Source organism: Pleurodeles waltl, chromosome 2_2 (assembly GCF_031143425.1).
Source record: "Pleurodeles waltl isolate 20211129_DDA chromosome 2_2, aPleWal1.hap1.20221129, whole genome shotgun sequence".
Taxonomy (NCBI): Eukaryota; Metazoa; Chordata; class Amphibia; order Caudata; family Salamandridae; genus Pleurodeles; species Pleurodeles waltl.
The window spans coordinates 952,343,026-952,487,204 of record NC_090439.1 but is presented as its reverse complement, the minus strand read 5'-3'; positions in this window follow the sequence as shown (position 1 = coordinate 952,487,204).

Here is a 144,179-nt window from a genome sequence, read left to right as displayed (position 1 = left end):
ATTTTACTTAAAAGAGTTTTAGCTGCCTTGATTAACATATGAGCAGCTATATTACTTTCCCCCAAAGTAAAGATTTGCCCAATGTGAAGGCTGCATTCTGCACAATGGGACACATACCACATGTGCTTGGGGCCATTGATGAGACCCATATTGCCTTGGTCCCTCCCTGGACAAATGAGCAGGTCTACAGGAATAGGAAGAGTTACCACTCAATAAATGTCCAGATGGTGTGCAGCGTAGATCAATACATCTCTCACATTACTGCCAAGTTTCCCGGATGTGCATACTGCCTATGTATTGAGGAATAGCAGCGTCCCACAGGTGATGGCACAACTACAGAGGGAGGGAGTGTGGCTCATAGGTGAGCTTGAGTTTTCACACAATGTATGTCACTGTATGCCAGCTGAAGTTGTCCTCTGTGCCATTGTACATGAGTAATGTGTGTCGCTCTACTTCCAGGTGACTCCAGCTACCCAAAACCTATCCTGGCTGTTCACACCAGTGAGAAATCTGAGTACAGGGGCAGAAAATCAGTACAATGAAGCACATGGTCGTACCAGAAGAATAATTGAAAACTGAAAGCCATGTTCTGGTGCCTTCATGTAACTGGTGGATCCCTCCTCTGCACCCCTGGGAGGGTATGCTAGATAGTGGTGGCTTGCTACAAGCTGCATAATTTGGCCCTCAGAAGCCATGTGCCATTCCTGTAGGAAGAGGGGGAAGACCATGCACCTGTGGAAGCAGAGGACACTGAATGACCTGAGGATGAGGAGGATGTTGGCAACAGGATACATATGATACAGCAGTACTTCCAATGACACTCAGGTAAGACTGAACTTCTGTTCACGCCTCCCTTGCAGATAAGTGTTGTGTGGCTGCTGGGTTCTGTAAAGCAAAAATGTGTGCATTATGTGTGCTGAACCTGTTCCATCTGGGGTCTGTCGTGCCAGTGTAGTGGAGATGTTCTCAAGCTTATTCTGCCCATGCAATGTGTCAGTAGTTTAGCTTTTTCAAATACATGGTCAATGCAAACTGTGTCCTCATCCCTTATAGTACTTAGCATATGATGCTAGGAATGTCATCTGACTTGCAATCTGCTTACACAACCGATCTGTGACTTCTATTTCCCTGACAGTTTTGCCCAGACTGGGTTGTCCAGCAGAGGGATTGGCATGCTTATATCCCACACCCTACCTGCATGCCATCACATACCCCCACCCTCGCCCTCACCCCCCTCACTCCTACTCCTCACACATGTCCCAATATCACAAACCACCCATCCCAAACCCAAGCCCTGCATGCAACACCAAAGCATGGACACCCATCACCAAAGCATGGCCATTGCATAAACCCATACACCCCCCTAAACCATCATCACACAAGGTCCTACACAGGAATGCAAGCATTGGGGTACACAGTCACCCACCCATTGCACACCGTGGCACACACAGATGCAATAATCATGCCTTTACACCCCTGCAGGCCCCCTACCCAACGTCACCGGACAGGAGGGTCCAGACATGTCCACTCCACCCACAGAAGAGGCCCACAGTGATGACAGCAGCTCTGTCCAACTGGACCTAGACAACAAGCCCCGCCCATCTGGGAACTCGGTACAGTCGGTTCCCCTCACAATGGCACAAGCCACTACAGGGCTTCCCCCCCTCTGGAAACACCAGCACAGCACCCACCCAGCGGGCCCATACCTCTGTCCCCTGGACACGTAAATCAGCAGTGTGTCCACCACTACAGGGAACCTAGGCTAACCCACCACCCCAACAACAACAGGGACCTGGGGCAGTGGCAGTGGGCACATGGTTCAGGGGACAGAGGCCCAGGAACACAGGGGAACTGGGAGGGCTGCTGTGTGACAGGGGGAGGACAGGCCCAGGGAACCCACTCTCCACGAGGCCCTCTCCAACATCATGGGAGCCTACCACCATTCCCAGGAGACGATGGCAACGGTACTGGCTAAGTTTCAGGAGACCCAGCAGCTGCAGTAGGAACAGTATTTGGGCTTCAGGGAGGAACTCAAATCCATCAATTCCACCCTGGGCACCACTGTAGGGATGCTGAAGGAACTCGTCAACACCAGGAGGGACACTGTGGCACAACAAGGGGCCCCTGACACTAGCCTGGATGATGAACTGCCCACTACCTCAGCCGGCGCTAGTGGACGGGTGGCACCGCCACAGGACCACCACACCAGCACCCTACCCCCTGCAGAGGGAGAAACACACCGCAAATGGTCCCTGAGATCCAGGACAAAGACATAGAACAATGCCAAGACCCCACCAAGAAATGAGACCACCCTGATTATCATCCATTTGCCCCACCTTGTCCCCCTGCCCATCCTTAAACTGCCCAGCTCCACTTCCTATGCCCCTTTGGACAATGCACCTGTGAGACTAATAGACTGGACTCTGCTATGGACATTCCACCACCATCACCCCTCACGATTTTACAACCCCCTCCACTATTGAGCACTTAAATAAACACCCTTATAGCACAAAACAATCAGGAGTTTGTGATTTCGAAATAGTGTATTAGCAATTATAGTGCCAAAATGCTCTTTCAAATGTAATGTCAACAAACCTATGTCACACAGCTCTAGTCCATGAGGAAACAAAGCAGATGTCACACAGTGGGACCCACATCTGTGAAATCGGTAGGGAAAGTGACAACTCAGTGACCGTACACTGGGTGAAAATGACAGACAGTGGAGAGGTATTAGATTTAAATTAGATGTAGCAGGCAGGTTTGTCTTCTTACCTGTGTCTCACTGGAAGTATGGCAGGATCACCATGTTCCTGTTGTCGATGTCCTCTTCTTCTGCTTCCTCGTCTTCACTGTCCACAGGCTCCACAGCTGCCACAACACCTCCATCTGGACCATCCTCCTGCAGAAAAGGCACCTATCGTTGCAAAGCCAATTTGTGAAGCATACAGCAGGCTACGATGATCTGGCATACCTTCTTTGGTGAGTAGAATAGGGAACCACCTGTCATATGGAGACACAGGAATCTGGCCTTCAGGAGGCCAATGGTCCGCTCTATAATCCTCCTAGTTCGCCCATGTGCCTCATTGTAGCATTCCTCTGCCCTTGTCCTGGGATTCCTCACTGGGGTCAGTAGCCATGATAGGTTCAAATCAAATCATAAACATTTATAAAGCGCGCTACTCACCGGTGCGGGTCTCAAGGCGCTAGGGGGAAGGGGTTACTGCTGCTCGAAGAGCCAGGTCTTGAGTAGTCTCCGGAAAGCGGAGTGGTCCTGGGTGGTCCTGAGGATGGTAGGGAGGGAGTTCCAAGTCTTGGCCGCCAGGTAGGAGACGGACCTCCCACCCGCTGTGGTGCGGCGGATGCGAGGGACGGCGGCGAGAGTGAGGTTGGCGGAGCGAAGAGGACGGGTGGGTGTGTAGAAGCTGAGGCGGCGGTTGAGGTATTCGGGTCCCTTGTTGTGGAGGGCTTTGTGTGCGTGGGTGAGGAGTCGGAAGGTGATCCTTTTGTTGACGGGAAGCCAGTGCAGGTGTCTCAGGTGGGCGGAGATGTGGTTGTTGCGGGGTATGTTGAGGATGAGGCGAGCGGAGGCGTTTTGAATTTGTCGCAGACGTTTCTGGAGTTTAGCGATGGTTCCTGCGTATAGGGTGTTGCCGTAGTCCAGGCGGCTCGTGACGAGGGCGTGGGTCACGGTCTTTCTAGTGTCGGCGGGGATCCAACGGAAGATCTTTCGGAGCATGCGGAGGGTGAGGAAGCAGGAGGATGATACGGCGTTGACTTGTTTGGTCATGGTGAGAAGTGGGTCCAGGATGAAACCGAGGTTGCGTGCGTCATCTGAGGGGGTCGGTGCGGTGCCAAGGGCCGTGGGCCACCAGGAGACGTCCCAGGCGGTTGGGGTGTTTCCGAGGATGAGGACTTCCGTTTTGTCTGAGTTCAGTTTCAGACGGCTGAGTTTCATCCAATCTGCAACGTCTTTCATTCCATCTTGAAGGTTGGTCTTGGCGCTGGGGGGATCCTTGGTGAGGGAAAGTATCAGTTGAGTGTCGTCGGCGTAGGAGGTGATGATGATGCTGTGTTTGCGTACGATGTCGGCGAGGGGGCTCATATAGACATTGAAGAGAGTCGGGCTGAGCGAGGAGCCTTGTGGGACGCCGCAGATGATCTCGGTGGGGTCTGAGCGGAAAGGTGGGAGGTAGACTCTATGGGAGCGGTTGGAGAGGAAGGAGGTGATCCAGTCCAGGGCCTGTCCTTGGATCCCGGTGGAGCGGAGGCGGGTTATTAGGGTGCGGTGACAGACGGTGTCGAAGGCAGCCGAGAGGTCGAGGAGGATGAGGGAGACTGTTTCTCCGTTGTCCATCAGGGTTCTGATGTCGTCTGTGACTGAGATGAGGGCGGTTTCTGTGCTGTGATTGGCTCGGAATCCGGACTGAGAGGGGTCAAGAAGGCTGTTGTCTTCAAGGAAGTTGGTAAGTTGCTTGTTGACGTTCTTCTCTATGACTTTGGTAGGGAAGGGGAGGAGCGAGATGGGGCGGAAGTTCTTCAGGTTGCTTGGGTCTGCCGTAGGTTTTTTCAGTAGGGCGTTGACTTCAGCATGTTTCCAGCTCTCTGGGAAGGTAGCAGACAAAAACGAGCTGTTGATGATGGTCTGGAGGTGCCATCATCGATGATGTCGTCGGCTTTGTTGAAGATGAAGTGTGGGCAGGGGTCCGAGGGGGCACCGGAGTGGATGGAGTTCATGGTGGCTTTGGTCTCTTCCGTGTTGATGTGAGTCCAGGCGTTGAGGGTGATGGCTGGGGTTGTAGGTTCTGTGGTGGTTGGCTGGGACTGGTGTCCGAAGCTGTCGTGTAGGTCGTGATCTTACGATGGAAGAAGGTGGCGAGGGAGTTGCAGAGGTCTTGTGAGGGCGTGATGGCGTTGGCGTTAGGGTTGGAGAGCTCTTTTACGACGTTGAAGAGTTCTCTGATGTTGTGGCTGTTTTTGTCCAGTCTGTCTGTGAAGAAATTTCTTTTGGCGGCGCGGATCAGTTGGTGGTGTTCGCGGGTAGCGTTCTTGAGGGCAGTCATGTTCTCTGCGGTGTGGTCCTTTCGCCAGGCTTTCTCTAGGGAGCGGCAGGTTTTCTTTGATTCCTTAAGGGAGTCGGTGAACCAGAGAGGTTTTTTGGTGTTGGTCTGTCTTGGGAGGCATCTGAGGGGAGCGAGGTTGTCTGCGCAGTTGGTGATCCAATTCGTGAGGCTGAGGGCTGCGTCGTTGGGGTCAGAGGGGAAGGTGGGTTGGTTGTCGTTGAGAGTGGAGAGAAGCTGTTCCTCGGGGATTTTGTTCCACTGTCGATGTGGGATGGGTTGTGTGCGGAGGTGGCGAGTCTTGCGTCGGAAGGTGAAGTGGACACATCTGTGGTCGGTCCAGTGTATAGCGGAGGAGTGGCTGAAGGATACGTGGTTGCTGGCGGAGAAGATGGGGTCGAGCGTGTATCCGGCGATGTGGGTGGGGGTGTTCACCATTTGCTTGAGGCCGAGGTTGGTGAGGTTGGCGAGCAGGGCGGTGGTGTTGGGGTCGTTGTTCTGTTCCAGGTGGAAGTTGAGGTCCCCGAGGAGGATGTAGTCCGGCGAGGCAAGGGCGTGCGGGGAGATGAAGTCGGAGATAGAGTCGCTGAAGAGGGCGCGGGGACCAGGGGGGCGGTAGATGAGAGTTCCTCTGAGGGTGGCCCTGGGGTCTGTGTGGATCTGGAAGTGCAGGTGTTCGGCGGCGAGGGGGGTGTCTTCGGTGGAGGTGGTGATGTTGATGGAGTCTTGAAGACGATGGCGAATCCCCCTCCTACTTGGTTGGTGCGGTCTTTCCTGGAGATCTTGTGGCCTTCGGGGATGGCTATGGCGATGTCGGGGGCCGAGGAGGCGTTCATCCGGGTCTCAGTGATAAAGGCGACGTCCGGTGCGGTGGAGTCCAGGAGGTCCCAAAGTTCAACGGCGTGCTTGTGGACTGAGCGTGCGTTGATCAGGATGCATTTGAGGTGGTTGTTAGCGCTTGGGCTGGCGGGCGTGGTGTTTTAACAGTGGAAGGTGAGTTTGCAGGTGTGACATACGAAGGGTCCGTGGGTAAGTTTCGGGTTGGCTTGGAAGCAGGTGCTGGAGCGCCCCGGGTGGCAGGGTCGTAGCGGTGCTGCAGGGTTTGGGAGTGCTGGTGGTCAGGGGTCGTGGCGCTGGGCGCGGTCCAGGCGCGGACAGGCGCAGACGGGCTTGCCTTTGGCGTGCCTTCGGCGCGCCAGCGGCGCAGCCGCACAGCGGCCGCCATAAGAGGGAGGAGGGGTCAGCTGGGGGCCGGAGTGGGGCGACGAATGGGAGCAGTGGGGGGTGGGGGCGAGCAGGAGGTGGCGCCGGGAAAGCAGAGGGTGGGGGGGTCAGGTAGAGGGGGGAAAATATAGGGGAGGGGGGGTTAAAGGTGGCGGGGAGTTAGGAAGAAAAGATAGGAAGATAGGGGAGGGGGAGTTACAGAGGTGGAGGGGAGTGAGGAAGGTCAGGGAGCAGAGTCAGGAGTAGAAGAGCAGAAGAACAGAAGAGAGAAGAGCCCAGAAGAGGGTAAAGGAGAAGAGGAGCAGAAGAACAGAAGAGAGAAGAGCCCAGAAGAGGGTAAAGAAGAAGAGGAGCAGAAGAACAGAAGAGAGAAGAGCCCAGAAGAAGGTAAAGGAGAAGATGAGCGAGGAGCGAGGAGCAGAAGAGAGAAGAGCCAAGGAGAAGGTAAAGAAAAAGAGGAGCGAGGAGCGGGGAGCAGAAGAGAGAAGAGCCAAGGAGAAGGTAAAGAAGAAGAGGAGCGAGGAGCAGAAGAGAGAAGAGCCAAGGAGAAGGTAAGGAAGAAGAGGAGCGAGGAGTCCAGAGCAGAAGAACAGAGGAGAGAAGATCCAAGAGGAAGGGTAAAGAAGAGGAGGAGAGAAGAGTCACGGAAGAGGCGTCCGGCAGAGGAGAAGAGCCCTGAGAAGCAGAGGATACAGAGTACACAGAAGAAGAACACAGATGAAGTACACAGAAGAAGAGTACAGATAAAGAACACAGAAGAAGGACAAAGAAGAACAATGCACATGCAGGTTGCGGAGCAGAAGAGAAGGAAGAAACACAGATGAAGTACAAAGAAGAAGAGTACAGATGAAGAACACAGAAGAAGGACAAAGAAGAAGAAAGCACACGCAGGTCGCGGTGCAGAAGAGAAGGAAGAAACACAGATGAAGTACAAAGAAGAAGAACACAGATGAAGACAGAAGAAAGAACACGCAGGACGGGGTGCAGGGAAGAAAAGAAGAACACAGAAGAAGAGTACAGATGAAGAGCACAGAGGAAGATCAAAGATGAAGACAGAAGCAGGAGAGGAGGTGAGTAGCGCGGGGCAGGGCGAGGGGCTGGGCGGGAGGGGGTACTTACTGTGTTTTCGCAGGACTTGCTTGGAGGTTTCAGGAGCCTGGGCTGGTGGAGCTGCAGTGGCAGGGGGAGCGACCTACCCTTGGGTCAAGGGTCGCTAACTCTGATGCGCAGCGGCCGCCATAAGAGGGAGGAGGGGGGCAGGAGGGGTCAGCTGGAGGTAGGGGGCGGGAGTGGGGCGACGAATGGGAGCAGGGGTGGCGGGGGCGAGCAGGAGGTGGCGGCGGGAAAGCGGAGGGTGGGGGGGTCAGGTAGAGGGGAGAAAAGATAGGGGAGGGGGGGTTAAAGGTGGCGGGGAGTTAGGAAGAAAAGATAGGAAGATAGGGGAGGGGGGGGTTACAGAGGTGGAGGGGAGTGAGGAAGGTCAGGGAGCAGAGTCAGGAGTGGAAGAGCAGATGAACAGAAGAGAGAAGAGCCCAGAAGAGGATAAGAAGAAGAGGAGCAGAAGAACAGAAGAGAGAAGAGCCCAGAAGAGGGTAAAGAGGAAGAGGAGCAGAAGAACAGAAGAGAGAAGAGCCCAGAAGAAGGTAAAGGAGAAGAGGAGTGAGGAGCGAGGAGCAGAAGAGAGAAGAGCCAAGGAGAAGGTAAAGAAGAAGAGGAGCGAGGAGCAGAAGAGAGAAGAGCCAAGGAGAAGGTAAAGAAGAAGAGGAGCGAGGAGCAGAAGAGAGAAGAGCCAAGGAGAAGGTAAGGAAGAAGAGGAGCGAGGAGTCCAGAGCAGAAGAACAGAGGAGAGAAGATCCAAGAGGAAGAGTAAAGAAGAGGAGGAGAGAAGAGTCACGGAAGAGGCGTCCGGCAGAGGAGGAGAGCCCTGAGAAGCAGAGGATACAGAGTACACAGAAGAAGAACACAGATGAAGTACACAGAAGAAGAGTACAGATGAAGAACACAGAAGAAGGACAAAGAAGAAGAAAGCACACGCAGGTCGTGGTGCAGAAGAGAAGGAAGAAACACAGATGAAGTACAAAGAAGAAGAGTACAGATGAAGAACACAGAAGAAGGACAAAGAAGAAGAAAGCACACGCAGGTCGCGGTGCAGACGAGAAGGAAGAAACACAGATGAAGTATACAGAAGAAGAACACAGATGAAAACAGAAGAAAGAACACGCAGGACGGGGTGCAGGGAAGAAAAGAAGAACACAGAAGAAGATCAAAGATGAAGACAGAAGCAGGAGAGGAGGTGAGTAGCGCAGGGCAGGGCGAGGGACTGGGCGGGGGGTACTTACTGTGTTTTCGCAGGACTTGCTTGGAGGTTTCAGGAGCCTGGGCTGGTGGAGCTGCAGCGGCAGGGGGAGCGACCTACCCTTGGGGTAACCAGAGTCACCTGCAAATGGTGAGGGACAACTGTTAGACACACATTAACTCATAGGGACATCCACAGACCCGGACAACTATTCCCACTGATTTGGGTCCATGTGCTCACCTAATAGCTACACCCGGTGCCTCTGGAGTTGCCCCATCACAATAGGGATGCTGCTATTCCGCAGAATGTAAGCGTCATGCACTGAGCCAGGACATTTTACATTAACATGGGAGGTGTACTGGTCTGCCAAACAAACCATCTGCACATTCATGGAATGGTAACTCTTCCGGTGTCTGTACACCAGTTCAATCCTGCGTGGGTGGACCAAGGCCACATGTGTCCCATCAATGGCACCTAGGATATTGGGGATATGTCCCAGGGCATAGAAATCACCTTTTACTGTAGGCAAATCCTCGGCCTGAGGGAAAACGATGTAGCTCCACATGTGTTTCGGCAGGGCAGACAACACTCTGGACAACACGTTGGAAAACATAGGCTGGGACATCCCTGATGCTATGGCCACTGTTGTTTGAAAAGACCCACTTGCTAGGAAATGGAGTACTGACAGCACCTGCACTTGAGGGGGATTCCTGTGGGATGGCGGATAGCTGACATCACGTCTGGCTCCAACTGGGCACACAGATCCTAGATTGTGGTACAATCAAGCCTGTAGGTGATGATCACATGTCTTTCCTCCATTGTCGACAGGTCCACCAGCGGTCTGTACACCGGAGGATGCCGCCATCTCCTCACATGCCCCAGCAGACGGTGCCTATGGAGGAGAACAGTGAGCAGAGAGTCAACCAACTCTGAGGTACGTAAACACAGCTTACTCTGAAAATATTCATAAATCAAATTTTGCCTGTAATAGTGTTTAGGCGAGGCCTAGGTATGTGTGACGCAGTCAAAAATAAAGCCATGTGGGCCCCTGAAATGGCGGCTGCCTAACCTGTAAGGTGGGACAAGGGGATATGAGGTTACTGCGCTGGCGTTGTACACCATCGCGGTAGGCGGTCGAAGACCACAGCGCAATTCTGCATTGGTTAACATTGGGCCCTATGGGTCCCAGGAGCCAATGAAGATTTACGCCGGCGGTGACGGTACGCACCACCGCGGACGTGATTGCCATTTTCTATCTGTTCAATCACTCGATACCTGATCTTCGACAGTAGAGGACCTACACTGCAAGTGCTGCTGTGACCTCAGTCTGGAAGAGACAATGGCTTGTGTTTCTGGGGAAAGGGCCCCTGCCTTCAGCACGGAGGAGTTGGAGAAACTTGTGGATGGGGTCCTCCCCAGTACACGCTACTATACGGTCCTCCAGACAAACAGGTAAGTACACTGTGAGCATGCTGTATGGGCAATGCCTGTGTGGAGTGGGGTGGATGAAAGATGGGGGGTGAGAATGAGGCGTGCATGAAACGACGGTGAGTGCATGTGCGTCATGGCAATGGTAGGGATGCGGGCCTATGACTGTGACAGTGCAGTTGGTAATTCCTACTCTTTTTCCCATGTACAATTCCTGTAGGTCAGCGCCCACCAGAAGAAGGACACCTGGCGTGCCATCGCCAAGGAAGTCCAGACCCTGGGGGTCTACCACAGACGGAGCACCCACTGCTGGAAATGGTGGGAGGACATTCGCCACTGGAGCAAGAAGATGGTGGAGGCCCAGCTGGGGATCGCCTCCCAACGTGGGAGGGGTGCCCGTCGCACCATGACCCCCCTGATGTTCAGGATCCTGGTGGTGGCATACCCGGAGTTGGATGGGCGCTTGAGGGCATCACAGCAGCAACAAGGGGGTGAGTACACTCATTCTGCTGATTCAGCGCGCATTGTAGGTGTCTGGGTGGGGGAGGTAGGCTGTGGGCTCCCTTAGGCCAGGGCAAGTTTGGTAGTTAAGTTCCCTTCTTCTGGCAGGTCCTGTGGCACCCCACCCCACCTGTGTACAGTGCCAACTGCACCTAGTCAGGCTCCTGTGACATCCATGTGTGCAGAAATCGGCCATAGGCTTGTAAGCCATGTCCCAGGGATTGAATAGTGGACCCCAAGTGCGCGGCGTAGTGCAGGGGGCTTCTGTGTCTGTCATGTCCGCCAACGGTAGCGGTATTGCATGCACTGAACATATCTTTCTTCTGTCCCCCCCCTTTTTGTGATCTCCCTATTCTTGTGTGCATTAGCATCATCAGGCGGAGGAGCAGTGGCACCAGAGCAGGAGGGAGCTGCATCCCACATGGCCCTGGAGGGCGAGATTACGGACTCTGAATTCACAGTGGGACGGAGGGCGAGGGGAGCTCCACGGCAGGGACAGGAGCTGACACCAGAGAGATGGACTCCTCCTCTGATGGGAGCTCCCTTTTGGTGGCGGCCCTATCTGTGGTACAGCCGCCACCCCTCCTACCAGCACCGCACTCCCAGTAGCCCCTCAGCTTTTGCCCCGTGCCCGCTCACCCAGGAGGGTGGGCATCACCTTCGCCCCAGGCACCTCAGGCCCTGCCCCAGTCACCCCTGCTGCCCTCAGTGAGGAGGCCATTGACCTCCTCAGGAACCTCGCTGTTGGGCAGTCTACCATTTTGAATGCCATCCAGGGTGTAGAGAGGCAGTTGCAACAAACCGATGCATACCTGGAGGGCATTCACTCTGGTCAGGCAGCCCTTCAGCGAGCTTTTCAGACTCTGGCCTCATGACTGATGGCAGCCATTGTCCCTGTCTCTAGCCTCCTCCTCCCAACTTCCTCCACCCAGATCCACACCCCTGTACCTCAGCCTATCCCAAGCACACCATCAGACCAGCATGTACACACGTCAACACACAAGGGAAGCTCTGGCAAACATAAGCACCACACATCCCACAGGCACTCACGCAAGCATCACACACATGCAGACACACCAACATCCACTAACTCCACAGTGTCCCCCTCCTCCTCGTCTCCCTCCTCCCTCCCTGTCTTGGCTCCACTCACACATGCATGCACTACATCCTCAGCCACTACGTCCATCACCAGCACACACACCACCACACCCCGCTCATGTGCAGTCACCACCCCCATTACCATTCCCACATCCCCTGTTTTCTCTCCCAGTGTGTCTGTGAGGCCACCTCCCAAGGTACACAAACACAGCCACATACCCACCCAACAGCCATCCACCTCACGACAGCCTCCAGCCCATGCACCTTAACCCAAAGTCACCAAAGGCACACCTCCTACAACTACTACCTCTTCCTCCACTCCCAAACCCCCTCCAGCTACCTGTTCCAGTGTTCCTAAGAAACTTTTCCTGGCCAGCCTTGACCTCTTCCCCTCACCTCCCCCACCCCTTCAGTCTCCTAGGGCCCGACTCTCCAGGTCCCAACCTAGCACCTCAGCCACAACATCGGCAGGACCAGTGGTGCTAGTATTCACTGGATTATGGAGTGCACCAGGCAGCAGGGCAGCCAGTGTGGCAAGGAGCCACAGCACGGACAGTTCCCCACCTGTCAAGCATAAAAAGTTGGCCAGTGCCCGGTGGGAGAGGGGAAAGAAATCACCCACCAAAGCCGTTCCCAGGGGTCCAGTTGTTAGTGTGGAGACAGCTGGGACACCATCCAAGGCGGGGAGCGGGCACAGTAAAACCGGCAAGTCTGGGAAGATCAGCACGGCGGACAAGACCGCCAGCATCCCCACTGCCCAGGGGAAGACCGCCAGCAGCAGCCCGCTGCCCAGGAGATGACCGCCAGCAGCCCCGCTGCCCAGGAGACAACTGCCAGCAGCCCCGCTGCCAAAGACAGGACCACCAGCAGCCCCACTGCCAAAGACAGGACCGCCAGCAGAAGTCCCGCTGCCCAGGAGATAACCGCCAGCAGCCCCGCTGTCAAAGACAGGACCACCAGCATCCCCGCTGCCAAAGACAGGACCGCAAGCAGCTGAACCACTGCCCAGGACACCGCCACCAGCTGAACCACTGCCCAGGACACCACTGCCAGCAGCACTGCAGGCCAGGACAAGGCCACCACCAGCTGATCCGCTGCCCAGGACACCGCCGCAAGCAGCACCGCAGGCCAGTGAGCGCCAATGATTCTGACTCTACTGAGTCCACCACGGCAGTATGAAGCTCTCTGGGCACAAGGCCCCCTCCAGAACCAGTGGAGAGATACATCCACTACCTCAGTCCTTGGCAGGATGAAGCACTCTGGGCACAAGGCCCCCTCCAGAACCAGTGGAGAGATACATCCACTACCTCAGTCCTTAGCAGGATGAAGCACTCTGGGCACAAGGCCCCCTCCAGAACCAGTGGAGAGATACATCCACTACCTCAGTCCTTGGCAGGATGAAGCACTCTGGGTACAGGGCCCCGTCCAGAACCAGTGGAGAGTTACATCCACTACCTCAGTCCTTGGCAGGATGAAGCACTCTGGGCACAAGGCCCCCTCCAGAAACCAGTGGAGAATGTTATCCACTTGAGAGACTGTGGCTTTGCACTCCCCAGTATGCAGCAGTTGGCAAACCACCCACTGTGGAGACTTGAGAGACTGTGGCTTTGCACTCCCCAGGATAAAGCTGTGGGCAAACCACCCACTGTAGAGACTTGAGAGACTGTGGCTTTGTACTTCCCAGGATGGAGCAATGGGCAACCCACCCACTGTAGAGACTTGAGAGACTGTGGCTTTGCACTCCCCAGGATTGAACAGTGGGCATGGAGCCCCCTCGTGGATCTGGCATTGTGCACTCAACCGTCTGAGGTGCCCCCCCTTCCCTTCCCCCTGGAGTGCCTGTTTTATTTCTATCTGATACCCCTGCAGTGTTCTCTCCATCTTGTTCGAGTATTGGGTGTGGGCCTCGCCCATGCATTTTGGGCCCAGTGATCCACGGACTATGATGGTGGAATCCCTTGGACTTGTGTTCTTGGTGTATATTATTGTATATAGTATAAATGTATATATTTGTAAATATTTTTGATGTATGTAATTGAATAAATCACAATTATTCGACTCATTTCCTTTTTCCTTGCATTCTTCAAGGGGGGTTTGGGGGGTGTAACTGTTATGTATCAATATGTATTTGTGTGTGTGTGTTGTAGTGGGTGAGGGTGGGGATGGGAGTGTTGCGTGTGTGTGTCACTGTTTTTTCCCTACTCCCTCCCCTGTGTCATAGGTGCAGTACTCACCCTGGTCTTCGACGCCGTCATTCATGCTCCTGGTAGAGGAGCAGTAAGATAAAGGCTGGCAGCATCTGGAGCTTGGGCTCCATGGCGTCCTGATTCCTCGTGGGGTGTGTAGAGGTGAGCGTTTTCCCTTCCAATTCCTGTTTCCGCCGTGTTTTTGTTCACGGTGAATCCGCCCCTGAAAAGGTGGTGGATTGGTGGATTGTAATAGTGTGGGCGGTACATTGTATTCCGCCTGTCTGTTGGCGGTTACCGCTGCAGTGTTTGTTTGTACCGGTGTGGCGGTCGGAGTGTTAAGTGGCTGTCTATGTTGGCGGTTTCCGCCAAGGTCGTGATTCAATTTTTTTTGCCGCCGGCCTGTTGGCGGTTTTACCGCCACTTTAATACCGAACGCCAGGGTTGTAATGACCCCCATTGTCTTTTTTTTCATGAGAACAAAAAGTAATCTGAACATTCCCAGGAAAACAATAGGAATTGTACTAAGGACTTAATATGCACATATAATGTAACACCTTGAATTTTAACACCTTTGCAGAAAATTCAAAAGCCCTGGATAGTTGTGTGCACCTCAGGAAAACACTACACATCAAAAGTTTTTTAATTGTCATGAAATCATCGGGCACACTGTAAGCGATCTGAACACCTAGGTTTAAATGCGGGAAATGAACCATGCACACTGCCGATTCCAACAAGTATATGCAAATGCCATGAAATGATCGAGCACTCTATAAGCGATCTGAGTGTCAAGATTTAAATGTGGGAAATGAATTGTGCATCTTGCTGATTCCAACAAGAATATGCAAATGCCATGAAATGATTGCGCACTCCGTAAGCGATCTGAACATCAAGGTTTTTATTGCGGGAATGAATTGCGCACACTGCCGATTCCAACAGGTATGTGCAAATGCCATGAAATGTTCGTGAACTCTGCAAACGATCTGAAACATCAAGATTTAGATGCAGGAATGAATCGCGCGTCTTGCCGATTGGAATACCACCATGTAAATGCCAAGAAATGGTTGCGCTTAATGATTATCAAGCTTTAAATGCAAGGAATGAATCGCGCGTCTTGCCAAGTCGAATGCCACCATGTAAATGCCAAGAAATGGTAGCGCACAATGATTATCAAGGTTTAAATGCAAGGAATGAATCACACGTCTTGCCGATTCGAATGCCACCAGGCAAATGCCAAGAAATGGTAGCTCACAATGAGTATCAAAAGTTAAATGCAAGGAATGAATCGCACTTCTTGCCGATTCGAATGTTACCATGTAAATGCCAAGAAATGGTAGCGCACAATGAGTATCAAAAGTTAAATGTAAGGAATGACTTGCGCATCTTGCCGATTCGAATGCCACCATGTAAATGCCAAGAAATGGTAGCGCACAATGAGTATCAAAAGTTAAAATCAAGGAATGAATTGCACATCTTGCCGATTCAAATATCAACATGTAAATGGCAGAAACCACGAGCACATTCACACGCACAAGGAAAAATCTTTCAACATGAAAAACTAGGCCCAAAAAGGCGAATGCCTTCGAAAACAGGATCGGGGGCCCAGCCTGACCTCCGTCTTACCGCCCTGATCAAGGATCACCAATACAATTAAGGGCAAAGGCCTGGAAGGTCAAGGCAGGCCTCCGGAACAAGAGCTCAGGAAGTTGCTGCTGCTCTGCACCGGGACCTCTGAATAGTGAGCACGTGGAGCTGGGCTGGCTCCCTTATATAGAGTCTGGCCCAGCCCACAAACCACACCCAGTCATGCTGCAGAGAAAGCTTCTAGAAGGCCCTGGAAATGGACCACACCCTGACACACTCTGAAAGCCTGCAGCAATACTTTGCAAATGAACAGGATTTACAAGCACCTTGAACATAAGTCTTCCGGATTAAACTCTGCAAAGCAAAAGGTTAAACAACAGCATATCAACATAATGCATGAATTACGTTTTCTCATAAGGGAGGGGTTTTTGCATTCCGGTTGCCTGTAGAGCGTGCACTGCCCTGATGTTGACACCTGTGAGTCTGTTGGCAGGTCCTCCTGTCCACTAGCTGCAGCAGATGTAGAAGGCTGGTGAGCACACTGGCTAGTAGAAGGGCCCGCTGGTGTGTTGAGTACTCATGTATGATGTTCACCATGTCAATGGAAGCCATGTTAGCATTTAAGCCCTGCAACTGCTGCGTGTCCTCCTGGTGGTGTTCCCCCTGCAGCCGCTGGTTCCCCTGCAAGTTTGTAAGTATCTGGCCCAACCTGTCCTGGAATTTCTGGTAGGCTCCCGGCACATGTGTGAGTGCCTCCTGGGCAGTTGGTTACCTCAGTTGGGCCTCCCATTAGTGCTCAGCTAACCTCCTACTGGCCTTGGCCCCCTGTGCCTGTGTCCCCTGAACTGTGTGCACACTAACACCAGGACCTTCATCATCTTGCCTGTTGGGTGTCGAATCGGCTCCCTCTACAGGTTGGCACACTGTTGATTGGTGTGCCCTGGGGACAGAGGTTTGGGGGCGTTTGGTGGCTATGGTGATATTTTGTGTCAGATGGGGGCACATTGGTTGTCTGGGTGTTGGCTGTGGTATCCGACTGACCAGCAGTCCCGGATGGGCCAGGGAAATCATCCAGATCAGGACTTCCAGTGTTGCTGTCATCACTAAGGGCTCCTTCTGGTGGAGGACTGGGTTGCAGTGGCACATGGTGGCCGCTGACATTTGCTGGGGTATCTGTAGACATGTAAACAATTTGTTACAGTCATTGTCAGTTACATATTCAGCATTTCTGGCTTTCCTTATGGGATGTGTGTTGTCCTTCCACCTTTGGTTAGTGTATGGTGATGGATTGTGGGCTTGGTAGTGCTACTTTCTGCCCATGCGTTACTGTTGTGTGTGCATGCAGAGCTGGGAGGGGTGAGCTTGCAGTGGGTAGGGCATGCAGGGGTACATAGTTGAGAGTGGTAATTGGGGTGTTTCTCTTATTTGTGATGGAGTGGGGTGAAGGGAGTCAGGGTGAAGGAGTGACATGCCATGCAGCTATCAGTGGTGGTGGGGTAGTAATGATGACTTATCAGTGTCCAGCCCTCCAGTGATTCCAGTGAGGCTCTCTGGTTGCAGGATAGCCAAGACTTTCTCCTCCCATGCTGTCAACTGTGTGGGAGGAGTTGAGGGTCCACCGCCAGTCTTCATGATGGCAATGTGGTGCCTGGAGGCCACTGCATGCACCTTACCCCATAGGTCATTCCTCCTTTTTCGAATGTCATCCCTTGTGCATGAATAGGTTCCCACGGAGTTCATCTTGTCCACGATCCTCTGCCATAGCTCCATCTTCCTGGCAATGGATCACTGCTGGACCTGTGCACCGAACAGCTGTGGCTCTACCCTAAAGATTTCTTTCACCATCACCCGCAACGCCTCATCATTGAAACGGGGGTTCTTTTGTGGGGACATGTCTATTGTGTAGTGTGTGTGTTGCGTAGAGGGTGTTAGGTGTTGAGGTATGGTGTGTGGTGTGTGATGTGTGACAGGTGTATAGGTGGCTGTGGTTTGTGTGTGCAGTTTTAGGGCTATGTGAGCTGGCAAGGTCTAGTAGTCTTTTCAAGTTTGCAAAGAATTGTGGTTTGTGTGAAGGGGTGTTTTATATTGCTGTTGGTGGATGTGTACTGTGTGTGTATATGTGTCAGGTGTGGGTTTTTCATCTGCCCAATGTTGCCTTCTCTTGGTGTGGAGTGGCCAATTCGGCCGCAGTCTGCACCCCCAATGGCTGACCACTGTTGTGTGTCCGATGTGGTGATTCGAGGTTCATTATTTGGAGGGCGATGTGTAGCAGGAATAGCAGGGATGGTGGTGGGTCAGACAGTTTTTCACTTCCATTGCGTCTGGCAGAATTGCAGTTGTGGCTGCTTTCTGTCGTTTTGTGCTTGTCTGTCATAATGTGGCAGGCAGATTGCCGCCTCTGTGGCGGTCTGTTGGCAGCCGTCAACACAGCGGTCTTTGGAAAAGATCGCTAATGTCATTATGAGGGCCTGAATGTTCTCACTGCTTTATAAACCTTGCATTCTCACTAAATTCATTTGCTTTCAAATGCACCATTTCTCAATCTTTTTTCAACTTTTTCTTCGGAGGAGGACTCACCTTGAACCCCATGTTTGTCTATTTAGCTTGATCGCTTCACTCACTACATAAAAGTCGTACCCAACTTTTATGCCACACCACTTTCAAATGTCATCAGCCACCACTGCTTCTGGTCATGAATCCTAATGCACCTAATCTGTTAACAAGTTTTGGTTTAGTCTTATGGAGTACATGTTACTAAATGTCCAAGTTCTTCTGCAGTGGTACTTTACGGTTAATGTTGTGAATAATTTTATTGTTGAGACCACACGATCTTTATAATATATCACTTTTTCAGGGTCAAACAACCCTAACCCAAAATGTTTACAAAGACTAATATTACTTTAGATTTTTATATGTCTGACTCAGAAAGCAGGCGCACAAGCTCATTAGTGACATACCCATCTAGTGTGCCTTGTATTTCTATGTTGGGCCAGATTTAGAGTTTGGGGGAGAGAGCACTTTCAGTCTGCCCACCTCAAGTAGAGACAGACAAAACTGCTAGCTTTCTGTCGACGAAGACTCCACTGGCTTCGACAATGGAAAGCTTCCTCCGATGTCCCAATGTACTAGAAACTTTCAAACATAGGGCTTTACACCACCTTCCGTATTTTGGGTGGATCATGCAATGTCATTTTTATGTCCTCAACACTGGGTAAAACCTGGTGATGAGGGACAGAAAAAAAACAGTTAACCCTGCACCTTGGAAGACATCTCCCAGGGTGTGGGGGGTCATCAGAGTTTCAGAAACAAACTCCTACTTTGTTAATCTGAAAAACATAAAACTTTAAGGGCCATATTTATACTTTTTGATGCACAACTGCGCCAACGCAGTTGTGCGTCACAAATGTTAACGCCGGCTAACGCCATTCCAAAGCGCCATGCGGGCGCCTTATTTATGGAATGACTTAGCCGAAGGAGCTGACTGGTGTGCGTAAAAAAAAATTACCTACACCAGGCAGCGCCGGCGTAGGGGAAAATGGAGCTTGGGCGTCAAAAAATGGGGCAAGTCGGTCTGAGGCAAAAAATCTGCCTCAACCCGAGTTGCGCCATTTTTTTTGACTCCCACCCTCCATTGACATGACTCCTGTCTTAGCAAAGACAGGAGTCATGCCCCCTTGCCCAATCGCCATGCCCAGGGGACTTCTGTCCCCTGGGCATGGTCATTGGGCATAGTGGCATGTAGGGGGGCACAAATCAGGCCCCCCTATGCCACAATTTTTTTTTAAAAAAAATACTTACCTGAACTTACCTTAAGTTCCCTGGGATGGGTCCCTCCATCCTTGGGCGTCCTCCTGGGGTGGGCAAGGGTGGCAGGGGGTGTCCCTGGGGGCATGGGAGGGCACCTCTGGGCTCCTTCCGAGCCCACAGGTCCCTTAGCGCCTGCCCAGACCAGGCGTTAAAAAAAATGACGCTAAAGCGGCTGGACGTCATTTTTTTTTACCCACCCACTCCCGGGCGTCATTTTTGCCTGGGAGTGTAAATATGGCGCACATGCCTCGGAGTCATTTTTTAGAAGGGAACGCCTACCTTGCATATCATTAACGCAAGGAAGATGTCCACGCTAAAAAATGACACAAACTCCAAGATCTTTGGCGCTAGACGGGTCTAACGGCAAAGTATAAATATGGAGTTAGCTTTGCGTCGGATTTGCGTAAAAAAAAACAACGCAATTCCGGCGCAAAAAGAGTATAAATATGCCCCTAAACATTTATTAAATAGCAGTCAAACTGACTGCAGCTGACTACCAAACGTTTTGTACCTTTTTTTGTACTTTAAAAGGAACCACCATGACTGTGGTTAATTTCAATTTACAGAATGACCACAGGCCTGACGGTTATCTCTAAATTTAGATGATGGTAGCCTGCCAACCCGATGGGTTTTGTACCATCCTTCAAGCCCCCAAGTTTTTTGAGTAGTTTGATCACTCCAATATGCCTGTGTCAAATCATGTTGAAATCCTTGTAATGGTTTGCCCAGTCCATTTGAAATATAAACATATTTGGACATGTACACATTTATACATTTTATAAGTAACAAGAGGTTTTTGTGTTACTTCAGGGCGCGGTCTGTAAAGTGGAATCGCAGTATGTCTTGGACTGCTACAATATGTACAGCAGTACTCTAAGACTCCTGTATTTTGGAAAGACAAAAATCCTATGGCTATTCAAAGTTTTTTTTGACTCAGATTCAAGAACAGAACTTCTATTTGTAATTGATGCAACTCGATAGCTTGAAGGGACACATTAATATTTTCAAATGATTTTTAAGTATTACTACTGAAGTGAAGTAAGTCACACATGTGTTGCTAACCATCAATGATTTGTTCCAAAGGTAATATTGCTATTCTAGTTTCTGATATGAAACACTTACCTACTAATGAATCAAAGCACAGACATCAGGCCATCATTTGATATGTGATTTGCTGCATCTTCAGAATACTCTCGCTGATCATTTTATTTCATACATTCTTACTCTTATTGACATCAAATTACTAGTACTTTTTGTTGAACGTCAGTTTCTCTCTTCCAGCAAGCCATGTGTATCCTCTACAGATCCTTGCTTGCTCTTACAATCGATGAACGTATTTGTTGACCCCCTAGTTCTTCAACCTATTAAGTTCTCTACAACTGTTGAATGTGAATCTATTAAATCATGCAATTTTCTGTTGAAAAAAAACCTTAATTGAACATAAAAGGTAGAGTTATTATTTGGTCAATGTATTTGCTGCTTTTTTCTTCTGAATTTCCAGAGGGAGAAATGAGTGCTCCATCTCAGGATTTGTTTCTAAGGAAATAGATAACTCCATCCATTACATTTTGGGTTTCACCAGATTTAGTGGTAGCTGTAACATCAGTCATGAATGTTTTGCGATACATAGAGGATGGCAGTGGTGTTGGTACACTTATCCTATTAGATCTATCAGGGATCCAACATGTGAGAAATTAGGTCTCTAGTTGGCAGTCAGTTTGTACCCTGTCCAAGTAGGGACACCCATTCTAGTCAGGATAAGGGAGATACCCACTCAGATAACCCCTGCTCACCTCCTTGGTAGTTTGGCAAGAGCAGTCAGTCTTATCTCAGAAGCAATGTGTAAACCATTTACACATTGGTCATGCCCACCACCCCAGTGGCTAGCACAGGGGACAAGTGTCCCCCTAGGCATGGCCATAGGACCCTGTGCCATGAGTTAGGGTCCCAGATGGCAAAAAAAAATCTTTCCTGGACTTACATAGGATGGGGTTCCCCATCCTCCGGTGTCCCTTTGGTGGGGTAGGGGTGTTCCTGGGGCTTTGGGAGGGCACCTGTGGACCCATTCAATGGTGTTTTACCACCGAAATGGGTCCACAGGTCCTCTTATGCCTGATTTGAGGCTTAGCACCATTATTTAGCCCCCTCCTCCCACCTGTGCATCTTTTAGCATGGGGAGATAAATATGGGCTGTGGGGATAGCACCATTTTTGGATGGGAATGCATCTCATTGATGCAAGGTAGGTTCACTCATCCACAAAATGGTGCAAACTCCTATATTTTGACGTGTGTATGGTTGCGCTGAAGCTAAAGTTCCCTGTATTTTATCCTTCCTGTGCCTTCCGTATTGCACTGATTCAGCATAGCAGCATAGCGTAGATGAATGTTCATTGGTGCTGCTGATGCTCTTCAGCAAGTTGTTTTACAACTAATTATTGTGCATCGCACCGCTCAAAAAAAAAAAAAACACCTCCCACAGAATCAAGGCCAGCTGGTTCACCCCAAAACTACAGGAATCAAAACGGCTATGTCGCAGAATGGAAAAAACCTGGCACCTTGACCCTACCAACTCATCAATGAACTCTCCACCTCCATGACATGCTCCTACGAACCCCCGCCATCACAGAAGTTCTGCAACTCACTGGCAACCCACTCCCGTCGAAAGATAGAAGGAATCCACAATAGCTTCAAACCCCAGACCCACCAGCTGACTACAAACACCCAAGAACCCAACGCTCCAAGCAACACCCACCTCCTCCACACCTGGACCCCTGTCAACATAGAGGACAGCGCCACCACCATGGCCTCCATCCGCTCCAGATCACCATCGGACCCCTGCCCACACCATATCTTCAATAAGGCAAACATCATCATCCCCCCCACCTCTGCAAAACCATCAACAGCTCCTTCGAGTCAGCCACCTTCCCGGAAAGATGTAAGCACCCAGAAATCAACGCCCTGCTGAAGAAACCAAAGGCAGACAAAGATGACCCCAAGAACTACCGGGCGATCTCCCTCCTCCTCTTCCCAGCCAAGGTCATCGAAAAAATCGTAAACAGCCAACCATCCCGGTTCCTGGAAGACAGCAAGGTACTCAACACCTCCCAATCCGGATTCCCCAGAAATCACAGCACTGAGACTGCACTCATTGCTGCCACCATTGCTGCGACATTAGGACCATGCTCGACGAAGGAGAAACAGCAACACTCATCCTCCTGGACCTCTCTGCAGCTTTTGACACAGTATGTCATCACACTCTCCGCACACGCCTCCACAACGCAACTGCATCTCGTCATTTCTCTCAGGCAGAACCCAGAGAGTCTGCCTCCCACTGTTCCTGTCAGAAGCCTCCAGAATCATCTGTGGCATTCCCCAAGGATCTTCGCTCAGCCCCACGCTCTTCAACATTTACATGGCCCCCCTCGCCAACATCGCACAAACCCACCACATCAACATAGTTTCCTACGCAGATGACACTCAGCTCATCCTCTCCCTCACGAAAGACCCTACAACTGCAAAGAACAACCTCCACAACGGACATCACGCTGTCACCAGCTGGATGGAATCAAGCCACCTCAAGTTAAACACAGACAAGACAGAAATCCTCATCTTTGGCACCAACCTCTCAACTTGGAATGACTCCTGGTGGCCCACCTCCCTAGGTACCGCGCCCTCACCCACCACCCACGCACGCAACCTAGGCTTCATCTTGGACTCCACACTCAGCATGACTCAGCAGGTCATTGCCATCTCCTCTTCCTACTACAACACTCTCCGCATGCTCCGCAAAATCTTCAAGTGGTTTCCCGTCGAAACCAGGAAAACTGTCACCCACGCCCTGGTCAGCAGCCGATTGGACTACGGAAATGCCCTATATGCAGGAATAACAACCAAACTCCTAACAAAGCTGCAAAGAATCCAGAATGCATCCGCCCGCCTCATTCTGGACATCCCACGCTGCGACCACATTGCCCCCCACCTCAGAAACCTTCACTGGCTACCAGTATCAAAGAGGATCACCTTCAAACTCCTCATCCACGCACACAAGGCCCTCCACAACACAGGCCCAACCTACCTCAACGACAGACTCACCCTCCACACCCCCACCCGCAATCTTCGCTCCACCAGCCTCACCCTTGCCTCCATCCCCCGCATCCGCCGCACCACTGCCGGAGGAAGATCCTTCTCTCACCTAGCCGCCAAGACCTGGAACTCCCTACTGCTCCACCTTCGCCAGACCCAAGACCTCTTGAAATTTAGGAAACGCCTAAAGACATGGATCTACGACCAGTAGCTCACCCCCCCCCCCAGCGCCCTGAGACCCTAACGGGTGGTTAGTGCACTCTATAAATCATGATTGATTGATTGATTGATTGATTCTATACTTGTATTACAATATGTATATCACAAGTGCTATTACCATTAACTGAAGGCATGGAACCCTCTGAACGCTGTCTGATGATGCTACATACACTTGTTAGTCATCTGTCCTGCATTTATGGGAGCTAGCAGAAGGCAAGAAGGCATAACGAGGATGAGGGCAATTAACAGCTTTCAGTGACCAGCCTGAAGTTGCAAATGGGGATTTTATACTAGCCCATAGGACACATGCGTGCCAATTGTTCTGTTTGCTTTATCTTTTTACTTAAAATGTACGCAAACAACACCAGTTAACACATATCAACATGCAATACATTCCCAGAGAAGCTCAGTGTTCCAAACTGGGTGCCAAAAATGTTTTGCTAAATTTATTTTATGAGATTAGGGGTGGACAGCTAATACCTCTTAAACAGTATATGTAGGAGGCTGGCCCGGCTTATAGTTGGCACCTGATGGTACTTACACCTTGTGTCAGGTCCAATTATCCCTTATTAGTAGATTAGTAGTGTTCTAGCAGCTTAGGCTGATAGAGGTAGCTATAGCAGAGCAGCTTAGGCTGAACTAGGAGACATGCAAAGCTCCTACTATACCACTTACATCATAAAGCACTATATCATAAGAATCACAATACTCAGAGTTACTAAAAATAAAAGTACTTTATTTTAGTGACAATGTGCCAAAAATATCTCAGAAGATATACTCCCTTCGGAGGTAAGTAAAATACACAAAATATACACACAAACCAAAATCAGGTAAGTAAACAGTTAGAAAAGTAGTGCAAACACTGTAGAATGCAATAGGATGCAAGAGGCCTACAGGCAATACAAACCATACACTAAGAAAGTGGAGTGGGAGTGGGTAACTAGGAGTGTAAGAAAATACTAAGGGTGTCCAAGATACCCCACCCCAAGACCCTGAACAGTAGGAGTAAAGTGACCCTACTTCCTGAGAAACACACTAAAGTCGTGATAGGAGATTCTGCAAAGACAACAACTGACTGCAAAGCACTGAAGATGGATTCCTGGACCTGAGGACCTGTAAAGGAAGGGGACCAAGAGTCACGAAAGTGTCTAGGGGGGGCAGGAGCCCACTGAACCCCGGAAGAAGGTGCAAAATGGCTGCCTCTGGGTGGAAGAAGCTGAAGATTCTGCAACAACGGAAGATGCCAGGAACTTCTCCTTTGGTCAGAAGATGTCCCACAGCGTGCTGGAGGATGCAGAGTTGTTTCCACGCAGAAAGACACAAACAAGCCTTGGTAGCTGCAAAGGACGTGTTTGAAGAAAATGGGTGCTGCCCGGTCCCAGGAAGGACCAGGAGGTCGCCCCTTGGAGGAGGAGACAGAGGCGGTACTCAGCAATACAGAGAGCCTATGCAGTTGCAGGCTGCGCCCACAGAAGCACTTGAACAGGGGTTTAAGAAATCTGAGCATGGTGGTTGTCTCAACACTACAAAGGAGGGTCCCACGAAGCCGGTGGTCAACTCAGCGAGTTGAGCAATGCAGGATAGAGTGCTGGGGACCTGGGCTGTGATGTGCACGAAGGATTCCTTGCAAAAGTGCACAGAAACCGTAGCAGCTGCAGATCACGCAGTACAAAGGATTACAGTCTAGCGTGGGAAGGCAAGGGCTTACCATCACCAAATTTGGACAGATGGACCACTGGACTGTCGGGGTCACTTGGATCCAGCTCCTGTGTTCCAGGGACCACGCTCGTCAAGATGAGAGGGGACCTAAAGGACAGGTGATGCAGAAGTATGGTGCCTGCGTTAGCAAGGGGAAGATTCCGTCGACCCACAGGGGATTTCTTCTTGGCTTCTAGTGCAGGGTGAAGGCAGACAGCCCTCAGAGCATGCACCACCAGGAAACAGTGGAGAAAGCCAGCAGGATTAGGCGCTACAATGTTGCTGGTATTCCTCTTGCTACTTTGTTGCGGTTTTGCAGGCGTCCTGGAGCAGTCAGCGGTCAATCCTTGGCAGAAGTCAAGGAGGAAGATAAAGAGGAACTCTGGTGAGCTCTTGCATTTGTTATCTGATGAGAAACCCACAGGAGAGACCCTAACTAGCCCTCAGAGGAGGATTGGCCACCTAACCAGGTAAGCACCTATCAGGAGGGGTCTCTGATGTCACCTGCTGGCACTGGCCACACAGAGGCCTCCATTGTGCCCTCACACCTCTGCATTCAAGATGGCAGAGGTCTGGGACACACTGGAGGAGCTCTGGGCTCCACCCCTGGCATGGTGATGGACAGGGGAGTGGTCAATCCCCTTTCCTTTGTCCAGTTTCACACTAAAGCAGGGGCTGGGGGATCCCTGAACCGGTGTAGACTGGCTTATTCAAGGAGGGCACTATCTGTGCCCTTCAAAGGGCTAGCAGGGTCCCAGTGAGACATATAAAACACACTGACAAATAGGGCTTTCACTATGAGCACTGGGGTCCTGGCTAGCAGGATCCCAGTGAGACAGTAAAAACAGCCTGACATATACTCACAAACAGGCCAAAAGTGGGGTTAACAAGGCTAGAAACAGGCTAACTTCCTACACTATACACCAGGGGTTCCCAACATTTTGACTTCTGTGGACCCCCACTTTATCATTACTGGAGCATGGGGACCCCCAGTGAATCATTATTGGAATCTGGGTACCCCCACACTGGGTCGTTACTGGAAACCAGGGACCCTGGCCTAAATTTTGAGGATGATTTGAAACACAAAACAATACACAAAAACAACTGAAACAAATATTCATCAAACACATACAGAAATGATATTTAATTTGCAAACAAATATAAATAAAAAAGAATAATTTTAATAGGAAGGTTGGAGTTTTTCTAAATTCAGTTAAAGCCACACATCATCCATACTTCACTCTGTTTGATGCACCTGCACTGCTCCCACAAATCAATCTGAGGATACTAATTTCATTTGAAGCCCCCAATTTCAAATGCCTTGACATTTACAGTATGTTTTAAAAACTTCACTTGTACAGTCAGCCACTTTATTGATATACATTTTATTAATCTTTTAATATTATTTCATTTTCTACGGAGTCACAGACACCCTGAGGAGGCTTTGTGAACCCCCAGGGGTCCGGGACCACTGGTTGGGAACCACTGCTATACACCAGTTAGCATCCTCATCAGCACACAGCTGTGTCTTACTAGCTTTGATGTCCCCATTGTTATCTAAATGGTCATCCCAGACATCCTCATGATCCTCAAAGTAGTTGAGGAGCCCTCATTTGATGTTGTGGCCACATTTGAGTGGATCCATTGGGTCGAAGTGGGACCAATCTATTATGACTTTGCATCATGAATCAATATGCCTGAAAAGTTGTGGTGCCTCAATACCATAGTCAGAATTTTGGTTAACATAAATGTTGTGTCCTGGATGTCATTTGCAAAAACATCCCCCATTTGGAGTTAAGAATAGAAGCAGTAAAAAGTATTAAATACATAATTTTTATCAGGAAAGCTAGCCTGCTTGTGCCCCAAAGCAGCTAGTGGTCAGCTTCTCTGTCCATGTCAGCTAAGAACATTTTACTACACGTTAAAGCAGTGAGTCCATGTTAGCCCCATTTCCACTAGTTTATACGGTAGAAAAATAAAGAATAGCTAACCTTCATGGGGAAAATCTTCATCCAAATCCTTCTAGAACAGGGGGAAGTATGGAACTCTATCCTCCTCAATCCTTGTGAGGGCTAGGATGAATATTTTAAGGGAACTATTTTAGAAGCCCTGTGTTGCCAAGGAATACTTTCTCCCTGACTACTGGATTCTCATGAAAGAGTATTCCACACCCCTACCCAAACTGTTATTATTAGAAAGGAAAATAATGTATTTTCTTTATATGACCCTCACCTACTCTAGTATTGGCATGTTTCATCATCGGGTCCACTTTGCTTATAGGCCAAAGTGGGCTCAATCAGATTCCAGGAGCTTTTGAGATTACCCGCCTGGGGTCTAAAGTTAAAAATACCTCACTACTCACAAAGGCATTCCCTTATTCACAGTGGTAGTGGGAATAGTTAAAAATAAATTATATTAGGGGTCTTCATCTAAGATATTATGGTCCGATGACCCTCCTTCAGAATTGTCAACATGTTTCAGCCATTTCATCTGGCCAACAAAATGGTACCGGGCTTTCTTCAGGATGAGAGAGAAACAAGGGAAAAATCCCCAGTCCCTGACCTAAATGTCAAATCCTGTATTTGCACCAGGTGATGTGACAAAACAAACATACAGAGGGAGCACACTAACTTGCCTGAGAGGTTGTTAATTTAAAGATGATTCCTAGAGTCAAAAACAGAAACAGAAGAAAGGAGTAGATAAAATATTTTACACTGTGTAATATAAGGTAAAATGGAAATATCACATTGTAGCATTTGGGATATTTTGTGTGCACACGTGGAGAAACACTGTCCTTGGTTAAAGTGTGCATGTCTTTTTGGCCGGCTGCCTTGCGACAACCAGCCAGACATACGCATTTCAAAGTTCTCTAACCTAGCTGTCTTAAGACAGCTGAGTTAGAGAAAACACAGGCTTCTGGTGCTCTTGAGAGTGCTGAGAGAGCCCACTCCCTCCAACCCTGATACTTCTCTCATGCTGGCTACCAGCATGAGAGCAGTGTCAAGATTGCTGAAGGGAATTTGCTAGAGCCTCAGGAGACCAGAGCGAGGAGGACGTCGGATGTCATGCAGCAAGCAAGGTATTTGTTTACACACACCACTCACATTGCATGCATGCACGCACAGACATCACATTTGCCCGCCCCCAAACTCTGCCTACATGCCTGCTTCTGCTGTAATTACTGTTCAATAAAAATTGGAATACTATATTAGATTTATAATTCACTTCACTCTGACCCAATGTTATAGTATTACCTGTGTTTTTTAATATTTGAAACATGATATAAATGTTGTTTTAGGCTGCAGAGGTGTTTTTGATACCACGGGTGCCTCTGCTGTTCTGCCCTTGCAGATATCTCTTTCTTTTGGAACAGTCAGCAATCATAGATAAAAAAAAAGGCACAGCACGTTCCTGTAAGACTTCATTCTGACCCAATATTACCCTCCTACTTGTGTAATTTGATGTTTGAAGCATGTTGTAATTTTTGTTTTAGGCTGCCAATGTGTATTTTAAAATTATGAAGTGTTTACATTCATAAACTTTTCAATATGATGTTAGTCTGATCAGTGGGGTGTTATACCACAGGAGGCTTTGTTGCTGAGCATTTTTGCTCTTCTAATTTAATATTGCATTTTGTTACTGTGAAGTGCTGGGATCAAGTGGGTGCTACAGTGTACTGCCATGTAAATCCTTTTTTTGGCTCACCATCTTGAGAGTGGTTGGACTAGAAGCTTAATTTACAGTCTAGAGTTCAGAACACAATCATAGATAAAAGTATTGGCTCATTGTGAACACCTGTAGGAGATCCATGCAGCGAATGTGCTTCTGGAATGCAAAAGGTGCACCCAATGCAAGCCCATCACAGTTGGTCTGTGCCCGAATGCCACCAGGCCCTGGGCATTTCAGCCCAAATAAGGGGAATGCAATCATATATTCCCAGATGTCAGGCCTGACATCCTTGGTGTGATTTCCCAAAATGTTTTGCCTTCCATACTCCTGTTTTTACTGACTTTGTTATTGCTGGCTTTAGGACCCTGCACACTGCTAACCAGTGCTCTATTGCTTGTGCTCTCTCCTTTAGCATGTTACATTGGCTCACAACCAATTGGCACATTTAATTTACTTTTAAGTCCCTAGTAAAGTAGTACTACATGTACCCAGGGCCTGTAAATTAAATGCGTCTAGTGGGCCTGCTGAACTCATTGTGCTACCCACTTAAATAGCCCATTAAACATGTCTCAGGCCTGCCATTGCAGCCTATATGTGGAGTTGAAATTCAATGTAGCGAAATACGCTACTTTACAAGCTTTAAAATCCCCTTTTAGTATATGTAAGTCACTACTAAGGTAGGCCCTAAGTATCCCATGGGATAGGGTGCATTTAAATTAAAAGGTTGGCCATGTACCTTTAAGTTTTACTTGTCATGTTAGTGAAAAACTCCTAAATTAATTTTTCACTGCTCTTAGACCTACCTTTCCCATAGGATAACATTTTCTTGCCTTAACACATTTAAGTGCTATTTTTATATTGGAAACCGTTCAACATTTCATGTTTGGTGTCTGACAAATTGTGATTAAAAATCCTCTTTAATGGTAAAGTCAGACTTTAAATTACAATTTTCAAAAAAATGCCACATTTAGAAAGTTGGCATTTTCCTGCCCTAACTAATTTGGTGCCGGCAGCCTGTTCCTGGGTCGTATGGCTGGATGTAGTTAGCAGATAGACTATGCTCATTCCTTCCAGGCATCCGTGCAACAGTGGAATTAGGTGTGCTTGGATAGGCCATCAACTGGCAGGATAGGGAGGTGGAGCTGGGCAAAGCCTCACTTGCAACTCAATAGGCTTTGTCCTGCCTTTGCGCAAAGGATTTGAAACCACTGCATTGTTCATACAGCCAGCAAGAAGGCAGGACAGGGAAGGAAGGAAACGTCAAGGACTTCAAAAGAAATTCTCTAGAAACGTCTATTCAAAGTGGCCACTAAATATAATTATTGGACTCTCAGACCCAACTCTCCCATACACTCCTGGACCTGTGGATACTACAGAATAAAGGATGGTTCTGCTCCCTGCTGCCAGAGGGACCACTACCCTGCTTCCCTGTTTCCTGCTGCTCTGCTTGCTGAGACGGAAGACTGGACCTGCACTCTTCATCCCAGGCTGGAGTGACTCCAAGGGTCAGCTGACTGACCCCCTGGTGTGAGTTTCACGGACATAACAAGCACCAGTGGCCTCCCTGCACCTGCTCAGCGGTCCTGCTGCCTGGCCCTGCTGCCTGGACCTGCCTGAGCTAGGCTATCCTTTGCTGGAATAACTTCCTACACCCAGGAGGTCCCCTTAAGGTACTGGACCCTAGATATGGCATCAGTTGAACTTTCTCTGCAAAAAAAGGCAAAATTATTAAGTTTCAGGCTGTCTGTGCCCCAGATAGACCTGTTTGTGCCAAGATTTTGCCATCACTAAAGCCCTCAAATGCAAATCTTTATGGAATCTGGCCCTTCATGCCGCAGCAACTGCCACTGAAGCCCGGCAATGTGAGTTCTGCACTTTGCGCTACAGCATTGCGAATCTGCAGTGACCCCCAATATGAATCTCCAGCAACGACCGTACAAGACATCCAACAGGATCTTCATACTGCAGTGACAACCATCCGCTATGCCCAGCCTGCTCTTTGTCCCACATTCACAACCATCTGTGACTCTCTCCCTGCTACTCACAAGCATTCCCACCACAAATAGAACACTTTGTGCTGGACTTTTGATGGTAACTTTTTGAGAGGGACTTACCTGGTCCCTCTATACAGCCCGAGCTGTCGACCTGAACTTGTGACTTTCACCCAATCTCGCATGACCAGATTGATACAAGTGAGGCTTTGTGCTTTTAGGTGCTTTACTTAAATCATTCTTTTTTAAGTTGCATATATTTTGTTCTACTGGTTGGCTTTTGTTTGTTTTGATCTCAAATAGTTCATTAAAATGTGAACTATTTTTCTAAATAGGTGTAGAATTTTTCTTCTGCTGAGTTTTCACTTTATTATTGTTTTAAGTGCTGCTCACTCATTATTTGAAAAACAACAATCTGGTGGATCCTTCTTAAACTGGTTTTAAAGCTAATATCTGCACACAATCAATGCTGCTAGCAGTGCTGGACAACATAAGGCTCTTCGTGGATAGCGGTAAATATGCTGCCATGATCCCTGATTCTCTTGGACTTGTCTGCTGTTTTGATACTGTTTCACATTAATTGCTGCTATAAAGGCTTTAGGAAAATGGTTTGCATTCTGCCACTTTGGAATGGTATTGTTGTTTTTCGAGGCAGTTGGTGTTAGTCTGTCCAGCAACCTCCCCAAATCTAAGCCCGTGGCAGTCACATGTAGTTTTCCACAGGGTTCTTCCCTGAGTCCCATTGACATCTATGCTTTTAAAAATCTATGTGACTCCTGTGGCTGGCATAGTCAGAGCTTGAAGGTTTGAGATTGCCTTATATGCTCATGACACCCGGCTGATTGTCTCCATTGATGAGAGCAGTGAAGATACTAAGGGAAATATTTTGAAATGTCTTACAGAAGTGCCAGACAGGGGAGACAATCTCATTGCCTAAAGCTCAAAAGGAGAAAACAGAAACCCTACTATTCAGGAAGGCCTACAGTGGCTGGAATTATTCATTGTCAGCCTAATTTGCTAGGGCAAGTCCTGAAGCCTAAAAGCAGTTATGAACTAAGGCATTCTAATTGATGATTCTCTTTTTATGAAGGATCAGGTCAACACTGTGTTTGGGAGTTGTTTTGGGCTCTGGAGATCTCGGCAGAAGATTTTCTACTAGATTTTAACTTACTGGCACAAACGCATTGTACATGTACTCATTATGAGTCACCTGAATTATAGAAATGTTTTATATGTATGGATAGCTGGCTAGCTCTTTACTCATTTACAATGCATCCACGATATGGCAGCACAACCTATTTGTAACCTTCTTGGCTCTCCCATTTTCAAAAGCAATGTTCTACAAGCCAGCAAGACCCTTTAGATCAGCCGATAAGGCTACCATTCGATGCAGGTGCATTACAAAGGCACCCATGGGAGTATGGTCCTTCATCTATTTAGCAGCAAACCACTAGAATGCCAATACTTTGAATTCGTGTCTCACTCCTGTTTTTCTAATATTCCATAAACTGCTGAAAACTTGGCTGTTTCTTCTTTGAAGCTCCTTTGTGCATGGTCTTCTAGAGATATTTTGGGTTGGGATTATTGTCTAGTAATGGGATATCTCTTCAGGGCAGAACGTGTGCTCTATAAATTCTGAAATAAACACAAGTACAAAAATATTTGATTGTGATCTATGCTAGAACTGGGCAGAACTCGTGAAAATTCACTCCATGAAAATTGCAAGGAACTACAAAGAACTCTGTGAGATTCCATGAATTTCTGCGAACGGCAAGAAAATGTATGTCATGCTGTGTGTGGTATAAATTAGCTGTGGTAGTGCATTCTGCATTGAAAAATCAGTACAAATGGCACTATGTGGTGTGCAAGATCTCAGCCAATTTGTTTTATGTAGTCTGCTCCTGCTATTTTCTTCTCCTGCTTTTTTCCAATCCATCCAATCCACCCTATCTCATCACTACTTTTCTCAATCCCACCCGTTCTTTACTTTATGTGATTACTTTCTAATTTTCCTTGTGTGTTTTTACATTTCTGTGTGTTCTTGAGACATTAGGGGCCTGATTACAACTTTGGAGGAGGTGTTAATACGTCCCAAATGTGACGGATATACCACCAGCCGTATTACGAGTTCCATAGGATATTATGGACTCGTAATACATCTGGTGGTATATCCATCACTTTACCGTCACTTTTGGGACGGATTAACACCTCCTCCAAAGTTGTAATCAGGCCCTTTGTTCTTTGTTTTTATTTTCCTTTCTCGGCATGTCCACTCTGTTCTTCTATTTCCCACGCCCTCCCAGTACGACTGCTGAGTCCGAAAGGCAGAAGCAGGTAATGCCAATTGCACCCCGGTGCGCAATGCTGATGTGCAACCCAACAACCCAGCACTGTCTTTGGTGAGGCATAGGTGGCCACACACATCTTCTAGATGCAGCACCACCTGTCCCGCATGTTGGCATCAGGCTGCAGGTCTGGGAAGGGTTACGCCCTGAAAGAGTGTTGGATGCTCTGTGGGTGACTGCAACACTGTATGCTGGGGCTCAGTGAGTAATATATTTTTTTCTAAACATTCTAATCTTATTACTTTTTTCAAGCAGCATGATCACAGGTAAGATAAGCTAATGTGATTGTATGCACATGATTTTCATATACTATAAATATAGTTTGTTTATTAAAGGTGCATATCCATTTTTCACAATGAGTATATATCAATTTATAAATATAATTTATTTTGTATATCATATGAATGTGTTCATTTATTATTAAATGCAAATTACGTGTGATTATTTAAGTAATTTTGTATGTATAGGTTACATGGGCGTTATAGTTAACAAATAGAATTAAACAAAAACCATAGCAATTCAATTAATGAACCATTCACATACCATGCATGCAATCAATAATTTTACTGCAGATGTTACAGTTTTTTTATCAATGATATTATCGAAGATGTAATGAGAGCTATTATGTGTCGGTAATTAGCAGTGCATGGTGAGGTCCTCTGTATATTTATTCAAAGCCCTAAGGAGGTAGTAATCCTCAGAGCAGCGAGGGGCACATGCCCCCCCTGCAAATTATTACAATAAAGCCCCGGGGAGGTGGTGAAAAGTTTTGTGAAGCTTCTTCAAGTGGCGCCAAAGATGTAGGCAGGCCCCTACTAATTTAGTCAAGGCTGTGCAGAGGTGGTACTCCCCAGGGCAGCGGGGGTACATGGCCCCTCTGCATATCATTTATATCCCTGGGGAGGTGGCGGTCCCCACAGTGAGAAGGGCACAGAAGGCCCCACCGCATTTGTAAAGAAATGCTCCAGGGACTTGGACCATCTGGGGGCTTTATAATAACGAAGCACAGGAGCCCAAAGTTCTTTTTTTTATGGCGGATCTGCGGATCCACCATGACCCAGTTTGTAAAATAAACAAAACTGCTTTTTGCCCTGGGGTGGTCCTTTTGGAACCCCACCTCCGGAGCTAAGCGGTCAGTGTGTTCATGCCCTGGAACCTTTCATTTTTAACTTTTTTTGGGACTTGGCTTTAACCGAGCCCCAAAATGGCTGACAACACTTCATCGGCTTCTATTGTTGAAGTGTTATCAGTCAATCAGATCTCTGCAAGAGATTGAAAGTGTTTGCAAATCCTACAGATCACTATATAAACACATTTGGATTTTCTCCAATTTCTCTAAAACAACTGAATGGAATTACACCCAAAAGTTCACTTTCTGGACCAGAACCTATCTTTCTGCTAAATTTGCTGTAATTCTCTCCACTAATTTCTGCGCTATCCCTGTTCAAAATACCTGTGGAAAAATGAATGGGGAAAATGTGTGTTGGGACCCCCTCGTTTTTCTCAGCTGCCCCCGGACGGATCACCCCTAAACTTTCCAGGCAGCAGCTCATGGGACTGGCAAATTTGGAAAAGTGTTGTTAAGTTTCTTCAAGTGGCGCCAAAAATGCTTTTATATAGAAACTAGGACCTAATTATAACTACCTAGTGACTTCATTGTTCTTGTCATGTGAGTAATAATCAAGCAATCATGAATTGATTAAAAAAAGTGAAAAAAACATAAAGGTCCATTGACACAGTATGCTTAATTTAAAGCTTGCACTTTTCTGATCGAAACAGACAAAAAGACCATTATATAACTAAACAAAAAATAAAATCTATTTTGTCTATTTTGTAAACATACATCTCCTAAACTATAGTAGCGCAACACCTTTTCATGACATGATTTCCCAAAACAATGAATTTAGCTATAGTAAACAATTTTCCTATTCCTAGAAAATAAATGCCTAATTGAAAGAAATACAAACAAAACAAACTATAGACTCAATTTCAAAAACTATACGACAAATCACTTCTCTTCCTGTTCATAATTGTTCAAAAGATACACGAGGGAAGAAAAAGAAGAAATGGCGGACTTTACCACAATCACAGTCAATAAACTGTTAATCCTATTATTCTATAGATTGACTGAGAGCTCCGCTTCCATGTTGATACCTATAGGTAGTAAACTTCCAGTCTCTAAAATTAAACGGGACCCCAAGTTTCTCATCATCTGTATTCTGTTACCACCCTGTGTGTCTCCAGTTTCCTGCATGTTTTTCACAAAAATGTTTGGCTGTGTTCGTAATCACCCACCAATGCTCCAAAATTATTTTTGACTGAAAACATGGTCATGTTCTTACATGGGCATGTGATGACATAAACCACATTGCCTGTGTTGCAAGTAATCATCTTATTGATATTGATATTCAGTTCCACATTCCATTTTTTTCTAATTTCTCTACACTAGACACACTGCTGCAGTCCTTACATGCCTTGCAGTGGCCACACTTTTTAAAAGCCATCACCTTAGGTATCCATGTCCCTTCATTTGTTTCAAGGAAACTGTGTACTAAAATATCTTTGAGAGACATATTTCTTCTGTAGGTAACTGATGGATTAATACCTATTCAAGGCTCGATCGTGAACAAGAATGTCCCACATTTTTCAGGATTGTTTGGAGTTTCTTGACCCTTGTGAATATTTAGTGATAAAGTGATAGGGACCTGATTATGATCAGTTCTTTGAGGGACTTGAAATACAATTGTGTCCCTGGTAATCTGATTAGCCCTATCACTAGCCATTCTCAAGTGCTATTGTGAATATCCTCTCAACTTTAGCCTATGCGTCATTTGGTTGCGAGTCATTACATAATCCTCCTCTGAGCTTGACCTACAATTACATTTTGCTCGGAGAAACACCCCATAGGGGATACTCCACGGAAAATTAAGAGCATGCCTACTTCGTGCATGGAGTATGGCAGATGCTGGAATATAGACTATCGGCATCAAAATAAACCATAAGAAAATAATCTTCCCAATGTATGCCCAGATTTTTGGTAAAAAAATCTTTAGTGACACTCACATACGAGCAAAAACCACTTACAAAGGGAAAAATAAAGTGATCTACATAAATAGAAGTATTTTCAAAAAGACTGTTCTTGGAAGAAATAACAGGTTCCCTGGGGGTTTGGTACTATTTCTAAGTAAGAACAATGTAGGTAATAAAGGAAAATTATTTAAAAAAAAAAAAAAATCATCCCAGGTCAAGAGGTACTCATCATACCATTCTTTTAACTGATCATAGCATTGTTGTTGTATTGTTGTTGTACATTTACGTGATATGTTTTATCGATACTCATGTAACAGTTAGTATTGTTCAACTGTCAAAGAGCTTCATATACATATTCGATTCTAGACCAGATAAATACATTACCTCTTTTATCAGAAGGCTTCATGATTATATTCACATCCCTTTGTAGGTCCCTTATAGCCTTTCATTGTTCCTGACTCAAATTGTGTGATTGTAATTTTCCTCTACTCAATTTCTGAATATCTCTGACTACTACATCACTAAAAACATCAATATTGTCTTTAGCCAATTGTGGAATACATTTTGAGGGAGGTCTAAAATTCATCTCAGCTGTCATATCCATAGTGATACCAAACTCATACTGTAAAGTCCTAATCAAAATAGGTCCGAATGGATCATTTTCAGAAACACTCTCCACACCAATCTCATCACCCTTGCTCAATTCATACAATGAATGCAAAGTTTTGATATCTCTGATTAATAAAGCATTCAAAACTAGTTATAGTCTTTATCATCTTGGTTGAATCACACTAAGATGCAAAATGTTTATACAATTTCAATTTACATATACATTTAAATACATCTATCCGTCATGCAGCATAATCATCAGCTACACTAGGGCAAAAGACAATCCTAACTTAAGCACTGACATTTCCACTGCAGTAAGTTCATGACTTGATAGATTAATTACTGTCAAATTTTGATCATTGTCCTGACTGTCCATCATAGTTATAGCTGACCCGTCCTACTTGTTCCCGTTAAGGTTTTGTTGTTTCTTCAGATTTTTCTGTCTTTATTGGGTTTCCCTCTTTTTCTTTTTTCCTTCTGTGCATTTCAAAACAACTGCTCATGAGTCTGTTACAGGAGATGATTCTCCTTGCAAAAAGACACCCTACAACTCACACCCAAAGGTAACTATAAGTCACGCTCTCGTCATGCACAGTTTATTCATCAAAAATGTTACTGCAAATATTAAATTGATAATATCAGTGATGTTATCAGAGATGTCATGAGTGCCGTAGTTTGTGAGGTAATTAGCAGTGTATGGCAAGGGTGCATGTTATAGTTACTTTAGGGCATGAGTTATAGTTACTTTAGATGACTCTAACTATAACGCCCCTGTAGCCTTTGTTTTTTTCAGTGAATTTCTATGTTTTTTATGAGTCTGTCAGCAAGTGCATTAATATGAATGTGTATTTTGTATTTTCAGCAGGGTTTGTAATTCTGTTGCTATGTAACAAGGGGATTGCAAGGGGACGCAATGGAGTCATGACTCCAGGATCGTGGGAAAAAAGAGTTTTGAACCATTTCAAACGCATAAGGAGTCCCTCAGACACTCATTGGTGAAATTCACGGGGTCGGAGTAACTCTACCTTGATCCCTTTTATTATTTACAGCCCCTTTTTCCATCCCCCAGGGCTATGGACTGGTTGATAAGATGGCAGTCACAATATTCTGCACAGGTTGCGACCAACCAATCACATTGCTTCCTTCTGTTGAGTGGAGCCCCAACGCTTAGTATTGGATTTGCAAAGGATCTATATCCCTATTTATACACATTTAGATTTCCCAAAAACTACTGTATGGATTTATATAAAAAAACAAAGAGGACCCTTTCTGGACCAAGAGCTACCTTACTGCCAAGTTGGTGTATTGCTGTCCAGTAGATGTGGTGCTATTGCTGGTCAAAACCCCTATGGAGAAATGCATGGGGAAAATGCGTTTTGGGGCCCCTTTTTTGCTAAGCCCCCCCTGGATTGATGTCCCCGAAACATTCCAGACAGCAGCTGATGTGAGCGTGAATGTTTTTTGGAAATTTTAATGAAGCTTCTTCATGCTGTGGCAAAATTATTAGCAAAACAAAAAATGCTTTTTCTATAGAAACTAGGTTGTAACTATAAATATATATATATATATGTACACAGGATATACTTACCACTTTACTCACTTTACATTTTACCATGCATATGCCTTTACCAACCATGACTTTACAATTACATTTTCATCATTAAGGCATGTGTGGTAAAGGCATATGCATGGTAAAAATATTTGTTGTAAATAAATGCATGGTAATAACCACGCATTGTGGTGACTGCATTGTAAATGCACGTGTGGTACTGTCAGACATCCATTTAACCGGTCCCAGGATACTTGTTTCCGGTCCAGGGAGGACCTTCCTGGCAGTTCGGGCTAGACCGTTCTCACAGGGAACAGGGTCAAGACTGATTTGCATATGGCTGGGTCCGAACTGGAATGGTATGGCAAGCAAAAAAAATCGATGGATGAAACCGTCAATGGGACCAGGTATAATAAAAAGGGGAGGGAGTTGAGTTGTCCCTCACCAGCCTTATTAGGCTCTGGGGACCCCATCCCTGGAGCCATCCATTTTTTAAAAGAGCTGCCATTGTTCCCACCCAGAGGGAGTAGCTGTTTATTTTGCTCCCTCCAGGTGGGAGTAATATGAGTTTGGTTTTCCTGCCCATATCAGTGTAGACACACATTCCTGCACAAAAACAATCTTTAAATGTTTTTCCTTTTCCTAATTGCGCAGCAGCAGAATTCAGCAGACTTGAAAAATAGAAAACACAAGATGAAATAAAAATATTAAACATTGTGGCACACACCCCTATTGGGAAGGTGTAGCATTTTGCCACAAGCCTAGGTTTACCAGTGATGGGAAATCAGAGAATGTGTCAAAATGATATACATGAGTGGATGTGGATGAACACCCACTCTCTGTCTCCACCCATGTAACGCAAAATTCCTTGCTTGTGCAGAGTACCATAAGGCAGCAACTTTAACTGCCTGGTTATTTTATTTCAGATTTATGAAGCCATGCAGGGCCACACAAGGTGGCTTTACATGGCTTAGTAAATATCACTTAAGGGTTTGTGCTGCTGTGGCACACCTTCTATGTGCAAAGGCAACACAAATCCTTGATAAATCTGGGCCCTGGTGTCCAGAGTAGTGGCACATAATGTCAGCCTGACAGGGAAGTTTCAGGGCTGTAGGAGTGGAGTGGACATCAAGTGAATGAAACTGCAATGATTCTGTTCCAGTGTGAGACAGGTGCTCATGGGCTGATTTAATGGATGATGTCACTATTACAACAGTAGTATATCAGGGGTGTTGCCATTCTTCTCTGTGACTTTATGTAGCTCATACAATCCCACTCTCACTGTTGTGCAGTATGCAAAGGGTGACCGACTTAGCCTATCAATACTTAAAGAGGGCAAAGAAACAAAAGAGCATTCATTTGAATGAATTGATAGCTCCTTCATTCACTAGCGCATGGATACCTGCACGGGTGACAAGCCGTTTGCTACAAATATCAGATTGATTGATTAAAAATGTAATTTAGATAGGTAACTTGGAATAGGCTATCTGATTTAAAAAGTACAACAGTCTGACTTTCTCCTGTCTATAACTTTCTTTTGTTCCCTTTGTGAATAAACTTTCCTTCACCCATCTTTTTCTTGTTTTGTGTAGCACTGTTAAGAGAACACAAACATTTTGGTTGAGAAGGCATTCTTGGTCAAACAGTCAAAAAGCATAAGGACAGAGATAGATTGGTCCAGGACCCCCACTCCTGTCTTATACCAGCAGTTTCAATAACAGTTTGGCATGGCAAGAATGTCAACCATTACCAAACAACACCATATGCTCTTTATATTCCATTTCACCCCTTCATTACGTTTCATTCTTATCAATTCATAGCCTTGTACCTCTATTATGAGAAAAAGGTTTTGGTTGACTTGGTTTTTAAAATGTTTTCAACCAAACCTCCCAAAGTGATACGTTTGACAGAAGATATTGACAGCTAACATATCTTTAGGGACGTATTGCTGTTGTACCTTGTTCAAAATAATTACTTCAGTGGCTAATTTGGTATCTAAAATGGATACAATATATTTTTGTTTAGGCACGTAGTCCACCAGCACTGCTGCCAGTGAAGAGCCAGCCAGGGATAGCAAAGAGGCCCTGTAGGCTGAGGGAGGGGGAGCTGTTCTAGTGGTGGCAGGTACAATTGGTAAGTCACCTTGCTTTCTTATTGACAATACTATATCTGCTAAGTGAGGAAGATATTCTGCCAATCACCTCCCTGGCATTTCACCTTCTCAAATTGAAGCACGATTTAATTCAGAGCTGCAGGGTGGCCAGTGAAATGGGCATCTGGTTCAGTTAACAGTGCTGCATGAAATCTGCAATGCATACAAAACAAAGACAAAGGGGGTCATTATGAGTTTGGCGGATGGAAAAGGCTATTGGCCAAACCCCTGCAGTCAGGTTGCTGCCTTCTGCTGGCTCCATTAAGAGTTTCCTGCTGGCCCAGCGGGAAACGTACTACAACATTGATGCCAGCTCATAATAGAGCTGGTGGCAATGCTTTAGTGAGTAGAGTACACCAGCACCTGTTGAAATTTTCACTGTGAAGACAGTGAAGACCGTGATGGGTTGGCCATGGGGGCCCCTGCACTGCCCATGGTGAGTGCATGGGCAGTGCAGGGACCCCCTGGGGCACTGTGCACCCTGTCTCCACCAGCAGTTACATGGCGGTGCTACTTCCAATTTAACCACCGGCAGAGAAGGGACTCGTAATGCCCCGATTAGGACCTTCAGTTCTGCCGGAACAACAAAGTAATTATCTGCTGGTGCTGGCAGTCTGACCACCACAGTCGTAATGTGGCTGCTGGACCGCCACATTGGTGGCGGTCCAACCGCCACTGTGACCCTGGCGGTCTCAAGACCACCAGGGTCGTAATAAGGCCAAAAGTTTGCTTCCCAGTTCACACCCAGTCACTTACTGGTACTTCAATTTATCTTTCTTTATGTCCAAGGTTACCCACAAATATAAATGACATCTTGACATGTTCCAGATTTTTCTATAGAGTGACCTATATTTCATAATTTCCATTACAGATTTGCTGCTCAAATGTTTTCCTTCTGTCAACCAATGTGACTGAGCAACAGCATGATCAGTTACATCCAACCATTACTTAGCTAAACCTGGCCTATCTCTATCCTTATAACTTGCCTTCATCTAGCCTATATCCCTACTGCTACATGAAGACATTTCATGAAAAAAAATTGTGGTGGGGGTCAGGGTGTAATGTGGTACTATGGGCCTGATTTAGAACTTGGTGAATGATATACTCTATGACAAATGTAACAAAATAAATAATATATCCTCTTTGCTGTATTACATGCATCATTTATATTCCATGCACTGTAGTGTAATACGGCATGTTTGGTACCTGTTATCCACCACATGTGTGATGGAGTATTCCATTAGCCTGACGTTACCAGCCCTTAAGTTTGGAGTTTGGACTCAGGGTAGAAATGAAGAGGGAGGAGGAGGAGAAGAACAAGGCCATTTAAAGCAATTATAATAAGTTAAAAATATGGCATTGAAACTGCCCAAGAATATGCAGAGTATCAGACCCACCAACATGGCTCCATTATTGTTGCACATATAGCCAACTAATTGTGCAGCATATACACATCTTACTCATTAATGGCAGCTCATTCATTTAATAACACACACAGTGTCTGATCAGTTTTACCCTATGAAATCCTTTAAACTAAATCACTTTTTGATATTGTTGGTCGTCTGGCTTAATTCCTTGCAGTCAGTGCTATTGCATCATGTGATGCATGCGTGAGAAAACCTTGACCCTCTGACTAATCACGTAAAGCATTCCAAAGGCCCTAGGGGACTACCAATTTTCTGCTACTGTGCCACTATAGACATTATAAGGAAGTGTTTGCGCTGAGCATAACAATTCATATTTTTCTTTCTTGATGATATGACTGCTCCTTATGCTGCGGCCAGTGAAAAATCCTGGCAGGCGATAGAGGTGCAGCTGTGGTGCCAAAAGTTGAAGGCTCTGGCAACCTAATACCACCAGCTGGTGGCCTTGGAGGAGGAGGAGCCAGAGACTTTTAGTTCTTTCAACCACCAATCAGGCCCTCCTCCAAACCAGCAATGCCACAGACGCCGCCTGCAGCAGGGTCTGCAACAGCCACCCAGGGCTGGAACTCCAGGAGCCTCTCTCCTTGTCATCATCAACCAACTACCTCCTCCACTACATCTGGAGTGACATGGTGCTTATCAGGCATAGCCAGCAGAACCTGGCTCAAGAGGTGGCCAATATCAAAAGGACCTAGATGCACTCAAAGATCTCCTTTTTTGGTGGATGGTATGTTGTTGGTGAAGAGGGTGGTAAGGAGTTAGGGAAGGGATTTTGGGGGATTTTGCTTAAGGAGAGGGTAGGCCTGGTGTGGGTAGAGAGGATGGAATGATGAATTTTTGAATAAGGAATTAATGGGGGTTTTGCTTGGGGAAAGTGGTGGGCCTGTTGTAGTAAAGAGGGTGGGAATGGGAGTTGGATTAAGGGAAATATGGGGGATTTGTAGGGTAAGAGGTGGACCTGTTGTGGTTGGAGAGGGTGGTTTTCTCATGTCAAAAAAATAAAGGGGTCTTTATTTTTAGTATCCGTCTTTGCATTGCTAGTTAGTGCAGCACTGTGATTTAGTGCTGAGAGCGAGATGAGAAGCTGTCCTCTGAAACTGTTACACATTATACTGTAAATCCACTTCCCCTTAGATTTTCCTTATCTGAAAACCCTCACCATGTATTTATTCTTCCTGTAGTCCAACATACCCTGCTACCAGAGTAGGAATAAAATCTGACTATATTTTCATTTAACTTAATAGCTTGATGAATGTTTGTAGCAACCTTCCACCTATCAGTGATACTTGCATATTAGTTAGTTACTGCCCTTGAACTGCCCTGTGTAACTACTGACCACTAAAGGGGTCTACCAATAACATACACAAAACATTGTAATCTCTCCTTCCCAAGAACAAATTCAGTACTATGTTCTTAAGTCTTAAGTATTTTTTATCTGAGTGGATTAAGTTATATCTGCTATCCCCTCAATCAGGCCAAGCCTAATTGCAGGGTACCCATAAATTCTCTTCTTAATGCTGGTGGTAGTGGACTAGCTCTAACAGGAAAGACATCACTAAATAAGTTCCTACCTATTCTGAATGATTCCTGTGAGAGGAACTCTAAATAGAAAATTATTCTGTAGAATTATACATCGCACACAACTAAACTGAAAGAAAACACAGTTTGTGGAAAATACAAGACTGAGACTGACAAAAAAGTCAAACAAACAACATCTAGCAAGCAATCTGGGAAACTAGTATTTAATTTATTATTAAAAAAATGAAAGGTAAACTTACAAAAACCTCGAGTCAGATACTCCATGTTGCATAGATTTTGTGAGCAACACAAGGCCTGATTCAGAAAGGTAGTGCAAGTTACACTTCTGGTATTACTTTACTCTTGCAGTGTATGTTATGAGTAGTAACGTTTACATCAGTAAATTTACAAGTAGTAACTCATATTATTTAAAAAGGAGTTACTACTGGGTTCTGACAACTCATAATGTGCCTACTTATAAAGTTACTACTCGTCAAGTTATTGGTAGTAAAGTTACACTGCAAGAGTAAACGTACACTAGTACCACCCATCAAGGAACAGACATTGTTCTAAGACTCTGCACCATGATACTGTTCGTTTCATGCCTGCGTGGGTAGTAGGGATGGTGTGGGCAATTGTTTAACTAAGAAGATCCTGTAACAGTGCTTTAACCATATCTGCCTGCTAATTGTGATCTATTTATAGTGTACACCTCAATAGATCACACAACATGGGATACAAGGGTTAAGTGTTTCATAAAAGCATAAGAAGGGGGGAGGTGGTGAAAGGTAATCAAGTCATTGAGCAGCATATCAATTGTTGTGGAAGGAAGATGACTTGACATTTCAGTTACCAAATGTAAAAAGTCCTTCATCCTCAGAGTCCCAAGTTATCTAATTCTTGTGACACCTATGGTTGAAAAATACACAATATAGAGGACCCTCACAGATCTAAAAAGTGCTACTGTTAAGAAAAGAAAAATGTTACTGTGTATAAATGCCAAAACGGATGGTGCATCTGCATTCTTAATCTGTCTCTCTGTCTTGGTTGCAGGGCTTGCCCAGACCAGTAAGCAGGAGTGTTATGGAGCTTTCATCCAGAAGAGAAGGCCTGTGGAATGCCAAAAATATATTATGGAGTCAAGGGGAACTTTACTGTGGATGAGGATCAAGAGGGCAGAGCACAGACTGGTGTAGTCATGTACAATAAACTAAGAATCAAGGAACATTTCTCTATCAATCCCAGACAAGTAGCTGCATGTACCTTGCTTGAAAAACATAAAAAGAATTTGATCATTAGGTGTTGTTTTGGGAACTAAATTGACCCAGAAGAACCTGAAAAAAGTATACAAAAGAACAATTTAAGAAAATTGTAGTGAAATGTGAAAGCAAGGCACTCAATCAAGGAGAACCATACTTGGGCCCCAAACACTACAGATCAAGTTAAAAAAGAAATTTGAATGCCCTCCCAGCTACCACATGAATCATCAATCTCTAGATATATCATTGATTGGTGCAATAGTTACTTGTTCCAAGCGTGGTGCACATTTGTCTATTGTATCTCTTTTCCTATGGAAGCGATACACAAGGTCAATTTTGTTCAATTAATGGTGATCTTTACTGGCTGCTCAGCTAGGGAATGAAAAAAGATGTATAGGGATGAAAGGCAGTGTCTTCGTGTCCTTTAAGCGAATGTAGGCTTCTTGTGTGTACACTGGTCCACTTCATGCATGTAACTAAATGGGGCTATGTAAGCCAGACACCAAATATTTAAATGTTCCTATATATATTTGTTTTTTAAAGAAGTTTGACGATCTATATGCACGTTTTGTGGGCCACTTAGAAAGGGAAGTAGAGCTCATCTTCAAACTCATGGGGTTCACCCAGAAGTTAATCAGCTAATACACTTGAGTCTGACCAACTGGCATAATTCTCCTTCTTTGAAGGTTCAGGAACAATGTAATCTTGTGGTATAAAGAAACTGGTCACTCTAACCATGAACACTCTCTCTATATTTTGTGGTGAGAGACTGGTCCTTCTCACTGAGAGAACTGTACCAGTTGCACTGAACACATGAAGACACACTGGCTACTGGACAAGCCAGATATTGTTATGCCAGCCTGCTGGCCATTGTCACATTTTCCCATGTTGATAGAACATTGTTTTTTTTAAATCTAGTTAGACCTCTTAAGTCTTAGACAATCCTCTGAATGGTCAGTGGTGCTTCCACTTGCTCAAACTCTTTTGCCTTCGCCTCTGCACTTGAGATAAGCCCTGCCAGTTGACACCAAGCCATTGCAGAGTTTGGGTCAGATTTCTCTGGTACTGCTGGTATTGCTAGTGATGATAGTGTTGACTGTGAGTCAACAGCATTGCCCTTTTTGGAGGTTGAAGGCTGCATGACAGAACATCTGCCTCGACTTTTAACTTCCAGCAGTTCTTTTTCCAAGTCTATAGTTTGACCTAAGTCTCGTGAAGTGAAACATCCCATTTTGAAAAGGATTGAAAGTGCCCAGTGTTTTTTTGTAGTGTGGATTGTGGCTTGTGCCACATATGAACTCTTAGGAGGACACAATCTCTTTTTACAGCCTTAGATTAACAGCCAACCAAAGGATTAAGCTCTGAACCAACTCATTTGTTTCTTGGTTTATGCTGGTGCCACATTTCCAACTGGTCCTGTAACAGATGAAACAATGGGGTTGCTTGGATCAGTGTACTGTTCTCCTCTCCATGTGAAAACCTCAAAAAAGTAGTATTTGTGTCGGGCAATTACGACCGTGGCGGAAACTGCCAACAAAGACAGCCACTTTAACACTCCGACCGCCACGGCGGTACAGACAAACAGCTTGGCGGTCACGGCCAACAGACAGGCAGAAGACAAAGTAACGCCCACAGTATCACAACCTACCAATCCGCCACCTTTTCCAAGGCAGATTCACCGCGGATAAAAACACAGCGGAAACAGGATTTCGAAGGGAAAACGCTCACCTCTACACACCCCACGAGGAACCAGGACACCATGGAGCTGGACCTCCAAATTCTCCCTGCGATAGTCTTCCTGCTCCTCTACCAGGAGCACGAACGCCGGCGGCGAAGACCACGGTGAGTACTGCACCTACGACACAAGGGAAGGGAAAAAACAGGGACACACACACGCAACACCCTCACCCCCACCACCACCCTCACCCACTACAACACACACACTAATACATATTTATACATGATAGTTACACCCCCAACCCCCCTGGAAGAATGCAAAGACAAAAGAAAATGAGTGCAACCATTGTAATATATTAAAATATATATATACACCATAAACAAAATATACACCAAGCTTAGTAGTCCAGGTAGTGCTCCAATGAAGTCAGTGGAACACTGGGCCCACACGGTATGGGCGAGGCCCACACAAGATCCCCGACCATGACGGAGAGAACACTGCAGGGGCATCAGAGAGCAAGAAAACAGGCACCTCAGGGGGAGGGAAAGGAGGGGCACTCCAGCCGGTTGAGTGCACGACGCCAAATCCACGAGAGGGCCACATGCCCACTGTTACAACCTGGGGAGTGCAAAGCCACAGTCTCTCAAGTCTCTACAGTGGGTGGGTTGCCCACTGTTCAATCCTGGGGAGTGCAACGCCACAGTCTCTCAAGTCTTTACAGTGGGTGGGTTGCCCACTGTTCCATCCTGGGGAGTGCAAAGCCAAAGTCTCTGAAGTGGATGACAGTCTCCACTGGTTCTGGAGGGGGCATGGTGCCCAGAGTGCTTCATCCTGCTCGTGACGGACTCAATAGCGTCAGTGCCCTTGGCGCTCATGGGCCAGCGGTACTTGAGGCGGCGATGACCTGTTCAGCAGTGCTTGGAGCGCCGGTGCCCTATTCAGCGGTGCTTGAGGCGGCAGTGCCCTGTTCAGCGGTGCTTGAGGCAGTGGTGCCCTGTTCAGCGGTGCTTGAGGCGTCGGGCTCCTTTGCAGTGACTCAGCTGCTGGCGGTCCTCTCTGTCCCAGCGGGGCTTGTGCTGGCGGTCCTCTCTGTCCCAGCAGGGCTTGTGCTGCCGGTCCTCTCTAGCCCAGCGGGGCTTGTGCTGGCGGTCCTCTCTGTCCCAGCGGGAATGATGGCAGTGGCCTCCTGGCCAGCGGGAATGATGGCTGTGGCCTCCTGGGCAGCAGGGATGATGGTGGTGGCCTCCTGGGCAGCGGGGATGATGGCAGTGGCCTCCTGGCCAGTGGGGATGATGGCTGTGGCCTCCTGGGCAGCGGGGATGCTGGCGGAGGCCTCCTGGGCAGCGGGTATGATGGCGGTGGCCTCCTGGCCAGCGGGGATGATGGCTGTGGCCTCCTGGGCAACAGGGATGATGTCGGTCTCCTCCGCCGTGCTGCTCTTACCAGACTTTCCTGGTTTCTTATGGCCCTTCCCCATCTTGGAAGGAGTCGCAGCTGACTCCACACTCCCACCGGGACCCCTGGGAGCGGCTTTGGTGGCTGGTGTCTTCCCCCTCTCCCACCGGGCACTGGCCAACTTTTGTTGCTTCACAGGTGGGGGACTGTCCGTGCTGTGGCTCTGTGCCACACTGGCTGCCCTGGTGGCCGGTGCAGTCCAGATTCCGGTGACTACAGGCACCACTGGTCGCGGAGATGTTGTGGCTGAGGTGCTAGTTCAGGACCTAGGAGATGGACGGGGTGGGGAAGGTGTGGGAAAGAGGTCAAGGTTGGACAGGAAAAGTTTTTGGGAGACACCGGGACGGGTGGCTGGAGGTGGTTTGGGAGTGGAGGAAGAGGTTGTGGTTGTAGGAGGTGTTCGTTTGCTGACTTTGGGTGAAGGTGCATGGGCTGGAGGCTGTCGTGAGGTGGATGGCTGTTGGGTGGGTGTGTGCCTGCGTTTGTGGATCTTGGGAGGTGGCATCACAGACACACTGGGAGAGGACACAGGGGACGTGTGAATGGTAGTGGGGGTGGTGACTGCACGTGAGCGGGGTGTGGTGGTGTGTGTGCTTGTGATGGCAGTAGTGGCTACAGATGTAGCGCATGCAGGTGTGAGTGTAGACGAGACTGGGAGGGAGGAGGGAGACGAGGAGGAGGGGGACACAGTGGAGGCAGTGAATGTTGGTGTGTCTGCATGTGTCTGATGCTTGTGTGAGGGCCTGTGGGATGTGTGGTGCTTATGTTTGCCAGAGCTTCCCTTGTGTGTTGACGTGTGTGCATGCTGGTCTGTAGGTGTGCTTGTAATAGGCTGGGGTACAAGGGATTGGGTCTGGGTGGAGGAAGTTGGAGGGGGAGGCTAGAGACAGGGACAATGGCTGCCAACAGTGCTGAGTCCAGAGTCTGAAAAGCTTGCTGAAGGGCCGCCTGACCAGAATGAATGCCCTCCAGGAATGCATTTGTTTGTTGCAACTGCCTTTCTACACCCTGGATGGCATTCAAAATGGTAGACTGCCCAACAGTGAGGGACCTGAGGAGGTCAATGCCCTCCTCAAAGAGGGCAGCAGGGGTGACTGGGGCAGGTGCTGAGGTGCCTGGGGCGAAGGTGATGCCCACACTCCCGCGTGAGCGGGCACGGGGCAAAGGCTGAGGGGCTGCTGGGAGAGCGGTGCTGGTAAGGGGGGTGGCGGCTGTACCTGTAGATGGGGGGGCACAGATGTTGCCACCACCACAAGGGAGCTCCCATCAGAGGACGAGTCTGTGTCGCTGGTCTCAGCTCCTGTCCCCGCCGTGGAGCTCCCCTCGCCCTCCGTCCCACTGGTGAAGTCTGAGTCCGTAGTGTGGCCCTTCATGGCCATGTGGGATGCAGCCCCCTCGTGCTCCGGTGCCACTGCTCCTCCGCATGATGATACTCATGCACACAAGAACAGGGAGACCACAAAAAGGGGGGATGACAGAAGAAAGACATGTTGAGTGCATGCATTACCTCTACCGCTGGCGGACACAACAGACACAGAAGCCCCCTGCACTACGCTGCACTCTTGGGCTCCACTGTTCAATCCCTGGGAAATGGCCTACTAGGCTATGGATGACATCTGCACACAGGGATGACACAGGGGCATGACTAAGTGTACTTGACACTCTACAGAGGTGGGGTGGGTTGCCACATGGCCTGCCTTACGGAGGGACCTTGTCTACGAAACTCGCCCTGGCCTAGGGAAACCCACAGCCCACCTCCCCCACCCAGACACCTCCTCTGCGCGCAAAATCAGCAGGATGAGAGTGTACTCACCCCCTTGTGGCTGCTGTGATGCCCTCAAGCGCCCATCCAACTCTGGGTACGCCACCGCTAGGATCCTGAACATCAGGGGGGTCATGGTGCGACGGGCACCCCTCCCACGTTGGGAGGCCACCCCCAGCTGAGCCTCTACTGTCTTCTTGCTCCATCGGTGAATGTCCTCCCATCTTTTCCGGCAGTGGGTGGTAGGCCCACAGGGTCCGGACGTCCTTGGCACACCAAATATATTTTTTCTGGTGGGCGCTGACCTACATGAATTGTACAGGGGGAACGGAAACTTCACCGTCACAGTCATTGGCCCCCATCCCTACCCTTGCCATGTGGCACATGCACTCACCGTTGTTTCATGCACGCCGCAATCTCCCCCCCTTCTTACATCCACCCCACTCCACACAGGCAGAGCCCACACAGCATGCTCCCAGTGTACTTACCTGTTTGTCTGGAAGACCGTAGAGTAGAGTGTACTGGGGGAGGACCCCGTCCACGAGTTTCTCCAACTCCTCCGATGTGTAGGCAGGGGCACTTTCCGCAGACACTCGAGCCATTGTCTCTTCCAGACCAAGGTCACAGCAGCACTTGCAGTGTAGGTCCTCTCCTGTCGAAGATCAGGTATCGAGTGATTGAAAAGATAGAAAATGGCAGTCACGTCCGCAGCAGTGCGTACCGTCACTGCCGGCGTACATCGTCATTGGCTCCTGGGACCCATAGGGTCCAATGTTAACCAATGCAGCATTGCGCCGCGGTCTTCGACTGCCTACTGCGACGTTGTACAACGCCAGCGCAGTTACCTCACATCCCATTGTCCCACTTTAGAGGTCACGGAGCTGCCATTTCAGAGGCCCACAAAGCTTAATTTTTAACTGCGTCACAAATACCTAGGCCTAGACTCAACACACATACAGGCCAATTTTTGGATTATGATTTGTGTTCTGTGTAAGCTCTGGGTACGTACCTCTGAGTTGGTTGATTCTGTGCTCGCTGTTGTCCTTCATAGAAACCGTCTGCTGCGACATGTGAGGAGATGGCGTCATCTTCCGGTGTACCGACCGTTGGTGAACCTGTCGACAATGGAGGAAAGACGTGATAATCATCTACAGGCTTGACCGTGCCACAATCCAGGAACTGTTTACCCAGCTGGAGCCAGACCTGATGTCAGCTATCCGCCATCCCACAGGAATCCCCCCCTCAAGTGCAGGTGCTGTCAGTGCTCCATTTCCTTGCAAGTGGGTCATTTCAAACAACTGTGGCCAATGTATCAGGGATGTCCCAGCCTATGTTTTCCAACGTGCTGTCCAGAGTGTTGTCTGCCCTGCTGAAACACATGCGGAGCTACATCGTTTTCCCTCAGGTGGAGGATTTGCCTACAGTGAAAGGTGATTTCAATGCCCTGGGCCATATCCCCAATATCATAGAGGATGATGGCTTTGGTCCCCCCCGCAGGAGTGAACCGGTGTACAGAAACTGGAAGAGTTACCATTCCAGAATGTACAGAAGGTTTGTTTGGCAGACCAGTACCTCTCCCATGTTAATGCCAAGTTCCCTGGCTCAGTGCATGATGCCTACATCCTGCGGAATATCAGCATCCCGTATGTGGTGGGTCAACTCCAGAGGCATCGTGCGTGGCTATTAGTTGAGCACCTGGAAGCAAGGCAGTGGGAATGGTTGTCTGGGTCTGTGGATGTCCCTATGAGTTAGTGTGTGTCTAACAGTTGTCCATCGCCATTTGCAGGTGACTCTGGTTACCCCAACCTGTCATGGCTACTGACCCCAGTGAGGAATCCCAGGACAAGGGCAGAGGAACGCTACAATGAGGCCCATGGGCGAACAAGGCGGATAATCGAGCGGACCTTCGGCCTCCTGAAGGCCAGGTTCCAGTGCCCCATATGAGAGGTGGATCCCTATTCTATTCACCAAAGAAGGCTCATCGTGGCATGCTGTATGCTTCACAACTTAGCTTTGCGACAACAGGTGCCTTTTCTGCAGGAGGATGGTCCAGATGGCGGTGTTGTTGCAGCTGTGGAGCCTGTGGACAGTGAAGACGAGGAAGCAGAAGAAGAAGACATGGACAACAGGGACTCAGTGATCCAGCAATATTTCCAGTGAAACACAGGTAAGAATACAAACCTTAACACTAATACCTCTCTACTGTCTGTCGTTGTCACCCAGTGTATGGTCACTGAGTTGTCACTTTCCCTTACGATTTCACAGATGTGGGTCCCACTGTGTGACATCTGCTTTGATTCCTCATGGACTACAGCTGTGTGACATAGGTATGTTGACATTACAAATGAAAGAGCTTTTTGACACTGTAATTGCTGATACACTATTCCGAAATCACAGACTGACTCCAGATTGTTTTGTGTTTTAAGGGTGTTTATTTTAGTGCTCAATATTGGAGGGGATAGCAAAATGGTGAGGGGTGATGGTGGAGGAATGTCCACGGCAGAGTCCAGTCTATTAATCTCACAGGTGCATTGCCCAAATGGGCATAGGAAGTGGAGCTGGGGCAGTTTAAGGATGGACAGTATGACAAAGTGGGACAGAAGGATGACATTCAGGGTGGTCTCATTTCTTGGCGGGGGTCTTGGCATCGTTCTCTGTCTTTGTCCTGGATCTCAGGGACCGTTTGCGAGGTGGTTCTCCCTCTGCAGGGTTGGGGTGCTGTTGTGGTGGTCCTGTGGCAGTGCCTCCTGTCCACTAGCGCTGGTGGAGGTGGTGGGCAGTTCATCGTCCAGGCTAGTGTCAGGGGCCCCTTGTTGTGCCACAGTGTCCCTCCTGGTGTTGAGTACTTCCTTCAGCACCCCTACGATGGTGCCCAGGGTGGAATTGATGGCTCTGAGTTCCTCCCTGAAGCCCAAATACTGTTCCTCCTACAGGTGCTGGGTCTCCTGAAACTTGGTCAGTACCGTTGCCATCGCCTCCTGGGAGTGGTGGTAGGCTCCCATGATGTTGGAGAGGGCCTCGTGGAGATTGGGTTCCCTTGGCCTGTCCTCCCCCTGTTGCACAGCAGCCCTCCCAGTTCCCCTGTGTTCCTGGGCCTCTGTCCCCTGGACTGTGTGCCCACTGCCACTGCCCCAGGTCCCTGTTGTTGTTGGGGTGTTGGGTTATCCTGGGTTCCCTGTAGTGGTGGACACACTGCTGATTGACGTGTTCTGAGGACGGAGGTATGGGCCTGCTGGGTGGGTGCTGTGTGGTGTTTCCAGAGGGGGGTAGCTCTGTAGTGACCTGTGACTGTGTGATGGGAACCGACTGTCCCGAGGTCCCCAATGGGCCGGGCTGGCCATCTAGATCCAGTTGGACAGAGGTGCTGTCATCACTGTGGGCCTCTTCTGTTGGTGGTGTGAACACATGTGTGGACCCTCCTGTCCGATGACGTTGGGTAGGGGTCCTGCAGGGGTATAAAAGGATGTTTATTACATCTGTGTGTGCCATGGTGTGCAATGGGTGGGTGACTGTGTACCCCAGTGCTTGCATTCCTGTGTGGGACCTTGTGTGATGATGGTTTAGGGGGGTGTATGGGCATGTGCAGTGGACATGCTTTAGTGATGGGTGTCCATGCTTTGTTGTTGCATGCAGGGCTTGGTGTTAGGATGTGTGGTTTGTGATGTTGGGACATTTGTGAGGAGTTAGAGTGATGGGGTGAGGGTGAGGGTGGGGGTATGTGATGCCATGCAGGTAGGGTTTGGGATGCAATAGTTAAGATTTGACTTATCAGAGTCCATTCCTCCAGCTACTCCTGCAAGGCCTCAGGATGCAGAATCACCAAGACCTGCTACTCCCATGTTGTTAGTTGTGGGGATGGAGGTAGGGGTCCGCCGCCAGTCCGCTGAACCGCAAGGTGGTGTCTTGAGACCACGGAACGCACCTTCCCCCGTAGGTCGTTCCACCTCTTCCTGATGTCATCCCGATTTCTTGGGTGCTGTCCCACTGCGTTGACCCTGTCCACTATTCTTCGCCATAGCTCCATCTGCCTTGCAATGGAGGTGTGCTGCACCTGTGATCCGAATAGCTGTGGCTCTACCCGGACGATTTCCTCCACCATGACCCTCAGCTCCTCCTCCGAGAACCTGGGGTGTCTTTGCCGTGCCATGGGGTGGTGTGGGTGATGTGTGGGGTGGTGTGTGTGGTGATAAGTGTGCTGATATGAAGTGGGGTGTTGTGTGAGGTGTGTGGAAGTTATGTGGGTGATGGTGTTGTGTGCTTGTGGATGCTAGTATTGTTGATGGTGGTGTCTCTCTGTGTGCTCCTTTCTCAAGTGTGGTCGTGGGGGTCTGTGGGTGATGTAGGTGTGTGTTTTATATCCTATTGGGTGCGTGGGAGTGGTGTGTGTATGTGTATCAGGTGTGTGTATTTGGAATTGTCCAATGTGGCTGTGTTTTGTAAGAGTGTGTGTATTTTGAGAGGGGCGGTGTGTACCACCAATGGAATACCGCGGTTGAAAGACCGCGGCGTGGATTCATGGGTCGTGATAGTGTGGGCGTATTTCTGTTGGCGTGACGGTGGAGATTTTGTTTTCGCCAATTTATCACTGACCTTTGGTGTGGCGGACTTGTGTGGGTGTCTGAATATTGGTGGATTCCATGCTGTGGGTCATAATAGCTGTGGCGGATTTCCGCGGCCGCAGCGGTGTGTTGGCGGTCTTCTGCACGGCGGTAAGTGGCTTTTACCACCAAGGTTGTAATGACCGCCATAGTCTGTAACTGTTCTGTACTGCTCAACCAGACTGGCAGCATGCAGCAGCTTGTGTTCCACTGTGTAGGTATCTCCTGTCTGAGAGCTTTAACCAGTATTCTGTAAGCTCGCTGAATGATAAGCTGCTTCCGGGTTTCAAAAGAGTGACTGAAATGTCAGTTTGTTGCTGACCATGTCTTTTTTTTTAGAAGTTCCTGATTAATCAGTTTGAGGCAATGCTCCAAACACATAACCCTGAAACATACGACTTTTGTCAGGACATGACTGTATTACTGCAATTGTCCTTGCCACCAAATTGGATTCTAAGACCTCTAGGTCGAAGCCATTCAAACACCTTGCTGTTAAATTCTTCCCACTTGTTTACAGTTGTATGGGATTTCTCCATGGTGAACTTAGCTACGGTTGTACGCCGCTGATTGCCCTTAAGACTTTCTTCAGGGCTGAGACTTTCAGATAGTTGTTGCCTACCCCCACAAAAGAGATCCAGTTTTCAGTAACATACATGTAATCAGTTGCATGGCAACTGGTCCACATGTCTGTTATCAGGTGGATAGTCTGAATGGTACTCTGCTGCAGAGCTTGGCCAACCAACTGCAACACCTCATGATGGCATGCTGGAGCAGCATCTCTGACAAAATAGGTCCATCTGGGAGCCTTCCATTTCAGACAGATGGGCACCACAAATTCTCAAAGTCCTTCTCCTTCAACCAAAAAAAGGGACGAGGTCCAGCACTAACATTTTAGGCAGCTTCCCATTGTACAAACATACCACTGTGTGATTGTTTGTAGTGTTCCTATTGTGTAAGTTTGCCCATAATAGTATGGTGGCATTTTCCTTCTTCTTTTCCTTCTCACTTGCCACTTTCTTGGCAAGACCACCCTTCTTTGGGGTCATCTTCAAGTCTTTTCTCAGCTCTGGCAGAAGCGACTTAGCTGCACAAGCTGCAGCAGAGGGGGGCTCAGGTGTTGTCATTTCCAGCCGCCTGCCTGGCAGTACTGTGATGCCTCTTGTGCACCTAAAAGCAATTGAACAGTAAAAGAAATTCAGGGAACCGTGGCATTTGCCATTTTAATATACAGACAATATCATTTAGTGAGTTCATCTAACAATCGTTTATCCATTCCAAATTATGCATAAACATAATATGTCAATAACATGTACATTTAAAAGGTTATTTCATGGGCCTCCAAGGCCTATGAGACACCAGTGGCAGGCAGGGTGTGCAGGGAAGATGGAATCATTCCTAAAACAAATATTGCTGGTGTGTGCCTGTGGCCTATGACACACGTGGCTGAAAGGGGACACCTGTAGCATCAGCAACTGCAGTGGAAAATGAAATACTCCATAAAAATAATTGCTGCTGTGCACCTATGAGACAGCCATGGGAGGGATATGGTGCAGGGGAGATGGAATAAACCTTAAAGAAATTATTGCTGTCATGCATCTATGAGACGCCTGAGGCAGGCCAGGGGAATAGGGGAAAAAAATATCTGCCTGTATAAGCCTATGAGATACCCATGGCAAGAAAGGGGGTGCAGGGGAAATGGAATAATCCTTAAAACAAATTTTGCTGGTGTGTGCCTATGGCCTATGAGACGCCTAGGGCCATCAGAGAAATGACTATGGGCCTCATTATGACTGTGGTGGTCTTTTTGAAAGACCGCCTGTGCTGCTTTACTCTTCAGAATATCAAAACTATGCACTTCAGGATATTTTAAGGCACAATGTAAAGCAATCACTCTCAAACACCTTCGTAAGTAGAATAATCAAGTTTATTTAAGGGGCAAGTTCTCAGCTAGCAAAACTAAACCACACTAATATATATATATATACATCAGGAGAATAACATGAGAATAATGATAAAGATATAAGCACTCTGTGAATAATTGCAAGAGTAAGTGCATATAATACGAGCACACACAATATACCTCAATGCTCAATAGCATGAAAATGACTGCAAGAGTAAGTGCATATTACGCGCGCACACACAATATACTTCAATGCTCAATAGCATGAAAATGACTGCAAGAATAAGTACACATTACGCGCGCACACACAATACACTTAATAAATTGAAAAGCTTCACCGAAAAGAGCGTCTGCATCCCTCCGCCGTACACAAAGCTGGGGAACCCAAATCAGCTGACACAGGGAGCCTCTGTTCGGGACAATCAGTCCTCCTGGCGTTGCGTCCAACCCAGAAGAGAGTTCCTAAACCAGCCCATCTAGGCCCCCAACTTTTATAGTATTTACTAACGCCCAGGAGTCTTTTCTAGAAAAAGACCCCCTCCTTTACAAATTGTGCAATCGGCGGTACCTTGTTCACCCTTCGAGACGTCTCCTCAGAACGGGCCAAGTTCCCAGGAGAGGACTCCAAGGTGAAGCTTGCATTCCTCCTTGTGTACAGGCGCATCCCCCTGTTGTTCTAACTGATAGCTCGTGGAATGTAAATAGCGCCCTTCGTACCAGGCAGATGGAGCGAAGTTGAGCAGAAAAACACCCCACCCTTCAGCTTGCCGAAGCTTGTGGAAAAACACAGAACAGTGCCTTACGCACCGAACCAGACTCGACAAAATGGAGTCGTGAACCAAAATGGAAGCGAAGGCCAATGAAAGCAGAGGCCAATGGTCCACACTCTGCACCACTGTTTACCTTGCACGTAGTGCTGCCGCATGCACGTAGTGTATGTAGCAATACATTTACGTAGTGTATGTAGCAATACATCTCCACCCTTGGACCATTTGGCCAACTTACAACTAAGTATATCCTATAAGCTGAAATGGCAATGCTCTTGGGCGAAACTGAGATAGAAGATTAGGCACACACTGAATACAACAACATAATGAAATTAAAATAACTGTTATGATAATGATTACACCAAAGATATAACGCAGTTGGCCTAAATTAGGCAGCCATCCAAAAGCCCAATCCCACCACCCCTTGTCAACATCCTGCTGCACCCCCTTCACCAACTTATGCAGGGCCTCTATGTGGGAGTTGATTGATTTGGAGTGGTCGGATAAATTGAAGCAACATAATCCTTCAAAATCACTGCAGCCATGGTTGTGTTTAAGCAGTAAATAATCAATAGCAGCGCGATTCTGCAAAGCAGCTCTTCTAATTCCCTGTACATCTAATAACAGCTCAGCTAAGGCAGCTGATGTATAGTTAATATTCTTGACTACTAAACATGCAAGTTTATTAATAACTCTGGTATTATATACTGCAAGTCCTGGCACCCCTACGATAGAACTAGCTAAACTAACATATTCTGTTTTGGACAGCAATGAAATTTCAGAATCACAGTCCGTAGGTAATTGAATAGTGTCTCTGGTATAGCGAGGGTGTAGAGCAGTATCCATGGGAAACATGAGAAAGCCTAAGCGTGACCAGGCACAAGGCCCTCCGGTTAGATTGGCTGGAATATAAGTAAAAGAAAGATTACCACAAGAAAAGAGCCAACCTTTAGGCAACTTAACATTTTGAATGTGGCTGGCAGCAGGCACCACATGTTGGCAAAACATTGAATTATTTACATTCAAACAGGTTAGGTCAGTCCGTGAGTGGCACAACGTCCGTTGTGCAGCAGTTAAGTTTTTGTCTCTTTTCTCCAATTTGAGCTGAGCACATTTACCTATTTTCATAGGATCACAGGTCAATGAATAGCACACATCCCCACTTGAGATGTTAAACGTGAGTATAGATGTCATGTTCCTCCACAACCGCCTGCCCACCTCCGGGCAATGACGGCAGTACTCATAGAGTGACAGATGGGAGCGAACGTCACTCACATCCACCATTCCATCCTGGTTTGTATTGTTAAAGATGTGTAATAATACAGCAGCAGGAGTGGGCACTGCCACTAGACAAGTGGTAATCAAATCTTGAACGCTTTGCATGTTACTCATACAGAAGTGAGATATATTCAGCACTTCCTGCGCTAGATGAATCCAAACATTGTTCGGTTGATGCAGCAGCGTTGGCATCTGCGGCTGACGGTTGAATTTTTGGGCTATGAGCCCCTCCCGCTCCCCGGTGGAGTCTCCCGAACGGGCTCCATACACCACACTCATGGCACAGGCACTCCACAGGATGATCTGAAAAGAACAAAGGACAAAACACGTATTATCATTCTCGCAGATAGCATTTGTCAGCGGGAACATGTTCCCATTTGTCTTGACCAGGTCGCATAACTACCAGGACATTGTCTGGTCCAGTGGCGATGACATCAGCGGGTTGAGGAGGGTTATTTGGGGATTCAATCCACACTTTGGCCCCTGGGTTCTTGTCAGTAGATCCGAACCCTCCTTTGCCTCTCACAGTGAGAAGAGCTGGGGCGCTCCCCTTCTTAACAACACCTCCATAAACCGGCATAATGACAATTTGGGCAACGCGATCACCAGGTTGCACCACTAGGTCTGTGTCACCACTGTTCAAGAGAATGACTTTCAACTCGCCTTGGTAGTCTGCATCTATCACGCCTCCTAAAACTTGGATGCCCCTCAAGGCAAGCCCAGATCGAGGGGCAATCAGACCGTAATGTTCAGGGGGAATATGAATTCCCACCCCAGTTTCAATCAGAGTGATGTCTCTAGGTTTCAATCGATGCATGTGTAAAGCATGTAAGTCAAGTCCTGCAGATTCTGGTGTAGCTCGATATGGGGCCAAAGCTCCTGGAGCTGTTTCCCAATACATAATGGTATTGCTCGTTGTAAACGGATTAATCTGTAAAGCAGGCGTCAGCATTCTCATGAGAGGTGTCTCGGCATTTGTTAGGGGTCGGTTGTTCAAAATTTGCAAAGCATCATACAAATTATCCCTCCACCCCTTCAGTGTCCCATCATTCAGTTTACGCAATTGTTCTTTCAGCAACCCATTCATTCTCTCAATCAGTCCCGCTGCTTGTGGGTAGTAAGGTATGTGAAAAATCCACTCAATATTGCGTTGTGCACAATAGTCCTGCACTAGTCTGCCCTTGAAGTGGCTGGCGTTATCACTTTGAATCTGGAGTGGCACTCCATAGTACAGAATCAACAGATCTAGTGTTTTCAGGGTGCTCTGCTGAGTTGCGCGCTTGCAGGGAAAGGCTATGAGATAACCAGAGTAAGTGTCTACCACAGTGCAGGCATACTGACACCCTCTGCTCACTGGCATTGGTCCAATGTAATCAATCTGCCAAATCTGTCCTGGCAATTTACCTCTACCTAGCTGGCCTCTCACCACCTGTGGGACCGGTCTGTGCTGTGCATGCTGACAAATGGGACATTCAATGATCGCTGTTTTAATCAAATCTAGGGGAAGATGCATCCCTCTAATCTCAGCCCACCTGTGAGTAGCCTTTTCTCCAAGATGTCCGCATTTCTGGTGTGCCCATTTAGCCATTCCCACCAAATCAGAACTCTGCGCCTCCACTTCAGCCTCTTGAATCTTGGCTTGATCGTCTGCAAGACAATTGAACCATCGGTCTAATGAATCAGTTGGACAGTGAGCGTCCACATGATAGACAGTCACGGTGCTTTGAGGTAACATTTCCCAGATCTCCTGCCATAACTCCTTCCCCCATACCTCTTTGTTATGGATTTTGTACTGATGTGCATGCCACGTGGGAAGCCAAGTAGCTAACCCATTGGCGGTAGACCAGGAATCTGTATAAATGTGACATTTTCCGGGTAGCTCCTGTTTTAAAGCCTGATACACGGCATAAAGCTCTGCATACTGGCTACTTTTTCCCTGTCCTGTAGTTGTCAAAAGCTTCTTGGTAACAGGATTATAGGACACTGCCTTCCAGTGCCTTTTCGCTCCAACATATTTTGCTGAACCATCTGTGAACCACACATGTTTTTTGTCATCTGCAGACAAGTCTGCGAACGGCTGGCCCCACCCTACTGGGGATTCACACACTGAAGGTACATCATGCAACATTTCGGAATTCTCCACTGGAGCCTGCGCTACCTGCTCATGCAAAACGGCGGTCCCTTTTGGACCCGCTCGTGCCCTGTCCTGGACATACCATTTCCATTTTATAATGCTGGCTTCTTGCGCATGTCCAATTCTATGAGTTTTTGGGGAACTCATCACCCACTGCATGATGGGAATTTCAGGCCTTAAAATCACATTGTGTCCCAGTGTAATTTGCTCAGTATCAACCAGGGCCCAATAGCAGGCCAGCAGCTGCTTCTCAAAGGGAGTATACCGCTCTCCTGCCTCAGGTAACTTCTTTGTCCAAAATCCCAGGGGCACCCTCTTTCTTCCTTGTTTTTGCCATAAACTCCAATTGGCATACTGCCCCTGGACTGTCACATTCAACTCAATGTCTCCCTCTCGAATCGGCCACAAATCCAAAGCATGCTGAATGGCGTCTTTCGCCAATTCAAACGCGCGCTGCTCCTGCTCTCCCCATTCAAACGCATTTTTCTTTCGTGTAACTTTGTACAATGGGGCCAAAATTTGAGACAAATGGGGTATATGTTGTCTCCAATACCCGAATAGTCCAATAAAACTCTGGGCTTCCTTCCGATTTCGCGGTACTGCGAATTCCTTAATCTTTTGTTTCACTTTTGGCAACACTTCTCTGTGTCCCTGATTCCACTGAATGCCCAAAAATTTCACGCTCTGAGACGGTCCCTGCACTTTCTCGGGGTTAATCTCCCACCCTTGATTCTGCAAATGTTCCACCACCCTGTCTAGCTGAATTTGCACCTGTTCTTGCGTCTCTCCCTGCATCATCACGTCATCTATATAGTGGGAAATTTGCACTCCAGGAACCACTGGTACTTCATCCAAATGCTCTGCCACCAGCCGGTGGCAGATAGTGGGGCTATGTAAATACCCCATGGGTAATCTACAGAAGGTGTACTGACGCCCCGCCCATTGGAATGCCAGCTGAGGCTGGCTCTCAGTAGCTATTGGTATCGTAAAGAAGGCATTGGCAATGTCAATGGTTGCATACCAAGTCCCACTGTGTTTCTGTATGTTCTCAATCAAGGTAATGGTGTCTGGGACCGCTGCAGTCAGAGGAGGTGTATGTTTATTCAATTGGCGATAATCAATGCAAATCCTCCAACTGTTATCACTTTTACGAACAGGCCAGAGGGCATTATTCCACGCAGTGGTGATGGGAACTATTACCCCGGCCTCTAGTAAATCATGTATAGTCTGGCTAATCTCCTCATGTCCTCCCGGTATTCTGTACTGTTTCATTTGAATCACTTTAGTAGCTTGGGGAAGTGTTACCGGAGGAATGTTCAACAGCCCCACCCTTGCGGCGGCTATTGATATAAATCTTTTGGAACCAAATTGATAACATCCATCTTCCAAATGTAGGGTCATCCCTTTCAAAATGTCAATTCCAATAATGTATTCGGGAATGGGCACAATCAGGACAGTGTATTCTCTCTTTGGAAGTGCCCCTATTTTCATGGGAACCACTATCTGCACTGCCGGGGTTTCTTTTCCGCCCAATCCCGTAATGGTAAAGTACTGTCCCCTGAATTTTCTTGGATTGCCATGAATCAAGGTGGCCTCCGCTCCGGTGTCAACGAGGGCTCGAACTTTTTGAACATTCCCACGTTTCCAATAAATTTCTACTTTGACATGAGGTCTGTTATCTTTGCGAGCCCATCCCTGCACCGGAGTTTGGCCTGTTTCCTAATCTATTTTCACTCTGCGCACATCAGAGTCTGCCCAAGTCAAATCTGGATACAGTTTGCGGTAATTCTCAGGGAACTCCTCCTCCCTGTCTCTGCTTCGCAACCTCTCTGAGCTTACCAGCTCCCTCTCCCACTCTCTTCCTCGAGTTTTCCCAGAACCTGTCAGTTCCCGGTCTCTCTCCCTGCTCCGGGTTCCCTCTGCGCTTCGGTGCTCTTCCTCCCAATTTCCGTCCTCTGGGGATCTCTCTCTACTGTGGGGTTTTCTCCCTCTCTCCCCCTTTTCACTCTCACGCTCCTCCCCTCCTGCCTTTCTCTGGTTCACCACTTTGTTATCCTTCTTGTTCCCTTTCCTACTCCCCTCCTTTTTATCCAAACCGCGTTTGCGGTACATTTCCCACATGTCCTTGGTGCTTATCCCATCAATTTCATTCCTGGTCACCCCATCTCGCATCAAGGCCTGAAACATGTCTCGCCTTGTCACCCTGTTGTTATCAGTACGATTCTCAGACCGTGAATTCCTCTCTGGCTTAGCCCATTCTCCTAAATCACTTAACTCACGCACCGCTTCTACCACCTGAGACAATGGGTTACCTGTCTGATTAATTAACAAAGTCATGATGACATGCTTATATGCAGGAGGAGCGGCCCTAATCAGCCGGTTTCGCACAGACACACTTAAAATTCCATTCATCAAATCATGGGCATTACCCATAAAGATAGCTGTTTTCATCCCTTCTTCCTTCAATCTCTGTACTGCATCTCTCAAAGTATACCAAGGTTTATCATTAGGCGGCCAGTCTGACTCTGTCGGATACTTCTGAGCACACCCTTGCGCCGCTAGCTCTAACAAATTGGTCATGGGACCATTCCCTGGATAGGTTCTAAACTCATTTTGAATAACCGGGTCTGTACTTAACATACAAAGCCTCGGGGCGTCGCCGTGATCCAATTGGACCCCCTGGCCCCCCATATCGTGCACCCGCACCAACCACGTAAGCAATGTTTCCCCAGACCTCTGTCGAAATCTGTCTATCACATCACTTAGTTCTTGCTGTGTATAATCCTCCAGGGCATCCAACATCACCCCTCCAGGATTAGCTGGGCTATGCTGTAACTTTCGCCGATATATGGGCTGCGCACGGACAACATTCCTGCGCTCTGTCTTCTCCTGTCTAACATCTTGGCAGTCATCGCCACCGGACCCATCTGAAAAATCAGATGTATCCCAGATGTTTCCATCCCAAAATTCAGGGTCAAAGGCTAATCCTGCCTGAGAGATAGCTAAATGCACCTTCTTTTTATTAACTTTCCCTCTTCGTTTCTTGTGTTTATATTTAGCTACGCTAACAGCCGTTCTCTCTGCAACCAGTTGGTACATTTCCAACTTATCACTTAATAATTTATTTTGACAAGCTAGCATGGTAGAGGAATTTCGGGCTTCCACTAACTCCTTCTCCAGCTGCTCGTGGTCTTTTTGTAACTGTAAAAATTTTTCATACAACTTTCGGTACGCAGAAAGCAAGATCCAGCCTCGCCTCCCCAACGCACAAACCTCCCTTCCCTTGTCAATTGAAACTTTCCGTAGACATATGAGAAGGTCTTCAGGTTCCACATTTAACATACACGCATTCCAATTTTCACACAAACCAGCACAACGTGACCATTCCTGAGCTAAAAGTTTATATGGAGCGGTTTCCCACCCCGGTATCTCTATGTCTGGATTTGCTACCTGAGAACCTGCTTTTGAGCTCGCTTTGATCTTATTAAGCATTTTCCCCTTTTTTTTTTTTTTCGAATCCTGCAAACGACTACGCCAATTTGTGCTGCTTTACTCTTCAGAATATCAAAACTATGCACTTCAGGATATTTTAAGGCACAATGTAAAGCAATCACTCTCAAACACCTTCGTAAGTAGAATAATCAAGTTTATTTAAGGGGCAAGTTCTCAGCTAGCAAAACTAAACCACACTAATATATATATATATACATCAGGAGAATAACATGAGAATAATGATAAAGATATAAGCACTCTGTGAATAATTGCAAGAGTAAGTGCATATAATACGAGCACACACAATATACCTCAATGCTCAATAGCATGAAAATGACTGCAAGAGTAAGTGCATATTACGCGCGCACACACAGTATACTTCAATGCTCAATAGCATGAAAATGACTGCAAGAATAAGTACACATTACGCGCGCACACACAATACACTTAATAAATTGAAAAGCTTCACCGAAAAGAGCGTCTGCATCCCTCCGCCGTACACAAAGCTGGGGAACCCAAATCAGCTGACACAGGGAGCCTCTGTTCGGGACAATCAGTCCTCCTGGCGTTGCGTCCAACCCAGAAGAGAGTTCCTAAACCAGCCCATCTAGGCCCCCAACTTTTATAGTATTTACTAACGCCCAGGAGTCTTTTCTAGAAAAAGACCCCCTCCTTTACAAATTGTGCAATCGGCGGTACCTTGTTCACCCTTCGAGACGTCTCCTCAGAACGGGCCAAGTTCCCAGGAGAGGACTCCAAGGTGAAGCTTGCATTCCTCCTTGTGTACAGGCGCATCCCCCTGTTGTTCTAACTGATAGCTCGTGGAATGTAAATAGCGCCCTTCGTACCAGGCAGATGGAGCGAAGTTGAGCAGAAAAACACCCCACCCTTCAGCTTGCCGAAGCTTGTGGAAAAACACCGAACAGTGCCTTACGCACCGAACCAGACTCGACAAAATGGAGTCGTGAACCAAAATGGAAGCGAAGGCCAATGAAAGCAGAGGCCAATGGTCCACACTCTGCACCACTGTTTACCTTGCACGTAGTGCTGCCGCATGCACGTAGTGTATGTAGCAATACATTTACGTAGTGTATGTAGCAATACACCGCCAAAGCCACATGCTCCAGAAGACCACTGATGGTCTTCCGCCCACCATATTACGAGTACTGCAGGATTTCTACCACATTTTGGGTGGAAATCCTGCAGTAGTCATTCTGGTGGGCGGAGGTGCATGGGTGGTTCCACTACTGGCCCAGAAAGAATCCACCAGTTGTATTACAAGCTGTCATATGGCCATGCTGTGTCCTGATGGTGGGGCGCTGCCGGCACTGGAAGTGCCCGGTCCCTGCCGGGCAACCTCCTTGCCGGATGAGGTAAGTCGGGTGTCTGATGGTGAAAGGGGGTCAGAGGGTATGGGGTGTTGTGTGTGCGTGTGTGAGTGAGTGTTTGTGTGTGTGTATGGGTGGTTGAATGCGTGTACGAATGTTGAAGTGTATGTGTGTATGAGTGTTGAAGTGAATGCAAGTATGAGTGTTGCAGTGAATGGGTGTATGGATGCATGTGAGTCAATGTGTGTGTGTGTCAGTGTTGGTGAATGACTGTATGAGGGGTGTGTGTCTGTGTGCATGTGCATGTATGCGGGGAGGGGGGCACTGTACCTGGAGGGGTGGTGGGTACTGTACATAGAGGGGGGTGTGGGTGCTGTACTTGGAGGGGTGGGGGTGCTGTTCCTGGATGGGGGTCAAGGGGAGGTGGATGGGGGTGCTGTACCTGGAGGGGGTGTCTGGGGCGCTGTCCCTGAGGAGGTGGGGGCATTATTGTGCTTGCGTGGGGGGGGTGGGAGAGGCACCTGCCTGTGACAGGGAAGAAACTCCCTGTCACTGGTAGCCTTTCTGCCAGGGTTTTCGTGGCGGTGCTACTGCAGCGGAAACCCTGGTGGAAAGCCGGCTCAAAATCTGCAGCCTGCCTGCTCCAACCACCCTGCTGGTATGAGTGAGGAGGTGGCGGGTTGGCAGAGGCCAACCCGCCACACTCATAGTGTGGTGGTCATCACCACCAGCCTGTTGGCAGTAAAACCGCCACCGTGGCCCTGCCAGTCAGAATACCTCCAGGGTCATAATGAGGGCCTATATCTCCTCACACCCAATTTGGATAGGTGGACATGTAGTCATTTTTTTACTGTTTCTTACCGCTAGGTAAAACGTCTTACCTGGCAATAAGTAACAAACAAGAAAGACATTACAATACTCCCCACGCCATGGGAGAAGCCTCCCATGATGAGGTGAGAATTACTTTTTTCTTTACAAGATGAAAATCCAATTTCTGGATGTTCTTTTTTATTAGAAAAAGAGATTGCTATTTGTTACAGGTACCTTGGATGCAGCCCTCAATCAAACAGTAAAATGCATTGACAGAAACCACTGTGAATGCTAGGCAGTCATTTATAAATTTGGTGGCTGGCCCTGGTCGACACAAAGCCCTCTGCCAGGTCAATGGTCACTACTCTGTCTGCCAGATATTAAACCAGGCCCAAAGTCACTAACTTGTTACTTCCAGACTAAGGGGCCTAATTATGACCCTTGCCATCAGACTACTATCCCGCAATGTGGTGATGGGGAGGACGCCTCTCAAGCGCCACATTACGATGTTCCCACAGAGCTGGTGGTTCAGTCAGTACAGCAGCATTGGCTTCGGCTCTAAGGAAAAGCCGAGGCCAATGCCAGCTGCACTGACCTCGCCACTAGCACAAATCATGGGTGCACTGTTGCCTTGCCAGACAGTGCACATACCGGCTGTTAGAAATTGGGTCTTTGGTTGTCAGTCAGATTATCCCCCTGTCCAAGCAAGGACCCTCATTCTAGTCACACACAATCTAAAGTATCCAGTGCCCACCCTCTGGTAGCTTGGCACTGAGCAGTCAAGCTTAACTTAGAAGGCAATCTGTAAAGTATATGTGCAATAAATCATACAATAGCACATTATAGCGTCACAGAAATACACCACACAGTGTTTAGAAAAATATAAAATATTTATCTGGATAAATGCAGGTCAAAATGACTAAAATACAATAAGTAGATGCTGAGATATCACTGTAAAAGTGATAAAAAGTGTCTTAAGTCTTTGCAAAACAAATAAATGTCACTTAATAACAATAAAAGGTCTCTTGCAAGCACAAGGTATCTGGTTCGCGTTCAAAACCTCTGCAAGGGACCGCAGAGGAGGCGATGATTGGAAAATGGGGAGGTGTGCATCGGTTTTGCACCTTCGCACTCCGACTTGCATCGTTATCTTCCACGCAGGGGAAGGCTTTGCGTCGATTTCCGGCATGCGGACTTGGTTCCTATTCGGGTTGCGGGGTTTTCTGACACCCTGCGGACTGTGTGTGGAATCATGGACTTGCAGCGCAAAGTCACAAGCGCTGTGTTGATCCAGTGGCCGTTGCGTGGAAATTTCTCCTGTACAGCAGGCGCTGCGTTGATTCCTCTCTAGAAGTCGGGCTGCTTCATCCCGAATTTCACTGTTAGGACATGTAAAACACATTAGTATATGTCCTATCTTAAACATACACCACACCCTGCCCATGGGGCTACCTAGGACCTACTTTAGGGGTGTATTGCATGTAAGAAAAGAGAAGGTTTAGGCCTGGCAAGTGGGTACACTTGCCAAGTCGAATTGGCAGTTAAAACTGCACACACAGACACTGCAGTGGCAGGTCTGAGACATGATTATAGAGCTACTAAGGTGGGTGGCACAACCAGTGATGAAGGCCCATTAGTAGCATTTGATTTACAGGTCCTGGGCACCTCTAGTGCACTTTATTTGGGACATACTAGTAAATCAAATATGCCAATCATGGATACACCAATCCACAATACAATTTACACAGAGAGCATATGCACTTTAGCACTGGTTAGCAGTGGTAAAGTGCCCAGAGTCCTAAAGCCAACAATAACAGGTCAGAAAAAATAGGAGGAAGAAGGCAAAAAGATTGGCGATGACCGTGCAAAAGGGTAAAAGTCCAACAGGTGGCATTTAACTTTCCATGCCATGGGTGTGGTTGCTATATAATATACTATGGCTTTACAGGTAAATTAGATATGTCAGTCATGGATATGCCAGTTTTTACATGTTTTAGGGGTCAGAGCACAAGTAGTATTTTTCACAAAAGTTCATGTAAGGTCTCATATTGAGAGTAATGCATTGAAGTTGGGGGGCCAGAGGTCTTCATTCTTTCCCTAAGTGGGATAGAAGTTGACCTTGTGAACCTACCTTGGTTATCTGCCCACACTGACTGCTGTATCCAGAAAGACTCATTGAAGGTGACAATCAAATTATTGAGCTGGATGGTGATTTAATGTGGTTAACCTAGAACACCCTGAAACAGCTAGGTTCACTGCCTAGATATGTGAAGATATGCTCCAGTGGTTCACCTGCTTGACTGTATCTGAGGGAATGGTCTGAATTCAGAAAGATTTTGCCATCAGAAAAAGACTCAGTAACAGAAAAAGAGAAGGGATGGGAGCAGGTGAAGTCTTTAGATATGAATCCATTGGATGAGGATTTCTCAGAAGAGGAGGTCACTGAGACTACTACTTCCCCTGAAGGGGCTGACCGACTTGCTTAAAATCATCAATCCAAGTTGCTTGTGAGAACCTTGAGGTGTTCAATCACCATAGGAAGAATGCTCTCCAGAATGATGAGCCTATGGGCCTTGCACATTAAAGCACTGGGAGGTGATGACCAGATGCTTCCAAACCCTCTTAATCTTCCATGAAGAGTCCATAGAGCCAATTTTTTTCATTTGCTAGCTCAAAACCCAATCTTCAGCATTGATTTGGGCATGTCTTTGGGAAGCTACACTCTTCTCTATGTATTTCTATATTGCTGACGATTAGCATGGAATTGAGCTGGTGTTATTGACAATGTTGGTTTCCAGTTTGCATTTTGTGAGAGAAGGTAAGACTTGTGCCCTCTTTGACATGCTTTATTGGAAGAATACCACTAATAGAGGAACAGTTGTTAAGGTTTCTGAGAATTACTTGAATGCTGATGTGAGCATCTGAAACATCGTCCTAGAGCCATTGATTGATAGCTTATGGGGCTTTGTGTTGCAGGCTTTGAATTGTTATTTGAATTCATATGCGATATGGAAGACGTCATTGTTGAAGAAGATACTATTTTGATTGATGATGGCTTGGGGTTCATTGCATGCATGGGGTAGTGTGGGGTGTTGTGTGACAGGTCAAGAGGTTTGTTCTGTGGCTCCAGAGATTCATAACCTTCCCTCTGATCTCTAAGCCTTATAGTAGTTTGTGGCAAGTGTTTTCTATTGCTTAAGTATGCTCGTTTATGGTATGCTGATGTGGATGGATGGAATACTATGGTATGGTAGGTTATGGTATTGTATGATATGGTATGGTATGGTATTTGGGTATCATGGGGTATGGTAGGCATGCATGTTTGTTAGTATGGAATGGTATGGTGTGTATGTATAGTATGGTATGTATTTATAAATGTATGGTATGTGTATATGTATGTATGGTGGCAAATTTTCTACACATATTTAGATGTCTATGCAAATATTTTGCCAGAATGGCAAGCAGTATACTAAATCAACGAATATGCCATGTTAAAGATTGATCGGACGTTCATTTTTCAACACAAAAATGTCTAGGAGGGAGTACAGGCTGTACTAATTAATGTGCGGTCCCTACACAAAAATGCACTGTATATCTTGGAGGTACTCAGTGATGAACAATCAGAGATTCTGTTCCTCACTAAAACTAGGCTATCAGAAAGTGCTGCCCCGGATATCACAATGGCAATTCCCAAAGGTTATGTTATGCTTTATAGCGAGAGGGTGGGCAAGAAAGGTGGGGCATAAAAATTGTTTTCAAACAGTTCCTCAGATGCTCCCCATTTGAGATCACAGCACTTCAGCTTTTGTCTCACCTTATCTGCAAAAAAAACGTTAGCCGGGACTCTAATTTACAGCCCGCCGGATATGGTGGAGAATTCCTGGAATTCTTAGATCAGTGATTATCTAATTAACTTTATAGTGTTGGGACATTTGAAAGTTCATCTGGATAATATCTCAAATATACACAAGTTATTACTCCTTGAAAATATGTCCTCCTGGTGTGTGAAATAATTAGTAAATCAACACGCCCATTCTACAGGTCATATCCTTGACCCTATTTTTTTGCAACTGTCAGACCAAGGGTTCATTAAACACACCATAGCAACTAGTATCAGAGAGCTGAAACGAGGAGGAATAGGAAGGTGGGAAAGGTCTGTTCCAAACTTTAGACAATAACACCGTCACAGTCACCCTATGGACTTTTCGAAGACACACTATTAGTAGCAGGCTTCACAATCGGCCGTCTATCCACACCATGGAGAGATAGTACTATCCAGGGCAGACATAACCAAGAGATTATTAGAAGTTCTTATGTAAAGTACCAACTGGATAGAAGCAGGGATCCAGATCATACACCTAAAATACCTGTTGCTATACCTAAGGGAATTCCTTTTTTACAGGGTACCAAAGGTATAGATGAAAACAATAAGACGTGGGTTCCTTAGGAATTAATGTTCCCAGAGTCCCCTAATCAAGCAACATTTTCCGTCCCTCTCATATGAGCCCAGTCGGTCTGGGTCCTTTGTCAGGGCTATGCAAAACCTCCCTGCCTGTCAATGTTTATTTGTTCACTCATACATGTGAGGCCTACTGCTCTCACGTGACAGAAAGATCAACCATGTATTTCAACGTACCCTATGCTTTGGTCAGTCACCTGCTTGGCAAATTCATCCTGAACAAATAGGATAGGAAACATGGTTCAAACTGTTGTGATTCTTCTGAGCCAGATTACTATGGCATCTAAAATGGCAAAGGGGACACTACAAAGGGACCTAAATATGTTCATGCAAGCATTGCTACTGGCTGATTAAAAAGCAACTTACTTCCTAGGTGTACCCTACAGTAAGAACAGCTGTGATTTCAGCTGATGATCCTGTTATAATTTGGATGTATTCTACTTTTGTTCCAATGAATAGCACTCAATTCTGCCAAAAACACTGAAATAGGGAGTTGTGCTTGTCTTCTTGTGAATTAAAGTACCACTTTTTAAAATATTTAATATTAGAAGGAATTATACAACACCACAATAACTATTAAAAATAACTTTTTGACCACTGAGAAAACAACAGTCCAATTTTAAGCGATAAGAGAGTGGCGTTTAGGTGAGCTTATGGTAGAATGCTCACGGTGCATCTCCAGAAACTGGTAGCAGAAGACAAAACAATGATCCTGTGCCGTGGTCTGTTCCTTACTCTAACGAGTGACAAATCTTCAACAGCCAGACCCAAAGTACTATAATCATGTGAGGCACCGTAAATTGCAAATGGACACCTTGAATATGAAAAGTTATTGGTTATCCCCTTGTGTTTATAATTTGCTGCTCTTTGCGTTTTAAGTACAGATGAGAGTTAAGGTTGCATACGTTCTTTCCAGATTGAGAGATCCTGGGTATACAAGAGCACAGGAGCACGGTGAGAGTCTAAAGGTGTTTGAAAAACAAAACACATATATCAATACGTACAGGTAAGCCCAATTTGAGCTAACTTTCAAACAGCACTGCCACAACTATCAGTAAGGCAGCAAGCATGCTATAGAAGAAAAGAGGACATGTATGAAAACAAAGGGATGGTGAAGCAGAAAGCCCGTGCTCTCAATCCAGGGATGTGAAGAACATGCACACCACCCGTGTGGGTTAAGGGAGAAAAGATGACAACAAGATAATATGCAGCATGATCACTGGGGAAAGTGTAACATGAGAAAGTCCTGATTTATAAAAAAAGAAGCACTAATCTTGTGCAAAATACAGTTTTTCTAGAAATAATATAAAAAAAGAAGCTGACAGTACGTCAATGGCAACACTTCAGAGTATTTCAAAGACTTCAAAAGTCAGAGAAACATCTCACGTAGAACTACAAGATTCAGAATTCAAACCTCTTCCATGTGATTTTCATGATGTTGATGCTTTCTCTGCAGACACCTGCTGCAATGCTGCTACCCCAGGTGGCGCCCATTGCGTTCCAGTAATACAGCACGGCTGATGTTTGGACTCTGATGGGGGTAGTGGATCAGTCTCTGAAGATCCTAATTTCACTGTAGCGCCCAAAGCTGCAGATTAAGGATCTGATGACAGGAGTACAACGATGAAGATGCTTTGCCACTTCATTTTTCCGAGAAAAAATGTCTATGATGGGATTGAGGGAATCAGAAAACCACATGAGCGGTTTTAGGAGTGAGTTCATAATTTTTAACTCTGTCTTCCAAAGTCAGTAAGGCACTGATTTGATTGTACAGAGGCCGTAACCGAGGGTGGCTAGCTGCCTAGTCCAACTGTGCTTCCTTATCCCCTGAAGGATCATGGGAAGACTGCAGCCCATCCATAACAGGCGCAAAAGGTGCAGTCTTAATTGCCACATGTTAAAAACTCCATGCCTGCATGCCTGACCATTTGTCAAAAGGGCAAACTGACCTTGGAATCAGGTTATGTGGAAACCTGAGTAAAGGAGACATATCATTCCTCCTTGGGTACGAACTCGCAAGTTAACACCTTTAACTCCTCTCTGCCAAGACACCCAAAGCACAGCTAAGATGCCTTGCACAATCCTAGTACACAAAGCACTACATGGAACAGGACCACTTTTCATCAGGAATAAAATCACCAAATACATTCAACAAAGAAACCTCTGCTCAAGATTGGCACCCTGCCTTAAAACACCACCATACAAGAAAAAGACAATAGTTGTTACATCTTTCTCTGTTCTACCAACCAAACTTTGGAATTCATTAACCCCAAATAAAAGCTCCACAGATAACTATGTTATCTACAGAAGACTACTCAAGAGTTGGTTCTTTCCTACATAACCACTGTAGTCAAACAGTAATGGACTGCTTATCCAAGTGTAAGTAAACATGTCATAATTTTTTTATGTGTACATATCTAGGTATGTGTATTTCTTTGTATAAATATGTATAATAACTATTTTATCTTACAGTATAGATGTACTCTTTAGGCCTGTTTCATAAATGTATATTTTACAGTTAAATGTATTTACGTATGTATTTGTATGTGTAGGTGTATGAATGTGTGTATATATATTATGTATATGATACTATGTATATTATATAAATGCTTCTACATGTTTCTATAATTCTATAAATGTATATATTATTCTTCACTTGACATGTTCATTGGACATTGCATAGTTTCCATATACGTTGCTTGACTAGATGCATATGAGCCTCTGTTTTTTATTTTGTCTATCGCAATAGGTACATAGGGGGTCATTCCGACCCCAGATGCGGGAGCACCGCCAACAGGCTGGCGGTGCCCCGCAGGGCATTCTGACCGCGGCGGTTTGGCCGCGGTCAGACCAGGAAAACCGGCGGTCTCCCGACGGTTTTCCGCTGCCCTGGGAATCCCCCATGGCGGCGCAGCTTGCTGCGCCGCCATGGGGGATTCCGACCCCCTCACCGCCATCCTGTTCCTGGCGGTTCCGACCGCCAGGAACAGGATGGCAGTGAGGGGTGTCGTGGGGCCCCCGTAAGAGGGCCCCACTTTGAATTCCAGTGTCTGCTCAGCAGACACTGGAATTTGCGACGGGTGCAACTGCACCCGTCGCACCTTCCCACTCCGCCGGCTCCATTCGGAGCCAGCTTCCTCGTGGGAAGGGGTTTCCCGCTGGGCTGGCGGGCGGCCTTCTGGCGGTCGCCCACCAGCCCAGCGGGAAAGCCAGAATGGCCTCCGCGGTCTTTCGACCGCGGAGCGGCCATATGGCGTTCCCTCCAGGCGGGCGGCTCCCGCCGCCCGCCGGGGTCTGAATGACCCCCATAATATCACAACTATTTATCTACAAGCATTTCTTTACTTAAATACTGAGGAAAGATAAAATAATGTTATAAAAGACAACAATTAATTTACTTCAAAAACTGTAACTCTTGAAGGACTGTCTTTATATGATACAACTTTAAATCAAAATATATTATAATCCTTACTCATTTATTCCCTTAATTATGTAATTATGTATTCATATATTTACTACTCTAATCCTACTGTACAAAAGGGAAAATAAAAAAATTACTCTCTTGAAAGCTTTACTCTGTCTGACCATCACCCTATACCTTTATCTATCTATCCTCTATCTCCACTCTCTGGCTCAACCCAAACCCATTCTATTACTATAATCCAAAATAACCCTTCCTAGACTGTTCCCTCTTCTACCCTTCCTGGTTTACCTCAAACCTCGGTTTACAACTATGATCTCCCAAACAACCCTACTAAAGTATCCCTCATTAATCTCACCTTTGATTCTACCCAAACTCCATTTTACTACTATGATCTGCCTAAATCCTTTCCACAGACTTTTCCATCCTCCTCCTCTCCTTTACTCATACCAATCCTCATCTTACTACCATGATCTCCTAATTAACACTTCTGGATTCCTCCCTCATATATCCTTCCATTAATTTGTTTAAACCAGCTAACAGACTGACATGTCCTCCGCTCAAATTAACTTAAACCTCTCTATACTAATCCTAATACTGTACTCATATTTCCCTGTACTAATCCAACACAAATCCTTTTGGTTTATGAAGTAGCGTGCTACTCGCCGAAAAGCGCTTTGACGCCTCGTCAGGGGTAGTAAGTGCTATTTAAATACAATTTTATTACAAGACCGGAGGCTCATATTATGCAGTCTTTTCTTGCTTTAATTCTTAACAGCAGCCAAGTAAAAACTACAGTACCCAGAATAAAGAAAACTACAACGATGACATCATAGCTGCAACAGCCAATAGGATAACATACAGCAATACTAATATCTTAACTGCGAGCAACAAGTCCTCTTTTCTTGCTGCTCGCAGTCAAGATAAGTACCTTCATTGTTGGCTCGATATTTTTATTGTGTGAATTGTCTTCTATGGCTTACATATGATTATTTTGCAGCGCGTCCGTTTCTAATCTTAAAACGCGCGTCTCCCTTTCTTCTTGAAGCGCGTCTTTCAACGGTCGTTTTTCGGCCGTTGAGGACGCGCGTGCGCGTGCTAGCGCGTCCATTCTTGACATTCTCGTCATGCCGGCATACCTTTGAGTAGCGCTCACGCCGCGTCGATATCTCCGGGTATTTCTAAGAGTTTTCGAGCGCATTTCGCTCGTTTCTTCTCCCGGCTGCCTTTTTTCTCTTCAGTCAGACGCTCTGACGTCTGGGGTCAATCGGCTTCTGCCTTTCCTGGCAGTACCGCCCCTATTTCCTGGTTCCTGCCCCTTCAGCCACTCCCTCCCACTCTTTTCATATTTAACCCCTGTTTCCCCAGTTTTAGTTTTAGGTTTATTTTATTCTAAATTATATATTTATATATTTACTTTCATATATTGATTTTAATATATTTTATTTGTTTTTCCTCATTATGGTTGAGGAAGAAGATTCTCAACTGTTTCAAGAGAATTTAAAGTCCTTCATTAAGGACTCTGTACAACAGGCAGTGAATGTTTCCATGTCAGATATTACTAAGAATTTGGAAGCCTCCTTTTCCAAAATGATTTCCTCTTCCAAGCTGCCTGCTAATAAAGGCAAGAAACGTGCGGCCACCCTTCCAGTGCCGTCCAAAGGCGTTTCAGCTGGTCCTTCCACCCGAGAGGTCACTAAGTCGGGTCCCCCTCCTTCTCCAGTGCACGTTTCACATTTGAGAGACACAGAGGATGACGATGATGATTCTAGTCATGATGACGACATGGACGGATCGGCAGATCCATTTTTGTGTGGGCCTTTGGAGAAAAGGCGTAAAATTTCTCCGAGTGACGGTGGTGCCGTTCACCCTGTGTCTCATGTTTTGGTTGACCATGCTGGCGAACCCTTATTCGACCCTTCCTTCATGGTTCATCCAAATTCAAAGGAGTGGTATACATCCGATCATGTGGCTGATTATGTTTCTTTCTTTTTGCGCCATCCCCTTGACAAAGCCACGCGCAATAAGCTTAAGTCGGAGTGTCCCCGTCCCTCACTACCAGATAACATTACGGCAACCCCAGTTATTGACCCCAACATGCTGATGTTTTTTACCAAATTCGGTAAGGATCCCAAGAAGGGTGTTGATAGAGCTTGGTCAGGTTGTCAAGACAAGCTCCTGGATTTGGTGGGTCCTCTCACTAGAATCTTTGACTTGGCGGAAGAAGCTAAAATGGACAACAGTCCTATAGATCCTGAGGTGCTTTCGAACTGGGCGCAACGCGCTATCTGCATGCTGGGGAATGCCAATACTCAGCTGTCTATTGAGAGGAGGAAGAGTCTACTTTTGAAAATTGATCCTAAATTAGCCTCCTTAGCCTCTAAAGATGATGGTCCGTTGACTAAGGGCCAATTATTCGGGGATTCTTTCATTAAAGATCTGGGGAAATATGTGTCCACCTTTGCCTACCTGGACAAGGCCCAACTTTCAATGAAAAAGATTTTTTCTTCTCTGGTTTTTGCCAGGGCCGGCAAAGGCAGGAGTCGCTTTGCCGGCCGCTCCATCAGAGGCCAATACGCCAGCAGAGACTCCTACAGTCAGCAATCCCAGCTTGAGTCCTATACCGGTTATAAACCAAGGTTCTATCCCCGTCGGTCAAGAGGCTACCGGCAGAGAGGCTACGCCAACAGAGGAGATCAAACCTCCGGTAAGTGCTTCCGTTTCTGGCCTTCCTCCAGTAGGAGGCAGACTGGCTCTGTTCCTCAATTCATGGTTTTCTCTCACCTCAGATCCCTGGGTAATTCAAGCCATCCAAGGTTACCTGTTAGAATTTTATCAAACCCTAATTCAATCCCGCGTCCCTCTGCCCCTAGTTTTTTCCCAAGATCAAACCGAGCTTTTGCGCGTCGAAATCCACTCTCTCCTTTCCAAACGCGCGATAGAACCCGTTCAGTTCGACCCTTCGGGTTTCCTCAGCACCATCTTCCTCGTCCAAAAGAAAAATCTGAAATTTCGTCTGGTGTTGAACCTAAAGGCTTTCAACAATTTTATAGTTTATCGACACTTCAAGATGGAAACTATTCTCCATCTCAGAGACATTCTGCTTCGGCACGATTGGCTAGTCAGATTAGATCTTCAGGATGCCTACCTCACAGTGCCAATTCATCAAGCTCACAGGAAATTCCTTCAGTTCCAGTGGCTAGACTCTTTCTACCAATTCAGAGTTCTTCCCTTCGGGCTTTCTTCCGCACCTTGGTGTTTCACCAAAATTCTCAAACCCGTCGCAGCCTTTCTCCGTTCTCACGGGGTTCGTCTAATCCTTTATTTAGACGACTTTTTGTTGATGGCGCAAGACAAACGTCTGCTTCTAAGCCATCTTCAACTTTGCCAGAACCTTCTTCTCAGTCTAGGTTTTCTTATCAATGTACAGAAGTCGGTCCTAGTTCCGACTCAAAAGTTGGAATTTCTTGGTTTTCTAATAGACACCACTCTGTCAGTGTTGCAACTCCCTCAACACAAAGTATCCCTGATCAAGAAAGAGATTCGTCAATCCCTATCTCTCCCTCATATCTCCCTCAGGACTCTGGCGCGCTTAGTAGGCCTTTTGGCTTCTTCTATCCAAGCCATCTTCCCAGGTCCTTTACATTACCGCGCCCTTCAGCGGCTCAAAATCCGTCACCTTCACAAGGGTCTCGCTTATTCGGATCCTTTGGTTTTAGACGCCGAATCCAAAGAAGAACTTCTGTGGTGGTTGACACACCTAGATGCCTGGAACGGCAGAACTATCTTCTCTGCCGCCCCAGATCTTGTATTAGAATCCAATACAAGTCGGACTGGTTGGGGCGCAAGATGTGGTCAGTTCTCGACTGGAGGCGCATGGTCTCTGAAGGAGTCCTTCTTGCACATCAACAGTTTAGAGATGCTTGCAGGTTCCTTTGCCATCCGCACTTTTGCAAAAAACAGAGTAAGTTGCACCATCCTCTTCCGGATGGACAATCTGTCCGCGGTCAGGTATATCAACCACCTAGGAGGTACCAAATCCAAGATCCTATCCACTTTGGCCAAGCATCTTTGGGAGTATTGTCTTCCTCGTCGCATCTCGGTCAAGGCAGTGTTTCTGCCAGGCAGGCTGAACACAGTCGCGGATTGGTATTCCAGACATCTTCACGATTCCAGCGATTGGCAATTGCACCCTTCAGTATTCAGGCGTCTTTCTTCCATCTTTGGCGAAATGTACATAGATCTTTTCGCTTCTCGCCTGAACTCTCACCTTCCTTCCTATTTCAGTTGGAGGCCAGATCCGCAGGCTCTAGCCACAGATGCCTTCCTTCAGACTTGGCCGTCTTCCCTTCTTTATGCATTTCCTCCCTTCCTTTTCATTCCCCGGGTTCTGGCTCAAGTACGCAGACAACTGTCCACTCTGGTGATTGTAACTCCTTTTTGGCAGACCCAACCGTGGTACCCAACTCTTTTGGAGTTGGCAATCGATCGGCCCATCTGGCTTCCTCACTTTCCCGACCTCCTCTTGGATCCCCAAGGCCAACGACATCAGTTAGTTCTCAACGGCTCCTTGTTCCTCATAGCCTGGAGAATTTCGGGGCGTCCTGGAGAACCCCAGGAATTTCGGAAGATGCTGCTAGACTCATCCAACAGGCCAGGGCCCCTGGAACCTTCAGAGCCTATAAATCCGCTTGGTCCCTTTGGAGCAGCTGGTGTTTGGACAGGAGTTCAGATCCCTTTTCGGCAAATGTAGTTCTAGTTATAAATTTCCTGGCTTCTTTAGCCTCTCAAGGTAAAGCCTATCGCACTATTAACATGTACAGATCCGCCATCTCTGCGGAGCATCAAAGAGTTGATGGTAGGCCAATTGGTGAACATCCTCTCGTTTGCCAATTATTAAAGGGATTAAGATACGTTTTTCCACCGTCTCCTAAATATAATGTCATGTGGGATGTTAATCTAGTATTACGATTTCTCACCTCTTGGCCTAGTAATGATTTGCTATCTCTCAAACAACTTTCGGCCAAGTTAACCATGCTTTTATGTCTGGTTTCTATGAAACGTGTCTCAGACGTTAAAGCGTTGGATGTTTCTTCATTTTTCTTCTCCCCCCTTGGTGTTTCTTTCCAGGTCAAGAGACGTACGAAAACTAATTTAGCTTGTGTTCATTATCCATTTTTTCCCTCTCAACCCAAACTATGTGTTGGAAATTGTCTCAAAACTTATGTGACTCGTACTGCAGATTTGAGATCGTCCTCTGCCTCCCAATTGCTTATTTCCTTTCAGAAACCACATAACCCTGTTTCTTCCCCTACTCTGGCTCGTTGGGTTAAATGGGTCATGTCCTTAGCTGGCATTGATATAACTTCCTTCGGTGCCCATTCGGCCAGAGGTGCTATGGCCTCTCGCGCCTTTTGGGCAGGATGCTCTCTACAGGATATTCTCAAGTCTGCAGACTGGTCGAATGAAAGTACGTTTAGAACTTTTTATTGTAAACCAGTTTCTCATGTTTCAGATTCTGTCATTGCTATGCTTTGAACATGCATAATATGAGCCTCCAGTCTTGTAATAAAATTGAGATTTTCCTAGCCTTGGTGTCTGAAAGGCTAGATTTTATTAAAGACACGGAAGCGAGTATTATCCCACCACTATTTTAACCCGCCCTTTATCTTTCTTTCAGTGCCAACTCCCTCTTCCAGCGTTGGCCAGACATGATGCACACGAACAACTCTTACCGATTTTGGATTCGCCCGGCAACGTCTATTCCCAGATGGCTCTCCACTTTCGCCATATTCGAGATTGTTGCATGGACATTGTGACTTTGGTTTCTATTTTCTATGCCGTTTTGTTTGTTACTTCTCCTCTTTAGTTTTGCATCAAGAAAAGAGGACTTGTTGCTCGCAGTTAAGATATTAGTATTGCTGTATGTTATCCTATTGGCTGTTGCAGCTATGATGTCATCGTTGTAGTTTTCTTTATTCTGGGTACTGTAGTTTTTACTTGGCTGCTGTTAAGAATTAAAGCAAGAAAAGACTGCATAATACTCGCCTCCGTGTCTTTAATAAAATCTAGCCTTTCAGACACCAAGGCTAGGAAAATCTCAATTACAATTCCTATCCTTTAGTAGCTTGCAGCTTCAAACAAATTTACTGTAGTGTACAAAACTCTGCATCATTTGTTTTTCATATTATAATTTATTCTTTGAACTCAAAGTTATTATTTCCATAACTCATAGCAATGAAAAAGTAACCAGTTCATATCTATCTGGAGGGTGTGGGGATGATGTGAGGAAATGAAGGTTAAACAGGCATGTAAGGTTAACCACAATTCAATATTTCAACATTTGAAAAAAGCTATACTTTCAGAAAGGAGATTCTTAAAAGGAATGTTCTTTCTGAGACTGCATCAGCAAAATACTTTGCCAGAAAAGCAATCTGGCATTTGATCACAGAAAAGTAATTTCATAAGGTGTTTGCGCTTTTGACCTGCTTGAGTGCCAGAGAGACCCGCATGCTATCAGTGCATCTGCGATACCATGAAAGAGAATGAACTCTACTAGAAGAAAATAGAAGTTTCCGAGGGTGATCAGACAGCAATGAAGATTAACAAGTATAAGAAATAGTGAATAAACATTACAGTCTGTTATTGGAGGCTAAGAAATTGTGCAAACATTTAGGCAGCATGCCAGGACAGATAAGAGAAAACATTATTTAATTAAAATTTCTCATTCAAAGGAACTGTATAAATATGTTTCTTTAGATGCAGAGCCAAATCTATGAGACAGAGCAGTAAACCCTCGAGGTGTATAGGCCAACAAATGAATAATGGAAAAAAAACGCAAAGCTTCATGCAAAGGTGTGTTTTAAGTGTTCATATTTTTGTATTGTATTTTTCTTAAAAATGGATGTTGGCAAGTTCTCACAAAGGTGCAAATAGTGTTTATTGGCTACTACAGCACTTTAGAGTAGACACACGTGAGATCGTAGCTTTATTTGAGGGCTTTTTTACTTTTCTCGAAGTGTCCCTTTTTATGTTTAACAAGAATCCGTCTGTTCCTTTTAATGCTTTTTGTTTGTTTTTCAATAAACGAGACCAGTATGAGTCACAATATTGTGGAGGGAACAACTGTGTCCCTTGGTTTCATTTACTTGCTAAAAGTTTGCAAGTTGTGTAATTTGCAGTTGTGTAATTGGAAGAGATTCTGGCCCAGAATTTCAAAACTATCACATAGGGCAGCACCAATATCTTCTGCACTGCAGTGCACGAGAGGGAGAAAGCAAGAAAGTGCCCTATCTACTAAGATATTTCTCTGTCCAGCTCTCTCCCTAGAGCTGGCGTGCATTTAGACCCCGAGCGCCACATACATGCTTTTGCGCCATAGTTCAAAGGCTTCTACGAGAATGTGGCATAGACATTGTATTAGAAGGATACCCATCCAGTACAAAATACTATGTTTAGATGAACTTTAAATTGATTCCCATGTTGTGTGTGTGCTGTACAATGCAGCACATTCTCAAAGTGGGAAAAGTTAGAAGAAATAAAAGCACTTTTTCTTTTTAATGCCTACTTTCATTTTTTTTGGTGCAAACCCATGTCTACTTTTGTTAGTAGAATGGGCTTTGTGTCAGAAATTGCTGGTTGCACAGGAACGCCCATATACCACCCATCAATCAATCACTCAAATACTTATAAAGCTCTACTCCATCACCCCGGAGTGCCTCTAGGCGCTTCGCAGTACTTCCTTGTGGCACCGACTAAGGCAAAATGATGCTTTGCACTACTTTGCCTTACTTCCAGGCAACTTCCAGGTGCAAGATGTAGGTTGGGAAATAAATAAAAGAAAACAATCTGTGCATGTTTGTGGCACTTATGTGATGCAAAACAGAGCGCAATGCTTGTAAATCTACCCTCTTGAGTTAAAAGTAAGTGCCTTACAAAGTGTTTGTGCCAAAACAGGAAAACAGCTGTGCTCTACGTAACCACACATGCTCATGATATGGCCGCAGATTTTCAGAAGGCTTCTTGCAAGTGAACATGTGCATGTTTCACACTGATGATACAGAAACCCTCTTGCACCATATAACTGGATGCAGGGCCATCATGTCTTAAGATAGTGAGGGGGTGTTGCAGTGAGGTGAATGCAGTGCCAGAGGGTCAATTTATGAATTTGCACATTTGTTATTTGTACTGAGGATGCATCGCCTTTCTGGCCGGTAGCGAACTGTGCAATAGCACAGTGTTTTTTTTTAAAGTGCATGTTGATGATATTGTGTGCTAATGCAGCCTAAAAAATAGATTCAAATTTTGATTTATTCAAATGAATCATATTGATGTCAATTGTTATGATCAGCAAAGCGAATTAGGGAGTCCCTCTGCCATCATTTCAGGAGTAAATCTTTCTGTGCAAGCCACCACGTTAATCTCAGTGGTTTGACACAGATAGGTGAAAAAGTGTCCCTTTTGCATTGGAAGGAAACTATCAGTGCACTAATGACATTACCACCTCATCACCTTCCTCCTCATAGTCATCTCGCTTGAGATGAGTCCTCATACTGGAATTGCACTGGCCTACAACCACCTATTGTTTTATGTATATCCATTTGAGATGGCATTTTGAGCTACCTTCAAGTGTCTGATTGTCTTATTTCTGTGTTTGGCTTCTTTCTGCTTCCTTTTTAAGGTCTGGCTACAGAAAACTTTGCTTGTGTAGTAAAAACTCATAGGCCTAAACCTGCACAAGTTGCACACAATTCTAGATGCACAACACATAACGTAAAGAAAAGGGTTTGGAGATTCTGCAACACACACGCAAAGAAGAAACAGCATCCAAGGATAGTTTTTGTGCAGGAAGGGGCTCCTGACTCAGGCATCCATGCATTATGGCGCAGGTGTGCCTGCATTTGCTATAAACACCAGAAAATGCACCAGCAGAAGAAGAGGCCTGAATTGCACCATTTCTTTGAAGGTATGGTGCTGTTCTGCTCTCACTGCAACTGGCCCCAAGATACCTCCATTAAAAAACTTTTGTCCAGAGAATTTATTTTTAGATTTATGTTTGGAATCATTAGAGAAGTAATTTAGCTTAGGTAGACATTGTAGACCGGGGCCAATTTTTTCTGGACATTTAAAAAAAGTTTGGATGTGTTGCAGTGATGATGTAATATTTCAGGAACCATGAGACCTATGTACTTCATTTTGGTGTCAAAACATGGGTTTTGGGGGTCAATTAGTCTTTTAGAGACAGAAAATAACTCCTCACAGCAACCCTTCTGCCATTTTCCAAAATGGCGGCAATAGTAGAGGAAGAAGTGACATACATAGAAATGAAACAGACAGTGGTTTTAAATCCTTTTATGTATACAACAAATAATGTTTATGATCTGAATATGAAAGAATAATGTTTATCACTTGTATTTTAGACGTATTTGCATAGTTCACTTTATGTGTTTCAGCAATTGCTCATGGTACATTTACAGAATGTTGACATTTGAGAAGAGAATATTGACAGGGACATCTTTGTGTAGCACAGTTTGTGCAAGTACATGTACGTGTAAGTTCTGTGGGTAGAGGATTTAGAAAGTTCAAAGATTTTAGCACCCATCAATATCATCCAGCCAAATTCACACGTATCTTTTGCAACGTATGCATGATCTAAAACTTTGACACATCTTCTGATCAAGTAGAATGCTCTTTAATGTGTCCACGCACAGAATATGATGTCGGTGGAAGGTCACTTGGAGGGACTCATTTTTTTATCTCACTTTACCGAAGATCGTCAAATGTGTGACAGTGAAAACTCGTTTTCCACACACACAAGATTTATTTTTCGACATCTTTAAAGTCACATTCTTTTTCTGTCTCAGAAAATCTTTTTACAAATTTCAAAGGTTTAGCAGTTAAAGCTCCAAGCTTTGTTCCAATTTTGCTCATGGTGTCATCATCCATAAGAATACATGCCTTGATAAGAACAATGGACATTTCTGGGTCAAGTTTCTTGTACAGAATATGAAGCAGGATTTAGGCCCTCATTACGACCCTGTCGGTGAGTGTTAAAGTGGTGGTAATACCGCCAACAGGCAGGCGGTAACTACTGCCAAATTATGACCATGGCAGTGATAACTCCCATAGATAGCCAATGTACCACACCAACTGCCCTGGCGCAAACAACATTCACCATGGCGGTAGCCGCCAACAGCCAGGCGGGAGACAAAGCACCGTCCACCCTATTAAGACACCTGAAACCTCCACCTTTTCCGGGGTGGTACCAATGCCAACAAAAGCCTGGCGAAAACAGAGCTCAGAAGTGAAAGGACTCACCACTGGAGACACAGGGAAGAACTATGCCACCATGGAACCCGAACTGCATGTTTTCCCAATGATCTTCTACGTCATGCTCCACCTGTAACACCAATGCCGACAAATACGACGACGGTGAGCACAGCCACCTAGCACACAAGGGAGGGAGGGAGGAAAACAAGAGTGACACAATCAAGCACGACACACACCATACGCACACACACCATACACACAACCAGCTGCACACGTAAACCAATGGCACATAACACACTGCATAGTAAAACACAGAGCACATTGTGGGAGTACTGACAATCTATTAGCACAGCAAAACCCATCACACAAACTAAATGTATTTACCAATGTAAAGAAAGGGCCAATACCCAATCTAAAGTCAAAAGGACAAACAAGGACACAGGCCACAGTCCAAGGTCCAAACTGTATCCTGACACATCCAAAGAGAACATTGCATGGGCATCATTTTGCAAGTGGGAAGGCACCTCAGGGGAATGAGGGGGTCACCGCAGCCAAATACGGGAACCTCCACACTGGTTCTGGAGGAGGCAACATGCCCATTGCTCTGTCCTGGGGAGTGCAAGGCCACAGTCTCTCAGGTGGGTGACTTGCCCACTGGTTCTGGATGGGGCAACTCACACAGCAGCCCCTGGAGTGCGGCCTACATGGCGTCCGCTGGCCGTGACGGCTGAACTGTGGTGGTGGATGGAGGAGCCTCCTGGGCAGCCTCTGCCCTCTCTGGTGGCTGTACTGTGGTGGAATGGAGGTGCCTCCAGTACAGACTCTGCACTCTCTGACAGCTGCACTTCCAGAGCTGGCGGTGGGGGCCCATGACAGCTGGTGGTGGTAGCAGTGTCAGCCTGACAGCCTCCGCTGGAGTAGAGTTCTTCGTATCCTCCTGTACATGTGTTGTGGATCCTTTACCCTTTCTGGCAAGGGTGGATGGGCTCTTCCCCTCTCTGCCTGGTGGTGCAGGCTCCTTCCCCATCTTCACAGGTGGTGCAGGTCCCTTCCCCTTCTTTCCAGGTTGTGCAGGCTCCTTCCCTTTCTTTCCAGGTTGTGCAGGCTCCTTCCCCTTCTTCACAGGTGGTGCAGGCTCCTTTCCCTTCTTCACAGGTAGTGTAGGCCCCTTCCCCTTCTTCTCTGGTGGTGCTGGCTCCTTCTCCTTCTGCGATGGACGTGTGGTATCCTTACCACCACGAGTAGGTGGTGATACCACTGTCCCCATGGACTGTTTGGCTGAGGTGCTGGGCTGTGTCATTGGTACCCTGCCCATACGGGAAGGACAGTGGGAGGGGTAGGGAAGAGGTCAAATTAGGAAAGGAAAAGCTTTTTAGGGAGTGGTTGTTGGAGGTGTATGTCTGCTGGACTTGAGTGCAGGTACATGGGCAGTATGCTGATGTTAGATGGGTGGCTGTTGGGTGTGTGAATGCTTGCGTTTGTGTCCTTTAGGAGAGGTGGCAGACACAGTGGGAGAGGACTCTGGGGATGCGTGCATGGCTGTTGTGGAGGTATCTGCCAGTGAGGTGTGTGTTCTGCTTGGTGCTGGTAGTAGATGTTGATGTAGTGCATGCAGGTGTGAGTGTGGACCTGACTGGGAGGGAGGTGGAGGAGGAGGGGAAGGGGGAGGGGGAGGGGGAGACAGTGGAGGCAGTGGATATTGTCATGTCTGCAACTGTATGGTGTTTGCGTGAGTGCCTGTAGGATGAAGTGTGGTGCTTGTGTTTGCCTGTGACACTCTTGTGTGGTGCCTTGTTTGTATGCTTGTCTGTATGTGTGCCTGGGATGGGTTGGGGTTGAGGGGAATGGGACTGGGAAGTGGGAGTAGGAGGGGGGATGGTAGAAACAGGAACAATGACTGCCATCAGAGAGGAGGCCAGAGCCTTAATCAATCTCTGTTAGGCTGCCAATCCACCGTGAATACCCTCCAGGAATGCATTGCATTGCTACATCTGGGATGCCAGCCCCTGGATGGAATTCACAATGATTGATTGTCCTACAGAGATGGATCTCAGGAGGTCAATAGCCTCCTCACTCAGGGCAGCAGGGCTCACTGGGGAATGGCCTGAGGTGCCTGGGGCAAAGGCGATGCCCACCCTCCTGGGTGAGCGGGCATGGGCAACTCACTGAGGGGCTACTTTGAGGGCGGTGCTGGTACGAGGGGTTGCGGCTATACCTGCAGCTGGGGTAGTCACAGAGGTGTCCACCACCACCAGGGAGGTTCCATCTGAGGAGGTATCTGAGTCTGTGTCGTCTCCTACTGTATCCGCCGTGGTGCTCCCCTCGTGCTCTGTCCCACTGGTTCCCTCAGCATCGGTGGACTCTGCCTCCTGGGTCCTGTGGGATGCAGCTCCATCTGTCACCGGTGCCCCTGCTCCTCCGCCAGATGATGCTTATGCACACCAGGACAGGAGGACAAAACAGGAAAGGGTGGAGACAAAGGATACACTTGTTCAATGACTGCACCAACACCACTATTGGCATGCACATCACCCTCACACACAAGGAACAGGCCTAAGCAATATGCATTGCAATACCAGTGATATGGCTAGTCACCAAGGCAAGAAGAGGAGCACATGCCACCAACTGCAGCACACCTAGGACCCATGATGCCCTGCCCTGAAAATGACTACTTAAAAGCTAGGTTACCTGTTTTTGCCATGCAGCCATTATCCTAGAAATGACACACGCTGCAATGTCTGGCCTAGCCTTAGAGGCACCCACTAATACACATCCACCACCCACATACCACCCTACCAGCCAAAATATGTAATGATACCCACTGTACTAACCCCTTTGTGGCTGCTGTGATTCCCTCAAGCGCCCATCCAACTCAGGGTAGGCCACTGCCAGTATGCGGGCCATCAGGTGGATCAGGGTCCGATGGGCACCCTTTCCTCATTCAGAGGCCATCTCCGGCTGGGCCTCCATGGTCTTCTGCGCCCAGCATCTCAGGTCCTCCCACCTTATCCGACAGTGGATGCTCTGCCTGCCAAAGACCCCCAGGGTCTGCACGTCTTTGGCGATGGCACACCATAATCCCTTCTTTTGATGGACGCTAATCTGCAGAGGTAATACAGGCAGTAAAACTACATTAAACTAACAGTCCAGCCTGTCACACACATGGCCCAGCATACCCGATTCCATCACCACTGGCACACACATAGGCCAGCCCACAACATGTACACCGCCAACAGACAATCCTCTCCCATCCTTACACGATGTCTTCACACACATCTCCCTGTATCCATGCCACATGCATCGTGCCCAAAGTGTACTCACCTGTTGGTCTGGAGGCCAATACAGCTATCTGTACTTGGGAGGGACCCAATCCACCAGTCATTCCAACTCCTCCGAAGTGAAGGCTGGTCACATGGGCCATGGTAGGTTCCAGACACAGGTCACAGCAGCACACACAGAGTGGGTCTTCTCCTGTTGAAGTAAGGAAACAAGTGAGGAATCAGATAGAAAATAGCAGTCACATCTGTGGCGGTGTACACCGCCAACACTGGCTTACATCCCCATTGGCCACTGTACTCCATAGGGCCCAATATTATCCAATGAGGAATTGCACGGCAGTGCACGACCGCCTACCGTCACAACGCCCAACGTCGGCTGAATTACCTCACTTCCACCTGTCCCTCCATACAGGACAGGCAGTCGCCATTTCAGGGGGGGGTGAACAGGCCCATCGACAATTGCTGGGTCACAGTTTAAATAGGCACATACTTCGAAATTTACACTGTCCTAAAACATAAGTGCACCATGTTGACTGCTGTTGTGGTTTAGTAGTTGAAATTGTGACAGCCTACTCACTCTTGTGTTGCTTAGATACTAACCGCTGTGTATGAATAGGAGGTGGATACATACCCCAGTGTACACACCCCTTGTGGACTTAGCTACATTGGAGGACAGGCACGTTATCCTCACCTATAGACTGGACAGGACCACAGTCACAGAGCTGTGTGTCCTGTTGGAGCCTGATCTGATTTCATCTATCTGTCAACCGACTGGGATCCCCCTCTTGTGCAAATGCTATCAGTGCTCCATTTCCTGGTGACAGGTTCTTTTCAAGTGACAGTGGGCTTGGCAGCAGGAATGTCACAGCTAATGTTCTCAATCGTGCTGGCAAGAGTGTTTTCTGCCCTGGTAAAACACATGTGCAGCTACATAGCTTTCCCCTGGGTGGAAGATTTGGCCACTGTGAAGGCCAGATTCTATGCAATGGGACATATCCCCAATATTATAGGGGTGATTGACGGGACACATATTGCATTTGTCCCCCCACGCCAGAATGAACAGGTGTACAGGAAGCATAAGATTTTCCACTCCCTGAATGTGCAGATGGTGTGCCTGGCGGACCAGTACATCTCCCACGTCAATGCTAAGTATCTGGGGTCGGTGCATGATACCTTTGTCCTGAGGAATATCAGCATCCCAAATGTGATGGCCCAATTACAGAGGCACAGGGTGTGGCTTATAGGTGAGCCTTGGTCCCCACCCAGTCGATGTTAGTGTTAACCTCATAGGATAGTGTGTGGCTAAATATTGCCCCTCAATACCTGCAGGTGACTTTGGCTACCAAAACCTATTGTGGCTGCTGACCCCTGTGAGGAATGTCAGGACAGGGGTTGACGGACGTTATGAGGCACATGGGCGAACCAGGAGGATCATCGAGAGAACCTTTGGCCTCCTGATGGCCAGGTTCAGGTGCCTCCATCTGACAGGTGGATCCCTGTGCTACTCACCAGAGAAGGTCTGCCAGATAGTAGTGGCATGCTGCATGTTTCACAACCTGGCCCTCAGACACATGTAGCTTTTCTGCAGGAGTAGGAGACTGGAGATGCCCTGTGGCTGCAGTAGACCCTGATGACAGTGAGGATGAAGAGGCTGAGGATGAGGATAAGGACAACAGAACATCAGTTATCTGTCAGTACGTCCAATGACACACAGGTGAGACAGTGCAACATCACATTTCTATGACTATTGGTGTATTCTGAGTGGCTGTAGCATGATGGCATTAACTTCCTTTTACTGCTACTTACTGTCACCTATGGTTTATAATTTTACAGATGTTGGTGCTATGACAACTGTGTACTGATGTGCTGACTACAGCCAGCTATAGGTCATTATTTCTATGCTCTCACAATGTACAGTTCATTTGCAATGGATGTAGCTGTTTCCATAAATACAAACTTGCAATACATGAAATACTAGTAGTCGAGTTTTTTCAAGGGTGTTTATTGTAGAAATTGAGGGAAAAGTGCAATGGAATGGGGTGGTGATGGAGGAAAGCCCAGGGTATTGCTCCAGTCTGTTTGTTAAATAGGTGCAGTGTCCAAGGGGCCATAGGAAGGGGAGCAAAGGCAGTTCAAAGTGGACAAGGTGACAGGGTGGAACACAAGGGGGAGAATCAGGAGAGTCTCATTACCTGGCAGGGGTCTTGGAAATTGTCTCTGGCTTCTGTATGTGTCGCAGGGAACGTTTGCAGGGTGGTTCATCTTCTGCAGGGGGAAGGATGCTGGTGGCCTGTGGGTCCTGTGGTGGGGCCTCCTGGCCACTAGCGGCAGCAGAGGTGGAGGGCTGTTCAGTTGACTGGCTAGTGGTAGGGGCCCGCTGGTGTGATTTTGCCTCCTTCATGATGTTGGACATGTCTGGCACCACCCCTGCTATGGAGATCAGGGTGGTGTTGATGGCCTGCAAGTCCTCCCTGATCTTCTGATACTGTCCCTCCTGCAGCCTCCTGTTCTTCTGCACATTGTCAAGGATCTGGCCCATCATGTTCTGGGAATGTTGGTAGGCTCCCAGGATCTTGGAGAGTGCTTCCTGGAGAGTCGGTTCCCTGGTCTTGTCCCCCCCTGGCACACAGCCGTCCTCCCAGTGTCTCTGTTACCATGTGCCCGTCCCCTGAACGGTGTGCCCACTGCCACTGACCCAAGGTCCCTGATTGTCTTGGGGACGAGGTGTGGCCTGGGGTCTCTGTACAGGTGGGCACACTGCTGATTGACGTGTCCTGGGGACAGAGGTGTGGGTACGCTGGGTTGGTGCTGTGGTGTGGGATCCTGATTGGGGAGGCTCTGTGGTGGACTATGATTGTGCTTGTGTGACCGGCTGTCCAGTGGTCCCTGCTCAGCCAGGTAGGTCCTCCAGATCCTGAAGTCCAGAGTTACTGTCATCACTGGGGGCATTTTCTGGGGGCGTGGCTGAAAACCAATGGAGCAGCACGCGTATCCTCGCACAAATAATCCTGTTACTTGGGCCCCAACAAAGAACTCGGAAAACATATGGCACCTAAAGGAACCCCCGGTGCACTGAGCAACAGCAACCAAAAAGCTTAAAACAGTAGTTTGATGGTTTTGCGGCCTCGAAATAGACACGGAGCGATGAGACAAAATGGCGGCCCGCGAAGGTGCGAGACTGAAGGCCGGACGATAGAGGAGAACTGAGGAGCCGCATAACATCGGCACAGTAAGATGCCACCGGAGCACGGAGAAAGTGCCTGGAACCTGCGCCGGCCCCGGAGCAGCGACTCGGGCGAGCGGTAAGGGGGATCGGAGGAGGGAACCCAGGCGGAGAGCCAGACCTGGAGGTGACGCGGGAGAAATCCAGCGGGAATACGGGAAAGACCTCAGACACCAGTCACCGACCCATCCACCAGCGCGGAGGAGAAGCAGGGGAGACTGGACGCAGGTGGCCAAGAGACAGTAAGAGGACCCAGCGACGAGCCCGGGGGGCCTGGAAAATTGCGGACCGCAGACCCTGAAGGCCAGACCGGCCGGAACAGCGCGGGCCCCGGGGAGGACCGGGGTAGGTTGCCAAGATAACGTAATAAGGCCCACTTCCCAGAAAAGGAAATTAGCAAATAAAAAATACATTCAAGAGGGAAGCGGCAAGGGCAATACAGAGGAGCGGACGATGAAAATATGACCAGATGCCCAGCCTGCCAACACTGTGCAACTTGATTCGCGGAACCTGCAACACGCACTGCCAGAAAGGGAAAAAGTAAGCAGAGCTCTCCCTGCCATAGGACACAACATAAAGGACATCCAAGGCACAGGCAGCCCAAGCGGGAACCCTCATACAGTGAAACTAAGACATAGTACCCACTGAAAATGGGTAAACCTAAGAAGCGAGAGGGCCCAGGAGAAGACAGCAGCTCAACAAAAGAAGGAACGTGCGGTAAGGCCAATGAGGGAACCACCCTAGACACTTCAAGCCTCTAGAGAGGCCCTGGAACTTAAAATAGACACCCTGTCTGTAGACCTGACGCTGTTAAGAGATGATCACAGGAAATTGTCCGACAGAGTAACGGCCAATGAAAAATCGTTAGAACAACTATCTCCTGAATGCAAGACACTCTCCAATACTACAACCACTCTGATGGCCAGGGTAAAAATATTGGAATCACGCACAGAGGATGCTGAAAACAGGGCACGAAGGAACACCCTACTTTTGGTGGGCATCCCTGAAAAATCAGAATGTGAAACACCAGACATGGAAACCTTCCTTGAGCAATGGATACGTAAGGAAATAGCGTCAGAGGGCCTAACAGAACACTTCGCAATAGAAAGAGCCCATAGGGTACCAGCAAGGCCCCCCCCACCTGGAGCCAGACCGCGCCCGATTGTGGCAAAACTTTTGCATTTCAAGGACCGAGACCTTATCCTGGCACAAGTACGGAAAAAAGGCGAGATCAAACTGAGTGGAGAGCGAGTAATGATCTTCCCGGACTTCACTAAAGACACTCAGAAGCAAAGAGTCACATTTCTGGAGGTTAAACGATGCCTTAGAGAAAAGGGCATCCAGTATGCCATGCTATTCCCTTCCAAACTAAGGGTCACCACGAATAATGACACACTTTTTTTCACAACGCCACAGCGGGCGTGTGAATGGTTGGAGGAGCAAGGCCCGACAGAGCAGCGACCCAGAGAAGGAGCGAGCAGGAAAAAAGAAAGACCCTTCCGACGACGAGAGAAGCAACGGGTGGACTTGACCGGGGGGCAGGAACACTAGGGAGAAGATAAATGGAATGTTACACATAAGCAACAGGTCGGGCCTAAGGGCCTGGCACACGGCCCCCTCTAAACATATACACAATGGTCTGCAAGTTGGGGACAGTTTGGACGGGGAAAGTTCTCACACCGGTCCTAGGGGAGTTTGGTTTACAAAAACGTTGTTAAGTTAACAGTTGAGGGGCTTCAAATAGGGGGAATACACCTCCATGGGGGAATCAACTGACAAAAGCTCCAAGGCACTGTCACAAACGATACAGGGTATATAATCAACTTAAAAAACTAGGGGTGCAAATAGCAATCCTACAGGAGACCCATCTGATAGGGAAAGAAGTAGCAGCTCTGTCCAAAAGATGGAGGGGTCAGATATATGCCACAGAATATTCGGCATATGCGCGAGGAGTTCTGATATGGATACGCCCGGGGACTCCCTTCCAAAAAATAGACACGGTAATAGATAGAGAAGGGCGCTACGTGCTGGTAAAGGGCCGACTGGGGGGTAGGGACATCACTCTAGCAGGTATCTATGCCCCCAACCAGGACCAGAGCACCTTCCTACAGGCGCTGTCTCGCGCGTGGGGTCCCCACTTGACTCAGACAACAGTGGTAGGGGGGGATTTCAATTGTGTGTCAGACACGATCTTAGACAGATCTCATCCGCCACTAGAGGCCTCCCCTATACACGGGACAGCCAAGAACTTCACAGACTGGCAGAAGAACTGGGGACTGATTGACACGTAGAGGCATCTCCACCCACGGGAAAGGGACTACTTGTTCTACTCGCCTATGCATGACTTGCACGTCCGACTGGCCGCAATTTTAACCTCCCGGATGTGAATAGCACTGCACGCAATGCAGAATATTTATGCCGCACAGTATCGGATCACAACCCGCTGCTACTTACCCTAGACTGGCGGAGAGACCGCCCCCTATCCCGGACTGGTGAATGAACGTTGAGTCACTGGAGGACAGCGCCCACCGACAGGACATCAGAGAAGCAATCAAGGAGTTTTTCACACATAACGCAGGCTCGACCTCCTCACGAATGCAAGAATGGGAAGCGTTCAAGGTGACAATAAGGGGACACTGTATAGCAGAAACACAGGGAGTTCGACAGATAATAGAGGGGGAAATTGACAAGCATGAGAAAGCACTGAGAACTCTGGAACGAAACAGACCGGACAATCCAGCCCTGGCACCCAAAATATCAGATACCAAGTATAAGATAACCAGTGCACTAGAAAAGCTCAGGCGATTTGATTACAGGAAATAAATAGGTAGACAACACAGAGAGGGGGACAAAGCAGGAGCACTGTTGGCTTGGCTGGCGACGCCACCGAGGCAGCAATCCCTGGTGATGGAAACAGAGACAGCGGAGGGCAGAAAATTATACGGTCAGGGAGAGATTAATGCCAGCTTCGCCAAATATTACGCGGCACTTTATGCCTCCCCCTCGGAACCCCTAGAACCAGACCGACTGAGAAGCCTGGACAATATCCAGTTTCAGACCTTAGCAGCAGAGGACCAGCAACTGTTGGGGGAGGTGGTGACCCCGCGGGAGATGACAGTGGCGGTTGAAGCAATGGCCAGAGGAAAAGTACTAGGAGCAGATGGGTTACCGGCAGAATTCTTTAAAGAGTACGTGGACCTGCTAGCACCACGGATCAGTGACATATAGCCTGCCCAGATCTACCAATGGGGCTATCGTGGTCCCATTGCCAAAACAAGATCGTCCGTCCACAGACGTAAGATCATACCGTCCATTATCAATGTTGAATATGGACTATAAAATATTAAGCCGCATCCTAGCCACCAGACTGATGCCCCATATGGAAACATTAATCCACCCCGACCAAACAGGCTTCATACCAAATCGCAATACAGCCACAAACATTAGAAGACTGATAGGAATAATGCAATCAGGCTCGCCAAGCCTCACCAACGCAGTGGTACTAGTGGTGGACATTGAGAAAGCATTTGATAGCCTACGATGGGACTATCTACAAATAATAATGAACAAGATGGGTTTGGGACCAGGATTCTGAGGTGGTCTAGACTGTTATACACCACACCCACAGCAAGAGTTCGCAGGGGACATACAATTTCGAACTCATATGAAATAGGGGGGGCACCAGGCAAGGTTGCTCGTTATCTCCACTACTGTTCGCCATTGCAGTGGAACCATTGGCCTTGATGGCTAGGACAGAGGAACACTATGAGGGAATAACTATAGGGGAAAGACAGCACCAGATTGCATTATACGTCGACGATATGATACTATTTATAAAGGACCCAAGCAAGGATCTTCCCAGGGTTATGTCCCTACTGGACTGGTTCGGGAGCGTGTCGGGACTCCATATTAACTGGCAGAAATCCCACCTCTTCCCGTTGCAGAAAGGGTCCCCCTAGGTCATAACCGTCCAAAACTTGGGATGGTATCCGACAAGGTTTAAATATCTAGGCGTACAAATATATCATGAACTGGGAGATCTCCTAGAAGGAAATGTAAACCAAGCAGTTCGGGCATTAAAATCAGCCACCCAGTTCTGGAAAACATTGCCCCTCTCAGTGACCGGCCGAGTGGCCTTGACAAAAATGGTGGCACTACCCAGAATGTTATATGGCTTCACGACTTTGCAGGTGCTGATACCCAGAGCGACCTTTGGGGAAATCAATTCCGTCATCACCAGCTTCATATGGGGGGGCGGGACGCCACAGACTGGCCCTACATAAACTGCAAGGGCCCACCGCAGAAGGCGGATTAGCAGCTCCCGATATGGAACTATACTATCTGGCGGGACAGCTCCAGTGGCTGGCAAAGGAATGGCACACTGTAATAATGCTGGAAGCTGAAAGCCCAGGGAAAGAGGCAAAAGCGGCGGCTCTCGCGGAGATACTATTAGCTCCAGGGGGTAGGAAGGTGACAAAATCATTGGAATATCAATTTATAAGCACATGCTGGAAGCGTAGCCTGCAGCGGGCGCGAGTCAAGTCCCCATATACACCGAAATTTCCCCTAAGATTCCTGACTTTACTCCCCGGAAACAGCTCTATAGCAGGGATCCAGAAATTAGAGATGCACGGAATAACCACGATAGGGGACCTATACAGGAATGGAGAGCTCATGACATACACAGACATGATGACACACTGCGGGGTCCCGTCCGGAATGTTCCTTACACATAAATCCCTAATAGCTCTGATACAGCGACACTGGAAACAGGGACTAAGGGAACCACCCACACACACAGGAAGCCACGCCATTTGCACAATAGGGGGAGACAGAAAGACAATATCCACAATATACAAAACACTGCAAACAGAAGCACTGACCTCTCTAGAAACTCTAAAAACCCAATGACAAGCAGATATTGGGGAACACAAAGATGATGAACAGTGGAGTTATATCACAGCCCAAGTCTACAAAGTGTCTAGGAATGCCCGGTTTAAATTGATCAACATCTACATATACCATAGAGCATACCTGAGCCCAGCCAAGCTAACATCAATGTACAAAAACGCAAGCAGCGCTTGTCCTAGATGCACAGAACTAGGGGCAGACTTACTACACATGCTATGGACTTATAGAGAACTAACAAACTACTGGGAAGAGGTAATGAAAGAAACCGAAAGGATTACAGGAAGGAAACTGGCGAGAACCCCAGCAGTAACTCTACTAGGAAACTTTCCCAGACCCCACAAAAAAAAAATGAAGAACAAATTCATAGATCTAGCGTTAATCTTAGGAAAAAGAGAAATCACAATGCACTGGAAGGATCCCAAAGGACCGAGGGCCCAAATGTGGAAGGACACTTTGATTAAATGGGCTGAAGCAGAAGGCGAGGCGTTACGCATGGAGCTGACAAAAGGAGCGGGAAACGCAGAGAGGGCACAGCAATGGGACAATCTGATAGATCGCATGAAACACCCAATAGACAACCCTCAGGACCAGGACATCTCAACAGAGGAATCAGACTCTACTGAAAACATTAACACGGACAAGCAAGCAGGCTTGCCATATGCCGGACAATAAACAATCGACAGCAAAAACCAAGGTCACAGCGCCCAGATAAAAGGAGCACGGGAATTCCACCCGGACAGCTGAGGGGGAGGGGGTGAAAGGTAACGTAATCAAAGTTCTGTAAGTATGAAACAAAACAATAAAAATACATTTAAAACAAAAAAAATCACTTTGGGCATCTTCTGATGGGGGACTGGATAGTGGTGCACCTCCTCTCCCCTGACATTGGCTGGGGTGCCTGTGGGGATGAAAATGATGTATTATGATTCATGTGCACATCTGTACATCCCTGGCTTCCCCTCTATCGTTGGTGTTGCCCTGCCAGCTTTTGCTTGTGTATGGTGATGTATTGTGGGTATGTTTGTTTCCATATGCTGTGCATGCTTTGGTGATGGGTGCCCATGCAGGGCTCGGACGGGTGTCCATGCATTGGTATGGCATGTAGGGCTTGGCATTGGGATTAGTCATCAATCAATCAATCAAAAAAAATTATTGAGCGCGCTACTCACCCGTGAGGGTCTCAAGGCGCTTGTGGGGGGTGGCGGGGGGTTACTCTTCGAACAGCCATGTCTTGAGGTTTTTTCTGAAGAGCAGGAGGTCTTTGGTTTTGCTGAGGGAGGGAGTTCCAGGTTATGGGGGCGAGGTAAGAGAAGGCCCTGCCTCCTGTGATGGTTCGTCGGATGCGGGGGACTGTAGCCAGTTCGAGGTCGGCTGATCGGAGGTTGCGGGTGGGAGTGTGGAAGTTCACTCTTTCGTTGAGGTAGGTTGGGCCGGTGTTGTGGAGGGATTTGTGTGCGCGGATGAGGATCTTGAAAGTGATTCTCTTGTCTATAGGGAGCCAGTGAAGGGATTTGAGGTGCGGTGAGATTCGTTTGTGGCAGGGAGGCCAAGGACGAGGCGTGCGGCTATGTTCTGGATTCTCTGGAGTTTGCATTTGAGTGTGGTGCCGGCATAGAGGTCGTTGCCGTAGTCTAGTCTGCTGCTGATGAGTGCACGGGTGACTGTCTTCCTGGTCTCTGGGGGAATCCATTTGAAGGATTTTTTCAGTGTGCGGAGTGTGTGGAAGCAGGAGGAGGTTAGTGCATTGATTTGCTGAGTCATGGAGAGGTAGGGTTCCAGGATGATGCCGAGGTTGCGTGCATAGTTTGTGGGGGTGGGTGCGGGGCCTAGGGTGGTAGGCCACCAAGAGTCGTCCCATATGGTTTTGTTGGGGCCGAAGATGATGATTTCAATTTTGTTGGAGTTAAGCTTGAAGTGGTTAGTTGTCATCCAGTTGGTGGTGTCGAGGAGAGCAGCGTGTAGGTTGGTTTTGGCAGTGGTGGGGTTGCGGGTGAGGGAGAGGATGAGTTGGGTGTCATCTGCATAGGAGAGGATAGTGATTCCGTGTGGTCGGAGGATGTTGGCTAGGGGGATCATGTATATGTTGAAAAGTGTGGTGCTGAGGGAGGACCCTTGGGGGACTCCGCAGATGATTTTGGTAGCGGTGGAGTGGAAAGGTGGAAGGTAGACTTTTTGTGTCCGGTCGGTGAGGAAGGAGGTGAGCCAGTCAAAGGCTTTGTGGCGAATTCCCGTGTTGTGGAGGCGTGTGCGGAGTGTGTGGTGACAGACCGTGTCAAAGGTTGCGAAGAGGACTAGGAGGATGAGTGCAACGGTCTCGCCTTTGTCGACTCTGGTTCTGATGTTGTCAGTACATGCGATGAGGGTGGTTTCCGTGCTGTGGTTCTTGCGGAACCCGGATTGTGAGGGGTCAAAAGTGTTGTTTTCCTCGAGAAAGTGGGATAGGCGGGCGTTAACTAGTTTCTCGGTGACCTTGGCGGGGAAAGGGAGGAGGGAGATGGGGCGATAGTTGGAGAGGACCTCCGGGTCGGCTTTGTTTTTTTTTAGGAGAGCAGTGATTTCTGCGTGCTTCCAGGGGTCTGGGTAGGTGGCGGAGTCAAAAGAGGAGTTGATTATGTAGCGGAGTATGTGGGCGATGGTTGGGCTGGCTTTTTTGTAGATGCGATGAGGACAGGGGTCGGAGGGGGATCTGGGGTGGATGGAATTCATGTTTTTTTTGGTTTGTTCATGTGTGGTAGGGGCCAGGTGGTGAGTGTTGTGGGGATTCATGAGTGGGGGTTGAATTGGATGAGTGAGGGTTGTGTGAGGTGGGTGTGTGTGGTATGAAGCTGTTGTGGATGTCCAGGATTTTGTGGTGGAAGTGGTTGGAGAGGGCGTCACATAGGGGCTGTGTGTGTGTGGGGTCTAATTTGCTGGTTTTGGGTTTGGCTAGCTCTTTAATGATGGTGAAGAGTTCTTTGCTGTTTTTGGAGTTGTTGTCAAGGTGTGTCTTGTAGTGATCTCTTTTGCTGGTGCGTATGAGTTGGTGATGGGTGCGAATGGAAGTTTTGAGGGTGGATAAGTTGGTTGTAGAGGAATCTTGTCGCCATATTTTCTCCGCTTGATGGCATTTGCAATTGGAGTCTTGGAGTTCGGAGGTGAACCTTGGGGCATTCTTGATGTTGCGGCTGGTGATGTGTTTTCTGAGGGGGGTTAGTGTGTCTGCGCAGGTAGTGATCCATTTAGAGAGGTTGTGTGCTCCTGTGTTGGGGTCGTTGGTGTGGGGGGGAGGTTGTGAACCAGTTGGGAGTTCAGGTCTTCTGTGGGGATCTTGTCCCACATGCGGTAGGGCATGGTGTGTTGAGGAGAAGTGGACGCAGTGGTAGTCGGTCCAGTGGAGTTCGGTGGTGTGGGTGTTGGATATGTGCTGACTAGATGTGAAAATTGCATCGAGCGTGTGTCCTGCTTAGTGGGTGGGTGCAGTGACCAGTTGGTTGAGTCCAAGGTTGGTAAGGTTGTCTATGAGGGAGGTGGAGTTGTGGTCTTGGAGGTTCTCCAAGTGAAAGTTGAAATCACCGAGGAGGATGTAGTCTGTGGAGGTTAGGGCGTGCAAGCTGATGGTGTCGGCGATGGTGTCGTAGAAGCGGGGCGTGGTCCTGGTGGTCAGTAGATTAGTGTACCTCTGAGGGTGGAGTTGTTGTTAATGTGGATTAGGAAGTGCACGTGTTCTGTGCTGTCAATAGTGTCTTGGGAGTTGGTGGTGACTTTAATGGTGTTTTTGTGTAGGATGGCGATGCCCCCACCTGGCTTGTTAAGGCTGTCTTTGCGTTGGAGTTTGTATCCCTTGGGGGTGGAAATGGCTATGTCGGGTTCTGAGGAGGGGTTAGTCCAGGATTCCGTGAGGAAGACAATGTTAGGTGAGTGTGATGTGATGAGATACCATAGTTCTATGGCATGTTTGTGAAGGGAGCGGGTATTGAGGAGCAGGCAGTTGAAGTGGTTCTGGTGGGTGGTGTTGGTGTGGTGCATGAAGGTGTTGTTGTGGGGTGTGTTCTGGATGTGAGGTGGTGTGTGGTGGGGCTAGTTGGTGGGGGGCAGAGCCGGTGTGTATTGCATTGGGGGTGTTGTGTTTGTTGTTGGGGGGGTTTCAGTGGTTGGTGTGTGGTGTGAGGGATGTGGAGCAGGAGAAATGACAGGTGTAGCAGGTGAAGGGGCCATGAGTGTGTGTGGGGCTGGAAAGGGTGCAGGTGGGGTGAGGGCCTGGGTTGAGTGAGTGGAGGGTGAGGGGGGAGTAGAGTTGTCTGGGGTGCCAGGGGGTCTGGCGCTGGGCGCGGTCTTGGCTGGCGCGGTCTTGGGGTAGACGGGCGCAGATGGGCGCAGACAGGCTTGCCTTTGGAGCGCCTTCGATGCACCAGCGGCGCGTCCGCGCTGCGGCCACCATAAGAGGGGAGGTGGGAAGGAGTGGCAGCTGGGAGGAGGGAGGGTTGAGCCAATGAGGGAACGGGGGCGGAAGAGCAGGCTGAGAGGCGGCAAAAACTAGAAGGTGAAAAACAGACTGGGGAGACTAGGTGGAGGGAGGGGGGCAGGGCCGCGGGGATGCAGCGGCAATGGCGGCGAGGGGAGAAAAGGAAGTATACCTTAACACAGGTGAGTGTCAAGGAGTACCAGGGCTAACAGGGAGGAGGGAAGCGACCTGCCTGCGGGAGCAGTGTCAGAGGTCATATGTGTAGGTGTAGTGTGTGGGATGGAGTGGAGTGATGGGAGTGAGGGTGAGGGTGTAAGATGGCATGCAGCTATGGGGGTGATAGGTAGTAAATGTTGACTTACCAGTATTCAGTCCTCTGGCTACTCCAGCGAGTCCCTCATGATGCAGTATTGCCAGTACATGCTCCTCCCATGCTGTGAGCTTTGGGGAGGAGGTGAGAGTCCACCGCCAGTCCTCTGTATGGTGAGCTGGTGCCTTGCTGCTACGGAACGTACCTTCCCCCGTAGGTCATTCCACCCCTTTCTGATGGCGTCCCTTGTTCTTGGATGCTGTCCCACGGCGTTCACCCTGTCCACAATTCTCCACCATAGCTCCATCTTCCTTGCAATGGAAATCTGCTGTACCTGTGCTCCAAACAGCTGTGGCTTTACCTTGATAATGTCCTCCACTATGACCGTTAACTCCTCCTCAGTGAAACGGGGGTGCCTTTGTCGTGCCATGGGTGTTGTTTGGTGTGTGTTGGTGAGATTGTGTTGAGGAATGTGGTGGGTTGTGTGATGTGGAGTGCGTGAGGGATATATGGGCGTGAGTGGTGTGTGTGTGTGTGTGTGTGTGTAGTTGTCTCTGTGCTCTTCTTCTTAGTCTACTTGGTGCAATTGGTGTTCACAAGGGATTGTGGGGATTGTGGGGGTGTGTTTTATAGTGGTGTGGGTGTGTGGGTGTGGTGTGTGTATGGGTTTCAGGTGTGTGTTTTTGGTATTGGCCAATGTAGTGTTGTTTTGTATGTGGGTGTCCATTCTGAGCGCGGCGGTATGTACCGCCAATGGTTTACCGCTGTTGAATGTCCGCCGTGGTGATTTGTGGGTCATAATGTGGTGGCCGTTGTTTTGTTGGCGCAACGGTATGGGTGTTGGTATCGCCACTTTATCACTGACCTTTGGTCTGGCGGATTTGTGTATGTGGCAGTATTCTGTTTGATAGGTGTGTGTGTGTCATAATATGGTGAACGGATATCCGCCACCACGATGGTATGTTGGCGGCTGTCAGTGTGGCGGTAAGCGGGATTTACCGCCAATGTCATAATGAGGGCCTAAGTGTCTTTTCTCCTTTAACTCTGACAATCCATGATTTATGAACATTGCAACAAATCTAAGTACACAATAATAACAACTGTGTCATTTGATAGTACAATGACTTGATTGGAACCATTTTGAACAGCCCACTCAGCATTTGGCACAACACAAAGGTCAGCTTCCTCCAATTTGCTGTTAAGTTCTTTAAAAATATGGTCCGTACATTTTGAATATAGCTCTGAAGGCAGCAACTCCTCATCATTGACAATCATTCCACTTGTAATAATTGGACATTCAGTGTTCACTGAAGCATCAGCAATGTTTTGGTGAGTTAACATCTCCAAGTTCATCTTGTTTGATGCTCATGACCAGAATTTATAAAGTTGCACAGGTATAAGTGTTGAGGTTTTGAAGCAAGCAAGGTCAATTTTTCCACTTGTAGACATTCCTCTGGTTCTCTCAATTCTTTGACAGATAGTTCAAGATAACTGACAAAGACAATGTGCAGTTCTTGCAAGGTGCACACTGCCTTTGGTATCTGCAGAACAGTCTGAATGACCTCTCTGTAGATTTGCATGGATGAAATTTTGACCATTCGCAATTTTAACATATAGTCCACAACAACAACATTTTTCAATGATCACATCTTTTCAAATTGAAATTCTTCATGTGAAAGTTTGTTTTCAACCTCTTTTATGAGTTTGTGCTTCAGTGGTTTGGTTGCAGCATCTCCACCTAATAATGTGTTTGTTGGACGAAGATCATGTGATTGAATATCCTTGATAAATTCACCCCTTTCTTTTGCTACATCTATCTTTCTTTGTGCTTGCAAAAGTAATTTTTTTGTAACCTGTTTTGAAGTGACTGATTGGATGAAGCTCTTACTGTGGCAAATAAAGCGTGAAAGTTTAGCTTTAGGGATTATGTCAAACAGCTTTTCTCTTTCAATATAAATCTTCTGCGTCAGTTCTACATATTGTTCCAATCTATGTTCCAGGGCATCTAGTGGGCATGTCTTTATATCGTTATCCACATATTGTTTGGTCATTAAGGTGTGTAGTTGCACAGGCTCAGTCATTTCAAAGGGGTTTCCTTGATGCTGCATGAAATGAAGAAGGCTGTCAACATGTTTATTAAAATGTTACACTGACTTTCCCACGTGCTGAGGAACAGTTACACAATGGTCCATTAGGATTGAATTTGCCATCTCTCTGAAAACATTGCAAATATAAAGAATTTCATGGAAACTAGCTGACATTGAGCAACATATTCACTTTTATGTGTCTGGCTAACTGTTCACTTGGAGCTTTTCTGTGAACGCTGGATCATCTGTTCCAGTTCCATATATGGAGCCACAGCATTGAATCTTCCCTCTCTGTCTTTTTCCCAAAAATGTCTTTGGATGAATTTTCTGTGGAGGTATGGTTTTTCCACCTCTAGCTTCTTCACTCTTTCCAAATACCAGGACCCATATCTCAGGTAGTTTTTGGAATCAGATTTTCAAAACACAGTAATCAGTGACCACAGTCTTCACATGCAACTCCCAATCACCTTCCCGATCAGAATGTACCAAGTTGTTCAATAGAGCTATCAGGTGAAAAACATTTCCCCAGTACTTGCAAAGTTCAGATTTTACTTCACATTCTTTGACAAACTCTACGAACTTGAGGGAATATTTAAGAACCCCTAGTGCCATTCCAATGCCACATTAGTGTCATATTTTGATGCTGATGTGGCATTAGAAGGCAAAAACCTTGTGCTATATTTACAAAGTGGTGCAATGCATGCATTCTCCCAGGGGGCATTCTCCCATTAGGGGGGCCAAATCAATGGTGCAAAGAAATCTTAGAAATTTCCTTTCTCCATTTGTTTTGGCACTTTTAACGCCTGCTCAGAGCAGGCGTTAAAGGGAGGTTTTCATTGCTTACAATGGACCTCTGGGTGCTTTGCAGGATTAGCGTCAACATTTTTTAGCCTAATCCTGCAAAGAGCCAGAGTAGCGTCAATTTTGACGCTAGTCCCCTAACTACCACCATCGTGCGCTATATTTTTAATATGGCAAACACAAGGTGGTGATAGGGGGGCACTAAGGGTCACAAGAAAAGTGGCCCTGCACTGTGTGCAGCACCGCTTTTCTTAAATATGCCCCTTAGTTTTGATTTTGAACTGAGTGTATTGAACAATACCGGGCTTTCTATTATGTCTTTTCAGTGAGGTGCACCCTGGCCTTTGTTCACTTCTGAGATAAGATGCAAAACCTAATTTGTCACTTTTGTTCCATAAAGCATTCAATTGCAATGTTTTTATAGCCTCAGATATGATGAGCATACCTTTTCAAAAACCAACATAATGAATTCCGCTCAGTACTGACTGGGCTTTTTTGTTTCCAAAGATTAAGATTTCAGCCTCAATAAGTTCATTGTCTATGCCACATCCACTGAGATAACTTTGTGCACACCGCAACATAACTTATGTTATGTGCAAGCACAGATCATTGGATAAAGATCATTAAATTATACTGGATTGCTCATAAAAATTTCAGCTACAACAAGAAAAACACCTTCATCACAGAATATTGGCAGGATAGGCAGGTCTTCAAGCTGAGCACCACATTTCAGAAATGTATTATACTGTTGAGTAGTGTTTTTGACTGGACATGGCATTACTGGTAAAAACCCAACCTTCTTCAGGGGGACGGTATTCTGGAAGATCAGAGCATGAATTCCAACCCACAGAAGAACTGGCTTTTCTTCATCCGTGAGTCTGCACCGAATAAGCAATATGATGAATTCAGTTAAATCAGATTTGTGGACCGCAGCATCGGGTAGAAGAATATCCATGTTCTCAGCCACTTTGAAACTTTCTGGTAGGCTGGGACGTGTTGGTGGCTTGTAGTGATTTTTCACACATTGGCAAGCCAGCTTGGTTATACATTTGTAGCTTGGTTTGTTTATGCCTCCAGTTGTCACAGCTTGTATTTCAGCAGCTACTTCATTGGTACAGTCTTGAAATAGCACCATGGCAGTATCACATGGGCTGGATGTTCCAGACAAAGAAGAGCTGTCTTTAAAATCAAAATTATGAAGAGCAGCAATTGTAAATTCTTTCCTGGTAAAGTGACTTCGAAGTGTTGTGCTGTGGGATTCACAAGCATTTTACAGCATGAGCTGCTAACAAGTTCCTGCTCCATACTATGTAATTATATCTTGTTGATACCCGATCCTAATCATTAGCTCTTTGCTTTTGCACTTGTCATAGATTGTGTGGGCAGTCATCATGTGCAGCGGAGTTTTCTTTTTGTCATGCTGTAATTCATAAAACATGATTTGGAAGAGATAGTACATTTGCACAGCATAAGCCTGTTGGCTCATGGGATTGTCTTCCACTTCTTTGCTTATGTTTTCAAAGCCATCATCAATGTTGTCTTCTGTTCCAAACTCAAGAACTTTAGTTTGCAACAGTTGTGTTTTGCTGATATTTTACAATTATGTAAAAAATATTAAACCAACTTCACTCATTCTTGTTGACTCCAATGATTTGCGGAGCTCTGGGGCATCACAAAATGTGGCGTTAGGTCCAAAATCTAAATCTTTCAGGAAGTTTCTTAAAATGGATCCTGCTGATTTTACTGTATCCTGTGATCTTATTTTGGCAGCAAGAACTTCAGGAGTAAAATCATCTGAGAACACCATAAGTGGCTTATTCTTTTTGTTAGATGGACAAAAACAAATTCCTTCATTGTACATTCTCACAAGAAAAATCTTAATTTCATTATTAGCGATCAATACAGTTTCATCAGTGTTGACCGTTAGTTCTCTGATCTCACTGAGTGTGATCCAATAGCCAGAACTCAAAAGTGGCTTTAAAACATAATTTCCTTTTTCAAAGAGTGAAAACTTAACTGAAGGTTAGTGATTACATTGTTGCTGGAAACTCATTGTACCATCATATTTTTAAATGTATGCATGCAATCATTTTGGGTGGGTATACAAATCTGCTACAAATACACTCAACACACTGTTTAGATTAGCTACTTAGCTGAAAGGTTCATCTTGGAAGAAACTGGCTGCAGATAAAAACATGTTTGCCCTTTGAGAATCACATACTCTGTACTTTGATTGTTTGTCAATCCCTTTGGCCCTTGTGCTGATTAAACCATAGATAACACATTGAAGATCCTCTGCTTTCTGATCAGTTTTTAGGGGTGGACAAGAGGTAGCCATTGATCTTCTCATTGGATGGGCTTTGGTTTTGGTTGTTTTCGCTTTCTCAGAAGACTCGGTTTCCTGTTGTGATGCACTGGTTTGTGCTTTTTTAAACAAGTTTTTTCCAAGATTTTTGTCTATTGTATATGACGTGCAGCACTTGTTTTTGCAATTATAAAATATTTGATCCTCTTGACTCATCAGTTTCAATCTTTTATGAACTTCATCTTGCCATATTTCTGCAGCATTTCAAACTCTCTTCTTTCCAGCCGCTGTTGATGTTAGGTTTTCTTTTGGATTAGTTTGGCATATGACACATTTTTCTTTGTTGAAGGTGTTCTCAGATTTTGTAGTTAACAACACTTTGTTAGGTGGTAAAGATCCTCTGCTGCCACTTGCTTTGCTCATGTTTATGAATTTGAATTCAACGGGAAATCTGAAACAATAACAATATTAAAATAAATTACCAATATAATGGCTAAAACGCATCCTTATAGAGCCGCCATTTTGGAAAATGGCAGAAAGCTTGCTCTGAGGAGCTATTTTGTCTCTTTAATACTACTTGACCCCCAAAACATATATTTTGACATCAAAATGAAGTATATTGGTCTAATGGTTACGGAAATATTTTATCATCCAGAAAAAAATAGACTCAGATTAGCAATGTCTACCCAAGTTAAATTACTTCTCTACTAATATAAAAACAGAAATGAAAAATGAAAACCTCTGGGCACAAACGTTTTTCCGGAGGTATATTAAGAGGCCAGGAGTATACAGTGCAGAAAAGCAATTTTACTTGCTGCACTGCATTGCATGAATTCTTTGTAACTATGCCCCAGAGTCCTTGGGCATACTCTTCAAAGATTATGGTACTCTAACGTTTCAAACATATGTTCATGCCCCCCCCCTTAGCGCCTTGAGACCCTCACAGGTGAGTGGTGCGCTCTACAAATTCCTTGATTGATTGATGCCACCTAACCATATCACTGTGGATTGCTGCATTGTGGGAATTCTGTAGTTTTAAGGTTAGGATATTTGTGAAACATACGAGATCTCCTTTTATTCTTTCTCTTTTACTTGGCAATCTTTTCTATCCAAACATTTCTCTTTATTCCACACTACTGTGAAATATTAAACTATTTTGGGTGCTTCACATAATACCCTACATTTTTTAACTTACACCTGACTGTCCCATTTGCTGTGAAACAAGTGTGGGGAAGTGACAATTTCAAGATTTGAATCACCATTTGTGAATGAAATCAAACAAGACATGTTATGTTTAATTTCTAATTTCCTAACCCTTATGCTTAGAGAGTGAAAAATAGAGAAAATTTAAAACATGTTTGTCGTCTCTTTTTATTTCAAGGCAAATAATTTTCTACGAAAAAGCTAATCTTCCCCACACGCACTGTAAAATTTGAGGAGTGTGATGAAAATTTCATGAAGTCTTATCATTCATACACTCATACCTGGGGCATATTTATTAACAAGTCACACAAAGCACAGAATCAAGACGACTTGCTGTGTTGCACTGAGTGACAGGGAGAGAGCAGGTATGTGCCATATCTAGTAAAAAATGGCACACTCCTGCCCTCGCTCTGCACTGGTGCATTGAGTGAAGCGTAGTGTCAGTGAAGACACCCTTGAGCCAAGATGCAGAGTCGACTGCGTTTGGTTGTCTGCCTTACAGTCAGGATTGTTTTGTGCAGGAAGGGAAACCTTCAAGACCTTACTGCAAAAACAAACCTCTGAGGCTTTTTCCTGTTTCTGTGTGCTATACAATTCAGCACATGTAGAGAGAGGAGAAAATGAGGAAATATAAACATACTTTTCCTCGTTATGTGTCACCTGGACAGCATTTTGAAACATCCACAGGTTTACTAGTCTTAGTAAATCTGGGAACGCACCAAAATCCATGGGTGGAAGCATGGCACGACCATACTCCACCCATAGACACCTTCCCAGTGCAGAGTAACACAAGACAATGACGTGTGCTTCCTTATGTTACTCCACATTTATTAAGTCATGCAGTGCAGCATAAGGTGGCTTTGTGTGGCTTCGTAAATCTCAGTGAAGCACTTGAGCTGCCTTGCACCGCATTGTGTAAATCAATGACAACACAAAAGCTTTGTAAATCTGGGCCCTACTCGTCAATCAATCAACCAGTATTTGTAGGGTGTAGCACTATCACCCCAGTGGTATCTGAGTGCTGGGGTGCGAGGTCTCCATCGAAAAGCCAGGTCTCGAAGTTCTTTCTGAAGTCCATTCGGGAGGGTGCTGTTTGAATGTGGAGGGGCAGGTCGTTCCAGCTCTTGGTGGCGATGCAGGAGAAGGAGTGGCCAATCATGTGTCTGTGGTGGATTTGAGTTGGGTGAGGGAAGGCTAGTGAGGAGGTGCGTGAGTGTCTGGTGGGGTTGGTGGAAGTTCAGTTGGTGGTTGATGTAGGCTGGTCTTGGTCGTGTAAGGTCTTGTAGGCATGCATGAGGACCTTGAACTGGAATCTCTTTCAGATTAGGAGTCAGTGGAGGTTTCCGAGGTGGGGGTGATGTGGGCCTGTTTGGGGAGATGGAGGGCGCATCTAGCTGCTGCGTTATGTATGGTCTAGAGTCGTTTGAGGGGCTAAGTGGAGATGCCAACTGCCAACACAGAGTGAATTGCTGTAATTTAGGCACCTGATGACGAGGGCGTGGGTGACGTTCTCCTGGTGTTGACTCTGACTGGTGCAAACTGTGCAGTACTTCTGCTTCATTTAGGTGTAAGTATGGAATTGCAGATACATGTGAGAAAAACAATAAAAAGGATACGTAATACCTCAAAAGTTGTGACTTTGCTGGTGTTCACCAGATTTGCAAAGTCTATTCTCTTTATGCTCTCACTTGAACCCCTAAATAGGTCTTCCTTACCGCTGATGAATTTTTGCATGTGGGGGGACATACAGGCCCTCAATATGACCCTGGTGGTAACTCTTGCTTACCGCCATGCTGATGGTCGCCAACTTACTGCCACGGCAGCGGATATCCATTCACCATATTATGACACACACACACCAATCAAACATAATACAGCCATATACACAAATCCGCTAGACCAAAGGTCAGTGATAAACTGGCAGTATCAAAACCCACACCATTACACCAACCGAACAACACCCAACACATTATGACCCACGAATCACCACGGTTGGACATTCAACAGCGGTAAACCATTGGCGGTACATACTGCCGCACTCACAATGGACACCCACATACAAAACAACACCACATTGGCTAACACACAGCTGACAACCATACACACACCACACCCACACACAACTATAAAACACACACCCACATTACCCACAACCCTTTATGATTACAAATCATTGGCACGAGACTGACACCAAGACCACTGCCACAACTAGATACACATCACATACACCCATTCATCCCTCACGCACCCCACTTCACACAACCCAACACATTACCAAACACACCCTCACCAACACACATCACATAACACCCATGGCACCTCAAAGGCACCCCCGTTTCACTGAGTAGGAGTTAAGGGACATGGTGGAGGAAATCGTCAGTGTAGAGCCAAATCTATTTGGAGCACAGGGGTAGCAAATATCAATAGCCAGGAAGATGGAGCTATGGCGGATAATCGTGGCCAGGGTCAACTCCGTGGGACAGCACCCAAGAACAAGTTGCGACATCAGGAAGAGGTGGAACGACCTACGGGGAAGGTATGTTCCATAGCAGCCAGACACCAGCTTGCTATCTAGAGGACTGGTGGTGGACCCCCCACGCCCACCCCTACAACTCACAGCATGGGAGGAGCAAGTCTTGGCAAAACTGCATCCTGAGGGCCTGGCCGGAGTCAGAGGAGGACTGGACTCTGGTAAGTCAACCTTCATCAATTATCACCCCCATACCTGCATGCCATCACATACCCTCACCCTCACTCCCATCACTCCACTCCATCCCACACACTCCACCTTCACATCTCACTAATTCCAATGCCAAGCCCTGCATGCTGTTCCAATGCATCGACTCCCCTCACAGCCCTGCATGGACACTCATCACTAAAGCATGCACAGCATAGGGAAACTAACAATCCCACCATACATAAGTGAAAGCTGGCAGGGCAACACCAACCATAGGGGGGAAGCCAGGGATGTACAATATGTCCAATACCACAGCCCCCACCCAGAGTATCCAAACCTCTGTCCCCAGGACATGTCAATCAGCAGTGTGCCTACTTCTACAGGGACCCCACGCTACATCTCATCCCCAAGACAATCAGGGACCTGGGTTCAGTGGCAGTGGGCACACCATTCAGGGGACAGAGGCACAGGCCAACAGGGAATATGGGAGGGTTGCTGTGCACCGGGGAGGACAGGACCAGGGAACTGACTCTCCAGGAGGTGCTCTCTGAGATCCTGGTAGCCTATCAACATTCCCAGGACATGATGGGCCAGATCCTAGACAACATGCAGGAGAACAGGCGGCTGCAGGAGGGACAGTATCAGTGGATCAGGGAGGATTTGCAGGCCATCAACAACACCCTGATCTCCATAGCAGGGGTGTTGGCAGACATGGCCAAAATTATGAGGGAGGCAGTGTCACACCAGCGGGCCCCTGCCACTAGGCAGTCATCTGAACAGCCTTCCACTTCTGCTGCCTCGAGGGGCCAAAATGCCCAGCCACAGGACCCATAGGCCAGCAGCACCCCTCCCCCTGAAAGAAGGTAAACCACCCTGCAAACGTTTCCTGTGATCCAGACAGAAGCCAGAGACACTTGCCAAGACCCCCACCAGGAAATGAGACTCTCCTGATTGCCCCCCTTGTGTCCCACTCAGTCACCCTGTCCACCTTGAACTGCCATTGCTCCCCTTCTTATGTCCCCTTGGACACTGCACCTGTGCTACAAACAGACTGGAACAATACCCTGGACTTTCCTCCATCATCACCCCATCCCATTGCACTTCCTCCACTACATATTAGTACTACAAGAAACACCCTTTGATAGAAATCAATTTCGAGAATGTCATGTATGTTAAATATGTATTGATTGAAACAGGTACAACCATTGTAAATTAATTGTACATGGAATGAGCATAGAATCAATTACCTGTAGCTGGCTGTTGTAATCACACCAGGGATATTTGTCAAATCACCAACATCTGCAAAACGAATAGACAGAGGTAGCAGTAAGTGGGCATTGAAGTGGGAAATATCAGCATGCCAATGCCACACAGAATACAACCAAAGTCATTGAAATGTAAAGTTGCAGTGTCTCACCTATGTGTCATTGGAAGTACTGATGGATCACATATGTTCTGTTGTCCACATCCTCATCCTCTGCCTCCTCAACCTCACTGTCCACAGGGTCCACTGCTGCCACAGGGGCATCTCCAGACTTCTGCTCCTGAAGAAAAGGTACATGGCGTCTGAGGGCCGGGTTCTGCAACATGCAGCATGCCATGACTATCTGGCAGACTTTCTTGGGTAAGTAGCACAGGGATTGACCTGTCAGATGGAGGCACCAGAACCTGGCCTTCAGGAGGCCAAAGGTCCTTTTAATGATCCTTCTCTTTCGCCCATGTGCCTCATTATAATGTTCTTCTGCCCTTGTCCTGGCATTCCTCACAGGGGTCAGCAGCCATGACAGGTTTGGGTACCCAGAGTCACCTGCAAATATTGAGGAACAACATTTAGCCACACACTATCCTATATGGCCAACACCATAGGCATACACCAACATATACTGGGTGGGAACCAAGGCTCACCTATTAGCCACACCCTCGGCCTCTGTATTTGGGCCATCACATTTGGGATACTGCTATTCCTTAGGACAAAGGCATCATGCACCGACCCAGGATACTTAGCATAGACATGGGAGATGTACTGATCTGCCAAGCACACCATCTGCACATTCATGGGATTCCTGAACACCTGTTCATTGTGGGGGGGGGATAAACACAACATGTGTTCCGTCAATCGCACCTATTATATCGGGGGTATTTCCCATTGCATAACACCCTGCCTTCACAGTGGCCAAACCCTCAACCTGGGGGAATGCAATGTAGCTGCACATGTGTTTCACCAGGGCAGACAACACTCTTGTCAGCACTATTGAGAACATTGGCTGTGACATTTCTGCTGCCAAGCCCACTGTCACTTGGAAAGAACCAGTTGCCAGGAAATGGAGAACTGATAGCACTTGCAGAAGAGGGCGGATCCCAGTGGGCTGATGGATAGCTGATATCAGGTCACGCTCCAATTGGGCACATAGCTCTGTGATTGTGGCCCTGTCCAGTTTAAAGGTGAGGATAATGTTCCTGTCCTCCAGTGTAGCCAAGTCCACCAGGGGTCTGTATGCGGGAGTATGTCTCCATCTCTTATTCATCTGCAGCTGTGGGTATCTAAGTGACAAAAGAGTGAGGAGGCTGTCACAAACTGAGCAATGGAGCCACAACACTAGTCCACAATATGTAAACATGTTATGGGACAGTGTAATTTTTCAAGTATCTACCTATTTATCCTGTGACGCAGCATTATTCCATAGTCCTACCCCCCCCGACATGGTGTTCGCCTGTCTTGTGTGGAGGGACAGGTGGAAGTGAGGTAATGCCGATGACGTTGTGCGCCATGGAGGTAGGCGGTCGGGAACCGCCGTGCAACTCCTCATTGGTTATAATTGGGCCCTATGGGGTACAGTGGCCAATGGGGATCTACACCGCTGGTGACGGTATGCACCACCGCGGACGTGACTGCCATTTTCTATCATGTTCCTCACATGTTTCCTGACCTTCCATAGGAGAGGACCTACACTGCATGTGCTGCTGTGACCTGTCTCTGGAACCCACCATGGCCTGTGTGGCCGGGGAAAGGGCCACAGCCTTCACTTCAGAGGAATCTGAGAGACTGGTGGATAGGGTCCTACCCCAGTATGGACTGCTGTATGGGCCTCCCGACCAACAGGTGAGTACACTGTGGGCACGATGCATGTGGCATGAATGCATGGAGTTGTGTGTGAAGGCATTGTGTAAGGGGGAGGGATGTTCCCTTGGCTGGGTACATATTGTGTTCTGGGCTATGTGTGTGCCAATGGTGATGTAAACGGGTATGGTGGGCCATTTGTGTTACTGGCTGGACTGTTTGTCTAATGGTCTTCTCCTGTCTGTATTACCTCTGCAGGACAGCACCCATCAAAAGAAGGGGATATGGTGTGCCCTCGCCAAGAAGGTGCAGACACTGGGGATCTATGGCAGGCGGAGCACCCACTGTCGGAAATGGTGGGAGGACCTGAGATGCTGGGGACAGAAGAACGCGGATGCCCAGCTGGGGATGGCATCCTAAAGAGGAAGGGGTGCCCGTCAGACCCTGACCCCCCTGATGGCCCGCATACTGGCGGTGGCCTATCCAGAGCTGGATGGGCACTTGAAGGCATCACAGCAGCCACAAAGGGGTGAGAACAGTGGCCATCATTGAAGCTCACGGCTGGAGGGGTGGTATCCGGGTGGTGGTTGTGTGTCAGTGGGTGCCCCTGGGCCAGGCCAGACAAAGCAGCGTAGGTCCTCTGATGGGTAAGGGTCTGTAGGGGAAATACTGCCTACACAGCCTCTGAGCATCCACTACTGGTCAGGACTGCGTGGGTCTCAGGTGTGCTGCACTTTGCAGTGTGTGCTCCTCCTCATGCCTTGGTGGCTAGCAATATCACTGGTAGTGCAATGCACAGTGCGTTGGCCTGTTCCCTGTGTGTAAGGGTGTACGCCAACGATGGTGTTGGTGCAGTCATTTACCCAATGTATCCTTTGTCTCTCTCCCCTCCTTTCTTGTTTTGTCATCCTGTCCTTATGTGCATTAGCATCATCTTGCGGAGGAGCAGAGGCACTAGTGACAGAGGGAGCTACATCCCACAGGACCCTGGAGGCAGAGTCCACCGACGCTGAGGGCACCACTTGGACAGAGGGTGAGGGGAGCACCACTGCGGAGACTAGAGGGGACAACACAGACTCTGATACCTCCTCCGATGGGAGCTCCCTGGTGGTGGTGGACACTTCTGTGACCACCCCAGCTACAGCCGCCACCCCCATAACAGCACCACCTTCACAGCAGCCCCTCAGTGAGTTGCCCGTGCCCACTCACCCAGGAGGGTGGGCATCTCCTTTGCCTCAGGCACCTCAGGCCCTGCTCCAGTGAGCCCTGCTGCCCTGAGTGAAGAGGCTATTGACCTCCTGAGATCCATCTCTGTAGGGCAGTCAACCATTGTGAATGCCATCTAGGGGCTGGCAGCCCAGGTGCAGCAATCTAATGCATTGCTAGAGGACATTCATGGTGGATTGGCAGCCCAACAGAGATTGATCCAGGCTCTGGCCTCCTCTCTGATGGCAGCCATTGTCCCTGTTTCTACCATCCCCCCTCCAACTACCACTTCCCAGTTCCATTCTCCTCAACCCCAACCCATCCCAAGCACACAGCCAGATGAGCATGTACACAAGACAGCACCCAAGAGTGTCACAGGCAAACACAAGCACCACACTTCATCCCACAGGCACTCACACAAACACCATCCAGTGGCAGACACAACAACTTCCACTATTTCCACTGTCTCCCCCTCCTCCTCCTTCACCTCCCACCCAGTTACGTTCACATTCACACCTGCATGAACTACATCATCATCCACTACCTGCATCATTAGCACACCAAGCAGAACACACACCTTACTGGCAGACAACTCCACACATCCATGCACACGTCCCCTATCTCCTCTCCCACCGTGTCTGTCCCCCCTCCTAAAGAACACAAACGCAAGTACTCAGACACCCAACAGCCATCCACCTAACAACAGCATACAACCCATGCACCTGCACCCAAATCCAGCAGACAAACACCTCCAACAACCACTCCCTCATCCTCCACTCCCATTACTTCTCCCTCTTCCAGCCCCAATATCCCTAAAAAGCTTTTCCATTCCCAGATTGACCTCTTCCCTAGCCCTCCTCTCTTCCTGCACATATGGCCAGGGTATCAAGGACTCAGCCAAGCATCTCAGGCCAAACAGTCCATGGGCCCAGTTTCAGCAGCACCTACTTGTGGTGGAAAGGAGTCCAGGCCACAAATACTGAAGGGGAAGGAGCCTGCACTAGCCACCAAGAAGAGGAAGGAGCCTGCACCAGCCACCAAGAAGGGGAAGAAGCCAGCCCCAGCCACCAAGAAGGGGAAGGAGCCAGCACCAGCCACCAAGAAGGGGAAGGAGCCTGCACCAGTAGCTGTTGCAGAGCCCCCACCGCCAGCCGTGGTTGCGCTGCCCTCAGAGAATGCAGGAGCTGAGCAGGAGGCTCCCACAACCACTACCACAATGCAGCCTTTGCAGGGTGCAGGGGCTGAGCAGGAGCCTCCCACAACCACCACCACAGTGCAGCCGTCACCCCCAGTGGACGCCATAAAATTCAGCCTCCCTGGGCTGCTGTGCGGCCTGCCCCCACCAGAACCAGTGGGGTATTCACCCACCTGAGAGGCTCTGGCCTCGCACTCCCCAGGACCAAGCACAGGGCATGTTGCCCCCTCCAGAACCAGTGGTCTTGTTTCTGTAACTGGCTGAGGTGCCCCACCTTCCCCTGGTGTGCCTGCCTATTTCACAACTGATGCCCCTGCAGTGTTCTCTCCGTATTGGTCCAGGAATCAAGTTGGGCCTTGGACTTTGCCCTGTGACCATGTGGCCCCTGTGAACTATGGACTGGGCAGTGTCCCTTTTTTGTACATTTGTACATATCTGTTGCATTGCCACATCGACTTATTATTTTTTATGTTGATCTTATTACAATCACTGTAGTCAATTCCTGTTGTCCTTGCATTATTTGCCGATTATCGTGGACAAATTGATTATCCTGTGCATCTGCTTGTGTGTATGGTGTGGGTGTGTGGGGTGGGTGTTGTGCGTGTATGTGTCTTTCTTGTCCCCCCCCTTGTGTGCTAGGCAGCTGTACTCACCGTCGACATCTTTGCCGGAGTTGGTGTTCGTGGCGGAGCATGACGTAGAAGATCATCGGGGAAAACATACAGTTTGGGTTCCATTGCAGAACCATGGCAAACCGCGTGGTTTTTCCCTGTGTCTCCACTGGTGAGTCCTTTGACTTTTGTGATCTGTTTCAGACAGAAGAATCTTTCCACTAAAAATCTGCCAACACAATGTCATGTAGCATTAGACCAGACTGTGATAATGTAACATATTAGGATCTTCAGTCGGCAAATACGTTACTTTCAACTGGAAAAAAAGATATGCAACACAGATTCAATAAAAATAGTAGTTTCATAGTAGGATACATGACATGAAGTAAACTGAATGCAACATTTTCATTTTTTAACCCTATTCAAATATTGGTTACCATCCTACTCCTGAATTTAAAGGCAGAGAGCACCATTTGTACTTCGCTGTTTCAATTTCAGTTTACTTTAATGTATTGTTTGGTATTGTGGTATTGTGCACCTCAAACACACAACACATTATTAATGTCGCTCGAAAGTTCATAACACATAAAGGCAAGTACATACACTAAAACCTCAGCTCCTCATCCTTATATGTGAACAGACTTAAACCCTGGTGTCAAAGCTCTTCATATTAGAGACCAGTATTCGGTGGGATATCGTATATTTTACTGGTTCTCCTCTTCTGTCTATTCTAAACAGTAAAACATCTATTTAAGATCAGAGTCAACAAGGAGATAGAAATTGCAAAGTGCCATAATCACTATTTCGATCTATTCTTCAAAAAGCTACAAAATTATGGGTCAAAGATAACGTTACGATCAGAAAGAGCAAAAGCAAAATCAAAAACGTGCAGTGAGCCCTGGAATTAACTGGCTATATTTTCTAAATTTCTGCAGTTCTAAAAATATTGAGAAACATAGACCAAAGAGCCGAGATGTCATCTCGCTATTCTTATCATTACCATTATTCATATACCTCCCGTCTAACAAACTGTCTATTACAATAATAAAAGTGGGGTATTACAGTTCACCACAGATGCCGCATGCAAAAAGAAATTACATTAAGTCGCCATACCCAACTTAAAATCATACATTCTAAAAATTAACACAACTACACATTTGTCTTATATAATAGGTTGAAACTTCAAGGAGGTCGACCAATAACCATTTCCTTAACACCCACTCTACCCTAAGCCTACTTAATCCTTACAGTTTCTAAGTATTTGCACAATGCATAACATAAACGACCGTTACATTTCATGAAGTACGATATCTTTAAATATACTTTATGCAATCACCATAAAAATGGTCATAAAAGAGTAACGTATACAATTAGAGCATGTTCCATGATACGCAAAGACATATAAAGATTAAAAAAACAGGAAATACAAAATTATGAGATAAAATAGTAATGGTTAATGAATAAATCCAAGATTTGGGTTCAAACGATCATCATTAAAACATTAAAGAATTACTATGTCGAAGAGCTAATTATAAAAAAACAACCAACTCTACAACACACCTTCTCTGAGCCCAAGGACTGCTGGTAGAACGGTGCTACTCTACATTTGTTGACCTGAAGCTTCTTTCAAATTGGATTTAAAATACTTCTCGACAGGTGTCTATAATGTGCACAAAAGTAAACAAGCATCTGCATTGGAATGGGTCTGCTCGAGTTAAAGCTATTAGCGTTGTAAAACTCGTAACCGAAAGTTTGCTGCCACATAAACTGAAAATGAAAAGTAAAACAGTTTCACATAAGCGAGCTGACAGCTGCCATGAGCGCAAAGCAGTGTAGTAGTGGAGAAGTGTGGCACAATGGTTAGAGCGGCAGACCCTGATGCAGAGAACTGGCCCGGGACCAGGATTCAATTCCCGCCTCGGCGGGTCTTGGGCTCTATTCCCTTGGACCAGCTAATTCTCGCCTCGGTGCCTAATCTAATTAATGTGTCTCACTCTGTAACTCTGGGCAATATCTTGCTTAATCTCCACAACGGCCCTCACAGCGCTTGGATGCCTGGCTTCACCCTGGGGCTGTCCAGGAGTGGGCACCTCACAGGGAAAAAAAGCCAGGAGGGGTTCCACAGTGGTATGAGTACAGCGCCTTGAGACCCTAACAGGTGAGTAGTGCGCTATACAAGTGCGAAGTTTACAGTTTAAGTTTAAAGCAGACACACAAAAGGAAACAGAAGTTTGCTCGGAGTGAAACGTATCAGCAAAAGTGCAATTATACTTGTAACCGGCAAAAGTGTAATTATCCATGTAACAGGGTCAATGTCATGCAAAGCACCTCACTACTGCCCAGCGAGATCACACTGCCTGTGAAATAAAGAGAAAAAGTAGTCCATGACGTATGCATGCCTTTCAATAATGAAATCAAGCAAATTTTAAAAGGCAAGCCCACAAACCAACTAAACAGATGGGTGTGACATGGGCATGGTTGAGAGCTCACAGAGAGATTACATCAGGGACAGTGCACTTTGTGCTCGACCCTAAAAATGTAAGAGGGTCTGGGGAGAAATCTCATCACAGGGACAATAACAAATAGCAGCTGTATTATATTTTCCTAGGAGTAAGTGAAATTTCCATCTAGTGGACTCCAAACGAAACCTAGTAAGTAACATTCTTTCCCAAGGTGACTAACCCATTCCAAATATGGCTCCATCCTGGGGATCTGTTTGAGTCATGGCATACTCCTTAAAAGAGGACTTTACTGAATCAAATAATTCGCCCTTGGTGATATTCTTTGCCAAAAAGATACCAGAAACCCATGATTGCTATCGCTCCCTAGAGTCCCCCGGGTCCAAGAAAAAAGATGGTGTTCTCGATTGTGAAACATGCTGTGGATATAATGAAGCCCGAGGATTGTGATCCCTCTGGCACATGTCAAGCAATTCTCAATCATGTCCCTGTTTGACAAGGCTTGGCCATTGCACCCGATCGAACACCGAAACAATAAAAGGGCCAATTTGACATGGTCTTCAACGCAGCCTAAGCCAAATTCCTTGTGGGCCAAAAAATGAGGACTTCTAGTAGAAATCCCCAGGATCCTTCTGAGTGTCCTATTTTCCTCTGTCTGGAGACTTTTGGCTTCACAATAACCTCCAGTACCTGCACCATACATCAAGACTGAAATACACTTTTTCTTATTGGCAAGAGGACAAAGGGGTTTGTTTCCAATCTTAGAATAGAAGCTAAAAGTAGAGGCAACCAGACAGGTATTGCTTCACTTGAAAGTTATGTCCAGGTAATGGAAATCATTTACCCTCTCTAACTGCTTTCCCTTAGCACCAAGGCACCAGGTTCTCATATTCTTGGCTCCACATGTCATTATGTAGGTTTTGGACCCATTAGTCTCCAGATTCAGGCTATCCATAAAACCTGCAAAAGCATCCAGAAAAGACTTGAGCCCAGTAGTAGTAGAACCCATCAACAGCATAGATTAGGGCAGGCAACGGCTTGCTCCTGACAACATGTAGGTCCTTACCAGCATCTAGAAGGGCGGTCTGTAAGCCATTATTATACATCAAGAATTAAATAGAGGCCAAGACATAGACCTGACAGACTCCACAATTCAATTTAAAGGAATCAGTGCATTCCCTCTTTTCCTCAAATCTTATAGAGGCACTGAAGCCAAAACACAATGTTGTAAAAAAATGCACTAATCCTTCCTCCATCCCCTGTACAATTAAAAGGTCCCAAAGCTTTGATCTGTTCACACTATTGAACACACTAGAGAAGTCCATGAAGGCAAAGTGAAGAGAGCTACACATAGCCATCTTATTTTTGCCAAATATTAAGTGTTAATGTAAAAAAAAAATCATTTGTCCCCAGCCCTGTGTGGAAGCCATACTGTAACTGAGATACAATTTTAGAGTCAGAGATCCAGGATAAAATCCTATCTAAAATAACTTGAACTAGTATGTTGACAGAGGAATCCAATGAAGAAATTGAATGGTAGCAGACTGGGTCCTGGCGATTCCCCTGTTAGAATACTGGAACTAGTACTGCCATCTGCCAGGACCTCAGGAAACATATCTCAAAAGCTCTATTAAATAGATTTGTTAAAAAAGGCACCCAAAATGTAATGCTCCCCCTTATAAAGGTCTTTAAGGAAGCCATCTGGGCTTGGAGCTTTGTTGGGTGGACTCCTGTCAGTCACAAGCAAAACCTCTTCCAAAGAAAATGAGATGTTACTAGGAAATTGAAGAGATGCAGGCACAGCCCAATCAACCCCTCTATTTGAAGGAGAATATGCCTTAGCAAAGTGCTTCACTTATGCCTCTAGAGCAATATCACAAAGAGGCTTGGAGGGACTGGTAAGGAGATGGTGTTAACAATCTTCCAAAAGGGCTGGGTATCTTTAATCAGGGAGGCCTGAATCAGCTGTTTCCATAAATCAGCCTTCAATTTATCTTTCCTGTACACCAGAGCCTGTTTCTGTTCCATGTGTCACATTATTATTTCGTTCTTGTTCCTTGGGGATTTCCTGAAGGTTTAATGGAGTTTCCAACATGCCTGTCCATAGGATTTATTAGCCACTTATCACAAATGTGGTGGTCCTAAGACCGCCACACTCGTGGTGGCGATGTTACCTCCGCGGTCTCAGCGGTAAAGTCCGCTGCATTACGAGTTTGGCGGTTTGGTCGAAGCAAACCGCTGCCACTCCTGCCAGTGCAGTTGGACCGCAGCAGACCACCGGCCGAATTATGTGCCAGGAAATTGCCAGGCTTTTCCCTGCGGTCATCCCGCCACAAAAACCCTGGCAGTAATGCACCCAGTGACAAGCATCCCCATTCCTGTTGCTGCCAACCACACCCCCACATGACCACACACTTGCGGACACACACCCCCTCTCGCCTACACACTTCCTGACATACACCCCCACCGACCACATGCATACATCCAAACACCCCCACCAGACAGCACATATACATAGAAACACCCCACCTTACCGCAAGCATACATACAAACACCCGCACCCAACTGCATACATCCAGACACGCACCCTCTCTGCATTCATACACACACTACCCCTCCTCATACATGCACACATACCCCCTCTCCATGCATGCTTGGAGACACACACACACACCACGTACACCATTCTGACACACACACAATGCTCAAACACATACACTCATATACCACACACATGCACCTACAACACACAAATCCCCTTTCAGCCGGTCCACCTACCTGTCCACAAAGCAGCCCACATTGAAGTGGTGGTCCGGGAGGGTGTGGATGTCGACCGTTCCACCACCAATGCTGCAGCACCCTGCAAGGATCGGCGTGCCAAATTACTTCTCATAATATGGCGGGTGGAGTCCTTGCGGCGTGGCGGTGCTGGTGGTAGAACTGTCTCTCACACGCCAACGGTCAGGCCGACAGTGTCAGATTTCTGCCTGTTTATAGGCCGAAATCTGTTGGTTATTCATAATACAGCGGTCTCTGGACCGACAAAACTGGTGGTATTTTGGTGCTCGCTTCGGCGGCAGTCTTGGCAAAAGACCACTGAAGTAAAAATGAGCACCTTAGAATCATGTACCCCCACAGGTTTCATGAATAACAGCTCAATGACAGCTGCCAGTAGTTCAAAGGAGGCAACTATTGGTACACCCACAATTTCCCTTGAGAGGCAGGTAAAAATTATGTCTAAATTACTATAGAAATGTTGACGTTTTTCCAAACCAGCCTACTCGGGTTACCCTTAGTGGACAAAGAGGCCTAGAGGCCTGACCCCCCCATAAAGTCCCACTCATTAATCTTGGGGGTTTGCTAAGTGATTGCATGGGGGTTATGGTCACTAAAGATATTACTATTAAGGCCCCATTAAGGTCAGTTTGAAAACATCCCTTTTAGCAGAGGCGTAATCAATGATAGAACATTGGTTCTGACCACTAAACATAGGAACCTTGGGATTACTATGTGCCAGGGACTCAAGAGCATTGCTAAGGCCATGGCTGACTAGAAAAAGAGTACTGATCCCCTGACATCTTGATCAGGACAGGAGTTATGACACAGATCTCTTCAAAGGGATTACAAACCACTTAAGATAAGGTATTACCCAGCTTGGCAATAAAGTCTCCATCTAACAAGATTCCTTCCCTTTAAAAGTTGGCTATTATCTAAGGTGGCAATGAAAGAAAAACTTGATCTCAAAATAACATTGTTATGTACTGAAAAACAATCATTGTAGAAGTTGATTAGTAACAGCCCCAGGTTTGATTTCCAATCTCAATAAAAAGTTTGAAGTATACTACTAACAGTATCAACTGGTGTAACAACACAGTCAAGGGTCACCGTTATGCATGTTAATAACCCAGCTCTATCCCTACCTGAAGGAGATGAAAAGGCATGCTGTGTGTAACCTCACCTTTGGCTCAGGTTTCGTGCAGCAAAGCTATATCAAACCATAATCCAGCCTATCTTGTAAACCTAGCTCAGCTGTTCCTCCCGCTATATTCCAGCTAAGGATTGTTATACTGTTTGAACTGGATAAGAAATCACCAACTGGATATGCTACAATGCACCTCTCCTCTAGATTTGGTGGGATTTCATTCAAATCAGTGTCAACATTGGTTGAAGAATTAGATAAATCAGGATGTTTACCATCAACCAATGCTAGTTGGGGGTCCTTTCTGCCAGTCAAAACGCACCAAGGTAGAAAAGGCTTCAAAATGATTAATTGAAATAACCCCTGATGCTGTGACCTGGTTAGCTGGACAAGAGGCAAGAAGGTTACAGCAGCATGTGATTTGGTTTGAGTGATTGTAAAAGAATGATGAAGCACTCTACCTTTATTGACCAACCTGGTGGATGAAACCTTCTGCTTCTCTAAGCTTGTTGAAATGAACAGCAACAAAGTCACCTTCAAATGGGGATCCACTCTCTTAACTCTGCGCACCTTCATGATGCCATTAAAAAAGATGGAATTAAAGCTAACATTGATGATAAACCACTGTGTCTTATTTTTTAGCTGCTCAGTGGACTTGTCCAGCTCAGGTGACAATTCTAGGACATTTGCCAGAACACAAATGCATGGGCAGGATGCAGGTAGTAATGTACAGTTGGCACACACTCTTCACGTGCACTCAGCTTGTTCATAATGGGTGTCTAGGGACAGCCTTTTCTCACTCCCCCACCCTCACAAATTCAAACATGTAACCCCACAAGTGAATCACACCCCTCTTGTGATATCTCACAATGTCACTTGGGAGGTAAGGAGCTAACCCAGCATTGACCTCATTGATATCTTTGTTTACATGCACCCTATCCACCCCTGGTACAGACCCACAAACTGGTTTGGCCTCTGCCTTAGTCAATTTTAGCAGCTTTTCAAGCATAAGCTCCATGGCTTTCAACTGAAAGGATTATGTTTGTGGTCTAATAGGATGCTGAGCTTCACATGGTATGACAAAGCCAAATCAGCTCCATGGCACAAATCCACTCCCTAAGGAGTCACTCATCTGAGGTGCAGTCCAGGTGTGATTCACATACCCTTGGATTTCATAAATCTCGTCCTACGCTTGGTCGCTGCGTCCGCCCCTGGGCATATCATAGTGTCATGGAGAGAGAAGTTTACTGCTGGTGACTCCTCACTAGGCTTGAATACTGGCACAAAGGTTTCTGCAAAAGCAGAGGCTTAGGCATCACACACAACAGGCAGAGGGAGGGGAGATATGTGCTGTGACAAAGAGCCAATCAAAAGTAAGAGGGATTCTTCGGTGAGAAGTGTTGTTCAGCAAGTTCTATTTCTTTGGAAATTACCCCCACTGCACTGGGAAACCAACAGAAAAATACAAAAAGGAAGATCATCCTGGAATCATTCTGGAGTCATCTGATGATTTCAGCTGGGCTATTCCTGTAATTATCTGGGGGAAATCATCCCACACCATCCTGAAATATGTGTATTGGGCGAAATATTTAAATGAGATGACTCTAATGTCTTCATAGAAACTACTCCAGGGTGGGATTCAAATGACTTCAATTGAAATGTGTGATGATCTTTTACTACTCAAGGAATACCAATTAACAACTTCAGGATGAGTGTTGATTACTTTAGGATGATTCTCAGACAACCTCCAAGTTAATGTGGATTACACTGGGATGACTCTCTGAAAACTTTGGGATGAGTGTAGATTACTTAAGGATCACTTTCTGACAACTTCAGGATGAGTGTGGATTATGCTAGGATGAGTCTCTGACAATTTCAGGATTAGTGGGGATTACTTCTGGATTATTTTTTGACAACTTCAGGATAAGTGTGGATTACTTTGAGATGATTCTGTGACAATTCGAATATGATTGTGGATTACTCTAGGATGATTCAGTAACAACTTCCAAAGTAGTACAAATTACACTGGGATGATTCTGTGACAGCGTCAAAATGGACTTCACGCTAAGACATTGTGACTTAAGACATCGGGCGACTAGGGTAAGTAGGCAGGAAATTCCAAACACTTGTGTTAGGGGAAAACTCCAGAAGCTTTTTCAACCTCAAAGTGGGCATCAGGTACATAAAAAAAATAGGACCCTCAGACTCACTCTTGATATCACTTCAGGGCCTGTGGAAGACACTGTTGGACCTGCCTGTGCCCTGCTGCTGGCCTGTGATGGAGTGGGTCCTGATCCCCAAGAGGTGCCACTCAGGTTCTGGAGCCTTGGCTGGCGCAACCAGATAACCACACTTGGGGGCATATTTATACTCTGTTTGCGGCGAATGTGCGTCAAACATTTTGACGCTCATTCGGCGCAAACCGTGCACCATAGTTATACTATGACGCCCGACCCCGCGGACGTCCAAAAACTTTTTGGATGCTGGAAACAGCTTTGCGTTAATGACATGCAAGGTATGCTTTGCCGCCCCAAAAATGACTTTAAGGCCTGTGCACCTTATTTATACTCCCACGTCATTTTGACGCACAGGAGGGTGCGGGCCTTACAAAATGGCGCACAGCCTGATGTGTGCCGTTTTTTAATGCCTGGGTGAGGGCAGGCGTTAAGGGACCTGTGGGCTCACTTCCATGGTCTCCGACCATGAAAGCAGTCCAGAGGTGCCCTTCCCTGTCCCCAGGGACACTCCCTGCCACCCCACCCACCCCTGGAGGACACCCATGGATGAGGGGACCCATCCCAGGTAAGTACAGGTAAGTTGAGGTAAGTATATATATATATATTTTTTAAGTGGCATAGGGGGGCCTAATTTGGGCCCCTCTACATGCCACTGTGCCCAATGGCCATACCCAGGGGACAGAAGACCCCCTGGGCATGGCCATTTGTCAAGGGGGCATGACTCCTGTCTTTGCTAAGACAGGAGTAATTTCAATGGTGGTTGTGCGTCAAAAATTGGCACAAGTCTGGTTTGAGCCATGATTTTTGACTCAAACCACTACGCCGGCGCAGCCTGGTTTGAATCATTTCAGCGCCGGGTAATGTCAATCCTTAAATAAGGCACCCGCATGGTGCGTAGGGATGGCGTTAGCCGGCGGTAAATGTTTGGACGCAAACCAGCTCCGGCGCTGGTTTGCGTCAAAATGTATAAATATGGGCCAAAGTGCTTTGTGCCTTTAGGTGCTACTTTTAGGTAAATCCTTAAAATTGCATAACTCCAGTTCTACTGATTGGATTTTTTATCATTGTGGTGTCAACTAACTTAATAAATTTTACTCAATTTGTTTTTAAATTAGTGTGGGATTTTTCTTGTGTTGTGGTTTATCTTGATTATTGTTTGTGTGTTGCATAAATGCTTGAATCATAGCCTGCAAGTTAAGCCTGACTGCTTTTGTGCCAAGCCGCCAGCCAGTTAAGCACATGCTGAGTTAGAGACTCTTGTGGTTCACCCTGGCAAGGACTAAAGCTGTTGCTAGAGAAGGTCTCACACCAGCCTCTACCAACAACCACATTTATCAAATGATGATCCTATTACAAACTTCAGAATTGTGCTGAACTTCTCCATGACTGACTGTGACTGTATCTCTTACATGCTAGGGCTTCAAGGTGAACCACTATGATCGGTTGCCATGCTCAAAGTTATCTCTCTGATGTGGACCTCATGCAAAAGAATAGTGTGAATGTTAGTCAGTGGTGACAAGAGCAAGTGGTGATCGAATTAAGGGCCACATGTATGTAGCCTTTTGCATGTCCCAAATGGCAAATCGGGCCGTTTGCGACATGCAAAATGCACTTTGACATGTACCAAACCATTTTTGCGATTCGGTAAACCATTTACTGAATCGCAAAAAGGGATTGCTAGTCACAGTTGGGAAGGGGTGTTCCCTTCCTAATTGCGACTCGCAGTCCCATGTATGATTTTTTTGTGACTGGGAATGTGGTTGCAAAACAATTGCAGTTAGCACCAATGTCACACTGGTGCTAACCCACTTGCACACAGGAAGAGGTCCCCATGGGACCTCTTCCCCTTTGTGAATGTCAGTAAAACATTTTTTCAGAGTCGGGACTGCTCTGAAAAAATGAAACGAAAACATTCAATTTTTTGTTTTTGAAATGCATCTCATTTTCCTTGAAGGAAAATGGGCTCCATGTAAATAAAAAATGGCTTTATTTAAAAGCAGTCACAGACATGGTGGCCTCCAGCAGGCCACCATCTATGTGAGGGCCGCCATTCCCAAGGGGGTTACAAATTGCGACCTACCTCCTGAATTGTCATGAGGTGGGCATTTGCATCCCTCTTGCGAGTCGCAAATAGTGTAATTGACACTATGCAACATATGGTTTTGCGACTCGCAGATTGCGAGTCGCAAAACCAAACTTTGATACCTGTAGCCCTAAATGATGATAAGTGGTATGGATGAGGGGAAATCCTGTGGCTGAAATTTTAGTGGGTGTTTTTTGTGAGATAAAAGAATAAGATGTCATAAGCATTAAAAGATGAGTGACTCAGACTGAGGAACACTGTAAGCAAATGACTAGAGATAAATGATTGAAGCCAAGGAGTACTGTAAGGTGCTGGGTGTCTGTAGATGGGCAACTTCAGGATGCCATGAGTGGCTGTCCATAGGTGAGTGCCTCAACACATAGGAGGTTGTGAGTGGATGAGTATTTGTAGTTGAGTGACTAGGAGAGAGAAGCAGAGGGTGTTTGAGTGACAGTAATCCAATCTTTAAAGCTGAACACATTTGGAAATAAAGGATATATTTTATAGGTGAGTATTTGAGAGAAACATTCTGAGTTTATGGTTTAGTGTCAACAAGACAGTGAAAGAGGGCATGGGAATATGGGAATGACAGTTTGTTGGCAAATAGGTAAGGTAAGGTAAATTGAATGGTGAGCATTATTTAACTAAGCAGGCATGATAAAGGAATGCTATGGGCGATTGTCTCCACAGTTGGAGAAACTAAAAGTGGCTGGGTAACTGAGGTAGTGAAGCCATAAATGAGTGGACACCTACAGGGTAACATATGTGGATAAGAAACATTTTAGGTGACAGGGTCTAGGTGAGTGACCAAGGGTAAGAAAAGATGAGTTTGTGGCTAAGTGTGTGTGACAGAAGGTTAAGGAAAGTATTATTCAACCACCAAGCGCACCAATGTGAGGGGCAAGTTAAGAGAAAATTCCTATGGTTAAATGCTAGAAACGCAACCAGATGTTTTTTCTTTTGTATTCTAGTTACTATAATTTTTCCCACTATAAAACACATGGTCGAAAGAACAATGCAAAAAAGATCTAAACTGGCTACTTACACCTAATATGAGATATTTGCTTCACAGGAGATGGAAAGTATGGGTTTCTCAATGTCTGTACAAGGTGTATCAGCTGAGTGATTTGCCTGGGTGACTGTGGAGGCCTAGACTGGAATTATGTCAAGGCCTGGGGACGGATCTGGATATTAGGTCATCAGTTGCACCAGGAGTCTAGATGAGTTCTGGGTTGAAGAATAGGCACTTTTGTTTGTGGCAAGTGTGGTGACCTGAGCTCGTGGCACATACCTCTTATGAGGTGTGTGGGTAAAAGTATATGCATCTATAAGTATGTGTATCTGTGAGCATGTGTATGAGTGAAAGTGACAGAGAGAATCAGTGAGAAGGTGCAAAAATTTGGGTGAATCAGAGCCAGTGGAAATGAGGGAATGGGAGTGATTACATGTGAGTGAAAGACAATGAATGAGTAAGAATGAGTATAATTGAGAATGCGTGAGAATAATCAGGATCAAGAGTGCAACTGATTGTGAAAGAGGGAGTGAGAAAGAGGTGAGTGTATGATAATCAATGAGCATGAGTGTGACTGAGTGAATGTATGTGAGCATAAGAAAGGGATTTGGGGCCAGATGTATCAAGCTCCCGGTTTGCATTTCTTAAATAGCGAATTTTGAGAAATCGCTATTTAAGAAATGCAAAATGGGATGTTTGAAAATTAGGTAATAGTGATTTCTTAATAATCTCAATCGCAATTTGGGAGTTCCAAATACCAAATTGCAAAATTATAATACCGGCAATCTGGAACAGCCTGATGACATTACAACCAGGAAGTCAGTGCATGCTGTTTCCAGAAGCCCCAACCACAGGAACAGGCAGAGAGACCCAGCCAAGCACCATGGAGGCAGTCTTGAGAGTCAGCCAGGACCTAACAAAACAATGGCTACTGATGGGAATGTGAAGGACAAAGGAGAGAGGAAGCGCAAACTTAAATTCAGTGAGCAGGAATTGGAGGTGCTCACATAAGAGGTGGTCAGGAACCATGACAAGTTATTTGGAAAACACTCACTACAGATGCCGGAAAGTGAGAAGAGAAAAATGTGGTCAGTCATTCAGACCAAAATATGTGCAGTGGGTGTTGCTCAGCGCTCCATCAAGGAGATACGCATTCACTTGCCAAAGAGAGGGTAGCAAGCAGTCTGAACGAGGCAAGGAGCACTGGAGGAGGACCACCCACCCAGACACTGTCTACACCAATGGAAGACATGGTGGAGTCAACACTGCTTCCTGAAACTGTCAGTGGTGTCACTGACATTGTCACCTGAGGCACACCCAGCACCAGCAAAGGTAAGGGCAGTAATGATGTGTTTCCCCATATGTGATGTACAAATGGCCCTTAGAAAAAAGCTATGCCACTATGCAGTGTGATAAGTAGCCCATGCCACATTTTACATACAACACAACAATGCATTATGGGATTGGTTGTCCACACCCCTAAAGTGCATCTACCACATAAATAGCAAGATAGTGTAAAACCAAACAGATAAACAACACAAAAGACTTTCAGAGATACTATGCCAGGGTAAATGTAATCCTATTATGCAACTGTGAGATTACATATCTAAGAATGACATGCTGCTCATTGTTGTTGCAGATGTTTCTGGCCCAGACGCAGCAGAAGGTGGAAATGTGGGGGACTGCAAAAGTCAGCCAGGTTCCGACTCGAACACCAGTGAGTCCATCATACAAACACAAACTAGACGCAGGGCAAGAGTGCTACCCCTCCCTGAGTATAACCTGGACTCAGATGAATTGCTGGATGACATACCCACACCATCCCCAGAGGCTAGAAGCACCAACAGACAGCAGTCCCTGCCCCAGTGTCAGTCCACTCCCCTCAGGAGGTGTCACGAAGAAGGCACACAGTGCACAGAGGAAGGTGAGGTCCCATCAATGTTTTGTAGCTTTGAGGTTTCCATGATGAAAGTGCAGCGCCTGCAAAGTAAACACATGACGTCAATGCACAGGCAGTTGGTGCCAATCGATCATAAAATGGGAGCAATGCACAGGCACGTCTTTGTCTGCCCTCTGCTGCAATACTTTTGTCTGCTGGCTGAAGGGGTGGCAAGGGATCGTCATCCTCATCGGAGTCAGGCTCCTTGGGTTCCACTAGTTTGCCCCTCATTGTTACGATTTTGTACAACATAGCACATGTAGCCATGATTTTTCAGGTGTTTTCGGGGCTGTATTGCAGTGCACCACCACTCTTGTGCAGGCATTGGAAACGGCTGTTCAGCAGGCCAAAGGTCCTCTCTACAATGCTGAATGTCGTCCTGTGTGCTGCATTGTAACTGTTTTTGCCTGGCGTGGCAGGATTCAGATAGGGTGTTAGTATGAAGGACCGCACTGCAAATGCACTGCCTCCTAGAATGACAGGAGAGTAAAATTTGTAATTGTTATCTGTGACATTACATATACTTTAAGGCAACATTGTCAACTATTACATTACCAAGTAGGTATCCTTCGCCAAACTCCCTAGCAAGTAGTCTTGTGTGTATTCCACTGTCCCTGAAGATGTAGGAGTCATGTGTGCTACCTGGGTATCTGGCCACACGACTTGTATGTTCATGGATTGTGTACTCTTTCTGTTCTGATAAAAATACTCTGTCGCAGATGGTGGACAGAGAGCTACATGTGTCCCATCGATGCAACCAATGACGTGGGAATTGGGCAATCTGGTAGAAATTGTATTTGGTTTGTTGCAAATCATGTGTGGTGTTAGGGAATCTTATGTACAGATGAAGTTTGCTGAGCATGGGTTTAAGGAATACATTGAAGAAGCGTAAAAGCACACTCTGTGAGACACCTCCAGCTGCTGCTATAACCCCTTGATAGCTACCGGAGGCAAAGAGGTGCAGGGAGCATATTATCTGCACATGGGTGGGTATGCTATTGGACCTGTGTGTGTTTTGCTGCAGTAGGGGTTGTAGATCAGCTATCAGGTCAAGTATTTCAGCTGAGTTTAACCTGTACTTATCAAATATCTCTTCCTCTGTCTTTACTAAAAGAGTAATGCTCACTCTGTAATTGTGCTCCAGTCTCCTTCTCCCTCTCCTCAAATCTGCCAGGATCGTCATCCTCCTCGCCATGACGTTATGACTGAGGCCATTGTGGAAAAAAGGCTGAGTCATTCTGGGCCTCTTTATATAGGTTGCACCAGTTTACCACCTGATTTCAATTTGTGGTAAATTGCACATGCAAAAACCCATTCTGTGAATAATCGCAATTTGCGACTTGATGCATTGCATTGTGAATCAGGTTTTGCGATATGCGATTCGCTATATCTCGTCGCTATTTGCAAATTGCAGTATGCAATTCGCAATATCTCATCACAATTGTAAGGAATTGCTATTTTAGTGATTCCTTCAAATTGCACTGCGTATGCCTTTCATTCATTGTGAAAGGCGATATTGCATTAGCAAATGGTGGAATTTACCGATTAACACTGTTTGCCAATGCAAAATCCTTTGATACATCTGACCCTAGATGATTGCAAGTCAGTGACCTAATTCGGGGACCTGCATATAAGAGATATCATGTGAAGGGCGTGGCCAAGATGGCGACCAGAGCTGCAGCGTTGTTTGGAGCTCCGCACCTGACCAAAGAAATCTCCTGCTTCCAGGTGATCACCGGCTTCCCCCGGTAGGACGCCGTGAACCCTGCACTCCCGGGCCGCTTGAGAATGGGACGTACTGCAGTGGGGAGTGACCCAATGGGGGAGTGACGCCTCGAATGTGGCGCAGAGCGGGCCGAGTCTGTGCGGCCTGCAGTGAAGGTGCGCGTTGGCACCGGTGAATGCACAGGAGAACACTGCTAAGATCGGGCGGCGACCCGTTCGAGGGGGGCGGTCAGAGGCGAGAGTGAGGTGAGAGGCGCACGGACCGGTGCAGGCAGAGGCTGGAGGTGCCTATGGTACCACACCTGCACGAATGGCGGACCGGGGCCTGTGAGACACACCTCAGTGGTACTGTTCGGGCTGCAGCCTGTACCCCGCCAGACAGGCGGGAAGCCGGGGACTTGCTGACCATGATGGGGGAGGACCCTGCCGCCAGCTTGGTGACCTGAGGGGCATAGCTGTGCTGGGGTGCATCGGGATTCAACCCTGCGGCTGGAGGGCAGACAGGCACGCCCTGATGTCATAACGAGTTGGGAATGAGAGAGCCTGATGGGACTGGATCACAGAGCCTGGTAACTGGACCGGCCCCTGGGAGCTAGCTGAGCGAGACCCCCAGGCTTGCGACAGCAAGGAGGCGACGAGTGGCAAAACCACCTTCCTGCCTTCCCAATGGAGGTACTACATCGGGTTTGAGATATGCTGCATTTTGACTGTGCCTGAGTTAAAAAGACACAAGCTATCAAAGGCGAACACCACGCCTGGAGGCACAGGCTCAATTAAGCCCCATATAGCAGTGTGTATCGACGGGGACTGGAGCCCTCCTTGCGATCCGTGGCCTCCTTAGGGTTTGGTTGTGCCACTCACCCAGTAGACACCGATTGCAACATGCCGGCCGGCATGCCTCTTGAGGGGCGCCCCGTTGGGGGTGTCTTAACAATTAGTGTCTGGTTGGATAAGCTAAAAGCTACTAAGACACCAGCTGGGCCAATGTCCATGCCAGACACCACACCTATGGACCCGGACGACAACTCTCAGGCCCTACAGCAGATGGATGCCACACTACACATTGATACATCGCAATTTCAAAAGGGACTACAGGCCATATTGGATACCAAAAACACCCTTGAGTTGAAGATCGATGCAATGACACTGGATGTTAATTTACTACGTGCAGACCATTGCACATTGTCTGAGAGATTCACAGAAACAGAGAAGGAAGTGGCTGAGTTACACCCCACCATGAAGGAGCTTCAAGAGAAGATGTTCTACTTTCTACAGAGGCTGCCACTCTGAAGCGTAGAGTGGGGGATGCAGAGGGGAGGTTGCGACATAACAACATCTGCCTGGTGGGATTCCCGGAGCGTGCGGAGGGCTCCAACGCTGAATTGTTCCTGGAGCAGTGGCTTGCTGACAGGGTTCTGCAGGACAAAATACTGAAATTCTTCTCTGTGGAACAAGCACACAGAGTGCTGAGCAGGCCTCCACAGCCAAGGGCCCACCCCCGCCCATTAATATCCCATTTGCTCAATTACCGGGACTGGGATCTGGTGCTTCAGCTTTTTCGTAAAGACGGTCTGGGGAAATTTGAAAATGCACTCATAACTGCCTACCCAGACTTCGCCGCTGAGCTACAAAATAAACACAGCTCCTTCTATCAGGTCAAGCAATGCCTTCAGTAGCAGAACATCAAATATGCCCTCCTGTATCCTGCAAAGCTACATGTACAGGATGGCTCCAAAATACATATTTTTGCCTCCCCGGCGGATGACTGGACCTGGCTCCATGCCAAAGATCTTGCCCAACCTACACATCCAGAAGAATCCAAGGGGCAATGGTCGACCCCCAAAGGGGAACGTAAATGTCGTGCACGGAGGAGATCCAAGCCCACGCCGGCCCAGACGGTTGAGGAATTATCTCTTGTGCTGCTTGAGGCCATGCAGTTTGTGACTAATCCATTCTCTGCCCTGCGGGAGCCCATGGACTCAGACATTGATTGGGGAGACCAATCTGACTCCAAGGACTCTCCTCGCAGCCCACTGCTCACCCCGCAGTCTGCAGATGATATTTGAGATCGGTCCTTTACATCAGTGGAACTCATGCTCCGGTGGATCTCTTTGTTAACTTCCTGGTCGGAAATAGGTCACATTACTTGGGCCCACGGAGGAGCAACGTTCCATGAGACGGCAGGACCCGGGTTGCTATCCGGATGGCCAGGGGCACAGGTCCTATTGCCTGGCTTTCACCCCTGTGCCGTATCCCGTATGGACCAGTTGATCCCCATGCCTGATCTCAGGCTATGTTATGTTTTTGGATGTGTGTTGTTAATGAAACACAATGTTGGCCTCCTGTTAGACTCATATGGGTTTTTCTTTCTATACCTTTTGGACTGTTTTGTTATTGCTACTAATCACTATTAGAGAGAAGGGAAGTGGGCGCGATGACAGACTTAAGTGCGGTACTATAGCCTCAGAGTGGACACAGACAGGCCTTGCTGGGATGGATGTGGATCGGGTTCCCGGGGATCTTGCACAGACTCGCACTATTACACAGATATGGCTACACAGACACAAGCGCATTCACCACGCTACAATGTGATCACATGGAACTTAAGAGACAGCGTATCTACACATACCTGAGGTGCCAACTAATGCATATAGCTATGCTGCAGGAAATACATTTGTCGGAGTCCACCCTCGGGAGGCTACACTCTAGATGGAAAGGCCAAACCTTTGGAACCACCTCCTCATCATTCACCTGCGGTTTGGATTGCCCCCGGAATACCCTATGAGGTTGACCACACACAAGTGGACCCCAAAGGTAGATATGTATTGACCGGCGGCTATCTCGACAGTGCACCATTGTCCCTGGTGGCACTATACACACCCAACACTAACCAAAGATGCATCTTGAATACGACAACTACTGGTCTGCTTTGGGACCCTGATAGGGAGAGCCTGTGGGGGGAGATTTTAACTGTGCTCCTGACGTTAACCTTGACCGCTCCTTCCCCTGCAACCGAATACACAATTTAGACACATTTCCCATGAGTTCAAGGCCTGGAGGGTGGAGAATGGATTATGCGACTTAAGGCAAATGGGACATCCAAGAGAGTGTGAATACTCCTTTTACTCCCCCTTTCATAACCTTCACAGTAGAATAGATCTGATTCTGGCATCGACAACAATGGTGCATAGGGTGCATGGCTCTGGTTACCTTGCATGCACTGCATCTGACCACTGCCCCTTAAGGGTGGTCTTAGGATGGGCCACCCGAACACACGGATATCTATGTGGCGCCTGCAAGTAGAGACGTTATCTGATCCCCCCTTTCGCAAAGAACTTGCCACATGCTTATCCACCTACTTTTCGCTCAATAACAACACAACGGCACATCGAGCAACAGAATCGGATGCACATAAAGTAGTAGTACGCGGTCATTGCCTGGCCACCTCTGTGGGGGTCCGGAGGGTGTTGATTCAGGAGCTGGCCATATTGGAGTCTAAAATGTGGACAGTGGAGGTCGCTGTGGCCAAAGGCGAGATGCGCACTGAAGAGCATGATTACAGACACTACATGACACGACAATATGCATAGGCCCTGGCTTGGCATTTTGAGCTGGACTGTTTCCATGGGGAACAGGGTCAAGTCTGATTTGAAAATGGCTGGGTCCAAACTAGGCTGTCATGGTGAGCAAAAGAAAGATGGATTAAACCCAGATCTGTGACTGGGGGTGAGTGGTTGAAAAGTTTCAGCAGTCCATCCATCATCCTTTTGTGTTGCTAAAGTTGCCCTAAGTGGGAAGGGTATGCCCAGACGTGGGTCACTTGCTCACTGTGCCACTAGATTCAAGCTAGCATGGCTGATGAAGAGTGATACCTTGAAACCGGTCCCAGGATGCTTGTTTCCAGTCCAAGGGGGACCTGGCTTGGCAGTTTGGGCGGGACTGTTTCCATGGGGAACAGGGTCAAGTCTGATTTGCATATGGCTGGATCCAAAATGGGGTGGCTTGATGAGCAAAAGTACAATGGATTAAACCTAGATCTGTGACTGGGGGTGAGTGGTTGAAAAGTTTCAGCACTCTGTCCATCATCCTTTTGTGTTGCTAAAGTTTCCCTAAGTGGCAAGGGTAAGCCCAGACATGGGTCCCTTGCCCACTGTGCTCTTTAGTGCTCACAATATTTTGGATTTGTTTTTCTGAGAATAGAGTTTTGGAGGACAAGCCGCAAGACTATGTCAGCCGCTGTGTGTGTGATGTCACTAAGGCCTGCGCTGGGATAGGTCGATTAGCGAAAAGGGGCAGTGAGTAGATTGGTGGCCATCCTTGAAGGGCTTTTGGTTGAGAGAGGCAAGAGAAAAGGATTTTGTGATTGAATTATTTCCTGTTTTGAATTTATGTTGTATTGATGAGCCAGATGAAAGTAAAAATGAAAATGTTCAAACCGTTAAAGAGTGCGCTTAAGGGAGATGCTTTTATTCCCGTTAGAGCAGAAGAAATTGAGCCGCCAGAAGGTACACCTGCATACATCGTACATAAAGAGAAAGGTACTGCAGCATGTACGTGGTTACAAAAATGGCGCACAATTACAGAGAAGGAAGGAAGCTTAGTGTTTCCTATCTATGGAACTTTTAAAATGATAATTTTAGAAAATTTGAGGAAATTGTTGCATAAATTAAAACCTCCTCTGAGACCAGCACAATTTGAAGCTTTAGCCATTTGGGAGTTAGTGGCCAGACAACAAGAGCATTTAAAATTTGAGAGGAGAATCAGAAAAGTTGAGAAGACATTATTAGAGGCAAGATGGGACAATGAGCAAAGGGTTTGGAGAACTGAAACTTTACAGGGAATTGGAATGTTTTCTGCAGTTATACAAGAGAAGGAGAGCAGTGTCAGACAAACGTCTATGAAGAAGAGTCCTTACTTTTCTGAAGAAGATGAGTCAAAGTCAGATGAGGCTAGGAAATCATTGACTTATGATGATGACTCAGATGATGATGAATTTTAATGTAGTTACTGAGAAGTTGTCCTCCACCATATGCAGCACAAGAGGCAAGTACAGGTGCTAATACTGGTCCAAGTGCTCCAGTACCAGTTGTAGTAACACAGAGTCAAGTACAGGTTGTATTTAGTGTTCCTGCTGTTACTGTTACTCAGACAACTATGACTCAGGTTGAGCTACCTGTAACCTACCCTACTATTCCTGTTGTAAGTTCAGCACCGAGTATGATGGTACCAGTGGTGCAAACATCATAGATATCACAGGTACACCAGAAACCAATGATAGTTCAGATGGAGTCTACATCTAATTCAATCGCTTTAGTGCAGGTTCAGACTATGCCGAGGTACACACCTGTAACAATGTCACAGTTGAATTCTTCATATTGTCAGCTCAGAAGCGTTAACCCTACGGTGCCTTGGACGAGGTGATCTCGTCCTGCACCCGGCAATTAGGGGGAGCAGTGCCATGGGGTCGTGGATGGAAAGGTAAGCCTTGTTTGTTTTTTTAGGGAAGGGGAGCCACCCATTAGGCAAGGGTCACTCCGCTGGGAGGCAAAGGGGGGCAGAAACCACTAGGCACCGGGGATTTTTTTTTGTGCCAATGTCACGCAAGGGGAGCGACCCCGTATGCAAGGGTCGCTCCGGGGGGGGGCATTTGGGGGTGGGAGGGCTACCGCCATGGCAGTCAGAGTGATACATTGGCAGATTGGCTGTCATAATGTGGCGGTAAGTACTGCCAGCCTGTTGGCAGTACTACCGCCACATAAGCTCCGACCGCCGGGGTCATAATGATCCCCAAAATGTCCCCAGCTAAATTATAGTACTGTCTGAAAGAAGTGAAATATTTGGGACACCAGATATAAAAAGGTGCAAAGAAAGTTCCCAGATAGAGAGTTACAGTTATTTGCAAATGAATCCTCAAGTTCCACAAAGAGATTTCAGGATTTTTGTGGGAATGGTGAGTTACTGTCTCCACTGGATTCCCAATTTTTCTGTTATTTCAGTCATTGCAGAGACTGACCCACAAATATATTTATGACCCTGTGCCTTTTGATGAAGCTTTTATGAAAGCTTTTACTGAGCTGAGAGAGAGTTTGTGCAGAGGACCACCTTTGGGAATGCCTGACTACATGAAACATGAAACCATTTATGTGGCTTTGTCATGAATGTGATTTTTGTTCTCTTTCTGTCCTCACACAGGTATATGGGGGTGTAAATTGCCCTGTAGCATATTTTTCTGCTATTTTGGATCCAGTCGCATCAGCTTTACCTGACTGTTTATGAGCTGCGGCAGCGGTTGGTTTGTCTCTTGCCCAATGTGAGAGTATTGTGATGGCACATTTTTTAATTGTTTCGCTCCCTCACTCACACCAGAAATCAAATGATTTTGTTTCAATGGGAAATGCTTATGCGGATCAAGTCGCAAGGTTTTACACATTGACCTGCATTTCTTTTAATAAGGAATGTAAAGAAATAAAAGATGATGAAATAAATGCAAATTGCATGTTACCAAAATTTAGACAGGTTGCTGGAGCAATTTGTCACAGATGTGTTACATGCGAACAAATGAATGTGGGGAAAAGAACAGTTGTCAATTTGAGTCACATTGGAAGAGCAGGAGGTCCATTTAACAGAATGCAAATGGATTTTATTGAGATGCCTGAATGTGGTGGTCTGAAATACCTGCTAGTGATTGTCTGTATTTTTAGTCACTGGATTGAAGCTTTCCCTACATGTAGTAATAATAGTCTTACAGTAGCAAAGCATTTATTTAGGGATTTAATACCTCGATTTGAATTCCCGGCCTCTTTAGAATCAGATAGAGGAAGTCACTTCAATAACAAGCTTATAACATTACTATGCTCAGCCTTAAACATTGAGCAGAAGTTGCACTGCAGCGGATTAGTTGAGCAAATGAATGGTACTCTGAAGGCATGACTAGTACAAATGTGTGCATCTATGAATCTGAAATGGCCAGATGCTTTGCCTTTGGTTTTGATGAGCATGATAAACACACCTGATAAAAAGATTAACTTTCTCCCCATGAAATCCTCGTGAGTAGAGCAGTGAGGCTACCAGCTGCTCCTGCAAATGCTCTTGTGAATATAACAGATGATATGGTGCTGGATTACTGAAGGAGTATGACTGATGTGGTTTGCTCTTTCTCTCGCCAGGTAGAAGCTACAACCGTGCAGCCATCCCAAAACCAGTGTCATCCTCTCCGAGCTGGTGATTGGGTTGTCGTCAAGAAGCCCATTGAAAAACTTGTCTGGAACCTAGGTGGAAAGGCCCGTACCAGGTCGTACTGGTTACTATGACTGCTCTGAAGTGTGCTTAGATTTCTAATTGGATTCACACCAGCCACACTCAAAAAGTGCCCTATCCTCTGGAAGAAGAAGGAGAGTTGTTGAGAGTATCAAAAACTATTGTACAGTCTCAAGGAGCAAGAAGAGAGATTACGGAAACAGAAACAGAGACTTTGCAAACTGATGAAGATCTAGGTACACCTCTGAGAGAAGAAATAGAGGTATCTGAAGTTGCTCAAGCATCAGCAAATATAGCAGGAGAGTTAAGTCAGAGGAGAACTCTCCCAGAAGTAGGTGATTGGGAAGATCAGTTTAAACAAATTACGTTTCCTGAAGTAGCTGAGGATGGAGCTGAATCAAAGTCATGCAGATTTGACATTTCTTGAATTAGCTAATGGTGCAGGCATATCAAGTCAAGGTCAAAATCCAGTTTTACAAACAACATTGTCAACGAAAGCTGTGAAAGAAGACAAGTTGTCTAAATTGTAAACAAATGAAAAGGTTTCAGATGTACTGTCAACCATAAATGAAGAGCCAGACACAACAGCAAGAGAAGATAAAGATGAAGATCAGAGTGAAAGAGAAATAAGAGCAAATTTGAGATCAAAGAGAAAAATAGTTGCAAGTCAAAGATACTCAGGTCCTGAATGGGTGTATTTGACAACAGATGATTGGCAACGTAAATTTTAGTCTTTTAGTTTTGATTGTGAATTTCCAGATCAATATTTTGGAACTTGAAATTGCTTTGAATTGAAATTTCAAACTACATTGCCAGCTGAACAAGAGAGACATTGCATGCTACAAGTGATAATCACTGTCTAATAGACTATGATCTACTGAAAGAGACTTTGAAAACCTGTTTTTGACAACCTGCTAAATCGATTTTTAACAACGTTCTAGAGAAAAGTCTGAAAGCTGTAAATAACTGCAAAAGAAGACTGAAGATTATTTTTGTTTTTGATTTTTGGCTACATAGTTAAATATTTTTATTTTTCTTCTACTTTGTGATTCTTTATAGATCATGGATATAATCATGATAGATTTAAACCCAATAGGTGTTGTTAGTGTATGTATATTGGTTTGAGAATTGTGTGTGTGATAGTATGTTTATTGCTGATTGTAAGTAAGAGTATTCATCATACACCTTAAAATAGTTACATTAGTTCTTTAGAGACTACTACACTTTCAAAGTTAGAAAAGTCTAACAGGGATGAGAAACACTTACACTTAGACAACTCACAAGGAGATCTTTCTTTTAATGTGTTCTATCACTAGTTGTATGAATATGTTGAGACGTTAAATGTGAGAGAATATTATGTTTGTACCCATATTCCTTAATGAGTAGAAGAAGGAGTCACTTCCCATAGCTTGCCATTAACATATGGAATTAATTGTAGTGCTTTACTAAGAAGGCTCTATAACCAAGAATACATGCAATATGTCTACTCTAATTTAGATTTAGGTGGTCATTATGACAATGGCGGTGACTAATAAACTGGCGGTAACACTGGCAACAGGCTGGCGTAATTACCGCCAAATTATGACCATAGCAGTGATAACTCCCATAGACAGCCAATGTACCACACCAACTTCTAGGGTGTAAACACCACTGACCAATGTGGCAGCCATCAAAAGCCAGGCAGAAGGCAAGGAACCGCCCACATGCTATGACATACAAACCACCACAATTTCTGGGGCGGTACCAACACCATCAAAAGCCTGGCGGAAGCAGAACATAGAAGATGAAAGACTCACTATCAGAGACACAAAGAAGATCAACGCCGCAATGGAACCGGAACCTCAAGTCTTCCCGATGCCCATCTATGCCATGCTCCACCTGGAACACCAATGCCGATGAAGACGATGACAGTGAGTACAGCCACCTAGCACACAAGGGAGGGAGGGAGGAAAAGGAGAGTGAAACACACATGTACAACACACACCATGCACACACACACACCGTACACACAACCAGCTGCAGAGGAAAACCAGTCTCACAGGACACACGTCATAATAATCCAAGGATAACATTTAGACAGAACCGATAGTGTAATTTGATGCAGCCACCATATTGTCCATGTGACAAGAGATATTTGAGTCACTGTTCAGAAAGGGCCAATGGCCAGTCCAAAGTACAAATGGTCCACATGGCCACAGGGCACAGTCCAAGTCCCAACTTGTTCCCTGATGAAATCCGTACTGCACTGTGAAGGGGCATCATGTTGGGAATGGCTAGGCACCTCAGGGGGATTGGGCGTTGGGGACACCTCAGCTGAAGTGGGGAACTTGCCCACTGGTTCTGGAGGGGGGTCCATGCCCATTTATCTGTGCTAGGGAGTGCAAGGTCACAGTCTCTGAGGTGGGGAACTTACCCACTGGTTCTGGAAGGGGCTCCATGCCCATTTACCTTTGCTGGGGAGTGCAAGGTCACAGTCTCTGACGTGGGGAACTTGCCGACTAGCTCTGGAGGGGGCTCCATGCCCATTTCCCTTTGGTGGGGAGTTCAAGGTCACAGTCTCTGAGGTGGGGAACTTGCCCACTAGTTCTGGAGGGGGCTCCATGACCATTTCTCTGTGCTGGGGAGTGCAAGGTCACAGTCTCTGAGGTGGGGAACATGCCCACTGGTTCTGAAGGGGTCTCCTTGTACAACAGTCCAGGGTAGCCTACATGCCCTCTGCTGGAGGTGAGGGCTGCTATGTTCCAGCTGGAGGTGAGGGCTGCTGTGTCCCAGCTGGAGGTGAGGGCTAATGTATCCCAGCTGGAGGTGAGGGCTCCTTGCCCACTGCTGTTGGAGGGGAAACCCTTTCAGCCTCTGCTGGAGGTGAGGGCTCCTTGCCCACTGCTGTTGGAGGGGGCCTCTTGCCTCTCTTAGTTGGTGGGGTGAGATCCTTCCCTTTCTTGGGTGGTGGAGTGGGATCCTTCCCTCTGTTGGGTGGTGGAGTGGGATCCTTCCCTTTCTTGGGTGGTAGAGTGGGATCCTTCCCTCTCTTGGGTGGTGGAGTAGGATCCTTCCCTTTCTTGCCTCTAAGACTAGGAGGTGCCTCCACTGTCCTCGTGGACTGTTTGGCTGAGGTGCTGGGCTGGGTCATTGTTATCCTGCTCTTTCGGGTAGGACGAGGAGTGGAGGGGAGGGAAGAGGTCAAATTGGGTAAGGAAAAGCTTCTTAAGGACGATGGGGTGGGATGAGGGAGGAGGAATGGGAGTGGATGTTGAGAGAGTGATTGTTAGAGGTGTATATCTGCTAGAGTTGGGTGCAGGTGAATGGGCAGTGTGCTGATGTGAGGTGGATGGCTGTTGTGAGTCTGAGTGTGTGCGTTTGTGTCTCTTAGGAGGGGGGCAGACAGGGTGAGAGAGGACACAGGGGACATGTGGATGGATGTTGTGGAGGTGTCTACAAGTGAGGTATGTGTACTGCTTCATGTGGTGATGGTGGTAGTGGCTGTTGATGCAGTGCATGCAGGTGTGAGTGTGGATGTGACAGTGAGGGAGGAGCAGGGGGAGGAGGGAGAGACAGTGGAGGAAGTGGATGTTGGTGTGTGTTCAACTGTCTGTTGTTTGTGTGAGTGCTTGTGGCCTGACGTGTGCTGCTTGTGTCTGTACCACTCGTTTGTGATGTTTTGTGTACATGCTTGTCTGTATGTGTGCATGCGATGGGCTGGGATTGAGGAGATTGGGAATTGGAAGTGGTAGTTGGAGGGGGGATAGTAGGAACAGGGACAATAGCTGCCATCAGAGAGGAGGCCAGAGCCTGGAACATCTCTGTTGGGCTGCCAATCCACTGTGAATGCCCTCCAGGAATGCATTGCTGCATCTGGGATGTCAGCCCCTGGATGGCATCTGAGATGGATCTCAAGAGGTCAATCGCCTCCTCACTGTGGGCAGCAGGGCTGACTGGGGCAGGGTCTGAAGCACCTGGGGGCAAAGGAGATGCTCACCCTCCTGGGTGAGCGGGCAAGGGCAACTCGGTGAGGGGCTAATGGGAGGGCGGTGCTGGTACGGGGGTTGGCGGCTGTACCTGTAGCTGGGGTGGTCCCAGAGGCGTATGCCACCACCAGGGAGCTTCCATCGTGGGAGGAATCAGAGTCAGTCTTGTCACCTCCTGTCTCCGCCGTTGTGCTTCCCTCTCCCTACGTCCCACTGGTTCCCTCGCGTTGGTGGACTCGTTCTCCTGGGTCCTGTGGGATGCAGCTCCCTCTGTCGTCGGTGCCCCTGCTCCTCCGCCAGATGATGCTAATGCACACATGGACAGGATGACAGAAGAAAAAAAGTCGGGGAGAGAGTAAAGGAGCACCAGGTCAATTACAGCACCAACACCACAGATGGCATACACATTACCATCACACACACAGGGATCAGGATTGAGCAGCATGCATCGCACTGGCATTCCATTTGCTAGGTACCACAGCAAGATTTGAGCCAACCCCCGCCAACTGCACCCCTCCTGGGAGTCACTAAGGGCCAGATGTAGCAAATTTAAAATTTGCGAGGTGCAAAGTGCGAGTCCATGCGACTCGCACTTTGCACCTCGCAAATTGGTATGCAGTACGGTGTCTCAGACACCGACTGCAACTCGCTATGGGGTCGCAATGACCCACCTCATGAATATTCATGAGGTGGGTCGCAAATTGCGGCCCCATAGCGAGTATAGGCACTCGCAAACATGGAGGCCTGCTGTCGTCAGCAGACCTCCATGTTCGTGACTGCTTTTAAATAAAGCAGTTTTTTTTTTTTTAAGTGTAGCCCGTTTTCCTTACAGGAAAACGAGCTGCACTTAAAAAAAAAACGAAACCTTTAGTTTCGGTATTTTTTCAGGGCAGGGAGTGGTCCCTTGGACCACTCCCTGCCCTGAAAAAATATTTGTGGGTCCAGTCACAAACTGGAAGGGGTCCCATGGGGACCCCTTCCAATTTGTGAGTGGGTTACCATCCACTTGAAGTGGATGGTAACTGCGATGCCATTTGCGACCGCGTACGCGGTCGCAAATGGTATTGCATACCACTCAGACTCGCAAATAGGAAGGGAACACCCCTTCCTATTTGCGAGTCGGAAATGCATATTGCGAGTCGGTACCGACTCGCAATATGCATTTCTGCATAGCAAAGAGGCATTTGCACCTCGCAAACGGCGATTTTCGCCGTTTGCGACGTGCAAATACTTTGCTACATCTGGCCCTAAGCCCTGTCTGACATGGAATGCAACCTAGCCAGGTTACCAGATTTTGCAATGCAACCATTACCCTTGAGCTGGATCACACTGCAATCGCTGACCTGGCATTAAGGGGCACCCACTAACTGACACCCACCACCAGGAACCCATGCCACTTACCAATTATAGTAGTAATGCCCACTGTATGCACTCCGTGTGGCTGCTGTGATGCCCTTAAGCACCCATTCAGATCTGGGTAGGCCACCACCAGTATGCGGGCCATCAGAGGGGTCAGGTTCTGATGGGCACCCCGCCCTTGTTGAGAGGCCATCCCCAGTTGGGCCTCTGCGGTTTTCCGGGCCCAGCGTCTCAGGTCCTCCCACCTTTTCCTACAGTGGGTGCTCCGCCTGCTGTAGACCCCCAGGGTCTGCACATCCTTGGAGATGGCACGCCACAATCCCTTCTTTTGATGGGCACTGACCTGCAGAGGAAACACAGACAAGAGGACACCATTACACATACAATCCAGCCTGTCACACATATGGCCCACAAATACCATTTCCAGCTCCATTGGCACACACATCACCCAGTGCCCACCATGTACACTACCACCAAACATACCACCTCCCCAAATGACATGATAGTTGCACAAACATCGTCGTGCAACCTTGTCACATGCACCGTGTACTCACCTGTACACACAGCTGTCCATACTGGGGTAGGACCCCATCTACCAAGCGCTCCAACTCCTTAGAAGTGAAGGCAGGATCCCTTTACCTGGTCACACGGGCCATGGCAGGATCCAGACACAGGTCACAGCAGCACACAGAGTGTAGGTGTTGTCTTGTGGAAAGTCAGGACTCAAGTAACGATTTAGATAGAAAATGCCAGTCACGTCCGCGGCGGTGTACAACGTCACCTCTGCCGCTGATCCCCATTGGCCACTGTACTCCATAGATCCCCATATTAGCCAATGAG